The sequence below is a fragment of the Oncorhynchus kisutch genome, linkage group LG18 (assembly GCF_002021735.2).
Source record: "Oncorhynchus kisutch isolate 150728-3 linkage group LG18, Okis_V2, whole genome shotgun sequence".
NCBI lineage: Eukaryota > Metazoa > Chordata > Actinopteri > Salmoniformes > Salmonidae > Oncorhynchus > Oncorhynchus kisutch.
In genome coordinates this window covers 67142824-67287002 of record NC_034191.2, presented here as the reverse complement: position 1 = coordinate 67287002, position 144179 = coordinate 67142824, and the positions used below count along the sequence as shown (strand labels likewise).

Sequence of the window (144179 nt, the reverse complement as noted above, 5' to 3'; positions counted from 1 at the left end):
TACAGCAGCCTCAACAGCACTCTGTAGAGTAGCATCATGGTGTAGCCAGACGACAACTATCTCCCGTCCTCCTCTGGCTACATTGACTTCAATACAAAACCTAGGAGGGTCATGGTTCTCAACCCCTTCCATAGACTTACACAGTAATTATGACAACATTCCAAAGGGAAGTCCTCCAAATGATCAGAGCTCTTGCAGCATGAACTGACATGGTGTCCACCAAATCAAAGGATCAGAGAATAAATCTTGAGCTGAAGGCTCAAACACCCTGCTAAAACAGAGGGATGATATGTTAGCTGGCTGGCTATAACTATCCAACACAACACTGGAACTCTTCCAAGTCAAGGTTAGCTTTTGGTTTGACTAATTTATTGCTACTGGGGCCCGCCAGTGTAAGTGCTAAACTGCTTACTGACTGTACACTGTAACTTTACTGCATGATTGTAGCAGGTTTACTAACACGTTAGTTCTATTAGCTATGTTGTTATTGATGTTATTTTAGCTTATATGGTGACAACAATGTAGGCTCTGTGTAGTGGTTATGACATGGTTTGGCTTGAAATGTTCTTTCAGCTGGTCACATACAGCTGATGTGTTGTGTATTGAAGTCCACAAGCAAAGGGAAAAGGTGAGAGGAAGAAAGCGCATTGATGCGAGAAGCAATACAACGTGGCTGCTATGAAAGTGAACTGTGTTTATGCGTGATCAGGGGTGTATTCTTTCCGACGATTCTGTTGAAAAACATTTCTTGAACGGAAGCAAACAAAAGGGAACAGGGTTAAACATACCTGAACTTGTCCAATAGAAACTATTGTAACTGTTGGCACTAATGATTACACCCCAGGAAAGAGTGTGCAGGGTGGAATTGAATGTGTCACTGTATGTCACCTCAAATCTTTCTCTCAACCTGTGTGCACCTATGTTGTAAACTTTCATTCATAGGCTAGGTTGTAGGAACCTCATGATGGGTGCTGGGAAAATTTGAGTATCATGTAGTAGCCAAAACCTATCCCTGTTACACTGAACTGGGTGAATGGAATAAGAATGACAGTGATCCTATATACTGTAATAAAAATAAGGCCATGCTCATGAAAACAAAATGTATCGTCCTCCCTCATCTTAAACGGCACCAACCACCACTGCTACTTCAATACCCTATTCAAAAGCACTTAAATCTTTTGTCTTGCTCATTCACACTCTGAATGACACGGCTCAATTGTCCCAAGGCTTAAAAATCCTTCTTTAACCTGTGTCCTCCCCTTCATCTACACTGATTAACGTGGATTTAACAAGTGATATCACTAAGGGATCATAGCTTTCACCTGGATTCTACCTGGTCAGTCTATGTCATAGAAAGAGCAGGTGTTCTTCATGTTTTGTATAGTCAGGGTATGTGTTGTGTGTGTGTGTGTGTGTGCGTGTGTGTGTGCGTGCGTGTGTGTGTGTGTGCGTGCGCGTGTGTGTGTGCGTGTGTGCAGCTAACAGTACTTAGCCAGCCACAGGCAGAAAGCACAGGTAGTTATGTAATAAATACAGGTCAATATCATGTAGTCCAGTTGGGCAACAGCTGGTATCAATCACAGGCTAATGGGGGTTTCCCCTTGTAAGTCCAGAGGGGTGTTGTGAGTGTTTGGAACTGTGTGCTAGATGTACAGTAAACTGTACAGGATTAAACCCTTAAGAAGCGTGTAAGGGTTTGTGCATGGGGAGCAGAGGAGGGAGGCCTCAGAGTAGTGCCAGAATACATATGCCTCCTCCTCCTCCCGTTTTTTAGTCTGTCCCTCCCACCTCTCTCCCTTCCACCTCTCTCCCTTCCACCTCTCTTCCTACCACCTCTCTCCCTTCCACCTCTGTCCCTCCCACCTCTCTCCCTCCCACCTCTCTCCCTTCCACCTCTCTCCCATCCACCTCTGTCCCTCCCACCTCTCTCCCTTCCATCTCTCTTCCTACCACCTCTGTCCCTCCCACCTCTCTCCCTTCCATCTCTCTTCCTACCAACTCTCTCCCTTCCACCTCTGTCCCTCCCACCTCTCTCCCTTCCATCTCTTCCTACCACCTCTCTCCCATCCACCTCTGTCCTTCCCACCTCTCTCCCTTCCACCTCTGTCCCTCCCACCTCTCTCCCTTCCATCTCTCTTCCTACCACCTCTGTCCCTCCCACCTCTCTCCCTTCCATCTCTCTTCCTACCACCTCTCTCCCATCCACCTCTGTCCTTCCCACCTCTCTCCCTTCCATCTCTCTCCCTTCCACCTCTGTCCCTCCCACCTCTCTCCCTTCCATCTCTCTTCCTACCACCTCTGTCCCTCCCACCTCTCTCCCTTCCACCTGTCTTCCTACCAACTCTCTCCCTTCCACCTCTGTCCCTCCCACCTCTCTCCCTCCTGTCTCTCTTCCTACCACCTCTCTCCCATCCACCTCTCTCCCTTCCACCTCTCTTCCTACCACCTCTCTTCCTACCACCTCTGTCCCTTCTTCCTCTCTTCCTACCACCTCTCTCCCTTCCACCTCTCTCCCTTCCATCCCTCTTCCTATCACCTCTCTCCCTTCCACCTCTCTTCCTACCACCTCTCTCCCTTCCATCTCTCTTCCTACCTCTCTTCCTACCACCTCTCCCTCCCACCTCTCTTCCTACCAGCTCTCTACCTTCCACCTCTCTCCCTTCCAACTCTCTTCCTACCATCTCTCTCCCTTCCACCTCTCTCCCTTCCAACTCTCTTCCTACCATCTCTCTCCCTTCCACCTCTGTCCCTTCTACCTCTCTTGCTCCTTTCCACTCTACTCAGTGAGGCCTGACTATCCCATCTCTCACCATCCTCTTTTCCTCCTCCTCATATTCTTTATCTATTCCCTTATTCCATTACCCAGGCAGGGCTAGTTTTTCTCCCATCTCATCCTCTCATCACTCTCGCCTATACAGTCAGGCAGGGCTACATGTTCTCCCTTTGTCTCTCTCTCTCTCTCCCTCTCTCTGTCTCTCTTTCCTATAAATAGCAGGCTTGATGCCTCCCCAACAGAGAGAAACAGACAGGTCAAGGAGGTCTTCTTTAGAGAGAGAGAGAGAGAGAGAGAAATAGAAAGAGAGAGAGGATAGATAGAGAGAGAGGATAGAGCACTGAGACAGGGGGATGAGCAGCCATGAGAGTGTTGTTTACTTGGACGACTAGCCCTGTCCCCTGTAAGAGATACACACACCCACACACCCAAACACACACACACTAGATCAAAACAATTATGACATGTCATCATTTAAGGATCAATGCTGTTCTTTCATTATGTGTTCTGAAAGCCATTTATTATTCAGTGGCTTCAAATAGATCCTGAACAGAAAGATGTGATAACGTCCTTTCTAAAGCACATAAACAGTTTCTGGTGTTATACGGTTTTTTGATACTATGTTCAGATGAAAGTCAGCCTCCTTAAATTCAAATATTGTACATTTACACATGGCAAGATAAATGTGGTCCTATATCATTATACATGTATGTGTCATCCATTAGAAGATAGGAAAGAACACCTTTATTTTTACGAAATAGACTTTAAGTTAGGAATCACATTTTTATTAAATGAATTAAGTATAAATATCACACCAGCGCAATCTATAGTTTGAGGACAATCTATACAGCAATAAATAGAATAGAAAGAATAGAGCAGACTGATTGGAATAGATGTTTTATTTATCCATTATTCAACAGAAACATGTCGTTTTGCTGATACTGTACCCATATCCCAACCCCCAGATACACCATTTACACACTATAGGTAGGCAGTAAAACAGGGTCAGCTGCAAAACAGATGCTCGACAATGACTATAATGTAATGTATAATCTTCTTACAAGACATATATAAAGTCATGTATAATCTTCTTACAAGACACACAAGGCCCTCCCCAGCCATGGCTTTGCCATCCTTTCACAGTGTCCTTGATAGACTATCAGAGATGCTTCTGTTTCACTCTAGCCCGGACTCAATCAATAACACACACTTCAGACGTTCCATAGGAAATGACTAGACAGCAGAGGAAGTCTGCTGGATGATGTATCACACGTGCGCGCACACACACACACACGCACACACACACACACACACGCACACACACACACGCACACAGACACACAAACGCACACACACACACACACAAGTGCACAAACACACACACACACAAGTGCACAAACACACACACACACACACACACACTTGTTTCTAGGGATTTGACCCTCATCAACAATAGCCAGGATTATCCAGTGTCATTAATGGAGAGATACACTGAGTCTAGGAAAAGCAGTGATGAAGACAGGGACAAAGAGAAGAGGGGAGAAGGGAGAGGAAGAGGAAGAGAGATTGCAGTGTTTGAAGGAAAGTAAGAAATGTATACAGTTATGTGTGAGATAAGTGAAAGGAAGAGAGAGTGAGGGTCAGAAAGAGGTAAGAGAGAGCGAGACAAACAGAGTGATATAGACACAGAGAGGAGTGAGAGAGAGGTGAGAGGAGAGAGAGGTGAGATAGAGCAAGAGAAAGGAAGAGAGAGAGGGTCAGAAAGAGGTAAGAGAGAGCGAGACAAACAGAGTGATATAGACACAGAGAGGAGTGAGAGAGAGGTGAGAGGAAGAGAGAGTGAGGGTCAGAAAGAGGTAAGAGAGAGCGAGACAAAGAGAGTGATATAGACACAGAGAGGAGTGAGAGAGAGGTGAGAGGAGAGAGAGGTGAGATAGAGCAAGAGAAAGGGAGAGAAAGAGGTGTGTGTGTTTTAGAGAGAGAGAGAGGGAGGGATGGACGGTAAGAGAAAGAGAGAGAGCGAGAACAAGAGAGAGAGAGAGGTGAAAAGAGGAGGCAGTCACTCTTGTCTGAGTGATGATGTACCTCTGCAGGACCTTGAGCAAGGGTTAATGGACTATATCTGTTATTAACACACACACACACCAAGCCGCCAGTCCTACTGGAAAAAACAACATTGTAAAGGCCACAGTGCTTCCACTTAGACAAATGTTTTAACTCCCTGCCTTTGCATTCAATTTGTTTCTTAAGCCGCTTGAATACCTTATTTCCCCATTTACAGGGCTAGATGGAGTGAATTAATGTCCCCACACCTTCCCCTGACTACAGCCGCCCTTTATCTTCACCCATAGGGGAAAACAGAGGCAGAGGAAATACACGACTATAGAGAGATGGTAGTTTGTAAAAAGCTAATGGTCTGTGTGTGTGTGAGTGTGTGTGTGTTTTATGTCTGTGTGTGCCTGTGTGTGTTTGTGTCGTGGGGGTGGGGTGGGGTGGGGTGGGGTGTATGTGTGTCCTAAAGTACTCTGTTGCTGCTAACATCTGCCACACCAAATGGAATAGAAGGAAAGTGAGTGCCCGGGTTGCTTTGTGTCTCTTGTGACTATTGGCAGGCCAGCACAAACACACAGAGCTAAAAGGGTTCCCGTCAGAATGTAGGCTACACTCTGATGGCAGGTCAACTGCACTACTTGCTAAAGATTAAATAGTGACAAGACAGAATGGGGGAGGACACAACTGAACATCAAGTACTCCTACAATTTGTTTACTTTTTTATTTTTATTTATTCTTTTTTGTGTGAGGAAATGTAATGTAATAGTTGAATATAATGGCGGTGCTGGAATAACAAGCTAGAATAACAACATTGATGATTTGAAATAATAGTGAATGATAGAATGCCAGTGGTCACTGCTCTCTCTTGGACTGTCATTCTACAAGCTATCAAACCTCATCCCATTCTCCCTCATGACCAACGCTCTCTCCATTCTACAAGCTATCAAACCTCATCCCATTCTCCCTCATGACCAACGCTCTCTCCATTCTTCAAGCTATCAAACCTCATCCCATTCTCCCTCATGACCAACGCTCTCTCCATTCTACAAGCTATCAAACCTCATCCCATTCTCCCTCATGACCAACGCTCTCTTCATTCTACAAGCTATCAAACCTCATCCCATTTTTCCTCATGACCAACGCTCTCTCCATTCTACAAGCTATCAAACCTCATCCCATTCTTCCTCATGACCAACGCTCTCTCCATTCTACAAGCTATCAAACCTCATCCCATTTTTCCTCATGACCAACGCTCTCTCCATTCTACAAGCTATCAAACCTCATCCCATTCTTCCTCATGACCAACGCTCTCTCCATTCTACAAGCTATCAAACCTCATCCCATTCTTCCTCATGACAAACGCTCTCTTCATTCCTCCATCCTTTGTTCATCCCTCTTGAACCGTTTCCAATCGAGGTCGATGTGTTCTGACTTGTGCTAATAAGAACACATTCCACTAGAATAACTTTAGATTCTGCTCTCTCTACGTCTCCCTCTATCCATCTCTCTCCGTCTCTCTCGCTCGCTCTCTCTCTCACACACACACACACGCATACGGACACCCACACACACACACATACACACACACACACACACACACACACACACACACACACACACACACACACACACACACACACCCACACACACACACACACACACACACACACCCATGGTAGTCGTGGTAGTTGGACATTGTTAAAGGAATTATCCTGCATGGGTTGTCACTGTGCATTGACACAACCAGGAATTTGTTTCCTTGGTAAAGCATAAAATCATCTTGGTATTCATGTCCCTATATGAAAAACTGAATGGAATAAACATATTCCACTACCCTTGGAAGGAAATTGTATCTCTACTAAAGAGGTGTTTTATAGAAAAACAACATGTTTCAACATTATGTTCAGATTCAGATACAGTTCTATATTCTAGTCATGTGTTACACCAAGGAGAGGGAGAGGGGAAGAGTTGTATGGAAAAGCCCCAGAGTCTGGCTGGTCTGTGGGCTGTGGGGCTGTGGATCAGATCCATCCTTTACTGTTCCTACACCTGATCCCTGGAGAGAGACACACCGTTTCTCCCTAGAGAGAATCCTGGTAGAAGAGAGTTTTTAGTAATCAGGTAGCGAGAGGGGAAAAGGTGGAGGGGAAAAGGGGTGTAGCGGAGGAGAGACAAAATGAGGCAGAGCGAAAGAGAAGAACTGAAGAATGGAGAGAGATAGAGCATGGGAGATGGGGATGGAGAGAGATAGAGCGTGGGAGATAGGGATGGAGAGAGATAGAGAGAAGAGGAAGGGTGGATCAGTGGGGGAAGAGATATAGAGAAAAAGAAAAATAGTGGAGGAGAGGGGAAGAGAAAGGGAGAGGTGTAGAAAGAGATATGGAAAGAGACAGTAGAAGGAAGAAACAAAGAAAGGTAGAGAAAAAGAAGAATGGACAGGGTAATCTCCAGAGGGAGAAGAGAAGAGAAGAGAAGAGAAGAGAAGAGAAGAGAAGAGAAGAGAAGAGAAGAGAAGAGAAGAGAAGAGAAGAGAAGAGAAGAGAAGAGAAGAGAAGAGAAGAGAAGAGAAGAGAAGAGAAGAGAAGAGAGAGAAGAGAAGAGAAGAGAAGAGAAGAGAAGAGAAGAGAAGAGAAGAGAAGAGAAGAGAAGAGAAGAGAAGAGAAGAGAAGAGAAGAGAAGAGAAGAGAAGAGAAGAGAAGAGAAGAGAAGAGAAGAGAAGAGAAGAGAAGAGAAGAGAAGAGAAGAGAAGAGAAGAGAAGAGAAGAGAAGAGAAGAGAAGAGAAGAGAAGAGAAGAGAAGAGAAGAGAAGAGAAGAGAAGAGAAGAGAAGAGAAGAGAAGAGAAGAGAAGAGAAGAGAAGAGAAGAGAAGAGAAGAGAAGAGAAGAGAAGAGAAGAGAAGAGAAGAGAAGAGAAGAGAAGAGAAGAGAAGAGAAGAGAAGAGAAGAGAAGAGAAGAGAAGAGAAGAGAAGAGAAGAGAAGAGAAGAGAAGAGAAGAGAAGAGAAGAGAAGAGAAGAGAAGAGAAGAGAAGAGAAGAGAAGAGAAGAGAGAAATGGCAGTGCAATTAACAGCTAACAGTCTGGTTTCCCTCTCCTTACTCAACTGTCACTGAGCATGATTAATCTACAGACCACACACACACACACACTCACACTCACTCACACACTCACTCACACACATAGCTTCATGGATGCAGTTAAAATGAGATGTTGTAAATAAGACTGAGGAGGATAATACATACTGTAACAGTGCGCTGGACCAACATTAATAGTTCATATTGTTATAGTAGAGATCAGATTTGATGTTATCTGATCTAGGGCACATCTTTGATTTATACCAGGGGTGTCAATCCTCCTAGGTGTGCTGGTGTCCTGAGGATCATGTAGATTCAGGTATGTAAGAGCAGGGTTGGAACACAACCAAGCAGGCGCACTACAGTTCATGTATAGCCTACACTGAATCCAAATATAATCATCATCTTTATTGTGAATTATTTATTTGCCATAGATATTCATTGCCGAGAAAATAATAATAATAATAACTGACCACCTACCAAATGACACATTAACTCTAAACACGCTACAGACAGGTCTCCAAAATAATCTAGGCGATCTGCAATGGTAACCCCATAGCCTTAGCTAGATACACGTTGACAAGCTCTCAAAAAAAATGTAAGTGGCAACCAATCAAAGCATGAAGTTCCACCACCACCAGTATGTTTTCCTCATATAGCCTACCTTTTCCTCTCCGCACCGGCTAGGCGAGCATCCCTTCATGTATAACTGACCCTAGACAACAACACCAGCCCGGTTCTAATAGCGTAAGACCATTTAGCTTTGGGGGAATAAGAGGGAAATGGTCTGGAGCGTCGAAGCTGCACCATCACATACATTCACACACGAAACACTAATGACTAAATACAATCAGTTGACACCATCTACAAAAATACATGTTCATAACGGCATCAAACCGTATCCATTCCGTGCATCAGCGTGCAGATCGGTTCTCATGCCCTCCCTTCCATCATCCCCTGCCCCAGGATGCACCCGAGAGCCACCACCACCACTAAACGGAAAATGACGAAGAAACAAACCGGTAACTTACGTGCGAAAGGGAGAGCTCCGTGCAGGCTGCGGAAACTGTTAAAAATCCACAGCATTGACGTTAACGTGAATGTTGAGACCAGCCCAGGACGGTGCATCTTCGCGTTGATAAAATGCCGAGGGAGAAAACAGGATAAATGAAAGTGGCGGAGAAATATATCCTTTTAGCACGAGACAATGCCTCCCTGCCGCTCGAGAGCTACAGACTGGCGAGGAGAAGACTCCGCGCGCGCGAATCTCTCTTTTCTACCACTTGTTCTCTCTCTCTCTCTCTCTCTTTCTCTCTCTCTCGTTCTCTCTCTCTCTCTCTCCCTCAATCTTATTGCCTACCAACCAACAGTAGCTATCCTATCTCATCAAGAGAGCGGTGCTCGCGATCCCCAACTTTAACGACGTCACAACCAATAACTACATTAGAGGATAGATAGAGACTGTTAATAATTGTTACAATATCAAGCCATTTTTCAGGTAGGCAGCACTCAATGCACTGTCGACTAGTAAGACTGAAAGCTATTTGCTGATGGCTTCATGAAAGAAGCTTCGTTTCGCTCGGAAGTCCAGTGCTGATTGGTGCTGAAGTTGCTCGCTCTCTCGCTCTGTCCCTCTCTCTGCTTCCCACTTTCCGGTGGCAGTTGGTATGTTCCTCGCGACGTTCCCGCTGGAATCCTCTTGGGACACCATGCATTTGTAACCCGCTCTCATATTTAGAAAAGATTGCCAGACCTGTTGATTTTTATACATTTAGGATTATTTGAGTATAGATCTACTGTGTTTTCCAGTGATATTCAGTGAAACGACACCTAATTACAATAACAATTATACACGTTATAGATAGCATATGGGCTATATAGGCCTAGTCTACACATTTAAAAGGGATTGATTCAGGGATTGACTCAGGTGATTCAGTCATGATTCAGGTATTACATTCACTTTAAGTGTTAAATTAACAGTCATTGGTGTAAAAGAACCACGGTGTTGGTGTTAATAACTAGTGTCACCCCAAAACCACACCCATCAATATTACATTTCCCAGTATGCTCTGTTTTTGGAATTGTTTGTTTCAATATCTAGGTTTTTACATGCACATTGATTGAGTAATTCATATTATGCTACTCATATATACAGTGCCTTGCGAAAGTATTCGGCCCCCTTGCACTTTGCGACCTTTAGCCACATTTCAGGCTTCAAACATAAATATATAAAACTGTATTTTTTTGTGAAGAATCAACACCAAGTGGGACACAATCATGAAGTGGAACGACATTTATTGGATATTTCAAACTTTTTTAACAAATCAAAAACTGAAAAATTGGGCGTGCAAAATTATTCAGCCCCTTTACTTTCAGTGCAGCAAACTCTCTCCAGAAGTTCAGTGAGGATCTCTGAATGATCCAATGTTGACCTAAATGACTAATGATGATAAATACAATCCACCTGTGTGTAATCAAGTCTCCGTATAAATGCACCTGCACTGTGATAGTCTCGGAGGTCCGTTAAAAGCGCAGAGAGCATCATGAAGAACAAGGAACACACCAGGCACGTCCGAGATACTGTTGTGAAGAAGTTTAAAGCCGGATTTGGATACAAAAAGATTTCCCAAGGAGCACTGTGCAAGCGATAATATTGAAATGGAAGGAGTATCAGACCACTGCAAATCTACCAAGACCTGGCCGTCCCTCTAAACTTTCAGCTCATACAAGGAGAAGACTGATCAGAGATGCAGCCAAGAGGCCCATGATCACTCTGGATGAACTGCAGAGATCTACAGCTGAGGTGGGAGACTCTGTCCATAGGACAACAATCAGTCGTATATTGCACAAATCTGGCCTTTATGGAAGAGTGGCAAGAAGAAAGCCATTTCTTAAAGATATCCATAAAAAGTGTTGTTTAATGTTTGCCACAAGCCACCTGGGAGACACACCAAACATGTGGAAGAAGGTGCTCTGGTCAGATGAAACCAAAATTGAACTTTTTGGCAACAATGCAAAACGTTATGTTTGGCGTAAAAGCAACACAGCTCATCACCCTGAACACACCATCCCCACTGTCAAACATGGTGGTGGCAGCATCATGGTTTGGGCCTGCTTTTCTTCAGCAGGGACAGGGAAGATGGTTAAAATTGATGGGAAGATGGATGGAGCCAAATACAGGACCATTCTGGAAGAAAACCTGATGGAGTCTGCAAAAGACCTGAGACTGGGACGGAGATTTGTCTTCCAACAAGACAATGATCCAAAACATAAAGCAAAATCTACAATGGAATGGTTCAAAAATAAACATATCCAGGTGTTAGAATGGCCAAGTCAAAGTCCAGACCTGAATCCAATCGCGAATCTGTGGAAAGAACTGAAAACTGCTGTTCACAAATGCTCTCCATCCAACCTCACTGAGCTCGAGCTGTTTTGCAAGGAGGAATGGGAAAAAATGTCAGTCTCTCGATGTGCAAAACTGATAGAGACATACCCCAAGCGACTTACAGCTGTAATCGCAGCAAAAGGTGGCGCTACAAAGTATTAACTTAAGGGGGCTGAAAAATTTTGCATGCCCAATTTTTCAGTTTTTGATTTGTTAAAAAAGTTTGAAATATCCAATAAATGTCGTTCCACTTCATGATTGTGTCCCACTTGTTGTTGATTCTTCACAAAAAAATACAGTTTTATATCTTTATGTTTGAAGCCTGAAATGTGGCAAAAGGTCGCAAAGTTCAAGGGGCCGAATACTTTCGCAAGGCACTGTAAATAACATACATTTAACAAGATAACAATCTGTTACTTGGATTTTTGCACTCACTATTAAAATAGTTATTCCAGTTTAAAAGGTTATATAAGATGTATACAACTGTAAAAAGGGTAAGTAGTCTCATAGCGTAGTCTTCCCAAGCTAGCAGTCATTCTGGATGCAGGTTGTGGGTGAATAGTCATTCTAAATGTTGGATATCCCCACTCTGCTGAATTCCAATAGAAATTCCAATAGAAATTACACATCACTTTGCAAGCCAGCATAATGTGATTTACAGGCCTGATGTGACCTGTAAACAAACTATGAGTTTCAGGCGACTGTAAAACTATGCCTGCCAAATAAGGCCTTCTGAAATACTTGCTGTATTGTGTTAAGGATTTACATTTTAATTATAACATATTTAATTTCGATTTCACTTGGTGAAGGCCACAGGACTGAAAATAGTTTAAAGAAACAACCATGTCTCTTGTCACTAACAAATACACATGTACAGTCATGGGTGGTAACTCTACAATTCAATCAAAAGGCAAGGCATGATATAACATATGCAAATAAAGCTATAGACGAAGCAGTGTGTTAATATAACCCTGAAAAGTGTGGACCTGATTTAACACTGGAGAATATGCTGTATAGTCAACAAGAGTGACTATAAAGCTGTGCTTTACTTTTCCTACTAGCACTGACTTTGCTGATAGCTTCTTTATTGAGGAAAAATATACTGACTACGACTGTTATATGTGGGGGTCTCTCCTAGCTATCTTAAGATGAATACGCTAAGTCGCTCTGGATAAGAATTTCTGCTAAATGAGTCAAATGTGAAGTGTGAAAATGTAAATTAGTTTCATGATATGATCTTGTAGACCTATATTTGATAGATACTGAAGTATACTAAACTCAGAAGCCTATCAACTAAAATGACTGTAAATTAGTTTTTTCAAAGTTGCCGAAATGCCAAGTATGTCCACTTATATCAGTGCATTCGTAACCACCTAACCATTACAAAACTTATGTTAGAGCAAATAAGCTTCACGCAGCAAATTAGCAATTACATTTTTTGTTGACCAAATTCAACTCTCTCGTTGACATCCTTACAAAACTCCTCACTTCGTGGTCTTATTTTTGTGGGCAGATTTTGTGCGGAGGAGACGCTTCACCGTTTCCTCTCTGACAACACATAAGAATGCCAAAATGGCTCCTACACTAGACTATATTTTCAGCATTTCGCTCCTAAATGAAATTCTGCAGAATTGACTTATGTTAATTAGTGACCTTCAGTGTCAATCGCTCTGTGGATTATTAGCATATTCTCAAAATAGCACTGGAAGTACTGAAGATTATAAACATCTACACTGTCTTGTGCACTAAGCTTTCCATATGTCTGCTTGTATTATGTCACACTTTACACCATTATTATAATAATACCGTATGTAGTCTAAAGTATGACCAAATACAAGAAGACATATACATTTCAGTAGGCTAATGTTAGAATATTACTAATATTAGTAGTAATATTATAAAATGATTATTATAATATGTATTATTATATTATATAGCCTAGCTTCTATCAGAATAGATCATTGTATGTTATAGTATCTGAATATACGGTTAGCCTACATGTTATATTGTCAGAATGTACTGTGTACTGTACTTGTGTACAGTATGTTGAATGACTGAAATATGCAAAAAGAAAAGAGGCATGAGCACACACCTGTGGAGGAAAACATTTTGGAGTATACAAGTATACCAGTGTCCTGGGGTTCAAATAGGTGTTAACTCCAATATACTCCCATTTGTTTTTGTAAGCATACTACTGTTGTAGATCAGTGTGTTGTGAAAAGCCAGAGCAAGGCTTGAACCAGTGACCTTGTAATTACAGGGTAAGCACATTATCTCCTGTGCCATAAATGCACAGACTACTATGTCTGGGATTCTTGAATGTCAGGACAATCCTAGTACGACAGAGAACATTTATTTTTATAGTAGAGCTACAGATATATTTTTTATTATTTGAACTTAAAAAAAAAATACATTTAGTGGTATTTTTCTAAATATTTTCAATATTACTAATTTCCATGTCAGGAAATTCCCTTCTCCAGAGCAAAGGATCACATTTTCAAAAAACTGTCAAGAATAATCAATAACTGATAAAGGATCTCATGTAGTTTCTTCCTATAGCCCTCTCTGACTAATATTTCTCTCATAACTGTGATTCCTGAAAAAAATCAGAAATGAATCAGAAATGAGCATCTGTACCATGACAACTCCTTCTTCATCTCCTGATTACATGTAGTGCAATGAGACAACACATGGTCCTGAAAGTCGTCTACTTTTGAAATCACCATGGTCACAACCATAACCTGTCAACTCCATCTCCCTTATAGATTAAGATAGAATATGAGTTTTGGTTCAAATATGTTCATTTAAATAGGTTTTATAGTCATAAAGCAACTGAGGAAAAACACGATGACTACTAAGTGTAGCACTTCAACAATGAAGAAAAAAATGCAATTTGTCAACTCCGTAAAACAGAAACTCCATCAGATGTTCGACAGTCACCACCGTCAGAGTGCTGAAAGGTCTAATAAAAGGGTTATGTTTTATTGGGGATTTTCAAATTAAGAATTTTTCACATTTTACAAATGTTTTTATTGAACTTTTGTTTTTAGAGACAAAACTGTCTTTTGAGTATTTGTTGTCAACTCCATCAGAGGCTTGTCAACTCCGTCACGGATGGCTAACCCCTCTAAGATACATTTTCTTGTCAATATTTGGAATACATTTTAAATCACTGTTCTGCAAAATATGCTTAAATTATTGAAGTACATTACACGGCCAAAAGTATGTGGACACCTGCTCATCGAACATCTAATTTCAAAATCATGAACATTAATATGGAGTCGGTCCCCCCTTTGCTGCTGTAACAGCCTCCACTCTTCTGGGAAGGCTTTCCAATAGATGTTGGAACATTGCTGTGGGGACTTGCTTCCATTCAGCCACGAGAGCATTAGTAAGATCGGGCACTGATGTTGGACGATTAGACCTGGCTCGCAGTCGGCGTTCCAATTCATCCCAAATGTGTTCGATGGGGTTGAGGTCAGGGCTCTGTGCAAGCCAGTTACGTTCTTCCCAACGATCTCGTCAAAACATTTCTGTATGGAAATTGCTTTGTGCACGGGGCCATTGTCATGCTGAAATAGGAAAGGGCCTTCCCCCAAGCTGTTGCCACAAAGTTGGAAGCACAGAATCATCTACAATGTCATTGTATGCTGTAGCGCTAAGATTTTCCTTCAATGGAACTAAGGGGCCTAGCTCGAACCATGAAAAACAGCCCCAGACCATTATTCCTCCTCCACCAAACTTTTCAGTTGGCACTATACATTCGGGCAGTTAGCGTTCTCCTGGCATCTGCCAAACCCAGATTCGTCCGTTGGACTGTAGGATGGTGAAGCATGATTCATCACTCCAGAGAACACATTTCTACTGCTCCAGAGTCCAATGGCTGTGAGTTTAACACCTCTCCAGCCGATGCTTGGCAATGCGCATTGTGGTCTTAGGCTCGCGTGCTGCTATGAGGCCATGGAAACCCATTTCATGAAGCTCCCGACAAACAGTTCTTGTGCTGAAGTTGCTTCCAGAGGCAGTTTGAAACTCGGTAATGAGTGTTGCATCCGAGGACAGATTATTTTTATGCGCTACGTGCTTTAGCTCTCGCCGGTCCCGTTCTGTGAGCTTGTGTGGCCTATCACTTTGCGGCTGAGCTGTTGTTGCTCCTACATTTCCACTTCACAATTAAACGCAAAACACAATTATTTTCCATCAATATTGCCCCTGTCTGTCGGTGTGGTGCGTGCGTTTGTCTAACACTGTGTGTAGCCAGTTGTGATAACCATCTTGTGGCTGGGTTGAAATAAATACTTTCCCCAAAGCCTTATCAATTAAATGGTAACTGCAAAATAGGCTTACCTAACAGAAGTATATCATGACTAAGTATATTATTTGTATCTATTATTTGTTATTTGCAATCTTTGCCATGAAATGAGCAGCAGCAGTACCAAACCATCTGCTATACCGTCACATTAGATGACACTTTCATTACTAGCTAGATGCACAATTTAAGGGCCAGATATGCAATTAAAGGGGCATTACACCCAAAAAAAATCAAAATTAGTTTGTTTTCTTCCAGACTTTTTCTCAATTAAAAAACAATTCTGATCTGATTTACGCATTGACATGGACACAGAACATTCAAGTTTGTTGTTTCTGTATGAACACTTGTAATTCTAAAACCATTGACATTTTCAGAGTGGTGCAGCGGTCTAAGGCACTGCAACTCAGTGCAAGAGGTGTCACTACATTCCTTGGTTCAAATCCAGGCTGTGTCACATCCGGCTGTGATTTAGAGTCCCATAGGGCGGCGCACAATTGGCCTACCGTTGTCCAAGGTAGGCCGTCATTGTAAATAAGAATTTGATTTTAAATGACTTGCCTAGTTAAATAAAGCTTAAAATAAAAATTGAGAACGTAATTTGGGAAAATAAAGATTTTATTACCATTTTTTATTAACCCTTATTTTACCAGGTATATTGACAGAAAACTTTTATAGTGCAACTCAATATTAGGAAGGTGTTCTTAATGTTTTGTACACTCAGTGCTATAAAACAAAACAAAAATAAGTTTGGAGATGTTTATTACGTATTTGAATCATCTGATGTTAGAATGAAATAATCCAGGCCTTTAAACACTCCTCGGACAATACATGTAGATGTAAAAAGCCTTTTATGTTGTCTGACGGAGTTGACATAAATCCACTTTATTGCATTTTATGAAGATTCATTTTTTAAAAGTTGTTCATTTACATAGACCAAAGTATCAGCTATCACACTATCTAAATATATACAGTGGCAAGAAAAGTATGTCAACCTTTGGATTTCCTGAATTACCTGGATTTCTGCATACATTTGATCTTCATCTAAATCACAACAATAGACAAACACAGTGTACAGAAACTAATAACACAAACATTATTGTATTTTTCTTGAATACATAATTTAAACATTCACAGTGTAGGTTGGAAAAAGTATGTGAACTCCTAGGCTAATGACTTCTCCAAAAGCTATGAGATTAAGAAGAATCCTAGAGTGTCAGCTAAAGACTTCCAGAAACCTCTGGAACATGCTAACATCTCTGCCGAGTCTACGATACGTAAAACACTAAACAAGAATGGCGTTCATGGGAGGACACCAAGGAAGTAGCCACTGCTGCTGCACCTCTGAAGTTCACAAAAGAGCACCTGGATGTTCCACAGCGCTACTGCGTTACTACGCTACTGTGGACAGATGAAATTAAAGTTGAGTTGTTTGGAAGGAACACACAACACTATGTGGGAGAAAAAAAGGCACAGCACACCAACATCAAAACCTCAGCCCAACTGTAAAGCATAGTGGAGGAGGCATCATGGTTTGCGGCTGCTTTGCTGTCTCAGGGCCTGGACAGCTTGCTATTATCGACGGGAAAATTAATTCCCAAGTAATTTTGCAGGAGAATGTTAGGCTATCTGTCTGTCAATTGAAGCTCAACAGAAGCTGGGTGACACAACAGGACAACGACCCAAAACACAGAAGAAAATCAACAACAGAATGGTTTCAACAGAAGAAAATACGCCTTCTGGAGTGGCCCAGTCAAAGTCCTGACCTCAACCCGATTGAGATGCTGTGGCATGACCTCGAGAGAGGTTCAAACCAGACATCCCAAGAATATTGCTGAACTGAAACAGTTTTGTAAAGAGGAATGGTCCAAAATGCCTCCTGACCATTGTGCAGGTATGATCTGTAACTACAGAAAACGTTTGGCTGAGGTTATTGCTGCCAAAGGAGGGTCAACCAGTTATTAAATCCAAGGGTTCACATACTTTTCCACCCGGCACTGAAAACTTTTACACAGTGTGTTCAATAAAGACATGAAAACGTATAATTGTTTGTGTGTTATTAGTTTAGGCAGACTGTGTTTGTCTATTGTGACCTAGATGAAGATCTGAAGATCAGATCAAATTGTATGACCAATTTATGCAGAAATCCAGGTGATTCCAAAGGGTTCACACACTTTTTCTTGCCACTGTATTTCAAATGTAGTTAATATAATGAAAAGATTATAGATTGTCCCATCGTTCAAACATCTCTGAGGAAGATGATGCAGTGCTCTGTCATACAGAGATGCTACGTCTACTTTGGTTGCCACTTAGCATTGGCCCATTTCACCCATTAACTGTCATGTTGCTATCTTCAGGTTTCTGCACCCAACATTCTGCTAATAGGCTATTCATTCCATGACAATACCTACTTCTGGATGATGTAGCGTTTCTGTATTCTTGTAGTTCCAAGCCTCCAGCCAGCCAATGACGTTAACATCTATTCAGTATTCAGGATAAAAGATCCAATATTGCCATGGCCTCGCACTCATATGTTCATTCACTCCCCAAATTAACTAGAGATCCAATATAGCACCTTCATAATGTTCTCCCGTATCTGATCTCAAGCTCTTTTCAACCCCAATAACATGACACAGAGGAGAATTCAAAGGTCTGTCATATCAATGCAGGTGAAAGCTACTGTACATACCCTAAGAAGAGAGAGAGTAAGAAACAGAGAGGGGGGGAGAAACCATCACTTTAGAGCAGCGGTCTCCAACCTTTTCTAGCATCAGAGCTACTTTTTTTTTTAAAGTAATATGTTGCGAGTTGCTCATTTTTTTCTAGCTTTCAAATGATAGAATAACTATCTTTGAAGTAATGACTCGGGACGTCGGTTGTAAGATGAACACTTATTTGTAGTAATAATACTTCTGTTACATTTTACCACTTAGAATTCTACAAAACAAAATGAAGTTGCTAGCAAAAGCCAGAATAATCACTTGTCACTTGTACCTAACTGCCGCGCTCTCGTTTTTCTTACTTCCTGTTTCAAGGCATTCAGGTACTTGTACATTATTGTACATATGTAAAAAACTGTAAAAGAAACATCTTTAGATACAGCTCAATTAATTAACTGTAAACATTCACTCTCTAACCCATTAAAGTTACAACACAAGAAGGCACATTCTTCTCTTCTTCTCTCCCTTACAACTCTTCCGTAGGTCCTTAGTGTACAAGAGAAAGTAGTGCACTATCTTTTCTGTCAATACACCTGGTAAAATAATGGTTCATTAACAACTCTAAGGGGGGGGGCATAAAATCGGAGATTTTTTCCCGAAGTCTGTTTGATATTTTACCAAATTATCTTCTCAGTTGACTTTTCCTGGTTTTAGATGACTTTTGTATTTTTTTATGTCTGGAAGAAAACTATCACGTTTATATATTTTTGTGTAATTCCCCTTTAATTGAGCATCCGGCCCTTTAATTGCACATCTAGCTAGTGAGGAATGTGCCATCTAATGTGCTGGTCTATTGATGGTTCTGTACTGCTGCTGCTCATTTCATGGTAGAGTTTGCAAATAACATATAACATACAAATTATATACTTCCTCATGATATACTTCTACTAGGTAAGCCTACTCTGCAGTGAACATTTAATTGGGAAAGTTTTGGGGAAGGTATTTCTGTCAACCCATAAGTTATCACATCAACTGGCTACACAACTGGATTGATAGACAAACACTCGCACCACACAGACAGACAGACGGGCAATATTGCTGGAAATGAATAGTCAGATATTGTGTTTGGCACCAGGGGTGTGATAATGTCAACATTGCGTTGATTAGATTATAGTTGACAGCTCGCCGTGTCAGATACTTGTGAGATTTGTTTATGACAGTTTGTGGTGTAACGTAAAAATTGCATGTACTTTCAGAACTGTTTGGCGAGCTGCTCGTAGGTGGACTGCGAGCTAATGGTAGCCCATGATCAACCTGTTGGAGTCCTCTGCTTTAGAGTGAAAGAAAAAGACAAAAAGAGAAAGGAAATTGCTGACCTCATTGATTTACTGTTAGCAAACAGGAAAAACAATTTCCCTTTCCAATAACCTAGGGTCATACAAGTTTCATTTTCTCAAAAAAGAGAGAGAGGGAGATAAAGTAAGTGCTCTCACATAAGCAGCTTTATTGTAATGAATAATGTCAGGGAGTAATTGGCTTCTGAAACGTTTCATGAGCTCAATTAGCTAAATGAGTCTAAAGGATGGAGAGAGAAGGGGAAAGAGAGAAGGAGAGGCAGAAGTAGGGACACAGAGAGAACATATAGAAAAAAAACAGAAGAAAGAATCCTGATGACCCGATACCCTCTCTCTCCTTCCCCCATGATTGGTTGGGCAAGGATTCTGATTATCTACTTCCTTTGTCCTCATTGGCCCTCAGATCTTTAAGAGCTTAGGATAGGTGGAAGAGAGGAACATTGGGGGCATTAACCACAGAACTGTTCACATCAGAAAGTTTAGTTCATTATAGCATTACAGAATGGTGCTGTCCTCACACAGGTCAGAGAAGGAAGACACTGATGGTGGTATTTTGTATTTGTATTTATTATGGATCCTCATTAGCTGCTGCCAAAGCAGCAGCTACTCTTCCTGGGGTCCAGCAAAATGAAGGCAGTTCACACCCTTTTAAAACATTACAATACATTCACAGATTTCACAACACACTGTGTGCCCTCAGGCCCCTACTCCACCACTACCACATATCTACAGTACTAAATCCATGTGTATGTATAGTGTGTATGTTATAGTGTGTGTGTGTGTGTGTGTCTGTGCCAATGTTTGTGTTGCTTCACAGTCCCTGCTGTTCCATAAGGTGTTTTTTAAATCTAATTTTACTGCCTGTGTCAGTTACTCTATGTGGAATAGAGTTCCATGTAGTCATGGCTCTATGTAGTACTGTGTTCCTCCCATAGTCTGTTATGGACTTGGTGACTGTAAGGAGTGACCTCTTGTGGCATGTCTGTTGGGGTATGCATGGGTGTCCGAGCTGTGTGCCAGTAGTTTAGACCGACAGCTCGGTGCATTCAACATGTCAATACCTCTCATAAATAAAATTAGTGATGAAGTCAATCTCTCCTCCACTTTCAGTCAGGAGAGATTGACATGCATATTATTAATATTAGCTCTCTGTGTACATCCAAGGGTCAGCTGTGCTGCCCTTTTCGGAGCCAATTGCAATTTTCCTAAGTCCTTTTTTTGTGGCACCTGACCACACGACTGAACAGTAGTCAAGGTGCGACAAAACTAGGGCCTGTAGGACCTGCCTTGTTGATGTGTTGTTAAGAAGACAGAGCATCGCTTTATTATAGACAGACTTCTTCCCATCTTAGCTACTACTGCATCAATATGTTTTGACCATGACAGTTTACATTCTGGTGTTACTCCAAGCAGTTTAGTCATCTCAATTTCCACATTATTTATTACAAGATTTAGTTGAGGTTTAGGTTTTACTGAGTGTTTTGTTCCAAATACAATGCTTTAAGATTTAACAATATTCCTTGCCACCCACTCTGAAACTAACTGCAGGTCTTTGTTGAGTGTTGCAGTCATTTCAGTCACTGTAGCAGCTGACGTGTATAGTGGTGAAGTTATTATTATTATTATTATTATCTCAGAGCTCATAACCTGAGGGGAGATGGCCTGAGGGGAGATGCAGTTAGTTTCAGAGTGGCCCGAGAGCCCGTGGCCTGAAGGGAGATGCATATAGACCACATCCCCCTCATCCAGATTTAATGTCAAAGTATTAGATATGTACTCATTATACCCATCATCCTGGTCATTATTATACATCAGTCTCTTGTCATTGTGGTAAAGGTAAACACCAAAGGTGTGTAAACTGCGCTCCTCAAAGGCAGTGCATCTGATGTAGTAGACTTCTCTCACTGGTGCTGTGAAGATGCCTGCATCAGAGGAGAAGCAGGGAGTGATCATCACTGTCCATCTCTCATAGACACTGCTAGTAATACTGAACTGTAGCTGGATCCAGTGTGTGTTCAACTCACATTTTATTTGTCACATGGGCTGAATACAACAGGTGTAGACTTTACTACAAAATGCCCCAAGACAATTCGAAATGGCAACAGACAAACAGAAAACACAGGTATAAATACACAGGGGATAATGGGGCAGATGGCCGACACATGGAGGGGGGTGGAGACAAGCACAAAGACAGGTGAAACAGATCAGGGTGTGAAAGTCAGTGTCGAGGCACAGATCGGGGGAAGGGTATCAAAAAATGTCTGCAGCATTGAAGGTCCCCAAGAACATGCCTCCATCCATCATTAAATGGAAGAAGTTTGGAACCATCAAGACTCTTCCTAGAGCTGGCGGCCCGGCAATCGGGGGGGGGGGGGGGGGGGCTTAGTCAGGGAGGTGACCAACAACCCGATACTCTCACAAGCTGTCACTCTGGCCTCCCTGGCTGAAACAACATGAAGAGAAGCATTAATAAATAAAAAACACAATGAAAACCAAACATCAATTCAACTTTTTTTATAAACAGGAATTCAATTTGAGTTAATCAAAAATGTTGATTAGACCATTAAGTAACAATTAGATTGAATGATCAGTGTTCATTTCCTCTCTCTTCATCTCCTCCAACTCCGTCTCACTGGAACTCAATCTGCCCTCCAAGACTGCAGTTAGTGAAAAACATTAGTTAACCAATGTAATGCAGTTGGTCTGGTGAGCCATGCTCCTGTGATGAGTAACCTTGACTGAGAACTAAAGACTTGCATTATCTCCCTAACCTAAGCGTCTTTTAGGACATACAACCAAGGTTCAAACCCACTCTGTCACACTCACATACACTAAAATTATGCAATGGATTATAGTGAATCTCTTCTTTTCCTTACCTGCTTTCCCACTCTCGCTGGCTGTCACTCTGGCCTCCGGGGTTAACATCACTTGCAACCAAACACAGTTCCCTCAACAGTCAGTTCTAAAGGAACAATCAGTCCAATTATGATCAAGTAATAAACATAAAAAAAGAAATGGAATTTCAACTGTAATTTATTCTTACACAATGATTATGTGTGATGTGCCTTTATAATATTACCTGCATTCTCTGTCTTCAGCTCCTCCAACTCCTCACTGGCTGTCACTCTGACCCCCATGGCTGACAGTTCAGCTGCTTGTCCTAGAATTATGGGAAATATTTTCTCCAAAATCTGTAGATATTTTACTGTACTGACTTCACAATGAACCAAACAAATGTTAATGTTTCTACATAATGAGGCATTACCTGCATTGTCTTTCTCCAGCTCCTCCACCTTGTTCTTCTGGAGCTGCTGTTGAGTAGTGGTGATGCTCAGCTCCTATCTAAGAGCCGTCACCTCCTTTTTCTGCTCCTCCACCTCCTTCTCACTGGCTGTCACGCTGGCCCCCATAGCTGACAGTTCAGTTGTTGATCCGCCAATGAACTGACCTCATTAATCCCAATGCTTCTAATAAATCCTGCTACAACCTCTGACGAGCCATCAAACAGGCAAAGTGCCAATACAGGACCAAAGTTGAATCCTACAATGCTTGCTCTGATGCTTGACAGATGTGGCAGGACTTGCAAACTATCATGGATTACAAAGAGAAACCCATCTGAGAGCTGCCCAGCGATGCGAGCGTACCAGACGAGCTAAATGCTTTCTATGCTTGCTTTGAGGCAATCAACACTGAACCATGCATGAGAGCAACAGCTGTTCCGGATGAATGTGTCATCTCGCTCTCCATATGTGCCAGACGGAATACAGGGCCAGATGGAATACCAGGATGCATACTCAGAGCATGTGACAAACAGCTATGAAGTGTCTTTTTTGTTGTTGAATTTTACCCCTTTTTCTCCCCAATTTCGTGGTATCCAATTGTTTAGTAGCTACTATCTTGTCTCATCGCTACAACTCCCGTACGGGCTCGGGAGAGACGAAGGTTGAAAGTCATGCGTCCTCCGATACACAACCCAACCAAGCCGCACCCGGAAGCCAGCCGCACCAATGTGTCAGAGGAAACACCGTGCACCTGGCAACCTTGGTTAGCGCGCACTGCACCCGGCACGCCACAGGAGTTGCTGGTGCGCAATGAGACAAGGATTTTCCTACCGGCCAAATCCTCCCTAACCCGGACAACACTAGGCCAATTGTGCGTCGCCCCACGGACCTCCCGGTCGCGGCCGGTTATGACAGAGCCTGGGCGCGTACCCAGAGTCTCTGGTGGCACAGCTGGCGCTGCAGTACAGCGCCCTTAACCACTGCGCCACCCGGGAGGTTAGTCTTTAATGTGTCACTTTAATTTGTAAAGTGACTACGCATAGATAATAAACAGCGAGTAACAGCAGTGTAAATAGTCCAGGTGGCTATTTGATTAATTGTTCAGCAGTCTTATGGCTTGGGGGTAGAAGCTGTTAAGGAGCCTTTTGGTCCGAGACTTGACGCTGCGGCACCGCCTGCCATGCGGTAGCAGAGAGAACAGTCTAGGACTTGGGTGACTGGAGTCTTTAACAATTTTTTGGGCCTTCCTCTGACACCGCCTAGTATATAGGTCCTGGATGTCAGGAAGCTTGGCCCCAGTGATAAACTGGGCTGTACCCAGTACCCTCTGTAGTGCCTTACGGTCAGATGCGGAGCTGTTGCCATACCAGGTGGTGATGCAATCTGTCAGGATGTTCTCGATTGTGCAGCTGTAGAACTTTTTGAGGATCTGGGGACCAATACCAAATCTTTTCAGTCTCCTGAGGGGGAAAAGGTGTTGTCGTGCCCTCTTCACGACTGTCTTGGTGTATTTGGACCATGATAGTTTGTTGGTGATGTAGACACCAAGGAACTTGAAACTTTTGACCTGCTCCACTTCAGCCTCTTTGACCCTTCTTTTCCTGTAGTCCATGATCAGCTCCTTTGTCTCACTCACATTGAGGGAGAGGTTGTTGTCCTGGCACCACACTGCCAGGTCTCTGACCTCCTCCCTATAGTCTCATCATTGCCGGTGATCAGGCCTGCTTGGCCACGCAGTCGTGGGTGAACAGGGAGTACAGGAGGAGACTAACCACGCACCTCTGAGGGGCCCCAGTGTTGAGTATCAGCGTAGCAGACGCGTTGGTGCCTACCGTTACCACCTGGGGGCGGCCCGTCAGGAAGTCAGAAGAGGACACAACAAAGCCTCTTCCCCCTCAGGAGGCTGAAAAGATTTGTTATGGGCTCTCAGATCCTCAAAAAGTTCTACAGCTGCATCATTGAGAGGATCTTGACTGGCTGCATCACCGCTTGGTAGGACAACTACAAGACACTCGACCGCAATGTGTTACAGAGGGTGATGAGTATGGCCCATTACATCACCGGGCCAAGCTCCCTGCCTTCCAGGACCTCAATATCAGACTGTGTCAGAAGAAGGCCTAAAACATTGTCATTGACTCCAGACACCCATTTACTCCAGACACCCAAGCCATAGACTTTTCTCCCTGCTACCGCATGGCAAGCGGTACTAGTGCACCAAGTCTGGAACCAACAGGACCCAGAACAACTTCTACCCCCGAGCCATAAGACTGCTAAATAGCTAACCAAATAGCTACCCAGACTACCTGCATTGATCCTTTTTGCACTAACTCTTTTGCAATGACTATATGCACACACACTGGACTCTACCCACACACTCCCACATACTTACAATGACACCCCAACACACACACACACACACACACACACACACACACACACACACACACACACACACACACACACACACACACACACACACACACACACACACACACACACACACACTACATACTCCCACACACTTTCACACTCACAACATACGCTGCTGGTACTGTCTATTATCTATCCTGTTTCCTAGTCACTTTACCCCTACCTACAGTATATGTATATATATATATACCATATGTATATGTATACAGCCATGTTGTTTTTCATCGTTAGTGTTACTCTATATACACTGTGTTAATTCCTTCTGTCACTATTTACATTTTTTATCTTATTGTTTTAATCTTATCTTTAACTTACATTGTTAAAAAGGACCTGTGTAAGTAATGCCACGTTTAGATGGTACGAGGTAGACGGTAGACCAGATGTCATTCTTTTCAATAAGAGCACAACAGTAAATGCTGTCGCATTCTGTTCCTCCAGCCAAAGTTTAAATAGTTGCTCATCTACCGGGTCCCCACTGTCCTTCAGTTTTATCTCCATCTTCATTCTAAGACTCAATTATGGACACTCTTACTGACAGTTTTATCTCCATCTCTTCATTCTAAGACTCAATTATGGACACTCTTACTGACAGTTTGATCTCCATCTCTTCATTCTAAGACTCAATTATGGACACTCTTACTGACAGTTTGATCTCCATCTCTTCATTCTAAGACTCAATTATGGACACTCTTACTGACAGTTGTGGCTGCTTGGCGTGATGTTTTGTTGTCTCTACCTTCTTGCCTTTGGGGTGTTGTCTGTGCCCAGTAATGTTTGTACCATGTTTTGTGCTGCTGCCATGTTGTTGTCTTGTGTTGATGCCATGTTGTTGTCATGTGTTGATGCCATGCTATGTTGTTGTCTTAGGTATCTTTTTATGTAGTGTTGTGGTGTCTCTCTTGTCGTGATGTGTGCTTTGTCCTATATTTTTTTTTAAATTCCATCCCCTGTCCCCGCAGGAGGCCTTTTGCCTTTTGGTAGGTCATCATTGTAAATAAGAATTTGTTCTTAACTGACTTGCCTAGTTAAATAAAGGTTCAATAAAATAAATTCAGCCTGGCTTCAATGTTCTTCAGCAGTCTTGGACAGTCAGCTCCGCTCTCTGTTTCACCACCATGTCTTTCAGCTCCTTCAGCCGTCTCTGTAGCTTCAGTCTTTTGGCTCTCGATATGAACCACTTCCACCCTGATCTCTCCCTTCACTGTGACCTTGTTGAGTGATGCCATTATCTCTGACCCCTCCACTCTCTCTCTGAGCCCATGCTCCAGACAGACAGACCAGCAACACCAGCAGAGCTACAGCACCACTTATTCTGAAATAAAACCCCTTCGGAAATTATGTAGCCTATGAATCTCAGTCCCCTTCTTTCTTTAAATACACTCACAACATAGTGAGCCAATGAACTAGAATTTAGCAAATGTTTCTGAAGCACACTTTAAAACTGAAGCCAAGTATTCGGATAAAGGGAGAAACTGGGTGAAGTGACCACATAGCAGGTCATTTAAATATGTTGTAAAAAGGCCTTTGGAGAGGGTGTATTTTTATATTCGGAAGCTTTTATCGGTAAACTGGTCACCAAAAAAAACTTGTATCACTTAATCAATGTTCGTAATCGCCAACATGTTGAGTTGTGTGGGGTGTCATATGTTGTAAGGGTTGTATCTCTGTGGCGTTAACACGGTGACAGTGGGAAAGTTTGTGTCAGAAAGTCATGTGCTGCAATGGCTTAGGATGATAGGTAACATGACTGAGTCATCGTTTTAGGTCTGCCTCTGTCGCATATGCCTCCACTCCTCCCTTCTCCCCCTATCTTCCTCATCTCTCCCCTCCATACTCCTCCTTTCCTTTCTCTTCCATAATCTTCCCCTGTTCTCCTCTCTCTTTCCTCCATCCCCTGTTCTCTCCCTCCCACTTGATCTCCTCTTTTCTTTCTCCTTCCTTCCTTCCTTCCTTCCTTCCTTCCTTCCTTCCTTCCTTCCTTCCTTCCTTCCTTCCTTCCTTCCTTCCTTCCTTCCTTCCTTCCTTCCTTCCTTCCTTCCTTCCTTCCTTCCTTCCTTCCTTCCTTCCTTCCTTCCTTCCTTCCTTCCTTCCTTCGCTCCTTCCTTCCTTCCTTCCTCTCTTTCCCTCTCCCCTCTCTCGCACATCGACATTAACCTAATTATCTAGTGGCTGTTAGTTTACAGTAGGAAAAGAAGAGAAACCATTTCCAATTACCTCTAGGGTCATACAAGTTTCATTTTTCCAGGAAAGAGAGAGAGAGAGCTACGGTATGGTCTCAAATAAGCAGCTTTCTTTTAGTAATGTCAGGGAGTAATTGGTTTCTGAAACGTTTCATGAGCTCAATTAGCTAAACAAGTATAAAGGATAGAGAGAGAAGGGGAAAGAGAGAAGGAGAGGCAGAAGTAGGGACATAGAGAGAGCAAGCAAGAGATAGAGAGAGAGGGAGAGAAACAGATAGAGAGAGAAGGGGAAAGGAGAGAAGGAGAGGCAGAAGTAGGGACATAGAGAGAGCAAGCGAGAGATAGAGAGAGAGGGAGAGAAAGAAAAAGACAAAGAGAAGAGGTCAAATTTGAGAAAAACGTCAAGGATCCTGATAAAGCAATAATCCCCTTTCTCCCTCACCCATGATTGGTTGACAAGGATTCAGATTCGGTAACTCTCTCCCCTTCCTCTGCCCTCATTGACCATCAGATCTCTAAGAGCATTGGATAGGTGGAAGCTGTATACTATAGCTCCAACTTTATCAGGATAAAGCAATAACAATTGTTATCACTTCAAGTTGCTGATACTAAAATATCAATGATACAAGAGAGGGTTATCTGGCTTTCGTAATGCTTATTTATTGGTTAGAGAGGAATATTGGGGGCATTAACCACAGAACTGTTCACATCTGTAAACAGGATTAATTACAGCATGGTGCTGCCTTCACATAGGGCAGAGAAGAAAGCCACTGAATGTGGTGAAGTTTATTATTATTATTATCCCAGAGTCCACGGCCTGCAGAGAGACGCATTTAGACCACATCTCCCTCATCCAGCTCTAGAGACAAAGCATTAGATATGTACTTATAATACTGATCATTGGTGTCATTATTAAACATCCGTCTCTTGTCATTGTGGTAAAGGCGAACAGCCATGGCTTTCCCAGTGCGGTTTTCAAAGGCGGTGAACCTGAAGTAATAGACTCCTCTCACTGGTGCTGTGATGATATCGGTATCAGAGGAGAAGCAGGGAGTGATCATCACTGTCCATCTCTCAGACACCGTTAGTAATACTGGACTGTAGCCTGATTCAGTGTGTGTTGGATTAGTGTGGTCAGTACTTGTAGTTGTGTTGTAGGCCCTGCCAGTGTTGGTGAAGACTTTACTGTAGATCAGTGTGGTGTCAGTATTGAAGGGTCCTACCCCTCCTGAACGAGTCAAAGCAGCAGAGAGGCCACTTTTGATCTGTCTGAACACATTATTAAAATGCATCTTCATGGCCTTCAGACCCAGGTTTGATCCCAGGCTGTGTCACAACTGGCTGTGACCAGGAGTCCCATAGGGCAGTGCACAATTGGCCCAGCGTCGTCCGGGTTTGGCTTTGGAGGGCGGGCTTTACTTGGCTCATTGAGCTCTAGCGACTCCTTGTGGTGGGCTAGTAGCCTGCAGGCTGACTTCGGTCATCAGTTGAACTGATTTTTCTGGTGCAGCTGGCTTCCAGGTTAAGTGGGCGGGCATCCCCGTTGGGGAGTTGCAGTGATGAGACTAGATCACAATTGGATATCACGGAATTGGGGAGGAAAAGGGGGATTTAAAAACAAAGGCATCTTCATACTGAGAAGAACAATTTATATTTTTTGTCAACGACTAAATTATAATTACCTTACAATCAATGTAATGAGTTTTTAATGGCGTTCTGATTTACCTGCATTCTCTGCAAGCACATGTGCATATCAAAAACACTGCTGGAACGCCAATTAAGGTGTTTACTAATAATAAGAATGAATGCTCAGGAAAGGAGAGACAGAAAAGGTTGTCATTTTCAAATAAAATGGAATTCAATATAAGATGATGTTGATTAGATGATGTTGATTAGGCTTATCAAGTCACAATTAACTTTACTCATCTGTTTTACCTGCATTCTCTCTCTTCAGCTGCTCCACCTCCCTCTCTCTGGTATGCAGTTTGGCCTCCAAAGCTGGATTTAGAAAGAAACATTTGTGCAGTTTTACTTAGTTAACCTATGTAATGTAAGTGGTTAGGTGAACCACGCTCATGTGACGAGTAACTGTCACATCTACTCCCTCTTCCCCCCCTCCGGAGTTCGACATCGGCAGTATGCTAACATAGGTCCTGGAATCCATCATTTCACACAACTGGCTCCAATCATTACGCACACCTGCACTTCATCATGAGGCACTCCTGGACTCCATTACCTCGCTTATATCCTCCACTATATCTGGAACTCCCTTAGGTTTTTCCCCAGTCATTATTGTTTATGTGTAGACGCCACTGCTATGTTGTCTCGGTCTGTGTTTGTTGTTTTATTAAACGTACCACCTGCTTCTTGACTCTCAGTGTCTTTGTTACAGAATACTGATTCAAACAATGGAAGCAGCAGGAAAACAGTATCTCCCAGACAGTCGATGAGCAGGGATACCTTCTTTGTCAAGACCACGACCAGCTGGCACAACTGGGGACTGCTATGGAAAAGGTTCTTCGCAGTGTGCAACGTCTCGAATATACCCAGGAGGCGTTGCCGTCAACTAGCGGAGGATACTCTACAACCAGTCGACCCAGCAAGCCAGCACAACAGCCCAGTCTGCAACTCGCTCAGGTCAGCAATGCCCGTTTTTCCCTCCCGGATAAATATGACGGCACCCCATCTAAATGCCGGGGCTTCCTACTTCAGTGCTCCCTCTACTTTGCCACCAGATGGGAGCCCCCACCACCAGGAGGTCCAAGGTTGCCACGGTTATTTCTCTAATGACTGGGCGGGTGTTGGAATGGGCCACAGCCGTCTGGGAGAGAGGAGAGGAGATGAGAGGAGGAGCTAGATTCATATGCGGGGGTTCATGGCTCTGATTAAATGTATCTTCGATAATCCCTCGGAGGGCAGGGAGGAGGGGGGTGGTGGTGAGCACCTACTCCAATTACGGCAGGGGGCCAGATGGCACCATCCAGTGGATGGAATTAGCCGGTGCTTCGTACGGGATTCAGAAGAGGTCTGCGCGAGGAGGTCCAGACGGAACTGGCCTGTTGAGACGACAACCTCTACATGGACACACTCATTGCGATGGCCGTCTATCTGTATAATCTACTTCGCGAGCATCAGTACTCTCATCGCCTCACTCCCTCCCTCAGGGAACACTCTGGTTCAGAGCCTGAACCCACTGAGGTAGGGGTCACACGCCTCCCTGCAGCAGAGCGATGCAGACGGAGACATCTGGGGCTCTGTCTTTATTGTGGTCAAGGAAGGCACCAGCTCCAGCAGTATCCTGTACTTCCCAACCTGGGATCCATCATAGCAGTCTGGGACGTAGATGTGGACATCCGTCAGGCTCTGGAGAGGGAGCCCACACCCACTAACTGTCCTCCTGAGCGCATCTATGTTCCCACAGGGATAAGGGATTGGCTGCTGACCTGGGCACACACAGCTGTCATTGCTGGTCATCCAGGTATTTCTCGCACTACCAAATCCATCTCTGAAAAGTACTGGTGGCCAACCTTGGTGCAGGATGTCACTCGCTACGTCGTTGTTACTGATCTCCCCTCTTCTGACGGTTTCGCCACCATTTTGGTGGTTGTGGATATATTTTCCAAATACTGTCATTTTTTCCCTCTCTGGTGTCCCAACTGCTCTCCAGGTTGCTGAGGCACTATTCCAGCAGGTCTTCCGGCATTATTCCCTTCCGGAGGATATTGTCTCTGACCGTGGCCCCCAATTCACATCATGGGTATGGAGAAGCTCGGGGTCACGGTCAACCTCACTTCCGGGTATCGGCCTCAGTTCTCCAGGCAGGTGGAAAGGATGAACCTGGAGCTGGGGAGGTTCCTGAGGAGTTACTGTCAGGACCGGCAGGTAGAGTGGGCCCGATTCCTTCCATGGGCCGAATACGCCAAGAATTCGCTACGTCACTCCTCCACTGTGCTGATTCCCTTCCAGTGTTCTGGGTTTTCAGCCGGCCATGGCTCCATGGACCCCAGTCCAGACCGAAGCTCCTGCAGTTGATCAGTTCAGGCGTGCAGAGGTATGGAGCGACATTCACGTGAGACTCCAGTGTGCTGTCCACCGTCAGAAGGAGCAGGCAGCCCGCCACCGCAGTGCGACCCCCGTTTTCCATCCTGGAGATCATGTCTGGCTCTCTGCCAGGAACCTCCCACTCCGCCTGCCCTGTAAGAAGCTGAGCCCCTGGTTTGTGGGGCCGCTAAAGGTTCTCTGGAGGATCAACGAGGTGATGTATAGATTACAGCTTCCCAGTGACTACCGTATCTCACATTTTCATGTCTCCCTTCTCAGGCCGGTGGTTCCTGGTCCCCTAGCTGATGCTGTCCCCACAACACCCCTCCGCCCCCCCCCCGGGACATCGAGGGGTTCCGGCCTATGCCGTCAGATCCCTACTGGACTCCTGACGTCGTGGGGGTCGGCTCCAGTACTTGGTGGACTGGGAGGGGCATGGCCCAGAGGAGCGGTGTTGGTTTCTGGTGGAGGACATTCTGGATCCCAACAACATCCGTGATTTCCACCTTTGCTGCCCGGACCGGCCCACTCCTCGTCCTTGGGGCCGTCCCTCTGGTTTGTGTCGTCCTGCCATAGGAGCCGCGTGTCGGGGGGTACTGTCACGTCTACTCCCGTTCGTCCACCCCGGCGTTCGACATCGCCGGTATACTAACCACCAGTCCTGGCATCCATCATTTCGCGTACGTGCACTTCATGAGGCACACCTCAACTCCATTACCTCCCTTAGATTCTTTCCCCAGTCAGTATTATTCCTGTGTTCATGTGTAGATACCACTGCTATGTCTTGTTCCATGTTTTACTGCTTCTCGACTCTCAGCGTCTTTGTTACAGTAACCTTGACTGTCACAAGCTAATGGCATATCTGACTGACGGTCTTGCAGCATGCAGAAAATGCCAGTTCAAACCCAGTCACTCACCCACTTATACAACAGATGGCACTGTCTTGTTTTTCTTATGTGGTCTCAATCTCACTGGCTGTCATTCTGGTATCCAGGAATAACACCACACGAAAGGAAAATCAGTTAACTAAACAGTCACTTCTGAATGAACAACCAGTTCAATGATCACGAATTGCTACAAAATTGTAACTTTAATTTATTCTTACACATTGGTCATGTGTGATGTGGATTCAAATCACCTGCATTCTCTTTCTGCAGATCCTCCACCTTGTTCTCTCTGGCCGTCACTCTGGCCTTCATGGCTGACAGTTCCACTGCTTGTCCTGGAATTATGGGAACACTATTTAATTCTCAAACTGATCTTTTACTGAATTATCCTCAAAGAATGACCAAATGATCTTCCATATCCATGCATAGTGGTCGCTTACCTGAGTTCTGTTTCTCCAGTTCCCCCACCTTGTTCATTTGGCGCTGCAGTTCAGTCAGTGACAGTCAGCTCTACTATGCTCCACCACCATGTCTCATCTCCTTCAGCTCAGTCCAGATGTCAGGGGTGGTGGTAGTCTGGCCAGCCATCTGTTTGTGGGTCGTCTCTGTAGCTTCAGTCCCTTGGCTCTCAATCTGAACCTCTCTCTCCTTGCTCTCTCCCCCTTCACTGTGACCCTGTTGAGTGATGTAATTCTCTGACACCTCCACTCTCTCCCTGAGCCCATGCTCCAGACAGACAGAAGAGCAGCACCAGCAGAGCAACAGCACCACTTATTCTGAAATAAAACCTCTTCAGAAAGGATGTGGCCTGTGAATCTCAGTCCCCTTTCTTTATATACAGTCACAACATAGTGAGCCAATGAATGAGAATTGAACGTGTTTCTTACATAAGCTTTAAAACTCAAGCCAAGTATTCTGACCTCATAGAAGGTACTTTGAATCAGATGTTATAAAAAGACCTTTGGAGTGGTGTATTTTGATATTCCTATGCTTAACAGTAAACTGGTCAATCTTATGCTTTGTTGGTAAACTGATCAATAAACTCTCCTCTTCCACCTACATTTCACTTCTCTCCCTCCTGCTCTATCTCCTCCTTTCTCCCTCACTCTCTCCCCAACAAGCTGTCAGTCTCACTGCAGAATTAGACGTTCATCCACGTTTTCCAAACGTCACATTTTCAAAGTGTTTTTGTTGCTCATGCTGCTCTGTATCGTTCCATTTCTCCAAATGTCAAAATTTGATGTTAAGGGTTAAGTTTAGGCACTAATTCCCTAACGTTTATTGATTCACTGGTGTGTCAATCTCAGTTAAAAAACAAAGAATCCCCATAACAATCTGTCAGTTTAAGCTAGAGACATGTTTTTTTTGTCCATTGGATGCGTCTCAATCCACCACATCAACCAGTGTCGCACTTCCGTATCTGTGGTGAAAGGTGGCAGAGCTACAGCGCTGTTTGTCAGATCATGAGACATAATGAAAATTGGTCTTCTCGCAAAAACGTCTGTAGGGTCCAAACTGTTTGACCTACAAACTTTTATTATGACCACTTTCAGTTTCAGAGGACCTGTCTGAAGTCGATGTGCCACATCTGTTTGTAGCGTCCGAACCGTTTGGGCTACAAACTAATGTGACCCCACTGTGGAAAGGGGAGAATCCCACAAACAGTGTGGTGTACTCCACTACAAGTGTCACGGGACTTGTCTAAAGGTAACTGGTACCGTTTGTTTTATGAATGGAACTATGAAGGTGAAAGGGGATTAATGAAAAGGGATTAAATACAGTGCCTTAAGAAAGTATTCATACCCTTTAAGTTATTCCACATTTAGTTGTGTTCCAGCCGGAATTCAAAATGGGTTAAATAGATTTGTTTTCTTACCCAGCTACACACAATACACCATAATGACAAAGTGGAAACATGTTTTTAGAAATTTTTGCAAATTAATTGAAAATGAAATACAGAAATATCTAATTTACATAAGTATTCACACCCCTGTGTCAACACTTTGTAGAAGCACCTTAGGGTAAGCGATTACAGCTGTGAGTCATTCTAGGTACTTCTCTAAGAGCATAGCTTTCCTCACCTGGATTGTGTAACATTTGCACGTTATTATTTTCCAAATTCTTCAAACTCTGTAAAATTGTTTGTTGATCATTACCAGACAATCATTTTCAGGTCTTGCCATTGATTTTCAAGTAGATTTAAATCAAAACTGTAACTCGAACATTCACTGTCTTAATGGTAAGCTACTCCTGTGTAGATTTGTTTTATGTTTTAGGTTATTATCCTGCTGAAAGGTGAATTAATCTCCAAGTGTCTGGTGGAAAGCAGTCTGAACAAGGTTTTCCTTCTAAGATTTTGCCTGTGCTTAGCTCCATTCCATTAATTTTGTATCCTGAAAAACTACCCATTACTTAACAATTACAATCATACCCATAACATGATGCAGCCACAACTATGCTTGAAAATATGGAGAGTGGTACTCAGTAATGTGTTGTACTGGATTTGCCCCAAACATAACACTTTGTATTCAGGACAAAAAGTGAATTTATTTTCCACATTGTTTTGCTGTATTACTTTAGTGCATTGTTGCAAACAGGGTACATGTTTTGGAAGAAATGTATTCTGTACAGGCTTCATTTTCTTCACTCTGTCAATTAGGTTAATATTGTGGAGTAACTGCAATGTTGTTGATCCATCCTCAGGTTTCTCCTTTCACAGCCGTTCAACTTTGTAAATGTTTTAAAGTCACCATTGGCCTCTGTTTTCTTCCTCCCCGGCAACTGAGTTAGGGAGGACGCCTGTATCTTTGTAGTGACTGGGTGTATTTATACACCATCCAAAGTGTAATTAAGAACTTCACCATGCTCAAGGGATATTCAATGTCCATTTCTTTTTATACCCATCTACCAATAGGTGCCCTTCTTTGTGAGGCACGGAAAAACATCCCTGGCCTTTGTGGTTTAATCTGTGTTTGAAATTCATTGCTGGACTGAGGGACCTTCCAGATAATTGTATGTGTGGGGTACAGAGATGAGGTAGAATACTTATTGATTCAAGACATTTCAGCTTTTCCTTTGTCATTCGTTTGTAAAAATGTCTAAAAACATTAGACATTGTGTGTAGGCCAGTGACAAAGAAATCTAAGTTTGATCCATTTTAAATTCAGGCTGTAACACAACAAATGTAGAAAGTCAAGGGGTGTGAATACCTTCTGAAGGCACTGTAATGAATGAATGAAATTCATTACATTTTATTTTTGTGTCTAATCTCCAGTTGGCAACCCATCACGTATTGGATTAATTGACACATAAACAAACATTACAATAATTCAATGTGATAATTCAGCGATAATTCTTCTTTTGGTGTTCTCTGCAGTGCGCATCGCATACAGAGTGAAACAAATTAAAGATAAAATCAATACGTAATAGTAAATAAGGTTATCCAAACAATAATTATGTCCCTAGAGCAGTAATAAATATATTGTACATTCATACATATACATATACATATACATACATACATACATACATACATACATACATACATACATACATACATACATACATACATACATACATACTGTACATACATACATACATACATACATACATACATACATACATACATACATACATACATACATACATACATACATACATACATACATACTGTACATACATACATACATACATACATACATACATACATACATACATACATACATACATACATACATACATACATACATACATAACATATACAGATAAATAAATAAAATGAAACAGAAGGCAATTGAACCCAGTCTGACACAAACAGACGATTCATGTGGGAGACAATTTCAGTTTCTCCTCATCGCTCAGCCACATAATGCCAGGGTATATCTGGTGTGCTTTCTGGAATAAGATCAAGAGTATATCGTGGTAGAAAGGGCAATAGAGAATAACATGAGTTTCATTCTCTATTTCTTCAAGGTCACAGTAGTTACATCGTCTTTCCTCTTCCAATTCACCACAATACCTGTTTCAATATGCAGACACAATATCCCTGATCTTACCTGTTTCAATATGCAGACACAATATCCCTGATCGTACCTGTTTCAATACGCAGAGACAAATCCCTGATCTTACCTGTTTCAATATGCAGACACAATATCCCTGATCTTACCTGTTTCAATATGCAGATACAATATCCCTGATCGTACCTGTTTCAATATGCAGAGACAAATCCCTGATCTTACCTGTTTCAATATGCAGACACAATATCCCTGATCGTACCGGTTTCAATACGCAGAGACAAATCCCTGATCTTACCTGTTTCAATACGCAGACACAATATCCCTGATCTTACCTGTTTCAATACGCAGACACAATATCCCTGATCGTACCTGTTTCAATACGCAGACACAATATCCCTGATTGTACCTGTTTCAGTACGCAGACACAATATACCTGATCGTACCTGTTTCAATATGCAGACACAATATCCCTGATCTTACCTGTTTCAATACGCCGACACAATATCCCTGATCGTACCTGTTTCAATACGCAGACACAATATCCCTGACCGTACCTGTTTCAATGCGCAGACACAATATCCCTGATCGTACCTGTTTCAATACGCAGACACAATATCCCTGATTGTACCTGTTTCAGTACGCAGACACAATATACCTGATCGTACCTGTTTCAATATGCAGACACAATATCCCTGATCTTACCTGTTTCAATACGCAGACACAATATACCTGATCTTACCTGTTTCAATACGCAGAGACAAATCCCTGATCTTACCTGTTTCAATACGCAGACACAATATCCCCGACTGTACCTGTTTCAATGCGCAGACACAATATCCCTGATCTTACCTGTTTCAATACGCAGCCACAATATCCCTGATCTTACCTGTTTCAATACACAGACACAATATCCCTGATCGTACCTGTTTCAATACACAGACACAATATCCCTGATCTTACCTGTTTCAATACGCAGAGGCAATATTCCTGATCTTACCAGTTTTAATATGCAGAGGCAATATCCTTGATCTTACCTGTTTCAATACGCAGAGGCAATATCCCTAATCTTACCTGTTTCAATATGCAGAGACAATATCCCTGATCTGTTTTTAGTGTAACAGTAACGTTAAAGGTCTACCATGCTATGCCATTATATTCAGTTATGTTATGTAAAATACTAATCATTATGTGATCTTGCATGACACTGATTCAGCTTCAGAAATGATTTCCCAGAAAAGATTTTTACCAGCTTTGTGTATTTGCAAATTGAATAAAAGTGAGGGGGTGCCGCTCCCGCTCACACCGGCAGCATTACATCCCTGCTCAGCTGTCTTCCTAAGCCCCTGATCCCCCCCCACCATTAAAACCACCAGACTCAAATGAGAAAACCTGCTTCAGGAAACTACATCATTCCCAGCTAGCACATTTGCTTCCTTGAAAGTTCTGGGAACGTATGTTTTTTGTTCCCCATTGGTTCTGGGAACATAGCCATAAGTTTCTTGTAGAACTGCACGTTATTTAAACTTTCTGAGACCGGAAGTGGACATTTAGCCTGTTCTTGGAATGTACATTTTTAGGTTGCCGGAAGGTTCTGAGAACGGAAACCATAGGTTATTGGAAGGTAATTAAATAACATTCTGAGAACACGTTTCAATAAGTCTTTTAATAACACTGCCAGCTTAGGTTAAATCAGGGTTTCCTTGGGACCCCAAGGGGATCACGTTTTTGGTTTTTGCCCTAGCACCACACAGCTGTTTCAAATAATCAACTAATCATCTAGTTTTGATAATTTTAATCAGCTGTGTGGTGTAAGGGCAAAAATGTGCACCCCTTAGAACTACGATTGGGAAATGCTGGGTACACTGTTTTGGAATCCAAGCACATATAGAAATGAATTTGCTTAGGCATTAATCATTCAAACCCATTCATTTTTTCATTGTGGCGTGGCATCAGTGAGATTTGAATCTACGATCTTTTGTTCCCTATCTATGTAATTAGTCCAATTGGCCACGGACGGAGCTATTGTTCAATGTTTTTTTTATTCATACAAAGCTGTTCATTTTTGTCTATTCAAACAGACCCCATTTAAAAGGAAACAAGCACTAATTAAGATCATGTGTGGCCAATTAGGCCAACACACCTGAACACACTTAACAAGATAGAGGATAGAGAGAGTTTTGTTGATGCCGAGAATGGAATGTATATATTTTAAAAAACATTCTTAGAATGTTTGCTAAAGTTTTCTTGTGGTTTTTATAGACAATTTTCTTAACGTTCTCGGAACAATTTGACATTAAATAAAACCATGAGGAAACCTGTAGGAAATGTTATGCTGAAGTACTGAAATTCCCTCAGAAGAACGTTGTTTCTTAATGTTCTCTGAACTATTTGAGAACATTCCCAATGTCAAACCGGTTGGAGAACGTTCCTAGAATATTGCCAAAATTGAAATGAAATGTAACCATGTTTGAACTTTTAGGAAACGTTCTATTAAAGTAATGAAATACAAAGAAAATTCCATTTTTTGTCGATTTCCTTAAATGTGCTGAGAATGTTCCAAAGCCAACTATCCTGCACCATTCCCAGAAAGATGTGGGAAGGTTGTATGCAAAATAACCATAGGAAAATCACACTCTCACCTAGCTCAATGGAACATATGATTCTAAGAATGTTATGCTCTTGCCACGACTCCCAACGAAGGTGGCTCCCCTGCCTGTTCGGACCGCGCTCGGCGGTCGTCGTCGCCGGTCTACTAGCCGCCACCGATCCCTTTTTCCTTTTCTGTTCGTTTGGTCTTATTAGTTGCACATGTTCCTTTTTGTGTTTCTTGATTTTTGTCTATTTAAGCCTGTTAGGCCCGCCTAGGTTTGTGCGGAATTTCTATGCTGTTAGTTTGTGGATGACAGTTTTGGGTCCTGTGTATGGGTCGGTCAGTTGATGTGCCTTGTGTTTTTGGCGTGACCGTTTTTTCCGGTAATATAAAAAAAATGCTCTCTGCGTCTGACTCCAAACCCACTGTTCTTGAAGAACTCTGACAGCTCTAGCTGGGAGAGAAAGAGAGCCCCCCCACCCCACAACCCTGCACACCAATGTATACAAGCAAAACTCCACAACGTCCACAAACACACAGCATGCACTCTCTCGCTTTTCCTCTTCTCCTACTTCTCCCTGCCATCTTGTTCCATTATAAGGCATCTTTACACCCAGGCTGGTATTAGTGTTATGTTAGTGGTGAGTGGGTGGGATTGGCTCCTATATAAAACCTGATTATAGTGATTAGGAAGGATATTTTGTGGTGCAGTTTAGCAACTGATTTGAGATGCCTGGTCAGTAAGTATATGGAATCAGAGGGAGCTGAAAGTAATTTACATATGCCCGCTGCTCTGTTGTATGATAATACTGATTTATTTCATTTGTACAGCACACTTTTTATTTTTAAATCATCATCGCTAGGTGCTTAACGGCAATCATAAAACAGATTCTCTCTCTCCATCTCTCTCTCTCTCTCTCTCGATCTCACTCTCTCTCTGTCTCTCTATCTCTCTCTATCTCTCGCTCTCTCTCTGTCTCTCTCTACCTTTTTTATTATTTATTTTTTTTGACCTTTATTTAACCAGGCAAGTCAGTTAAGAACACATTCTTATTTTCAATGACTGCCTGGGAACAGTGGGTTAACTGCCTGTTCAGGGGCAGAACGACAGATTTGTACCTTGTCAGCTCGGGGGATTGAACTCGCAACCTTCCGGTTACTAGTCCGACGCTCTAACCACTAGGCTACGCTGCCGCCCCCTACCTATTGGCATGCACATTCTTAGTCTCTAACTTTCTTTATTCCTCTCTTTCTCTTGTCTCCAAGAATATTGCCGTTCAAATTCTTAAGCGCTGGATCCACCCAGAGGGGGAAATACAAGCGTTTATATTTAATCTCGTCTCCTCTCTTCCTGTGTGTGTGTGTGTGTGTGTGTGTGTGTGTGTGTGTGTGTGTGTGTGTGTGTGTGTGTGTGTGTGTGTGTGTGTGTGTGTGTGTGTGTGTGTGTGTGTGTGTGTGTGTGTGTGTGTGTATATATATGCACGTGTATGTGTGTTTGTTTATTTGTATGTGTGTGTGTATGCGTGTGTCAGATGAGGTAAATAAGAGCAGGCATCCCCATCCATCGCTGTCTCCATCGATCTCTAGAGATGACAGGCAAAGTGCTGACACCACCTTATTTACTCACACACACACACACACACACACACACACACACGCACGAGCGCACGCTGACACCAACTTATTCTAGAATTGAATTTAATAAATCATAAATTTCTGGTTTAATGTAAGAGGCAAATCATGGGCAAATAACTCTCGTGTTTCTGTCTCCCTCTTGTTTCTCTGTCTCTCCTGTTTCTCTCTCTCTCCCTCCTGTTTCTCTCTCTCTGATTAGTTCATGGGCTCCATATATTTATACCCCTGATTCACAGTATATTTTGAATTCACCCCCTGTATTGTCTGTCATGTTGCAGGATACCCTTCAGATGAAGGTTTCTACTTTTGGAGGATTAAACCCCCATCGGACAGACAGCTGGTGTACTGTGAGTGTGTGTGTGTTGGTTTTGGGGGGCATGGATTATGATTCACTGTTGCTGTGTGTGGCTCCTAAGACTCCAACACAATCTATATATATATATATATTTTGAATTTTACCCCTTTTTCTCCCCAATTTCGTGGTATCTAATTGTTTTAGTAGCTACTATCTTGTCTCATCGCTACAACTCCTGTACGGGCTCGGGAGAGACGAAGGTTGAAAGTCATGCGTCCTCCGATACACAACCCAACCAAGCCGCACTGCTTTTTAACACAGCGCCATCCAACCCGAAAGCCAGCCGCACCAATGTGTCGGAGGAAACACTGTGCACCTGGCAACCTTGGTTAGCGCGCACTGCGCCCGGCCCTTCACAGGAGTCGCTGGTGCTCGATGAGACAAGGATTTCCCTACTGGCCAAACCCGGACGACGCTATGCCAATTGTGCGTCGCCCCACGGACCTCCCGGTCGAGGGCCGGTTACGACAGAGCCTAGGCGCGAACCCAGAGTCTCTGGTGGCACAGCTGGCGCTGCAGTACAGCACCCTTAACCCCTGCGCCACCCGGGAGGCCCGACTCCAACACAATCATTAAGTTGGCCGATGGCACGACGGTAATAGGCCTGATTGCCTCCTATAGGGAGGAGACCTGGCAGTGTGGTGCAAGGACAACAACCTCACCCTCAACGTCAGCAAGACAAAGGAGCTGATCGTGAACTACAGGAAACGGAGGGCAGAGCACGCCCCCATTCACATCGACGGGACTGTATTGGAGCGGGTCGAGAGCATCAAGTTCCTCGGTGTCCACATCACTAAGGATCTACCATGATCCACGCACACCAATACATTTGTGAAGACAAAGTCTCTTCCTGTTTCTCTCTCTCCCTCCTGTTTCTCTCTCTCCCTCCTGTTTCTCTCTCTCACTTTCCTCCCTCTTGTTTCTCTGTCTCTCCCTCCTGTTTCTCTCTCTCTCCCTCCTGTTTCTCTCTCTCTCCCTCCTGTTTCTCTCTCTCACTTTCCTCCCTCCTGTTTCTCTCTCTCACTTTCCTCCCTCTTGTTTCTCTGTCTCTCCCTCCTGTTTCTCTCTCTCGCTCCCTCCTGTTTCTCTCTCTCTCCCTCCTGTTTCTCTCTCTCACTTTCCTCCCTCCTGTTTCTCTCTCTCACTTTCCTCCCTCCTGTTTCTCTCTCTCACTTTCCTCCCTCCTGTTTCTCTCTCTCACTTTCCTCCCTCTTGTTTCTCTGTCTCTCCTGTTTCTCTCTCTCCCTCCTGTTTCTCTCTCTCACTTTCCTCCCTCCTGTTTCTCTCTCTCACTTTCCTCCCTCTTGTTTCTCTGTCTCTCCCTCCTGTTTCTCTCTCTCTCCCTCCTGTTTCTCTCTCTCTCCCTCCTGTTTCTCTCTCTCACTTTCCTCCCTCCTGTTTCTCTCTCTCACTTTCCTCCCTCTTGTTTCTCTGTCTCTCCCTCCTGTTTCTCTCTCTCTCCCTCCTGTTTCTCTCTCTCTCCCTCCTGTTTCTCTCTCTCACTTTCCTCCCTCCTGTTTCTCTCTCTCACTTTCCTCCCTCCTGTTTCTCTCTCTCACTTTCCTCCCTCTTGTTTCTCTGTCTCTCCTGTTTCTCTCTCTCCCTCCTGTTTCTCTCTGCCTCCTGTTTATTTCTCCCACCTGTTTCTCTCTCCCTCCTGTTTCTCTCTGCCTCCTGTTAATTTCTCCTACCTGTCTCTCTCCCTCCTGTTAATTTCTCCTACCTGTCTCTCTCCCTCCTGTTAATTTCTCCTACCTGTCTCTAGTCTGTCTGCTTCCTCTTTCTATTTCACACCCTTCTCTCTCTCTGCCTGTTTTCTCTTCCTCTCTCTGTCTTTCACTACTCTTTCTCTCTCTCTCTCTATCTCTCTCTCTTAATTATCCCTGGCGAAGATGCATCCAGCTGTATAAGGTATATAGTATAAGGTATGTATGATATAATATACTGTATAAATACATACAGATAATTTTAGCATACTTTATACCACAGAGTATTCAAATTAACCTTCACATTCAAATCAGTTCCCTGATGATGGAAAGGTAAAAATGAAAAATACAAGCATTTGTTGAATATTCAAACTGATCTTTGTTTCCCTGTAGCCTATAACCTTGCTTTCTTTTATGTGTGCATTTCATTAGATTCCTGTACAGCCATTAATGCTAGAGTGTGTGCATGGGAAATAAAACATGTTTTTTATGGGAGGACATCTTTCACGCACGCACACACACACACACATCACACACACACACAGAGCCACTAGGAGTTCCTATAAGCACCCTAGTGTGTGTGGTCATCTCGCACCATGAGGAGGAGATCTGTCATCTTAGACCAACAGTATTTTTCTCTCCCTCTGAGCACAACATTGTGCCTCAGCCTGACTTTGTTTATAATTTGTTAAGTGAAATGTTGGGGTTGGGACAGGTGAAGTTGGAAAGACATTCATCTCTACCTTGCCTCCCTTCTCTCCTGTGTAACTAGCCAGAGGGGATGTGTGTGGTATGGTGTGTGTGTGTGTGTGTGTGTGTGTGTGTGTGTGTGTGTGTGTGTGTGTGTGTGTGTGTGTGTGTGTGTGTGTGTGTGTGTGTGTGTGTGTGTGTGTGTGTGTGTGTGTGCGCGTGCGTGCGTGCGTGTGCCAGCCCTAGCCAGAGCAGACGTTTCAAGCAGGGTGACAGATTGGCTAGACGATTGCTTTTAACAAGCCAGAAAGAAAGTAGGGCAAAAATACTAATGTCTTTCCCCATAGGCTACTATCCTACTCTTTATACACACTCTCTGTCCAGACAACTGGATAGAATGTGCGTGTGAGTGTGTGTGTGCGTGTGTGTGTGTGTGTGTGTGTGTGTGTGTGTGTGTGTGTGTGTGTGTGTGTGTGTGTGTGTGTGTGTGTGTGTGTGTGTGTGTGTGTGTGTGTGTGTGTGTGTGTGTATGTGTGTGCGTGCGTGCGTGTGTGTGTGTGTGCGTGCGTGTTGGTGTGTGTGTATAAATGCCATTCAATGTATTTTTGCATTCCTGCATGTGGGGGCAGGGGTTGTATTTGTATGCACTTGAAAATGACTGGAGGTGTTGGTAGACTGATTAGTTCATGGGCTCCATATATTTATACCCCTGATTCACAGTATATTTTGAATTCACCCCCTGTATTGTCTGTCATGTTGCAGGATACCCTTCAGATGAAGGTTTCTACTTTTGGAGGATTAAACCCCCATCGGACAGACAGCTGGTGTACTGTGAGTGTGTGTGTGTTGGTTTTGGGGGGCATGGATTATGATTCACTGTTGCTGTGTGTGGCTCCTAAGACTCCAACACAATCTATATATATATATATATTTTGAATTTTACCCCTTTTTCTCCCCAATTTCGTGGTATCTAATTGTTTTAGTAGCTACTATCTTGTCTCATCGCTACAACTCCTGTACGGGCTCGGGAGAGACGAAGGTTGAAAGTCATGCGTCCTCCGATACACAACCCAACCAAGCCGCACTGCTTTTTAACACAGCGCCATCCAACCCGAAAGCCAGCCGCACCAATGTGTCGGAGGAAACACTGTGCACCTGGCAACCTTGGTTAGCGCGCACTGCGCCCGGCCCTTCACAGGAGTCGCTGGTGCTCGATGAGACAAGGATTTCCCTACCGGCCAAACCCGGACGACGCTATGCCAATTGTGCATCGCCCCACGGACCTCCCGGTCGAGGGCCGGTTACGACAGAGCCTAGGCGCGAACCCAGAGTCTCTGGTGGCACAGCTGGCGCTGCAGTACAGCACCCTTAACCCCTGCGCCACCCGGGAGGCCCGACTCCAACACAATCATTAAGTTGGCCGATGGCACGACGGTAATAGGCCTGATTGCCTCCTATAGGGAGGAGACCTGGCAGTGTGGTGCAAGGACAACAACCTCACCCTCAACGTCAGCAAGACAAAGGAGCTGATCGTGAACTACAGGAAACGGAGGGCAGAGCACGCCCCCATTCACATCGACGGGACTGTATTGGAGCGGGTCGAGAGCATCAAGTTCCTCGGTGTCCACATCACTAAGGATCTACCATGATCCACGCACACCAATACATTTGTGAAGACAAAGTCTCTTCCCTTTCAGGAGCCCGACTGGCATGGATCCTCAGATCTTCAAAAAGTTGAGAGCATATTGACAGACTGCATGACTGCTTGGCATCCGACCGCAAGGAGCTACAGAGGGTAGTGCGTACGGCCCAGTACATGACTGGGGACGAGCTCCCTGCCATCCAGGACCTCTATACCAGGCGGTGTCAGAGGAAGGCCCTAAAAATGGTCAAACTCTCCAGCCACCCAAATCATATACTGTTCTCTCTGCTACTGCATGGCAAGCGGTCCCAACGCACCAAGTCTGGAAGCAACAGGACTTTGAACATCTTCTACCCCGAAGCCATAAGACTGGTAAATATTTAGTTAAATATTTAACCAAATAGCCAACCGGATTATCTGCATTGACCCGTTTTGCAGTAACTTTTTTGACTCATCACATACGCTGCTGCTACTATTTATTAACTGTCACTTTCTTTCTAGCTATAGAGTGCATTTGGAAAGTATTCAGACCCCTTGACTTTTCCCCCATTTTTTAAACGTTTCTACCTTATTCTAAAATTGATTAAATTGTTTTTTTTCTTCATCAATCTACACCACAATACCCGTTTATGACAAAGCAAAAACATTTTTAAAAAAAATCTTTGCGAAATAAATACTGAAATATCACATTTACATGATTATTCAGACCCTTTACTCGGTACTTTGTTGAAGCACCTTTGGCGGCGATTACAACCTTGAGTCTTCGAGTCTTCTTGGGTATGATGCTACAAGCATGACTCACCTGTATTTGGGGAGTTTCTCCAAATCTTCTCTGCAGATCCTCTCAAGCTCTGTCAGGTTGAATGGGGGGCATCGCTGCACAGCTATTTTCTGGTCTCTCCAGAGATGTTTGATCGGGTTCAAGTCTGGGCTCTGGCTGGGCCACTCAAGGGCATTCAAAGACTTGTCCCGAAGCCACTCCTGCATTGTCATGGCTGTGCGCTTAGGGTTGTTGTCCTGTTGGAAGGTGAACCTACGCCTCAGTCTGAGGTCCTGAGTGCTCTGGAGCAGGTTTTCATCAAGGATCTCTCTGTACTTTGCCTCGTTCATCTTTACCTCGATCCTGACTAGTCTCTCAGTCCCTGCCACTGAAAACATCCCCACAGCATGATGCTGCCACCACCATGCTTCACCATAGGGATGGTGCCAGGTTTCCTCCAGACGTGATGCTTGGCATTCAGGCCAAAGAGTTCAATCTTGGTTTCATCAGACCAGACAATCTTGTTTCTCATGGTCTGAGAGTTCTTTAGGTCCCTTTTGGCAAACTCCAAGCAGGCTGTCATGTGCCTTTTACTGAGGAGTGGCTTCCGTCTGGCTACTCTACCATAAAGGCCTGATTGATAGAGTGCTGCAGAGAGGGTTGTCCTTCTGGAAGGTATTCCCATCTCCACAGAGGAACTCTAGGGCTCTGTCAGAGTGACCATCGGGTTCTTGGTCACCTCCCTGACCAAGACCCTTTCACCCCCGATTACTTAGTTTGACCAAGAGGCCAGCTCTAGGAAAAGTCTTAGTGGTTCCAAACTTCTTCCAATTAAGCCACTGTGTTGTTGGAGCCTTCAATGCTGCAGAATATTTTTGGTACCCTTCCCCAGTTCTGTGCCTCTACACAATCATGTCTCGAAGTTCTACGGACAATTCCTTTGACCTCATGGTTTGGTTTTTGCTCTGACATGCACTGTCAACTGTGGGACCTTATCTAGACAGGTGTGTGCCTTTCCAAATCATGTCCAATCAATTGAATTTACCACAGGTGGACTCCAACAATGTCTCAAGGATGATCAATGGAAACAGGATGCACCTGAGCTCAATTTCGAATCTCATAGCAAAGGGTCTGAATACTTATGTAAAAAAGGTATTTTCTGTTTTCACTTTGTCATTATGGGGTATTGTGTGTAGATTGATGAGGACATTTTTTTATTGAATCACTTTTAGAACAAGGCTGTAACGTAACAAAATGTGTAAAACGTCAAGGGGTCTGAATACTTTCTGAATTCACTGTATGTACATACCTTAATTACCTCGTACTCCCCTGCACAGCAACTCTGTACTGACACCCCGGCTATGTAGCCAAGTTATCATTACTTGCTGTGTATTTATTATTACATGTTTTATTTTTCTACTGTTTGTCCATTTTATTTTTCTCTACATTGTTGGGAAGGGCCCGTAAGTAAGTATTTTATTGTTAGTGAACACCTGTTGTTTACGAAATATGTTACAATTCAAATTTGATTGAGACACAGATCTAGGATTCATTCTCAGTACTGGATAGATGGACCTATAACCTAAAAGTCATACCCGGCATATTGTTATTATATTTTATGTTGGTTCACCGATAGATGGCGCCATCACAGAGTCTATGGACCTTTTCCACCAGAGCAGGATATCTTGCTGTCAGATCCGGAGCTGTTGTTGACTGCACACAAATCTGACCAGGAACTCTTGCCGTTAGTTACTTTACTCAGTGAGTATGAATTTACACCTAAATACGACATACATAATTGTTCTACCAAAGTCACATAGCTAGATGTGTTGCGAGTAAATCGTGATTGTAATGTGTTTGTGTATCTAAGCATGTGAGAGCAAACTCGGCATCTCTGTCCTTGCCGACTCCCGGTTTACCGAGGTAAAATGAGTTAATATTGAATATTCGTTTTTTTATTCACAATCGGGAAGATGGACAAATTTATTTTTATTTTTGGGGTCTTTCAATCTTCAATAGCTCTTACACAAAGCGTGCCATGACTATGAAAATGATCCTGTATATTCTGAATCAGGGAGGATAGAGAAAAATCAAAACAGTTTGTACTTGTTTTTTTGTTGTTGTGTTTGTTGATTATTTTACTCCCTACAGCATTTCTTCTGTATAATGGGAACCTGTTGACACCATCTGTCTTTAACCATGTCACATGTAAACCTCACAATATATTGACCGTTGTCATAGTATCTGCCTCTCTGTCACTTTCAGTTAACCTCAAATAATCCTTCAGAACTATTCCCACCACTCTTCATATTGCTGAGATGGAACTAACTGGTATGAAGCTGCCAATGGCTAACTGATCAAAAGTTCAGGTTGCAGAGTAGAGATTAAATTATTTTGCAACGCTCAGATAAGCAATCAGTGTTGGGGTCAGAGGTTGTTAGAATGTTGGGAAACCTGTTCCGTTAACTTATTCCTTCTAGAGTCTGCCTCTTGGCTTGGCAGGTATGGTATGTTGTTGACATGTAATTGGGATGAATTGCCTTAATAGTGAGAGTTTATGATAATGGTTTGTTACTTGTTTTCAAACTGTTGGGTTTCAGATACTTTAGGCCATCGTCAATTATTTTGAAGGTTTGATGAACTTTGAAGAAAGAAAGAAAAAAGGAAGAAAGAATAGTATGGAGTGACTGTGTGTGTTTCTCTGTTCCAGTTGAGTACTTCTGCAGAAGAGACGGAACATCTGGATGATCATGGATGAATTCACTCCTTTAGACTGTCTGCTGCCTACAGGTACTGTATTCCCTCTCTCTCTCTGACAGACACACTTAAAAAATATATATATATATATTTCACCTTTATTTAACCAGGTAGGCTAGTTGAGAAGAAGTTCTCATTTACAACTGCGACCTGGCCAAGATAAAGCAAAGAAGTTTGTCACATATAGCAACACAGAGTTACACATGGAATAAACAAACATACCGTCAATAATACAGTAGAAAATAAGTATATATGCAGTGTGTGCAAAGGAGGTCAAATAAGGGAGGTAAGGCAATAAATAGGCCACAGCGGTGAGTTAATTACAATATAGCAATTAAACACTGGAGTGATAGATGTGCAGTAGATGAATGTGCAAGTAGAGATATTGGGGTGCAAAGGAGCAAGATAAATAAATAACAATATGGGGATGAGATAGTTGGATGGGCTATTTACAGATGGGCTATGTACAGGTGCAATGATCTGTGAGCTGCTCTGACAGCTGGTGCTTGAAGTTAGTGAGGGAGATATGAGTCTCCAGCTTCAGTGATTTTTGCAGTTCGTTCCAGTCATTGGCAGCAGACAACTGGAAGGAAAAGCAGCCAAAGGAGGAATTGGCTTTGGGGATGACCAGTAAAATATACCTTCTGGAGCGCGTTGGTGCTCCTATGGTGACCATTGAACTGAGATACGGCGGGGCTTTACCTAGCAAAGACCTGGAACCAGTGGGTTTGGCAATGAGTATGAAGCGATGAGCCAGCCAATGAGAGCATACAGGTCGCAGTGGTGGGTAGTATTTGGGGCTTTGGTGACAAAACAGATGGCACTGTGATAGACTGCATCCAATTTGTTGAGTAGAGTGTTGGAGGCTATTTTGTAAATGACATCGCCGAAGTTGAGGATCGGTAGAATGGTCAGTTTTACGAGGGTATGTTTGGCAGCATGAGTGAAGCATGCTTTGTTTGCGAAATAAGAAGCCGATTCGAGATTTAATTTTAGATTGGAGATGCTTAATGTGGGTCTGTAAGGAGAGTTTACAGTTTAACCAGACACCTAGGTATTTGTAGCTGTCCACATATTCTAAGTCAGAACCATTCAGAGTAGAGGTCGGAATTGCCGATTAATTAGGGCGCCGATTTGCCGATTTTTTAAAATTATTATTATTTTAAAAAAATATATTTTTTTACACCTTTATTTAATCTTTATTTATCTCGGCAATTCAGTTAAGAACACATTCTTATTTTCAATGACGGCCTAGGAACAGTAGGTTAACTGCCTTGTTCAGGGGCAGAACGTCAGATTTTCACCTTGTCAGCTCGGGGGACCCAATCTTGCAACCTTAACTAGTCCAACGCAATAACGACCTGCCTCTCTCTCTTTGCACTCGACAAGGAGTTACGCGAATGCAGTAAACCGATGTAAGTTGCTAGCTAGCATTAAACTTATCTTATAAAAAACAATCAATCATAATCACTAGTTAACTACACATGGTTGATGATATTACTAGATATTATCTAGCGTGTCCTGTGTTGCATATAATCTGACTGAGCATACAAGTATCTGACTGAGCGGTGGAAGGCAGAAGCAGGCGCGTAAACATGAATTAAAACAGCACTTTCGTGCGTTTTGCCAGCAGCTCTTCGTTGTGCATCAAGCATTGTGCTGTTTATGACTTCAAGCCTATCAACTCCCGAGATGAGGCTCATTTAACCGAAGTGAAATGGCTAGCTAGTTAGCGCGTGCTAATTGTCGTTGTGTTGCTGGTGCGAGCACAGGGAGGAGCGAGGAGAGGGACGGAAGCTATACTGTTACACTGGCAATACTAAAGTGCCTATAAGAACATCCAATAGTCAAAGGTTAATGAAATACAAATGGTATAGAGGGAAATAGTCCTATAATTCCTATAATAACTACAACCTAAAACTTCTTACCTGTGGATATTGAAGACACATGTTAAAAGGAACCACCAGCTTTCATATGTTCTCATGTTCTGAGCAAGGAACTTAAACGTTAGCTTTCTTACATGGCACATATTTTACATGGAACATATTGCACTTTTACTTTCTTCTCCAACACTTTGTTTTTGCATTATTTAAACCAAATTGAACATGTTTCATTATTTACTTATTATTTACAAACTGTTTTGAGGCTAAATTGATTTTATTGATGTATTATATTAAGTTAAAATAAGTGTTCATTCAGTATTGTTGTAATTTTCATTATTATTACAAATAAATAAATAAAAATTGTCCGATTAATTGGTATTGGCTTTTATGGTCCTCCAATAATCGGTATTGGCGTTGAAAAATCATAATCGGTCGACCTCTAATCCAGAGTAGTGATGCTGGATGGGTGGGCAGGTGCAGGCAGCGATCGGTTGAAGCATGCATTTAAGAGCAGGAGAGTTGTATGGCATTGAAGCTCGTCCAAAGAAGACCTTAGAATGGCAGGGTAGGATAGATATAGGTCTGTAGCAGTTTGGGTCTAGAGTGTCTCCCCCTTTGAAGAGGGGGATGACCGCGGCAACTTCCCAATCTTTGGGGATCTCAGTTAATACGAAAGAGAGGTTGAACAGGCTAGTAATAGGGGTTGCAACCATCTCGGCAAATAATTTTAGAATGAGAGGGTCCAGATTTGTAGCCGTAGAAAAATGCTATCGGTGGTGACAGTGTTTATCGGTGGTGACAGTGTTTCCTAGCCTCAGTTCAGTGGGCAGCTGGGAGGAGGTGCTCTTATTCTCCATGGACTTTACAGTGTCCCAGAACTTTTTTGAATTTGTGCTACAGGATGCACATTTCTGTTTTGAAAAGCTAGCCTTAGCTTTCCTAACTGATTGTGTATATTGGTTCCTAACTTCCCTGAAAAGTTGCATATCACGGGGGCTATTTGATGCTAATGCAGAACGCCACAGGATGTTTTTGTGCTGGTCAAGGACAGTCAGGTCTGGAGTGAACACAGGCACATACAGGAGTTTTTCACTGCATAATGCAGCCATTCAGTTTTTCCTCTTTGTTGTGGGCTATGTTGGGCATCATGCATTGAAGTAGCCTATCTAAACAATTCAGTGATTTGACCTGCACATATATTGTAGTAGATAACATAGAAAACTAACTCCTAAGACAATTCAGTGATTTGCCTTGCAAATATATTGTAGTAGATAACATAGAAAACTAACTCCTAAGACAATTCAGTGATTTGCCCTGCAAATATATTGTAGTAGATAACATAGAAAACTAACTCCTAAGACAATTCAGTGATTTGACCTGCAGATATATTGTAGTAGATAACATAGAAATGTAACTCCTAAGACAATTCAGTGATTTGCCCTGCAAATATATTGTAGTAGATAACATAGAAAACGAACTCCTAAGACAATTCAGTGATTTGACCTGCAGATATATTGTAGTAGATAACATAGAAATCTAACTCCTAAGACAATTCAGTGATTTTGACCTGCAGATATATTGTAGTAGATAACATAGAAATCTAACTCCTAAGACAATTCAGTGATTTGACCTGCAGATATATTGTAGTAGATAACATAGAAATCTAACTCCTAAGACAATTCAGTGATTTGACCTGCAGATATATTGTAGTAGATAACATAGAAATCTAACTCCTAAGACAATTCAGTGATTTGCCCTGCAAATATATTGTAGTAGATAACATAGAAATCTAACTCCTAAGACAATTCAGTGATTTGACCTGCAGATATATTGTAGTAGATAACATAGAAATCTAACTCCTAAGACAATTCAGTGATTTGCCCTGCAAATATATTGTAGTAGATAACATAGAAAACGAACTCCTAAGACAATTCAGTGATTTGACCTGCAGATATATTGTAGTAGATAACATAGAAATCTAACTCCTAAGACAATTCAGTGATTTTGACCTGCAGATATATTGTAGTAGATAACATAGAAATCTAACTCCTAAGACAATTCAGTGATTTGACCTGCAGATATATTGTAGTAGATAACATAGAAATCTAACTCCTAAGACAATTCAGTGATTTGACCTGCAGATATATTGTAGTAGATAACATAGAAATCTAACTCCTAAGACAATTCAGTGATTTGCCCTGCAAATATATTGTAGTAGATAACATAGAAAACGAACTCCTAAGACAATTCAGTGATTTGACCTGCAGATATATTGTAGTAGATAACATAGAAATCTAACTCCTAAGACAATTCAGTGATTTGACCTGCAGATATATTGTAGTAGATAACATAGAAATCTAACTCCTAAGACAATTCAGTGATTTGACCTGCATATATATTGTAGTAGATAACATAGAAATCTAACTCCTAAGACAATTCAGTGATTTGACCTGCAGATATATTGTAGTAGATAACATAGAAATCTAACTCCTAAGACAATTCAGTGATTTGCCCTGCAAATATATTGTAGTAGATAACATAGAAAACGAACTCCTAAGACAATTCAGTGATTTGACCTGCAGATATATTGTAGTAGATAACATAGAAGTCGAACTCCTAAGACAATTCACGGTAGCCAAAGTATTTTCCTATCACAGTAAGTGGGACTGAGTGTCTGAGTTGTTTAAACACCTCCAGCCCCTAGAGTTTTCCTGGGCTTGACTATTTTTACAGAGAGCAGAGCTCAAGGCAAAACAAGAGACACACATCTATTAACATGGTCTGGAATAACTCTGACATGGTCCTGCACTTAACAGAGGGCTAAAATATCGCTGCTTTGTTCCCCCTGTAGTTTACACACATTCTATCCTTCCTTATCCCACTCTCTTGTTGGTTTTGAAATTCAGAATAGGGAGGAAAAGAGGGGCGATGAATTCATGAGACACTCCTAAATCACTGTTATCTACTGTTAATATACTGCCTAGAAGTGTGTGCGCGTGTGTGTGTTTGGGTTCGCGTGTGTGTGTTTGCGTTCATGTGTGTGTGTTTGCGTTCGCGTGTGTGTGTTTGGGTTCACGTGCGCTCTCTGTGCAAGTGAGTGCAGGCAAATTTGTTCTGAAACAGGCTTTTCATTCTGCTATATGGCTCTATATCGGTGATGTTCAATTGCAGAAAGGACCATATCTGATTATTATTTTTATTGAAGATATAATACCATATTCCAGACATCTGAGTGTGTTGGACATGTTGTTTGTGCTTGTAGAGAACTCACAGGTTTTGTATTATCTCTTCTCCCCTCTCTCTTTCTTGATCTCCCCCTCACCATTTCTCCATTCCACTCATGAGTCAGACTCTTCTGACATGAGACTAGCTTAGTCCTGAGTGATTCATCAAAATGCTGGTTATTTTTAGTTTTTTAAACATCTAATTCACCTATGTAGGTTCAATTATTTGAATTCCATTTAGTTTTAGTTTTTGTTCTTCTGTGAACTCAATGTGCACATTGCAGTTTCTCCAGAGATAAATCAGATCCAGACTGAACTTTGCGATATAGTACGGAGTTGTAGTTTCCAACTGGCCAATATTCTACCATAATCCATTGCTCATCTACTTGTCCAGTCTGTGCTTCTCTTACGCCTGCTACAGAAGAGGAAAGACTGCATGATGGTGAGGCGATATAGAGAGAACAGCTGTTGCTTTGCAAGTTATCTAAGTGACTCATAGTTGTTATTCAGCAGTCATAAAAATGCCGTATTTATTTTGAAGAACAACAAAACAGTGATTTTTTTCAGACGGCATAGGCAGCAGCTCTATAGACATGAGGACTTGGAATGAAATAAGTCATCAAATAAAACTAATGTAAAATACACAACTGAAATATTTTATTAAAGTCAAATAATGTTAATAAATAGTTAATAATTGATAAGCAGTAATGGGCAGTCACTACCATCATGAGACTTATTAATTAAAAATAATTGAAATCAATTAAAATTGTCATTATTTTGTAATAATCTAACCGAATCAGACCTAAAAAAACACTAATCGCTCAGCACTAGACTAGCGCTACATATTTATTACACGTAGGTATTCCATGAGGTGTATTAGGATCGTATTATGAGTCCAGCATGCTAATTTATTAGGAGAATGTTCCATTGTATTTTAATGAACACAAATTCCCTTAGCACAGTCATTTGGGTTATATGATAATGTGTAAGTGACAGACGGCTATCTGCAATAAGACACTAAATGAGAGTTGATGAAAACAGCTTGGCTCTCTTGCTGTCAACAGATCCTCATTAAGAGGAGACATCAAAGTATATAGACTGTCAGACTGGATTGACAGATAACTGACAGAGAGAGAGAGAGAGAGGGATTTCTTCAACCATAGTAGCTGACTATTGTTGTACCAGTGCCCATTTAAGAGTCCTTGAAATAACTATTCCGACTTTTTCAAAGTGTTTTTAAAAAATATATAAAAACACAGAACATAACGTACGACTGAAAAACAGAAAACAACAGTCCGCAGTACCAAAACTTGAACGGTCATTGAAAAAATCCTCTCAACAGAAAGTACAAGTTTCCTTTGATAAAATGACGGTAGTCCTTGAAATGACATTAATCAAGAGATGATAGTGTAATAAAAAACAAGGTATTTAAAAGCCTGTCACCAATAGACACCAATACATTATCTCCCAAAACAGTCTTTCATGGGCCACTCCCCATTTGTAAAGCTGGCACCCAGTTGGTTGACTAGGCATATACACACATACACTACATGACCAAAAGTATGTGGACGGCTGCTTGTTGAACATCTTCCTTACAAAATCATGGGCGTTAATATGGAGTCGGTCCCCCCTTTGCTGCTATAACAACCTCCATTCTTCTGGGAAGGCTTTCCACTAGATGTATGAACATTGCTGCGGGACTTGCTTCCATTCAGCCTAAAGAGCATTAGTGAGGTTGGGCACTGATGTTGGGGGATCAGGCCTGGCTTGCAGTGGGCGTTCCATTTCATCACAAATGTGTTCGATGGGGTTGAGGTCAGGGCTTGTGCAGACCAGTCAAGTTCTTCCACACCTATCGCGACAAACTATTTCGGTATGGACCTCGCTTTGTGCACAGGGGCATTGTCGTGCTGAAATAGGAAAGGACCTTCTCCAAACTGTTGCCACAAAGTTGGAAGCACATAATCATCTAGAATGTCATTGTATGCTGTAACGTTAAGATTTCCCTTCACTGGAACTAAGAGGTCAAGCCCGAGCCATGAAAAACAGCCCCAGACCATTATTCCTCCTCCACCAAACATTACAGTTGGCACTATGCATTAGGGCAGGTACTGTTCTCCTGGCATCCGCCAAACACAGATTCGTCCATCTGCCAGATGGTGAAGCGTGATTCATCACTCCAGAAACGCGTTTCCACTGCTCCAGAGTCCAATGCCGGCGAGCTTTACACCACTCTAGTTGACGCTTGCCATTGCACATGGTGATCTTAGGCTTGTGTGCAGCTGCTCTGCCATGGAAACACATTTCATGAATCTCCTGAAATTTGACAAACTGACTTGTTGGGAAGGTGGCATCCTATGCCAGACCCACGTTGAAAGCCACTGAGCTCTTCAGTAAGCCATTGTACTGCCAATATTTGTCTATGGAGATTGCATGGCTATGTACTCGATTTTATACACCTGTCAGCATTGGGTGTGGCTGAAATAGCCGAATCCACTAATTTGAAGGTGTGTCCACGTACTTTTGTATATGTAGTGTATAAATACAAAGTTGTATCTTCACCTTTCGCCAGGCTTTGTATCTGATCTCCTCACCACCGAGAATGTTAAAATCTCTAACTGCCTTCTATGAAAACGGACAAAGCATCATTAGTATAGTAACAGATTTGTTATAACATATCAGCACAAAAGATTGATGAGTTAGTAGTAATACAAATGATGTTATGATGAATATGGAGTTGTTTTAAAGGTATTACAAATGTTCAATATACAGATAGCTCATTTCTTCTGGCCAGACTTGTTCCCAGTGCAACAAGTAGTCTTGTTGCCAGAGCAGACGACACTGGTGGTCTTGTTGCCTTGGCAGTAGTCACCGATCTTCTTGTTGCCAGGGCCATAGACACGGGTCTTCTTGTTGACAGGGCAGACGTCACCGGTGGTCTTGTTGCCTTGTGTTGCCAGGGCAGTAGACACTGTTCTTCTTGTTGCCAGGGCAGTAGACACTGGTCTTCTTGTTGCCAGGGCAGTAGTCACTGGTCTTCTTGTTTCCAGGGCAGTAGTCACAGGAGGTCTTGTTGCCTGGGCAGTAGTCACCGGTCTTCTTGTTGCCACGGCAGTAGTCACAGGAGGTCTTGATGCCTGGGCAGTAGTCACCGGTCTTCTTGTTGCCAGGGCAGACGTCACCGGTGGTCTTGTTGCCTTGTGTTGCCAGGGCAGTAGACACTGGTCTTCTTGTTGCCAGGGCAGTAGACACTGGTCTTCTTGTTGCCAGGGCAGTAGTCACAGGAGGTCTTGTTGCCTGGGCAGTAGTCAACGGTCTTCTTGTTACCAGGGCAGTAGTCACTGGTGGTCTTGTTGCCAGGGCAGTAGTCACTGGTCTTCTTGTTGCCAAGGCAGTAGTCACAGGAGGTCTTGTTGCCTGGGCAGTAGTCAACGGTCTTCTTGTTGCCTGGGCAGTAGTCAACGGTCTTCTTGTTACCAGGGCAGTAGTCACGGGAGGTCTTGTTGCCAGGGCAGTAGTCACTGGTCTTCTTGTTGCCACGGCAGTAGTCACAGGAGGTCTTGTTGCCTAGGCAGTAATCACCGGTCTTCCTGTTGCCAGGGCAGTAGTCACAGTAGGTGTTATTGCCAGGGCAGCGGACACCGATGCAGTGGCTGTAGTGTTCTGTTTTAGAAGTCTGCTTCCATTGGAAATGTGAAAGCTGCAGACAGGAATGGACACATTACCAATGAGGGTCAATAATAAATTGCTCTGGATAAGAGTGTCTGCTAAATGACTCAAATGTAATGTAAGAGTAACAGTGATGGGCACTGATCAATCTATCGATATTGGTTGCATATTTTTTACTCTATCGATAAATATCGTGGTTAAACAAAAAAATACTACAACTGTATGAATGTTCATTTCCACAGCTCTGTCCAGACAACCGTTTGTGGATTGGCAGGGCTCTACGCTGACCTTTTCTTACAACGAGCATGTGTGCGTGGCGCTTATGTTGAAAAATGTAGGTGCATACAAAGAAATTTAGGAGCACAACGAAAAGATATTTGAGATTATACATTTTTTTAGGTAATAAATGTTCTTAATTTTTCGAGGCGCACTGGTGCTCCTAAATTAAAATTCCAAGTCGCAAAATATATAATATGTACTGTATACTGAAAAAATATATAATATGTACTGTATACTGAAAAAATATATAAACGTAACATGTAACAATTTCAAAGGTTTTGCTGAGTTACAGTTCGTATAAGGAAATCTATGGATTTCACATGACTGGGCAGGGGCGCAGCCATGGGTGGGCCTGGGAGCGCATAGGATAACTAGGCCGACCGACCCGCTGGGGAGCCAGGCCCAGCCAATCAGAATGATTGGACTTTATTACAGACAGAAATACTCCTCAGTACTTATGGAACATTTCTGGGATCTTTTATTTCAGCTCATGAAACATTGGACCAACACTTTACATGTTGTGTTTATATTTTTGTTCAGTGTATATGCAAGTCAAATGCTTGCACTGTAAAATGCTGAATTGGCCATTTGGCCAGGTGTGAATTTTCTGAGGGCTTAATCCTACCCACTCAATATGAATTCAATGGACGCCCAGACAAATGGGTGAAATGTTTGCTTTTCTTTTCACTGGCATGCCTCTGTCCAGACAACTGTTTGCAGATGGGTTATAATGCCAGGTGTGAATGTTCGAGGTGTAGGACCTACCCAAAAAGTGTGAATTCAATGGGAAATCCATGGCCCATAATTTTTCAAATGTAAGAACAAATAGTTTGTGTTTTTAACTAATAAAAACATCACCATGTTAGGATTGTGTATTGGAGGCGAAGTCAGGTGCAGGATAGCAGAGTGTAGTGAACAGGTGCACTTTTTATTCCGGTCAAAATGGCAGCACAAAGTAACATAAAATGTGCCCAAAACACGGAACATAGACAAAAAGTAATGCGCGTAACAATATCCACAATATCAAAATACACGTAACACTGAACAATCCTACACAAAGACATGGGGAACAGAGGAATAAATCCATATGAATTGATTGGGGAATGAAAACCAGGTGTGCAGGGAACAAGACAAAACAAATGGATACACGAAAAGTTGTAGCAGTAGTTTTTATTAGTTGTATTAGTAGTTTTATTAGTTGTATTAGTAGTTTTTATTAGTTGTAGCAGTAGTTTTTATTAGTTGTATTAGTAGTTTTATTAGTTGTATTAGTAGTTTTTATTAGTTGTAGCAGTAGTTTTTATTAGTTGTAGCAGTAGTTTTTATTAGTTGTAGCAGTAGTTTTTATTAGTTGTATTAGTAGGTGTAGCAGTAGTTTTTATTAGTTGTAGCAGTAGTTTTTATTAGTTGTATTAGTAGGTGTAGCAGTCATTTTTATTTGTTGTATTAGTAGTTTTTATTAGTTGTAGTTGTAGCTGTAGTTTTTATTAGTTGTATTAGTAGGTGTAGCAGTAGTTTTTATTAGTTGTAGTTGTAGCAGTAGTTTCTATTAGTTGTAGGTGTAGCAGTCATTTGTATTCGTTGTATTAGTAGTTTTTATTTGTTGTAGCTGTAGTTTTTATTAGTTGTATTAGTAGTTTTTATTAGTTTTATTAGTAATTTGTATTAGTTATAGCAGTAGTTTTTATTAGTTGTATCTGTAGCAGGAGTTTTTATTAGTTGTATTGGTAGGTGTAGCAATAGTTTCTATTAGTTGTAGGCCTATTCGTAGTTGTACAACAACTTTTCTATGTTGTTTATGTACATTTTTATTATTATTTAATTGTTATTATTATTAGACAGTAGTTGCCATATTCTTCTTCTTACTAAGTATTGTGTTGTTTTTTAAATGTTTTTTTGGACACTTGAAAACGAGATGGTGCATCTCGAGATGTCATCCTGCAAAATGTCTAATAAATAAAATAACCTTTTAAAGTAGGCCGAGTTGAGTGCCTGCCTTTGAGAGGGTTTTGTGTATTTACACAATAGCATGCCTGCTAGCATATTGACTATTGACGACAAGTGCACTAGTAAGTAGCCAAATAATAATGTTCAATCAAGAGAGCAGCATTCTTTACCCAAGAAAGTTCACTTGTCTTCACAATTCTCATGCTGAAAGCTGTTCTGAGAACTCCAAAAATGAACTCCCCTTCAGTAATCGTTTGGTATTTGTTTTCTTGGCAGTCAGACTCCTGCTCAACCTGACCCATCTAGTACCCAGCCTCTTACTTCTTGATCTAAGTCAGTGTGGGCTCTGGGTCCCCCTGGTTCTGTCCTACAGTGGGGGCTCCACGGCTGCTGGTGTTGGTGTTGTGGCTCAGGGGAAACCTCCAGCCTGCTGCTTGCAGTCCAACTCAGGAGGGAAGGAGAAAGAGTTACACGTATAACTAACTAGTTAGGCAGTAGATACTTTGGGCCAGTTTCCTTGACCCACATAAAGCCTAGCTAGCCAAGCTAGCTAACTAGCGAAGTTACAGTCCTACTGACTGACACAATTCCAATGAAGATTCTCCATTGAACAAACTTTTTAATCCAGTGGAAACAAACCTAGTGTACAATGCATTCGGAAAGTATTCAGACCCCTTAACTTTTTCACATTTTTATGTTACAGCCTTATTCTAAAATTGATAAAATATTTTTTTCCCCTCATCAATCTACACACAATACCCCATAATGACAAAGCAAAAATTGAAATATCACATTTACATAAGTATTCAGACCCTTTACTCAGTACTTTGTTGAAGCGATTACAGCCTCGAGTATTCTTGGGTATGACGCTACAAGCTTGGCACATCTGTATTTGGGGAGTTTCTCCCATTTTTCTCTGCAGATCCTCTCAAGCTCTGTCAGGTTGGATGGGGAGCGTCGCTGCACAGCTATTTTCAGGTCTCTCCAGAGATGTAATTTTTTTTTTATTCACCTTTATTTAACCAGGTAGGCTAGTTGAGAAGAAGTTCTCATTTACAACTGCGACCTGGCCAAGATAAAGCAAAGCAGTTCGACACATACAACAACAGAGTTACACAACATACAACAACACAGAGTTACACATGGAATAAACAAACATACAGTCAATAATACAGTAGAAAAAAAGTCAATATACACTGTGTGCAAATGAGGTAAGATAAGGGAGGTAAGTCAATAAATAGGCCATGGTGGCAAATTAATTACAGTAGTTGCAATTAAACCCTGGAATGGTAGATGTGCAGAAGATGAATGTGCAAGTAGAGATACTGGGGTGCAAAGGTGTAAGATAAATAAATAAATACAGTATGGGGATGAGGTAGTTGGATGGGCTATTTACAGATGGGCTATGTACAGGTGCAGTGATCTGTGAGCTGCTCTGACAGCTGGTGCTTAAAGCTAGTGTGGGAGATATGTGTCTCCAGCTTCAGTGATTTTTGCAGTTCGTTCCAGTCATTGGCAGCAGACAACTGGAATGAAAAGCGGCCAAAGGAGGAATTGGCTTTACATCGCCCTTAACCACTGCGCCACCCAGGAGACCGGGGGTTCAGATTGTGTAGCTCTTTCAGAACATCAGCTATCTGGATTTGGGTGAAGGAGAAATTGGGGAGGCTTGGGAGAGTTGCTGTGGGGGGTGCAGGGCTGTTGGCCGGGGTAGGGGTAGCCAGGTGGAAAGCATGGCCAGCCTTAGGAAATGCTTATTGAAATTCCTAATTACCGTGGATTTATCGGTGGTGACAGTGTTTCCTAACCTTAGTGCAGTGGGCAGCTGGGAGGAGGTGCTCTTATTCTCCATGGACTTTACAGTGTCCAATAACTTTTTTGAGTTTGTGCTACATGATGCAAATTTCTGCTTGATAAAGTTATCCTTAGTTTTCCTAACTGCCTGTGTATATTGGTTCCTATCTTCCCTGAAAAGTTGCATATCACGTGGGCTATTCGATGCTTATGCAGAACGCCACAGGATGTTTTTGTGCTGCTCAAGGGCAGTCAGGTCTGGAGAGAACCAAGGGCTGTATCTGTTCCTGGTTCTAATTTTTTGAACGGGGCATGCTTATTTAAGGCAGTAACCAGGCAACCTCTACTGACGGGATCCTTCCAGGATACCCGGGCCAGGCCGATTAGAAAGGCATGCTCGCTGAAGTGTATTCGGGGGCGTTTGACAGTGATGAGGGGTGGTCGTTTGACTGCAGACCCATTACGGATGCAGGCAATGAGGTTGAGATCTTTGTTGAAAACAGCAGAGGTGTATTTGGAGGGAGAGTTGGTTAGGGTGATATCTATGAGGGTGCCTGTGTTTACTGCTTTGGGGTTGTACCTGGTAGGTTCATTGATAATTTGTGTGAGATTGAGGGCATCAAGCTTAGATTGTAGGATGGCCGGGGTGTTAAGCACGTCCCAGTTTAGGTCACCTAGCAGCACAAGCTCTGAAGATATATGGGGGTCAATCAGTTCACATATGGTGTCCGGAGCACAGCTGGGTTGCAAGCGGCAACGGTGAGAGACTTGTTTCTGCAAAGGTGGATTTTTAAAAGTAGAAGCTTGAATCGTTTGGGTACAGACCTGGATAGTAAGACAACTCTGCAGGCTATCTCTGCAGCAGATTGCAACACCGCTGCCCCCTTTGGCAGTTCTATCTTGTCAGAAAATGTTATAGTTATGGATGGAAATTTCAGGGGTTTTGGTGGTCTTCCTAAGCCAGGATTCAGACACGGCTAGGACATCCGGGTTGGCAGAGTGTGCTAAAGCAGTGATTTAAACTAATTTAGGGAGGAGGCTTCTAATGTTAACATGCATGAAACTAAGGCTTTTACGGTTACAGAAGTCAACAAATGAGAGCACCTGGGGAATTGGAGTGGAGCTAGGCACTGCAGGGCCTGGATCAACTTCTACATCACCAGAGGAGGAGTAGGATAAGGGTACGGCTAAAGGCTATAAGAACTGGTCGTCTAGTACGTCCGGAGCAGAGAGTAAAAGGAGCAGGTTTCTGGGCGCGATAGAATAGATTCAAGGCATAATGTACAGACAAAGGTATGGTAGGATGTGAATACAGTGGAGGTAAACCTATGCATTGAGTGATGATGAGAGAGATATTGTCTCTAGAAACATCATTTAAACCAGGTGATGTCATCGCATGTGTGAGAGGTGGAACTAAAGGGTTGGATAAGGTATATTGAGCAGGGCTAGAGACTACAGTGAAATAAGACAAGGATCACTAACCAGAACAGCAATGGACAAGGCATATTGACATTAAGGAGAGGCGTGCGTAGCCGAGTGATCATAAGGGTCCAGTGAGTAGTGAGGCTGGTTGGAGACAAGACGATTCAGACAGCTAGCGGGCCAGGGATAGCAAGCTAGCAGATGGGCCTCAGAGGGACGTCGTGACGGAGGAAGTCTGTTTATAGCCTCCTCGTGCGTTTACGTCGGTAGACAATTCGTGATGGATTAGTAGGGTTCCGTTTGGTAAAGGGGACCAGTCCAATTGGCAAAAATAGGTATAGTGGCCCAAGAAATTGGCCTAATGGACCTATTCAGCTAACAGCCGATATGCTCTAGACAGCTAGCGGGCCGCGGCTAGCAGATGGGCATTCATGGGACGTCGTGACGGAGGAAGTCTGTTTATAGCCTCCTCGTGCAGAGCCTCCTTGTGCATTTACGTCGGTAGACCTTTATTGATGGATTAGTAGGGTTCCTTGTGGTAAAGGGGACCAGTCCAATTCGCAAAAATAGGTATAGTGGCCCAAGAAATTGTCCGATGGATCTATTCAGCTAACAGCCGGTATGCTCTAGACAGCTTGCGGATAGAAGGCAGATGGGCATTCAGGGGACGCCGCAACGGAGGGGCCAGTTGAATAACCCCATCGGGCAGATTACGTCGGTAGTCCAGTCGTGAAGGGCCGGTGGGTCACCGGCAGTAAAATGTGTCCAGGCCAATTGGCAAAATAGGTATTGTAGCTGTTGTTCGATCGGGTTCAAGTCCGGGCTCTGGCTGGGCCACTCAAGGACATTCAGAGACTTGTCCCAAAGCCACTCCTGCGTTGTCTTGGCTGTGTGCTTAGGGTCGCCCAAACTCCCCGGCTGGAGAGTTTGTGTGATGAAAGTTGGACAGAGGATTTCGAAATCTCTGTGCAAGAAACACTTTGAATGAACTTCAAAAAATTATGTTAGGCTATTTTCTGGCAATTGTGCCGTTATTATGTGCCAGATGTTTATAAATGGCCTTGCGAGATTGACTTGTTATTTCAATAGGCGTAGGCTACTGACTAAAATCTGGGTTTAGAATTGCAATTTAACTTTGCCATGGTTTGCTGAGCTAGATGCAGGTAGCTTATAGCCACTGATAGCCCAACATCGAATTTCAAGGAAAAGTCCACAATGAACTGACATTAAGTGTTGCGATAGAGCTGTGACCATGATCACAATGGATAACTTTCCATTTAATTAACTAAACAGGGCCATTAATAATTTCATAATAACAACAACAACAAGCAGCGTTATAGGCTGTCTATTAAATCAGTTTGCCAGCTCCAGGTAGGCTACAGTGATATCGTCATTTCAACATATTTATTGTATCAAATGGTAGATTACAGTAGCCTACAATGGCATAGAAATGAATAGCCAACAGATGAAAATGTACCCTATCATTCTCCACATTTAATGTATTTTTAAGTGTGGTCTTTGTGGACTCATCTAAAGAGCTGTAGTGCGCCTAAAGTTGTTTTCCAATGCTTTGTCGCTGTCATATCAGTTCTAGCGCGTTGATGTTTCATGGAAAAACCAACAACTGGTAAAAAAAGTTGACACGACGTGCGTGCTGCTCTGTTTCCGTAGCTGTGTTCGAATACTCATAACCGCACTAACCATACTATTTGTGACACAAATTGTTAATGAGTAGTATGCTTATTGGTCATAGTATGGATATAGTTATTCTTTTTTCTTTAACTAGGCAAGTCAGTTAAAGAACAAATTCTTATTTGTTATCAAAACAAGGACAAAACTCAAACGAGATGGCACAAGCCAAACCGAGTTGGGGGACAGCATAGCACCCAGATGGAGAGGCTAGCTGCTCCAAGCTATTGATTAGCAGCGGGTATACTTCTGCGATTATACACTACATAGAGCTCTTACCAAGCGAATCCTCTTCTTCTTTAAGTTTCTATTGGCGGATTGCAACCAACTGACGGGTGCATACACACCTACTATACTAGAGTGCAAGGCCAGTCACGACCTATTTATAACGGGGGTTCCCAAATGTTTTCACTAGGATTCCCCCTTGAAGCATTGGGGAACATCCCACACACCCCTGCGCGCGCACACGCTACATCTATTTCTATGAGCACAAGCACTGTTCATGACACAAATTGTTCACACCCCTCTTGTTGGTGGAGAGAATTTAGCAGGTTTAAAGCTTATTTTCTGCAATTCTACACATTTTGTCATGGGATGCAGAGAACATTTTACAGGTTTAAAGCAAATGTTCTTGTAATTCTGTACATTTTTTCATGTCTAATGTGTATTTATGTGATATTTGAGTGACAAAAAAATTACAACAATATCTATTGGCTAAAAAACCTAAATAAAAAACTTTAACTGGCGCGCGCCAGTTTGGGAACCACTGATCTATACCACTAAAATAAAATAATTTCCTACAAACCTCACTACTCCCATCATGCCCACCCAAAATACCAACCACTCCCCATTCCAGTGCAACCTCTGACCCTGTCAAACAACCTCTCCTTTTGTTCAACCGTTTCCTCTGTCATACAGCCATTACTCATTCCAGTACCATGTTTCCCTATCAATTTCAAAGAGGAATTCAATCCCATATGCCCTAATCTCATCCTAGATAACATAACTTCCTCCCTTTTGCTCCCATTATATGACACTATCCTGCGTACAGATTTCCTTGTAAGAAGATCCTCTCTGGAATGAGCCGAGAAAAGGAAGAGGTGGACTTCTTATTCTGTGTTTTTTATGTGGCAATTGGCAACCAACTTTAAGGTACTGCCACTAACTGGACTGGACTGGAGTGTGGACCAGAGACAGTGAAAGTCTAAATCCTACCCAATATTATCGTTTCCCTAAGGAAACGAAGTACATAATAAAATACTACATCCCTTGAAGATTTCCCCAGCAGTTCACTTAATCCTTGCTCTTTTTATTTTCATTTTCATTTAACTAGGCAAGTCAGTTAAGAACAAATTCTTATTTTCAATGACGGCCTAGGAACAGTGGGTTAACTGCCTGTTCAGGGGCAGAACGACAGATTTGTACCTTGTCAGCTCGGGGGTTTGAACTTGCAACCTTCCGGTTACTAGTCCAACGCTCTAACCACTAGTCTACCCTGCCTCCCCATTACTATTCCAATCTAATAACAATCTCTCCCTTTCCCTCCCATATTTCTGGCACTGAAATAGAGCGTGTTCCACTGTCTCCATCTCCTCCTGACAATGATCACACCTCAGTCGGATGTTTCCCCACCACTTTCAATGTACTATTTAGCCTTGTATGTCCCAGTCTCAGCCTTGTGATTACACTTTCCTCCCTTCTCTATCGGCCCAAGGACCTCCCTGCACCCACCTTTTCCTAGATCTTATACAGGTGTCTTTCATTTCCCTCCCTTATCCACAAATCTTGCCATTTGTTTTTAACCCCTGTTTTTATTAACCCCCTGGCTTCTACTTCACTGATTAACAGTTCTATCTCAACATTAAGATGTTTTAGAGCCTGCTTGGCGATAACATCGACCTCCTCATTCCCCTCTACTTCCACATGAGCTGTTACCAAGAGGAACATCACAAATACCCACATCTTTTTCACCCTATACAAGCACTGCAAAACCACACACAATACATCCTTTCTGATCTGAGACACAAATTAATTTAAGCTCATCAGTGCTGCACAGGAGTCAGAGCACATGACTACCCTGTTTGGCCTCACTTCCTCCACCAACTCCGCAGCCAATAGTTTGGCCAATAACTCCTTTGTGTAAAAAGATCAATTATCCGTTGCTCTTTTTATCACTTCCACCTTAAACTCAGGAACATTAAAGCTGCACCTGTCCTCCCTGGTTTAGGGTCCTTACATCCATCTGTGAATATATTCAAGAAAGCATAGTATTGTGTTTTTAAATGTTCACATACAAGTGAATCTACTCCTGAACAGCTTCTTCCTTAGCTTATGTAAATAAGGTATTTCTGTTTTTTTATTTTTAATACATTTGCAAACATTTCTAAATACCGGTTTTCACTTTGTCATTATGGGGTATTGTGTGTAGATTGTTGAGGATTTTTATTTATTTAATCAATTTTAGAATAAGACTGTAACGTAACAAAATGTGGAAAAGGTCAAGGGGTCTGAATACTTTCCAAGGGTGCTATATATAGCATTTTCAACGCCATTCTATCTGCCCCTCACTTCATTCCTGACAAGCAATGCATCATATTCAATATTTTCTTTCCTTTGACAACTACTCTGACACTAATATGGTCCGCCCATGTCATTCGAGTGTCAAACCAGACACCCAGGAACCTAAACACCTTCCTCTCCAGATTCCTTCCATACAGCTTCAAGTAAATTTCCTCCCCAACCTTCCTTCTAGAAAAAAACAGTGTGTTTTTTCAATTGAGATCTTGAATCCCCCCCACCTGAGGGACCCCCGCTCAACTTCACTAATCGCTTCATGAACTCTTCTGGCTGTATGGATAATATTTCTCCCTCTCTTCCACAGTGCCCCATCATCTGCAAATAATGACATCCCAATATCAGATCTCAACTGGGAGAATACATTGTCAGTGATAATGAAGAATAACAAAGGACCAATGACACTTCCCTGGGGGGTACCATTATCTACCTCATAGCTTTCTGACATAAAGCTTTCTACCCTCACTTGTAATGATCGCCCAAAAATGTAATCCTTTATCCAGTTATAATCCCTTCCTCCAACCCCCATGATATTCAGCTTGATAAGTAGGCCTGCCTTCCACATCATATCATAGGCCATCTCTACATTGAAGAAGACAGCTACCATCACCTCCTTATTTAGCTGTCCTAATGATCCTCCTTACTACTGCTTGTGCTTGTTTATTCTGAATCAGGTGCTGGTAATTATGGGACCTTTTCATCATTCTGAAAGCCCTGTTCCTACACTTCACTGCTTCTCTACATTCTTTAGTCCGCTACGGACCCGAACCCGGGTCTGTAGTAATGCCTCTAACACTGCGAATCAGTGCCTCATACCGCTGCGCTACTCGGGAGGCCCTCGAATGTAGGCATTTTTGTAGAGAATGCTAGTTAACTAGCTACCGGTGGTTCATATTAGTTATATAACCATGCACATCGTAGTCAAAATTTCGCACTATTGGCACCTGCTGGAGTGCAGTGCAACGGAGTCTACTGCATATTGTGATACTTCTTGATGTACTGTGAGTCATTATGGAAGGAGAAGGGCAAAGGGGATACCTAGTCAGTTGCATAACTGATTTGCATTCAACCGAAATGAGCTGTCTGATGCAAGCATTTGATATCTCTAAAACATTTAAATGATTGAATTCTCTTGTTGTAAAATGGAGCCCAAAAGGCAAATAGTAGACTATCATCCCACACCCAACTGTAGGTAATGTTCAAACTCATTTCTGTTTAATCTCCGAACCAAAGCGTGATTCCTGTCTGGCTCATCCTCATTGTGGTTAAAACTATTAAAACAACAAGAACACTGAGTGTTAAAGTAGAATCTGATTTCTCTCAGAGCTGTTGTGGAAGGAAGAGCAGTTTATGGCCTTACAGCACCTCTCTGAAGTAGACCTGCATTTCTGGTTCAGAATAGATCTGGTATTGTGTAACAAATGCAAGTAATTATCTCCCTGCCTCCCTACAGGCACACAGAAAATATGTCTGATCATTCTCAACCAGCCTTTGGAAAAAGACAGTCTTCACACACTCTGGAGTAAAGGTATTCATCTTGTAGCTTTTATATTCATTAGTGTTGGGCACCAACATTGATCATTCATATGATACCAATAATATTGTCTTTTCTTTCCTCTTAGCTTAATAAAGCATACATGACCGTTGCACAAAACTCTTTCTCAGACCTTGGTGCAGGCTATCAAGTCAGCATACTTAATTGCCCTGCTGATGGCCCATCAGAGGTGGATGATTTGAGATTGGTTGGCTTCCAGAATATTCACACCTGGCCGTTTGGCCAATTAGCAGTTGTCTGAACTCAGCAGAGCTGTGGGGGTGAATACTGAAGTGAACATTTTACACCGTTTTTATTGGTATCTTGATCTTTCTTGGTATCTTTCCATATCAGTGCTCATCTCTACTAATAATCAAATTCTAAAATGTATCCTTCAGTGTAAAGTTAAGACAGCATTGTTAGGTCTGTACTGATATGGCTGTCTCACACCTTTTTGTTGGGGGTATGTTTTGAATCTGTGCTTGAGAGTGGGAAAGTTCCTATAGAGAAGGGCGCTACATTCCTTATCACGGTGTGTTTGCCAGTACAACACTCTTGTGACACACGTGTGTGTTTAAAACAGAATCTCTCTCTCTGCTGAATGCATTGGTTATTTTAAACAAGGTGCTTAGAGAATGCTTCTATTGCTCCTATGCAGTCTTTCCCCATGACACAAAAACAGACTCCTTAATAAAGCCACAGGTTCAATTTGAATAGCATTAATAAATTGTGAAATTTGCAAACGGAATGCTTCTAATTCCCCAAAATACGAATAACATTAAAAGTTGGATCTGGGTACCGCATATTTTGTTTTTGGGTCAAAATAGAAAGGAGTTTTTTTTATTACTATTGTTACACATGCATTATGTTTGGGAGCAATAGGAAATAAAAGCAAAAAGTTGTTTGCACACAAAACAGACATATACATCTTAGCAAGATTCGTCCACCTCTTTCAGCTAAGCAAGGTCTCTCTCTCTCTCTGTAGCTCTCCTGCGGGCGTGTGCAGATGGTGCGGCCAACCACCTGTATGACATCACCGCTGGACAACAAGACAGGTACAAGTAGCCACTCTGTGTGTTTGAATATTTCTCTCCTTCCTAAAGGACAGATACATTAACTCTGGGGTTCTCAAACGTTTTGGGTCTGGGCACCCCTTTTGTGATAGCAAATTCATCAGGGACCCCATCATAGTCAGAACACAAGAGAATGCCAAGAGTGTGCAAACCTGTCATCAAGGCAAAGGGTGGCTATTTTGAAGAATCTCAAATATAAAATACAACACTTTTTTTGGTTAATACATGATTTAATATGTGTTATTTCATAGTTTTAATGTCTTCACTATTATTCTACAATGTAGAAAATAGTAAAAATAAAGAAAAACCCTGGAATGAGTAGGTGTCCAAACTTTTGACTGGTACTGTATATATATATTTTTTATATACACAACATGACCAAAAGTATGTGGACACCTGCTCGTCGAACATCTCCTTCCAAATCATTGGCATTAATATGGAGTTGGTCGTCCCTTTGCTGCTATAACAGCCTCCACTCTTCTGGGAAGGCTTTCCACTTGTTGTTGGAACATTGCTCCAGGGACTCGCTTCTATTCAGCCACGAGCATTAGTGAGGTTGGGCACTGATGTTGGCCGATTAGGTCTTGCTCACAGTCTGCATTCCAATTCATCCCAAAGGTGTTCGATGAGGTTGAGGTCAGGGCTCTGTGCAGGCCAGTCAAGTGGACCTAGCTTTGTGCACAGGGGCATTGTCATGCTGAAACAGGAAAGGTCATTCCCAAAACTGTTGCCACGAAGTGGGAAGCACAGAATCGTCTAGAATGTCATTGTATACTGTAGGTTAAGATTTCCCAGCCCCAGACCATTATTCGTCCTCCACCAAATTTTACAGTGGCACTATACATTGGGGCAGCTAGCCCTCTCCTGGAATCTGCCAAACCCAGATTTGTCTGTCGGACTTCCAGATGGTGAAGCGTGATTCATCATGCCAGAGAACACGTATTCTCTGCTCCAGAGTCCAATGGCGGCGAGCTATACACCACTCCAGCCGCACTTGGCTGCTCGGCCATGGAAACCCATTTCATGAAGCTCCCGATTAACAATTATTGTGCTGACGTTGCTTCCAGAGGCAGTTTGGAACTCAGTAGAGAGTGTTGCAACCGAAGACAGACAATTTTTACACGCTACTCACTTCAGCACTTGGAGGTCCTGTTCTGTGAGCTTTTGTGGCTTTCCACTTTGCGGCTGAGCCGTTGTTGCTCCTAGACGTTTCTACTTCACAATAACATCACTTATAGTTGACCGGGGCAGCTCTAGCACGGCAGAAATTTGACGAACTGACTTGTTGGAAAGGTAGCAGCTATGGAGATTGCATGGCTCTGTGCTCGATTTTATACACCTGTCAGCAACGGGTGTGGCTGAAATAGCCAAAACCACACATTTGCAGGGTTGTCCACCTACTTTTCTGTATATATATATACGGACCCCCATATTTCCCAAACTGACACTTTCCAAAATCCTCTTCTCTCTTTATTTTTCTTGTTCTCTCATCTAGTTTTCTTCCAGACTACATCAGTGGGGACTTTGATTCTATTACTGCAGAGGTCAAAGCTTTCTACACAGAGAAGGTGACACACACACACACACACACACACACACACACACACACACACACACAGTGTGTGATTGTGTTCAGAGCCCAGGGTACATAAGTGTTTACTGTTTGAAATGGAGATGACACCCTGAGTGTTTGAGAGACGTGGAGTAGGCACCCAGCCATGATGACTCAGCCATGATGAGTCATGTAAATAGCAGCGTTCTCTGTCATCTAGGAGAATGAGGCCAGTTTAACACTGATCACCCATTATTCACTGTATGCATTATATTATGGTAGTGATATTAGAGGTACATCGCTCTGGTTCTTTACACCCACAGTACTCTGCTCCTTCTAATCAGAGACTGACTTGAACAACTGGCCAATCACTATGTAGAGAAAAGAAAACCAATAAAAAACACATGACCTTCCAGTATCTACCTGGATTATGTTATGGTAATGTTAGACATAATAGGGTTGGATTTATTCTAATATTACGCAGAGTATCACAAGCTATGGTAATGTTAGACATAATAGGGTTGGATTTATTCTAATATTACGCAGAGTATCACAAGCTATGGTAATGTTATAGAATAGGGTTGGATTTATTCAAATATTACTCAGATAATACCCCAGGAATACGCGCAATGCCGTCGGGGGTAAGCCAAATGAAAATGGGATTCATATTTTAAAAAATTAAACACATTTTCAAACAGTCCATTTATATTTTCCAACTGGGCTATACATTTGGGGGAGTTTTTTTCTCGCCTGAGTAGCCTCAGTTCATTAACCATCTAGGGTTCAGCGAAATAACAACACAATGTCAAATACAGTAGCCTAGTCAAATAATTAACATCCAATCACATTAACCGTTACTCTCTCGCAGGAATTCCACTAATGGTTGTCGTGGAATATCTAATCAAAAGGAAGAGAGAGTGCAGATTCTTTTAAACAACACTTTATCATAAGATTTGCAAAAATGGTGTATCAACCTCCCACTCAAAAGTGTATAGTTGAAAACTCAACGAACAGTGCCGGTTCCATGCTTTTATAGAGAAAATACATACAACCCCTTTCTGTATACGTGGCAGTCAGCAGATAGTGTGTAAAAGGTAAATCATTGTCTGTGTAAACTTAAGATAGCACAAGGTTGATAGCCCGAGGACTGAAACGTCTAACTGCATTCACAACAACAAACACTATATCATACTCCTTTCTGCAAGGTTCCATACATGTGACTTTCTGTAGATAGTAAACCCACAGGATTTTACATGCTGCGGTTGCACCCAAACGTCTCTTAGCTGTAAGCCCAGTCTTATGACTAGGTCACACCAATACAAGTTTGTATCAGGTTAGAAAAAACACTAGCATTTAACAAGAGGCTATTCTTTAAGCAGTAAAACACGGGATAGCATGACTAATTGTGTACTTTTCCATGACTTTTCCTCCCTTTTGAGACTAAGTCTCAGCCTAATAGAAAATGACCTACAAGCATTTCCATTAAACAAGCATTAACATGAGGGAAAATAAAATACTTTCTTACACTTAGTACATTACAATTGTAAATTACGTCTGTTGTCATTGAGTTTCAACACTTCATAGAGTGCAATTCATTCTCAGAAAGGGGAAAGAAACATGAATTCAAACATCAGTACATACTTTATCACCACACACAAGGCAATAGCTTCGTTGAGACTATCCATATTGCCACAGGGTCACCATGACGGTAGGCCGTTAACTCTACTTTGGGAGCACCATTTACAGAACCCCCGCCATGAGCATGACCTATGGACAAGCTGCACCCATAACACCAAATAATGACTGAACCCATCCAAACGAATTCCAATCACCACTGAGCTCTTTCAGATGTAGAAGCTTGCCAATACAGTAGGCAAGTTACCCTCACCCTAGGGTATGAATGTACAGCGATGGTCACCTATCATTTGGCACACTCTTATGCAAGCATTCTGTCTCCGTATGTACTTAGCCTCCGGCTACGAATACATTTTGCACAATTAATCATTCTATTTAACCTGTCTAGGACTAGCGGAATCCCTCGCCAACCCCTTGCCAACACCTAATGAAATTGCAGGGCGCTAAATACAAATCAACAGAAATCTCATAAATCAAATTTCTCAAACATACAAGTATTAGGCACCATTTTAAAGATAAACTTCTCGTTAATCCAGCCACAGTGTCTGATTTAAAAAATGCTTTACAGCGAAAGCTCCACAAATGATTGTTAGGTCACTACCAAGTCACAGAAAAACCCAGCCATTTTTTCCAGCCAAAGAGAGGAGTCACAAAAAGCACAAATAGAGAAAGTTAATCACTAACCTTTGATCTTCATCAGATGACACTCATAGGACTTCATGTTACACAATACATGTATGTTTTGTTCGATAAAGTGCATATTTATATCCAAAAATCTAATTTTACATTGGTGTGTTATGTTCAGTAGTTCAAAAACATGCTGTGATTTTGCAGAGAGCCACATCAATTCATAGAAATACTCATTATAAATGTTGATGAAAAATGAAAGTGTTATGCATGGAACTTTATATACCCTTCTCCTTAATGCAACCACTGTGTCAGATTTCAAAAAAACTTTACGGAAAAAGCATAATCTGAGTACGGCGCTCAGAGCCCAAACCAGCCAAAATAAATATCTGCCATGTTTCGCAGTCAACATTAGTCAGAAATAGCATTACAAATATTCACTTACCTTTGATGATCTTCATCAGAATGCACTCCCAGGAATCCCAGTCCCACAATAAATGTTTGATTTGTTCGATAAAGCTAATGATTTATGTCGAAATAGCTTCTTTTGTTGGGGCTTTTGGTAAACAAATCCAAACACGGGTTCAGGTTCAGTCGAACGTCGGAAGAAAAGTTAAAAAAGCTATTACAGGTCGTAGAAACTTGTCAAACTAAGTATAGAATCAATCTTTAGGATGTTTTTATCATAAATGTTCAATAATGTTCCAACCGGAGAATTCCATTGTCTGTAGAAAAGCAATGGAATGAGAACTACCTCTCATGTGAAATGCGCTTGACTGAGAACGAGGCTGCTGCCAGACCTCTGACTCAAACCCCTCTCATCCGGCCCCCCTTCACAGTAGAAGCCTGAAACAATGTTCTAAAGACGGTTGACATCTAGTGGAAGCCGTAGGAAGTGCAAAATGACCCATATCCCACTGTGTATTCGATAGTGGCTGAGTTCAAAAACTGCAAACCTCAGATTTCCCACTTCCTGTTTGGATTTTTTCTCAGGTTTTTGCCTGCCATTTGAGTTCTGTTATACTCACAGACATCATTCAAACAGTTTTAGAAACTTCGGAGTGTTTTCTATCCAATACTAATAATAATATGCATATATTAGCATCTGGGACTGAGTAGGAGGCAGTTTACTCTGGGCACGCTATTCATCCAAAAGTGAAAATGCTGCCCCCTATCCCAAAGAAGTTAGCCTCTATGGGATCGGTGTCCCCCCGCGGGACGATTGAGCTAATGTAGGCTAATGTGATTAGCATGAGGTTGTAAGTAACAAAAAAAAATCTCAGGACATAGACATATCTGATATGGGCAGAAAGCTTAAATTCTTGTTAATCTAACTGCACTGTCCAATTTACAGTAGCTATTACAGTGAAGAAATACCATGCGATTGTTTGATGAGTGCACAAGTATGAACTTGAAAATGTAATAATAATAAACCAATTAATAAACCAATTAGGCACATTTGAGCAGTCTTGATTTTTTAAATTTTATTACCGATATGCAATGGTTCATTGGATCAGTCTAAAACGTTGCACATACTGCCATCTAGTGGTAAAAATCTAAATTGCGCCTTGGCTGGAATAATACATTATGACCTTTCTCTTGCATTTCAAAGACGATGGTACAAAAAAAAAGGGTTTTCCTTTGTGTTATCTTTTACTAGATCTAATGTGTTCTATTATCCTACATTATTTTCACAGTTACACAAACTTCAAAGTGTTTCCTTTCAAATGGTATAAAAAATATGCATATCCTTGCTTCAGGTCCTGAGCTACAGGCAGTTAGATTTTTGTATGCCATTTTAGGAAAACCTTTGAAAAAAAAAGGGTCAGACCCTTAAGAGGTTTTAACATGTAATGCGCCAAATCCACAACATACATCAGCCAATTCCTAAGGGAAAAGATACATTTCGATGGGAGTTAAAATAGTTCACAATACTTGAGCCTCTTTCTGCCCACCACTTCAATTCAGTCAGTAACATGGACCCAATGCTATTGAAATGACCAGTAAATCCTGCAAATAACCCAATTATAATGGTTTGTTGTCTTAACATCTGGTGCATAATAATGACACAATTACCAGAAAATAACCTAAAGTTCATCCAAGTATTTCTTTAGCAGTCATAGAGTAGAATCGACATTCATTGATTTGGAAACAGATCTGGCAAGGTCAATAAAAGTAGATCATATTTTCCCTTGCGACATAATGAAATCATCAGTGGGGCAAAAAAGTATTTAGTCAGCCACCAATTGTGCAAGTTCTCCTACTTAAAAAGATGAGAGAGGCCTGTAATTTTCATCATAGGTACACTTCAACTATGACAGACAAAATGAGGGGAAAAAATCCAGAAAATCACATTGTAGGAAAATAAGTATTTGGTCACCTACAAACAAGCAAGATTTCTGGCTCTCACAGACCTGTAACTTCTTCTTTAAGAGGCTCCTCTGTCCTCCACTCGTTACCTGTATTAATGGCACCTCTTTGAACTTGTTATCAGTATAAAATACACCTGTCCACAACCTCAACCAGTCACACTCCACACTCCACTATGGCCAAGACCAAAGAGCTGTCAAAGGACACCAGAAACAAAATTGTAGACCTGCACCAGGCTGGGAAGACTGAATCTGCAATAGGTAAGCAGCTTGGTTTGAAGAAATCAACTGTGGGAGCAATTATTAGGAAATGGAAGACATACAAGACCACTGATAATCTCCCTCGATCTGGGGCTCCACACAAGATCTCACCCCGTGGAGTCAAAATGATCACAAGAACGGTGAGCAAAAATCACAGAACCACACAGGGGGACCTAGTGAATGACCCGCAGAGAGCTGGGACCAAAGTAACAAAGCCTACCATCAGTAACACACTATGCCGCCAGGGACTCAAATCCTGCAGTGCCAGACTTGTCCCCCTGCTTAAGCCAGGACATGTCCAGGCCTGTCTGAAGTTTGCTAGAGAGCATTTGGATGATCCAGAAGAAGATTGGGAGAATGTCATATCGTCAGATGAAACCAAAATATAACTTTTTGGTAAAAACTCAACTCATTGTGTTTGGAGGACAAAGAATCCTGAGTTGCATCCAAAGAACACCATACCTACTGTGAAGCATGGGGGTGGAAACATCATGCTTTGGGGCTGTTTTTCTGCAAAGGGACCAGGACGATTGATCCGTGTAAAGGAAAGAATGAATGGGGCCATGTATCGTGAGATTTTGAGTGAAAACCTCCTTCCATCAGCAAGGGCATTGAAGTTGAAACGTGGCTGGGTCTTTCAGCATGACAATGATCCCAAACACACCGCCTGGGCAATGAAGGAGTGGCTTCGTAAGAAGCATTTCAAGGTCCTGGAGTGGCCTAGCCAGTCTCCAGATCTCAACCCCATAGAAAATCTTTGGAGGGAGTTGAAAGTCCGTGTTTCCCAGCAACAGCCCCAAAACATCACTGCTCTAGAGGAGATCTGCATGGAGGAATGGGCCAAAATACCAGCAACAGTGTGTGAAAACCTTGTGAAGACTTACAGAAAACGTTTGACCTCTGTCATTGCCAACAAAGGTTATATAACAAAGTATTGAGATAAACTTTTGTTATTGACCAAATACTTATTTTCCACCATAATTTGCAAATAAATTAATAAAAAAATCCTACAATGTGATTTTCTGGATTTTTTCTCTCATTTTGTCTGTCATAGTTGAAGTGTACCTATGATGAAAATTACATGCCTCTCTCATCTTTTTAAGTGGGAGAACTTGCACAATTGGTGGCTGACTAAATATTTTGTTGCCCCACTGTAGATGAGCCATGGCCGTGCGGCATAGGCAAGATGCAGTAGATGGTATAGAATACAGGGTATACATATGAGATAAGTAATGTGGGATATGTAGACATTATTAAAGTGCCGTTATTTAAAGTGATACCTTTATTAAATCCATTTATTAAATTGGCAAGAGATTTGAGTCTGACTGTTGGCAGCAGCCACTCTATGTTAGTGATGACTGTTTAACAGTCTGATGGCCTTGATATGAAAGGTTTTCAGTCTCTCGGTCCCAGCTTTGATGCACCTGTACTGACCTCGCCTTCTGGATGATAGCAGTGTGAACAGGCAGTGGCTCGGGTGGTTGTTGTCCTTGATAATCTTTTTATCCTTCCTGTGACATCAGGTGCTGTAGGTGTCCTCGAGGGCAGGTAGCTTGCCCCCGGTGATGCGTTGTGCAGACCACACTACCCTTTGGAGATCCTTGCGGTTGTGGGCAGAGCAGTTGCCGTACCAGCCCGACAGGATGCTCTCGATTGTACATTTTGTAAAATGTACTCACATACCCGCCAGGTCGCAATTGTAAATGAGAACTTGTTCTCAACTTGCCTACCTGGTTAAATAAAGGTAAAATTAAATAAATAAATAAATACCCAAGCTGTGTTCAAATACCCATACTAATATACTATATACTACATGCTTAATGAGTATATACTATATACTATACTATTAGTTCATTTCAGTATACTGTAACCAAATGATAACCTTTTAGTTGAGCTTTGCATGTCTACCAGAAGTCAATGCTTTTGCTTTGCAGCCTCTTGCTAGCATAGCAAATTACTAGTTAGACATTTTACTACTTTGTGTTTTGGAAATTCTGTGTTTTGGAAATTCTGACTGTTTAGAGCACTGCCCTCTCTAATACAGTGCCCTACACTAATATTGGCATCCTTGGTAAATATGAGCAAAACGGGCTGTTAAAAAAATATAAATGTGCTGTTTATCCTCTTGGTCTTTCATTCAAAAATCAAACCTTTAATTGAATTGAATTTTTTTAATGTGAAATAAATATTTTTCTCACAATTATTGGCACCCCTAGAAATTATTTTGAGTAAAATCTAACTGCAGTATATTCCCATTCATATTTCTTTATGTTTTTAAGTTCACCTGAGTGATTAGGAACACTTAAGTGGTAAGCCATGACTTCCTGTTTCACTGGGGTATAAATATGAGGTGACACACAGGCCAAGTTCCCATAGTCATCCATCACTATGGGAAAGATCCGAGAATATAGTAATGATGTGTGACAAAAGGTTGTTTAGCTGCACAAATGAGGAAATGGCTATAAGAAAATAGCTCAAAGTTCCAAATGTCCACTATCAGGGCAATAATTAAGAAGTTTAAAGCAACTGGAGATGTTAACAATCGGCCTGGAAGAAGACTATTGACCCCATGCACAGTGAGGAGGATGGTTCGAGTGGCCAAAAAATCTCCAAGAATCACAGCTGGAGAATTGCAGACGTTAGTTGGGTCATGGGGTCAGAAAATCTCCAAAACTACGATCAGATGCCACCTACTTAACATAACCACTAGTTATTTGGGAGGGTTGCCATAAAAAAAACCTTTGCTGTCATCAACAACAAACTCAAGCGCCTACAGTTTGCCAAACTTTCAATGGGACAGGGTTCTATGGTCAGATGAGACCAAAATAGAGCTTTTTTGGAAACAAACACCAGAGGTGGGTTTGGCATAGACAGAAAGATATCCATGCAGAAAAGTACCTCATCCCCACTGTATTTGTATGCATGATGGATCTCCATTAGCTGCTGAAAAATTAAGCCAGTTTGTGAAGTATGGTGGTGGATCTTTGATGTTCTGGGGCTGTTTTTCTTCCAAATGCCCGGACAACTTGTTAGGATACATGGTATCATGGATTCCATCAAGTGCCAGCAGATATGAAATCAAAACCTGACTGCCTCTGCTAGGAAGCTTAAACTGGGCTGTGGTTGGATCTTCCAGCAAGACAATGATCCAAAGCACCACTCAAAATCTACACAAAAAATGGTTCACTGACCACAGAATCCAGGTTTTGCCATGGCCATTCCAGTCCCCTGACCTAAACCCCATAGAAAACCTGTGGGATGAGCTGAAGAGGAGAGTCCACAAGCATGGACCTCGGAATCTGAAGGATCTGGAGAGATTCTGTATGGAAGAATGGTCTCAGATCCCATTTTTTTCCACAGCTCATTTTGCTCATATTTACCACGGGTGCCATTATTAGTGGAGGGCACTGTATATGCCAATTTATATATATGTTTTTTCTAACCTGATACAAACTTGTATTGGTGTGACCTAGTCATAAGACTGGGCTTACAGCTAAGAGACGTTTGGGTGCAACCGCAGCATGTAAAATCCTGTGGGTTTACTATCTACAGAAAGTCACATGTATGGAACCTTGCAGAAAGGAGTATGATATAGTGTTTGTTGTTGTGAATGCAGTTAGACGGTACAGTCCTCGGGCTATCAAACTTGTGCTATCTTAAGTTTACACAGACAATGATTGACCTTTTACACACTATCTGCTGACTGCCACGTATACAGAAAGGGGTTGTATGTATTTTCTCTATAAAAGCATGGAACCGGCACTGTTCGTTGAGTTTTCAACTATACACTTTTGAGTGGGAGGTTGATTCTCAATTTTTACAAATCTTCTGATAAAGTGTTGTTTGAAAGAATCTGCAATCTCTCTTCCCTTTGATTAGATATTCCACGACAAATTGTTGACAGCGGTGGGATGCTAACTACACTTGCTGATTGTTCCCAGGGGATCGAGGTTAAATTGTGGCAGGGGCGCCGTTAGACGTGGCTCAGGGTACCACACACTCCAACTAAAACGGCAGAGAGGGACCCACCTCGGACCTGCCGGGAGTGTCAGTGAGTGGATGCGTCATTTTGGACAGATAAGATAAATGAAGGGTGAGACTGATTTTCTTAAAAACAACCTCCAATTGGGGAAAGTTTACTTTTAGAAAGTCCTGTTCTAGGATACCAGGATGAAAGCGATTCCAGAATAAGATCCTGAGGTACTATAGAGAAACCAGGACATTGTCCTGAAGTAATACCATGGGTTACAATCATAATGGGGCGGCAGTGGTTAGAGCATTGGGCCAGTAACCAAAAGATCGAATCCCCGAGCTGACAAGGTCATTCTGCCCCTGAACAAGGCAGTTAACCCACTGCTCCTAGGCCATCAATGTAAATAAGTTCTTAACTCACTTGCCTAGTTAAATAAAGGTTAAATATGCATGATGCATGAGCTATGTTAAGAGTTACCAGGACAGAGTCCTGATGAAAGTGTTCCAGGATAAAGTCCTGAAGAAATAAGAAAATATTCCTGCAGGTAAGGACAACAAATACGAAAAATATACAAAATAATTAAAATAGTCATTATTAATCAGTGTACTGGTAAAACAGTTGGTTATGATTGGGAAACCAGATATAAATTAAAACCCTACCCGGAAATGTGCATAGGAGGAACTACCATGTGGGTACAACATTTAAATTACATAGAGCAATTATAAAATATTTTGATGGAGAAGAAAAGACTCTTTTCAAATTATAAGAAAGGAAGACGTTCCTAACCAAATACGGTTTGTTTTGTGTGTCCGTTTTTGTTTCCTGAGTGTGTGTATTGATGAGAGATTTATATTATGGATGGATGATTGACCTTATCAGCCCGACTGGCTGCACAGTGTGATCGAATAAAGGAACACATCCTCCAGTAATAAAATTGGCAGAAGTTCCAGTATTGTTTCTAATACATGGTATCAAAACCGTTACCAATTAAAAGCCACAAATACCATAACTACACTCTGGGGAATTGGGTATCACTACCTTAGAAAATTGTTAAATTGGCATATACATAGGTCACACCAATACAAGTTTGTATCAGGTTAGAAAAAACACTAGCATTTAACAAGAGACTATTCTTTAAGCAGTAAAACAAGGAATAGCATGACTAATTGTGTAATTTTCCACAACAAGGTCCGTATGTAGCCAAAAGTAGGTGCTGCTCATGTTGGTATCTGTACTGATGATACATATACAAATACCATGACAGGGAGACATAGTGAAGTGGTAACGCGCGTGCAAGCAGTTGCTCCCGACACCACTTGTGTACACTGCAGCATTCACCGAGAGGCTCTTCCTGCCAAAGGAATCCCTGACAGCTTGAAAGCTTTTTTTGGACACTACAGTGAAAATGGTTAACTTTGTCAAAGCAAGGCCCCAGAACTCTCGTGTATTTTCTGCACTATGCAATGATATGGGCAGCGACCATGTAACACTTTTACAACATACAGAAGTGCGCTGGTTATCAAGGGGCAACGTATTTACACGTTTGTTTTATTGAGAGACGAGTTTAAAGTTTTCTTTATTGACCTTAATTTTCACTTGTCTGACCGCTTGCATGATGACAAGTTTCTCACACGACTGGCCTATCTGGGTGATACTTTTTCTCTCCTGAATGATCTGAATCTAGGATTACAGGGAATCTCCGCAACTATATTCATTGTGCAGGACAAAATTGAGGCTATGATTAAGAAGTTGGAGCTCTTCTCTGTCTGCATTAACAAGGACAACACACTGGTCTTTCCATCATTGTATGATTTTCTTGTGTGCAAATTAACTCAAGCTTACGGACAATGTCCAATGTGCTATAGTGATAAGTACCTGAGTGAGTTGGGTGTGCAATTACGCGGGTACTTTCCCAAAATGGATGACACAAACAACTGGATTCGTTATCACTTTCATGCACTGACTCCAGTCCACTTACCGATATCTGAACAAGAGATCCTCATCGAAATTGCATCAAGCGGTTCTCTGAAAATTGAATTTAATCAGAAGGCACTGCCAGATTTCTGGATTGGGCTGTGCTCAGAGTATCCTGAATTGGCAAATCGCGCTGTTAAGACACTGATGCCCTTTGCAAACACGTACCTATGTGAGACTGGATTCTCGGCCCTCACTAGCATGAACACTAAATGCACAGACTGTGTGTGGAAAAGGATTTAAGACTGAGACTCTGCAATACAACCTTGAAGAGTTATGTGCATCCTTTCAAGCATCCTTTCAAGTTTTTCACAATTTTCGATAAACAAATAAGGTTTTACATGTACGATGGTTAAATAAAGAGCAAAATGATTGATTATTATTATATTACTATTGGTGCCCTGGTCCTACAAGGGCTCTTTGTCACTTTCCACGAGCCGTGTTGTGACAAAAACTCAGTAATTATTTTGTTTAATAAATGTATCGTATTGTGTGTGTGTGTGTGTGTGTGTGTGTGTCAGGCTTACAATGATGACAAAAAACAACATTTGAGAGTGCGCTGACCCTGGTGCTAGAGGGGATACGCAGCTAGAGGTTGGATGTTTGAAGGGGTACAGAACTATAAACCTTTGGGAACCACTGTTATAGAGAATAGGGTTGGATTTATTCTAATATTACTAAGAAAGAATCACAAGCTGTGGTAATGTTAGAGAATAGGGTTGGATTTATTCTAATGTTACTCAGAGAATCTCAAGCTATGGTAATGTTAGAGAATAGGGTTAGATTTATTATAATGTTGGTCAGAGAATCACAAACCATGGTAATGTTATAGAGAATAGGGTTGGATTTATTATAATGTTGCTCAGAGAATCACAAACTATGGTAATGTTCGAGAGAATAGGGTTGGATTTATTATAATGTTGCTCAGAGAATCACAAACTATGGTAATGTTCGAGAGAATAGGGTTGGATTTATTATAATGTTGCTCAGAGAATCACAAACTATGGTAATGTTAGAGAGAATAGTGCAAGACATCTAGGGATTTTAAGGTGTTTCAGGAGATGTGCATAACTCTACATAAATGAAAGAGAGACAGAGGGGAAGGAGGGAGAGAGGGATAAAAGTATTCATCAGGGGATGGAGGAGGCATAAAACGGAGCGGGGCAGTGAAAGAGTGTGTGAGCTGACATGAATAGAACAAAGGCTGTGTGATTCCTGCTGCGAGCAGGAACTCACCTGGAACTAACTACCGTTTAGGGGCATTCACTGGAACGTTGTGTGTGGGGGTACGCTGAGTTTGAGAGAGCTCAGAGACTTATTTACAGAATAAAGAAGAGGGATTTCTGCTCTTTTTGTCTCTCTCTGTATCCGTCTGTCTCACCTCCCCCACCCCCTCCTCTCTCCCCCACACCCCTCCTCTCTCTCCCCCGCCCCCCTCCTCTCTCTCCCCCACTCCCCTCCTCTCTCTCCCCCACACCCCTCCTCTCTCTCCCCCACCCTCCTCCTTTCTCTCCCCCGCCCTCCTCCTTTCTCTCCCCTGCCCCCTCCTCTCTCCCCCCTCCCCCTCCTCTCTCTCCCCCCCTCCTCTCTCTCCCCCCCTCCCCCTCCTCTCTCTCCCCCCCTCCCCCTCCTCTCTCCCCCCCCCCCCCTCCTTTCTTCCCCCCGCCCCTCCTCTCTCCCCCCGCCCCCTCCTTTCTTCCCCCCGCCCCCTCCTCTCTCCCCCCGCCCTCCTCCTTTCTCTCCCCCGCCCCCTCCTCTCTCCCCCCCGCCCCCTCCTTTCTTCCCCCGCCCCCGCCCCCTCCTCTCTCTCTCCCTCGCCCCCCTCCTCTCTCCCCCACACCCTTCCTTTCTCTCCCCCATACCCCTCCTCTCTCTCTCCCGTACCCCTCCTCTCCCCCCCGCCCCCTCCTCTCTCTCCCTCTCCCCCCTCCAACTCTCCCCCGCCCTCCTCCTTTCTCTCTCTCCTCCACACCCCTCCTCTCTCTCCCTCGCCCTCCTCCTTTCTCTCCCCCGCCCCCCTCTCTCTCTCCCCTGCCCCCTCCTCTCTCTCTCCCTCTAGAAGTGTCGGTTGATAGAGACCGCTGATCAGGAGCTGACTGACTTCACTAAATGTCTGGCCATCATGGTGGAGGAGATCAAGAGACAACAGCTTCAGGTAATCGTCCTCTTCCTCCCCCTTTGTCCTTCCCCTCCATCCTCCCCCTCCGTTGTCCCCCTCTGTCTTCCCACTCTGTCTTCCCACTCTTCCTCTGCCTCTTGCTCACCTGTCAGAGAGGGTGTGTGTGTGTTTGTCTCTCAACTGTCAGAGAGGATGTGTGTTTATCTGGGTGTTATTCACCTTAAGACCCTCACTGCACACATGGACCCTTCATTCTTATTACACACACACACACACACACACCTGATTAACTGTCAGTCAGTGAACCAGTGTCCTCAAACAGTCTGTCTAGTTAATCAGTGAGACAGATTTAGACTGAGCTTTGTGCTAAAACAACCATTTGAACCTTCTGTTTGTTCTTTTGAGTAATGTCTAACCTCCGTATCCCTAAAGTATACACATAACCTGTTGCAGTGTTGAAAGTATGACTACAATGAAAAAGACAGACAGCGTACAGTCATGGCCAAAAGTTTTGAGAATGACACAAATTTTAATTTTCACAAAGTTTGCTGCTTCAGTGTCTTTAGATATTTTTGTCAGATGTTCCTATGGAATACTGAAGTAAAATTACAAGCATTTCATAAGTGTCAAAGGCTTTTATTGACAATTAAAGGGAAGTTAATGCAAAGAGTCCATTTTTGAAGTGTTGACCCTTCTTTTTTAAGACCTCTGCAATCCGCCCTGGCATGCTGTCCATTAACTTCTGGGCCGACACCTTGTTTGATGGCAGCCCATTCTTGCATAATCAATGCTTGGAGTTTGTCCGAATTTGTGGGTTTTTGTTTGTCCACCCTCCTCTTGAGGATTGACCACAAGTTCTCAATGGGATTAAGGTCTGCGGAGTTTCCTGGCCATGGACCCAAAATATCGATGTTTTGTTCCCCGAGCCACTTAGTTATCACTTTTGTCTTATGGCAAGGTGCTCCATCATGCTGGAAAAGGCATTGTTCATCACCAAACTGTTCCTGGATGGTTGGGAGAAGTTGTTCTCGGAGGATGTGTTGGTACCATTCTTTATTCATGGCTGTGTTCTTATGCAAAATTGTAAGTGAGCCCACTCCCTTGGCTGAGAAGCAACCCCACACATGAATGGTCTCATGATACTTTACCGTTGGCATGACACAGGACTGATGGTAGCGCTCACCTTGTCTTCTCCGGACAAGCTCTTTTCCGGAGGCCCCAAACAATCGGAAAGGGGATTCATCAGAGAAAATGACTTGAGAAAATGACTACCCCAGTCCTCAGCAGTCCGATCCCAGTACCTTTTGCAGAATATCAGTCTGTCCCTGATGTTTTTCCTGGAGAGAAGTGGCTTCTTTGCTGCCCTTCTTGACACCAGGCCATCCTCCAAAAGACTTCGCCTCACTATGCGTGCAGATGCACTCACACATGCCTGCTGAGAAAGCTCTGTACTGGTGGTGCCCCGATCCCGCAGCTGCATCAACTTTAGGGTAGCCTAGTGGTTAGAGCGTTGGACTAGTAACCGAAAGGTTTCCTAGTTCAAATCCCTGAACTGACAAGGTACAAATCTGTCGTTCTGCCCCTGAACAAGCAGTTAACCCACTGTTCCTAGGCCGTCATTGAAAATAAGAATTTGTTCTTAACTGCCTTGCCTAGTAAAATAAAGATAAAAAAATAAGCAGCCTTGTCCTCGTCAACACACACCTGTGTTAACAAGAGAATCACTGACATGATGTCAGCTGGTTCTTTTGTGGCAGGGCTGAAATGCAGTGGAAATGTTTTTGGGGGATTCAGTTCATTTGCATGGCAAAGAGGGACTTTGCAATTAATTGCAATTCATCTGATCACTCTTCATAACATTCTGGAGTATATGCAAATTGCCATCATACAAACTGAGGCAGATGACTTTGTGAAAATTAATATTTGTGTCATTCTCAAAACTTTTGGCCACGACTGTAGTGAGTAACTACGATGTACTGTAACAGTCCACGTCTGACGTGTTTCCAGGCAGATTTCTGGGAATGAGACTAATTGATGGATCTTCATTAGATTTATCTCCCTGACAGTTATCATCAAAATGATCACATTATTACATTTTCAAGGCTGGAATATCATCTATGTTTTCTTTACTTTCTTACACACACACACACACACACACACACACACACACACACACACACACACACACACACACACACACACACACACACACACCACACACCACACACCACACACCACACACCACACACCACACACACCTGAATCAACTGTCAGTCAGTGAACCAGTGTCCTCAAACAGTCTGTCTAGTGAATCAGTGAGACAGATTTAGACTGAGCTTTGTGCTAAAACAACCATTTGAACCTTCTGTTTGTTCTTTTGAGTAATGTCTAACCTCCGTATCCCTAAAGTATACACATAACCTGTTGCAGTGTTGAAAGTATGACTACAATGAAAAAGACAGACAGTGTAGTGAGTAACTACGATGTACTGTAACAGTCCACGTCTGACGTGTTTCCAGCCAGATTTCTGGGAATGAGACTAATTGATGGATCCTCATTAGATTTATCTCCCTGACAGTTATCATCAAAATTATCACATTATTACATTTTCAAGGCTGGAGTATAATCAGCAACAGAATGATTCTTTTGATTATGTTGTCTCTCAATAATAAGAGAACAGGCGCTGTCTGCAGATTTGTGGGGGCTGAAGTACAAAGTGCTGTGTAACGGTATTTCAGTAGCCTGGTCCCAGATCTGTACGTCAATAACAGGAGGTGGGTGACACCTTAATTGGTGAGGACAGGCTCATGGTAATGGGCTCATGGTTGGTGGAATGGTGTCACATGGTTTCTACGTGTTTGATGCCATTCTATTCACTCCGTTCCAGCCATTATTATAATCTGTCCTCCCCTCAGCAGCCTCCACTGACTTCAACCATGACAACAATTAGGGCCGGGACGATACCAGTATCGCAATACTCGTTAGTATCGTGGCAAGGATAAAAAACACTAATCGGATTTAACTTATGTAGGAAAACAGCACTAATGTTGGAAACAAACATCATTATGAGCTCAACCAAGGTCACATTTATTTATTTTCCACAACACACTATTTACATACAGCAGGTTATTAAATGACCAAAGAGTTTGGTATACTTATATTGTCACAGCCCTGATGACAATAATCAGATACTTGTACTGTTACAGCCCTGACGACAATAGTCATATACTTATATTGTCACAGTCTTGATGACAACAGTCATATACTTGTATTTTCACAGCCCTGACAACAATAGTCATAAACTTGTATTGTCATGGCCCTGACGACAACAGTCAGATGCTGGTATGGTCACGGCCCTGACGACAACAGTCAGATGCTGGTATGGTCACAGCCCTGACGACAACAGTCAGATGCTGGTATGGTCACGGCCCTGACGACAACAGTCAGATGCTGGTATGGTCACGGCCCTGACGACAACAGTCAGATGCTGGTATGGTCACAGCCCTGACGACAACAGTCAGATGCTGGTATGGTCACAGCCCTGACGACAACAGTCAGATGCTGGTATGGTCACAGCCCTGACGACAACAGTCAGATGCTGGTATGGTCACGGCCCTGACGACAACAGTCAGATGCTGGTATGGTCACGGCCCTGACGACAACAGTCAGATGCTGGTATGGTCACAGCCCTGACAACAATAGTCATATACTTGTATTGTCACGGCCCTGACGACAACAGTCAGATGCTGGTATGGTCACAGCCCTGACGACAACAGTATAGATGCTGGTATGGTCACAGCCCTGACGACAACAGTCAGATGCTGGTATGGTCACAGCCCTGACGACAACAGTCAGATGCTGGTATGGTCACAGCCCTGACGACAACAGTCAGATGCTGGTATGGTCACAGCCCTGACGACAACAGTCAGATGCTGGTATGGTCACAGCCCTGACGACAACAGTCAGATGCTGGTATGGTCACAGCCCTGACGACAACAGTCAGATGCTGGTATGGTCACGGCCCTGACGACAACAGTCAGATGCTGGTATGGTCACAGCCCTGACGACAACAGTCAGATGCTGGTATGGTCACAGCCCTGACGACAACAGTCAGATGCTGGTATGGTCACAGCCCTGACGACAACAGTCAGATGCTGGTATGGTCACAGCCCTGACAGTCAAAGGGGTTGGCTAAAGCACATACAGATCTGGGACCAGGCTTCTTAGGTAGTTACATAAGTTGTGTAATATAGGCTATTCCATTGGTTTGTCCTGTTTCCCTTTATGTTGTCTGTCTGTCCTGGCAGAAGTTGATTTATTTGTCTTGTTCTAGACTGTGGTTAAAGGTGCTGAAGTTGCAAAGTAAAGATTTAACATAATACTTTCTTTCTGTTTTATAATCTCTCTCTGTCTCCAAGGACCGTAGCTTGGCAACGCTTGTTTACAGAACGCTGTCATTCAGATGATAAGACAAATTATTTTCTAAAGCAGTTCGGTGTTTATTCATGCGTGGGTGTGTTTGTGTGTGCAGCCTAATAAGAGAAAGGGTTTTTCTAAAGCTGTCCTCTGTTGTGTGTATGTGGGTGTTTGACAGATGTGGATTTAACCTCAATAAGCACATTTCTAAATCAGTTTAGAAGATGTAAATTAAGACGATCACTGTCTCCAAGTCATTATCATATCTTAACTAGGGTCCAAGTGCCGTGGCGTGTCAGACAGTATGGAAGTGTTTGTGCTTATGCAGTGCTATACGGAGTGCAATTCCACCGAGAGCAAACGAACTAGTACACTACCTTTATTTCTTCAATGTAAAATGGTTGCACACCATGAATTCTCCAAACTCTCTGCGACATTGTGTCCTTAGAACACTCTTGGGGAGAGAGTGAAAGATATGGTGGGCGAGACACAGAGGGAGAGAGCTAAACTGAAGAGAGAGACTGGTAAAGTAGAGAGAGGAGGAGGAGGGAGTAAAGGAGAGCGGGGGTACAGGGGGAGAGATGGGTATGAGGTCAGAAGAAAAGACGGAAAGAGAGGGAGAGAGAGAGGTTTGGGTAAATTATAGTTATTACGATGGCTCTCCGGATGTTTCAAGTGCTGAAAAGAACTCAACCTTTCTGTCTAATAGGCTACATGTTTCTCCTTCCAGACATAAATAGCATACTCACAGTTTGTAATATGTTCCAAAGTTTTCTAAAGTGGTCTGAAGTTGTACCACCTGGTGGACCCATGATTGGGAGATTATGATAATTAATCCCCCCCACCCATCCTCCCCCCCACCCATCCTCCCCCAGGTGGATACTATAGTGACTCTGGGTGGTCTAGCAGGAAGATTTGACCAGACCATGGCTTCAGTAGAGACTTTGTACCACGCCCTCAATATGACAGAACTACCTCTGGTGGTTCTACAGGGATGCAGTCTGGCCTACCTGCTACGACCGGTAACTATACGCACGCACACACGTTTGTTTTCAGTGTTGGAAAAAGTACCCAATTGTCATACTTGAGGAAAAGTAAAGATACCTTAATAGAAAATGACTCAAGTAAAAGTGAAAGCCACCCAGTAAAATACTACTTGATTAAAGGTCTAAAAGTATTTGCTTTTAAATATACTTAAGTATCAAATGTAATTGTAATTGCAAGTATGAAAAGTATAAATCATTTCAAATTCCTTATATTAAGCAAACCAGTTGGCAAAATTGTATTTTTTATTTTATTTTATGGATAGCCAGGGGCACACTCCAACTCGCAGACACATTTTACAAACCATGCATGTGTATTTAGTGAGTACACCAGATCAGAGACAGTTTGAACAGGGATGTTCTCTTGATAAGTGCGTGAATTGGACCATTTTCCTGTCCTGCTAAGCATTCAAAATGTAGCAAGTACTTTTGGGTGTCAGGGAAAATGTATGGAGTAGAAAGTACATAATTTTCTAGTAAAGTTTCTAGTAGTAAAAATGATAAATAGTGAAGTAAAATACACATACCCCCAAAAAATGATTAAATAGTACTTTAAAGTATTTTTAATTAAGTACTTTACACCACTGTTTGTCTTACTATACTTGAGGACTTTTTGGGGACCAACAATTGATTCCCATCCAAAATCTTATTTTCCCTTACCCTCCTAATTCTAACCCCCCCCCCCCCCCCCCCCCCCAAGGGAAGGGACTACAAAGCACTTTAGTTACAAATGTTGGTATAAGGGTCCTTGACAAGGTTGTGTTGATCTTTGAATTTAACCATGTACATTCAGTCAGTTCATTACATCCGGACTGCAGTGACAAACCAGCTTGATTAAGTGTGTGTGTGTGTGTGTGTGTGCGCACGTCTGTCAGAGGAGATTAATTGGAGGTATGTACATATGAAGCAGCAAATGAGAACATGTATTTAATAATGACAAACGAGAGAGAGGGGGAGGAGGAGAGAAATATGGAGAGGGGGAGAGAGAGACAAGGGGAAGAGGAGAGAAGATGGAGAGGGGGAGAGAGAGGGGGAAGAGGAGAGAAATATGGAGAGGGGGAGAGAGAGGGGGAAGAGGAGAGAAATATGGAGAGGGGGAGAGAGAGAGACGAGGGGAAGAGGAGAGAAATATGGAGAGGGGGAGAGAGACAAGGGGAAGAGGAGAGAAGATGGAGAGGGGGAGAGAGAGACAAGGGGAAGAGGAGAGAAATATGGAGAGGGGGAGAGAGAAGGGGAAGAGGAGAGAAATATGGAGAGGGGGAGAGAGAGACAAGGGGAAGAGGAGAGAAATATGGAGAGGGAGAGAGAGACAAGGGGAAGAGGAGAGAAGATGGAGAGGGGGAGAGAGGGGGAAGAGGAGAGAAATATGGAGAGGGGGAGAGAGAGACAAGGGGAAGAGGAGAGAAGATGGAGAGGGGGAGAGAGAGACAAGGGGAAGAGGAGAGAAGATTGAGAGGGGGAGAGAGAGACAAGGGGAAGAGGAGAGAAGATTGAGAGGGGGAGAGAGAGACAAGGGGAAGAGGAGAGAAGATGGAGAGGGGGAGAGAGAGGGGGAAGAGGAGAGAAATATGGAGAGGGGGAGAGAGAGACAAGGGGAAGAGGAGAGAAATATGGAGAGGGGGAGAGAGAGACGAGGGGAAGAGGAGAGAAGATGGAGAGGGGGAGAGAGACAAGGGGAAGAGGAGAGAAGATGGAGAGGGGGAGAGAGAGACAAGGGGAAGAGGAGAGAAATATGGAGAGGGGGAGAGAGAGACAAGGGGAAGAGGAGAGAAGATTGAGAGGGGGAGAGAGAGACAAGGGGAAGAGGAGAGAAATATGGAGAGGGGGAGAGAGACAAGGGGAAGAGGAGAGAGATATGGAGAGGGGGAAGAGGAGAGATATGGAGAGGGGGAGAGAGAGGGGGAAGAGGAGAGATATGGAGAGGGGGATAGTGAGACAAGTGGAATGGGACAGAAAGATGGAGAGGGGGAGAGAGAGGGGGGGGGGGGGGGGGGAGAGTGAAAAAAGTGGGTATGTTTGTAGTATTGCTAGAGCAAAAGATGGAAATGACTGTGCTCAGCCGCACAGTAAACTCAATCATCTGAGAAGAGGGAGGGAGGGAGGGAATGGATTGATTTGGAGATGATGTAATTTTGGAAAAGCAAATTAGACACCCTCATAACAACAAACGATTTAGGGTAATAGGAGAGGGAGATGTGTGTGTATCTGCATGCGTGTGTGCGTGTGTGTTCTACAAATGAGATTGCAGGTATTTGGTTCGAAAATACTGTATATGCTTGTTTACAATGACCTTTTAGTAGGGCATGTCAGGAGCGGAGGTGATTTACATGATGGAGGATTGTACTGTGGTGAACTGCAGCTGCTGAAGGGATGAACATGGACAGATGCAGACAGATCCCGTAGACAGATGACTTTGACATTCTAAGTTTTATAGAACAATACAATGGAATGAAGAATACAGATACTCTAGAGATGTCCTTGAAAAAATAACTGCAACATTTCAAGGCACTTAATCCAAATTGAGTTTTGAAAACTCCAGCTCTCATAAAGGCTTTTCAATTAAATCCCATCATGAGATTTCTGGGCTCCCGAGTGAAGCACTGCATCTCAGTGCTAGAGGCGTCACTACAGACCCTGGTTCGATTCCAGGCTGTATCACAACCAGACGTGATTGGGAGTCCCATAGGGCGGTGAACAACTGGCCCAGCGTCGTCCGGGTTATGGTTTGGCCGGGTTAGGCCGTCATTGTAAATAAGAATTTGTTCTTGCTTATGTGCATTGCTGTGAGGCTACGGTCTCTCTCTCTCCACCTCTCTCTGTACGTTTTGTTGTCCCTCTCTGTAAAGTATGTGTAGGCTGAATCTCAGGTGGGAGAAAGTTGTATATCTCAGAGGCGTTCTATGATCACTGGTATTTATAAACCAAGCAACATAAAGCTACAGAGAAAGCTGCTTAGAACACACGCGTACACACACACCCTGAGGCCAGATTAGCACAACAGCAAGAGCTGGAGATTATTCTGTCTCTCAGAGTTTCCTTCCTTTAGGAGTTGAGAACATTCCATCTATCCCTATCTTTCTCCCTCTGGCTACTGTCTTTACACCGCCAAGGAGGAAACATATCCGCCATTTTAGCTGTCATCGTTTCAGACAGAGTTGTTCAGCTTCAAACTTTTCTCTTTGGGGTCCTTCTGCTAACTTTCCTTGAATGCACTGACTGTAACATCACATCCAAAATGATTGGCACCCCTGTTAAAGATGCAAAAAAGACAATATAAAATAAATCATATAAATACTGAGCTATATTGTATGCTCAAAACAATCTTTTGTTTAACAATTAATCTTTTTTTTTTTAAAGAAAGATACATGTCAAAATGATTGGCACCCCTGTTTTCAGTGCATTGTACCCCCTCCCCTTGTGAGCATAGCAGAACTTAGCCTTTTTCTGTCATTCTTTGTGGGGTTGAAGTACACATTGGGAGGTATCTTAGACCTTTCCTCCATACATAATCTTTACGGACCCTTGATATCCTTCGATCTGCTCTCATGCACTGCCTTCTTTAATTGAAACCACAGGTTTTCAATAGGGTACAAGTCCAGAGCCTGAGCCTAGCAAAATTTTGATTTTGGGTCAATTAACCATTTCTTTGTGGATTTTGATGTGCGCCTTGGGTTATTGTCTTGCTGAAAGAGCCACTTGAGGCCAAGTTTCAGCCTCCTGGCAGAGGCTACCAGGTTTTTGGTTAAAATGTCCTGATACTTGGTAGAGTTCATGATGCTGTTGATCTTAAGCAGGGGTCCCCATGACCAGTGGAAGCAAAACAGCTCCATTACATCAAAGATCCACCACCATATTTTACAGTAGGTATGAGGTTCTTTTCTGCATATGCATCCTTCTTTCGAGGCCAAACCAACAAGTTGTGTGCTTGGCCAAATAGCTCTATTTTCATGTCATCTGACCATAGCACCTGGTTCCAGTCCAAGTGCCAATGCTGTTTATCAAACTCCAGGCATTTACATTAGTCGTTTTCTCTCAATAAGGCTGTTTTATGGCAACACTTCCAAATAGCCTATTAGCATGGAGGTGGTGTCTAATTGTAGTTTCCAGTAATATATCCTCCCTTTGCAACTCTACGGATGACAAATGGATTTTACATGCGTGTTACCTCATTTTTATACCCCAGTGAAACAGGAAGCCATGAAAGGCCACCATACAGTTCTTTCAACTGAGATTCATTTTAATTCAGATTGCTGTTTGATTTTTATTTATAACAATCGTTAGATTGTGTTTTACTTGTTAAACAACATCTCTTTTTCTGAGCAATTGTATTAGTATAAAATAAGATAATTTCCCCATTTCTTTGAGCATACAGTATAGCTCAGTATTTGTTATTTATGGAGTATTTTTTGCTCATCTTTATCAAGGGAGCCAATCATATCAGATGTGACTAGGTGGGAATTGTCAGCGCTACGACAGTATTAGATCCAGAGTTATTCTGGAAGCTCATTCTGTGTGTGTGTGTGTATCTCACTCTCTGTGTGTGTTTGTATCTCACTCTCTGTGCGTGTGCGTGTGTGTGTGTGTGTGTTTGTATCTCACTATGTGTGTGTTTTAGGACATGAGACACAGGTTGGGAGTGAATACAGGACTGGAGGGGGAATGGTGCAGTCTAATACCTATAGGAGGACCATGCAAAACACACACCACTGGACTCAAATGGAACCTGGGTGAGCACACACACACACACACAGTGACACACACGAGCACTCATCTTCCCTACGCTTTGTTCACACAATCACACACAACCCCGTCTGTCCCACACACCCCGTCTGTCCCCTTGTGGTTTGTCCCAGTCCTAGGCCCAGTGGCCAGCTGTGTTCTTAATGAGTTGGCTCAGACCACTGCACCACCGGTACAGGGCGGGACCTCAACAATCTGTTGGTTGTATAACTCAGTGTCAAGGGGAATCCAGGCAGGAAGTGTGTGTGCGTGCGTGCATGCGCTTGTTGGTTGGTTGGCTGCTGGCCTGGGAATGTGTGTGTGTTACTTTCCCAGTCAACCTGTTACCTCGGCACCTGATTGATAATGCGGTGGGATTATGCGTGAGAGGCTCCTTCAGATTAACCAGTCATAATAAAATGCATAATTAATCACACACATAATTAAAAAGGAGGCAGTGGAATATTTCCCCGGGGATCAGATGGATGAAGGTAGAAAATAAGAAATACACACTTTTACAAAGTGGACCCTCAGCTTTTGTGTGCGTGCGTATGCAAATGTTCCATCTTTCCGTAGGTTGTTATGTGCAAGTACCTTGGTTATAGTGTTTAAAGGGGCAATCTGCAGTTTTTTTTTATTAATGAAATGAATCTTGAAGAATATCTCATAAATGCCTCATGACCTTAGTTCAACTGTCTTACCCCATCAGAACACAAAATATAAGCTTTTTTTACTCTACTGTTTGTAAACAAAGTAAATGTCAACAAACACTATATAGCCTCAAAACTTGGTTAAAAATATAATTTTGATATTCTTCTGGCCCCTATAGTTGGTTTGAGTTCATTTGAAGATCAATTTCATTTTTGCTGCTCACTAATATGTTTCTATATCCTGTAAAATAAGTCCTTATTAGTACTGCAAATGGTGAAAGTCACTGTAGAGCTGCAGATATTATCAAACTCCATCCTTCTTGCAGTCAATTTGTAGAAGCAATTTGCTGAAGCACCTGGATCTGTGTCAACTTCCCTCCCGTGCAGAGAAGTCTCGGAGTGAGCTGGGATGTCACAGAGGATGTCTTCACATTTCAGGTGTCTTCAGCGGAGAAACCATACACTAGACGTGGAGTCTTGTTGACGATCAACAGCTTGTTCGACCCACTTTGATTCCTCGCCCCAGTAAGCATTTGAGGAAGGTCTCTACTTAGAGAGCTCTCCATGGAGGATTGTGACTAGATGCCCCTCTCCCAGAAGTGAAGTTCAAGGAATGGAAGGTATGGAGAGACTCTTTGAAGGAGCTTGAACAGGTCAAGATCTCTCCCACATACAGATCAATCTCTCTCATACAAAAAAGAGATGTGCTTCTTCAATGATGCGTCCATAAACGCCATTGCGGCAGTAGCCTACCTGAAGACAACTGATGCCAGTGGGAATATGGATGTTGGCTTCATCTTTGGTAAAGGTAAGCTCGCTCCACGTTCTGAGATCCCCGTTCCAAGACTCAAGCTGTGCGTCGCTGTTCTAGCTGTGGAAATAGCAGAAGCAATCGGCGATGAGATTGACATCCAACTCGATGTTATCACATTCTACTCTGATAGTGGTCCTGGGTTACATACAAAACGACTCCAGGTCATTCTACGTGTATGTGAATAAGAGGGTGCAATGTATGAGGATATATATTTGCCCAGAGCAGTGAAAGCACGTCCCTACTGACCAGAACACTGCTGATCATGTCTCGAGATCAGTCCCAGCAAGCAGCCTGACTCATAGGACATTGTTGACAGCACCAGCTTTCTAGTTCAGGTCAGCAAAGCCAGAAATCTTTCAAGCACCTTTTGACTTGGTTGACCCCTGGATCTTACTACAAGATCCGCCCCCAAGTTGCTTGTCACGCCACCATTGTCTCAAGCAACAAGTTAGACTCCAAGGTCTTTGAGAGGTTTACAAGGCTTGCGCATGTGTTAGGAAGGCAGCAGCTGCAAAGGATGGCACATTTGCAACAAACCCTGCTCCACCGAAGATCTGGATCAACCCAAGACCATCCTAATCCGCAGTCTGCAACACAATGTCTTTCAAGAGGAATTGGAATGCATCAGTGAACGTAAAGCCATTCCTAAGCTGAGCCCACTCTTCAGTGTCCTTACATCAGCCTTTCTTAAAGTATGAGTCACGGATGGTGGGTCACGATGTGTCAGAGTAAATGTATAATTATTTCATTAATTACTGGAATGGATTTGGCCAAGTACATCTGTGCTCTCTGCTTAGCAACAGTCTCTGCTCGGTTTGGCAGCTGCGCGAGTATGAGAGGGAGATGCCCGTGTGCTTTGCGGTTTACCAGATCTTTTTTTGTGCCGTTTTCTTGAAGATCACTCTGCGATGCAGCGCTGCCGCTCAGCAGCAGATGATGTGCTGTCAGCCACTGACTCGTCATTCCCACTCGCCATCACTCACCGCTGTCATCAAATGGACTCATGCTAGCCACCACTTCGGACTCAGCTCAATTGTCATGAAATGCATATACAATGATGAGTTTCTCTCTCTTTCATACAAACTTATAACGAAGATCGCCCACAATGTGTTTTGTGCGGGGAAGTGCTTAGTAATGAGTCTCTCATAACGAACAAATTAATAAAAGGACACGCCCCGACCTAACATCCACAGCATGATGGTAAACCCAGGGAGTTCTTTCAGAACAGGACAGAATGCTTCAGGAAACGGTTCGACAGTGGAAAAGTAAGTCAACTAGCAAGTCTTTGTTGTCATTTTCTAACAAGGTGATGATAAGCAGAAATAAGGGAGTACTAACTAACTCTCATAGTAGTACAGTTGAAGTTGGAAGTTTACATACACTTAGGTTGGAGTCATTAAAACTTGTTTTTAAACCACTCCACAAATTCCTTGTTAACAAACTATAGTTTTGGCAAGTTGGTTAGGACATCTACTTTGTACATGACACAAGTCATTTTTCCAACAATTGTTTACAGACAAGATTATTTCACTTATAATTCACTGTACGACAAATCCAGTGGGTCAGAAGTTTACATACACTAAGTTGACTGTGCCTTTAAAAATCTTGGTAAATTCCAGAAAATGATGTCATGGCTTTACCAGCTTCTGATAGGCTAATTGACATCAGTTGAGTGAATTGGAGGTGTACCTGTGGATGTATTTCAAGGCCTACCTTCAAACTCAGTGCCTCTTTGCTTGCCATCATGGGAAAATCAAAAGAAATCACCCAAGACCTCAGAAAAAACATTGTAGACCTCCACAAGTCTGGTTAATCCCTGGGAGCAATTTACAAACGCCTGAAGGTACCACGTTCATTTGTACAAACAATAGTGTTCGAGCCGATTTGGACATATTTGTATAAAAGACTGAACATACCGAGCTCCGTGTACATTTGTGTAAATATATTAAATATTAATGTACATGATGAAATATTAGGTACGTACCTTTATGATGTATATTTACCTGATTGAGATATATTCATTTGTTGTTAGTGTAACTCAGTTTTGGCCCCCCCCCTCTTGCCCATTCATTGTATTGTGGTAAGTGTGTTAGGATAAAGGCAGGAAGTTGGGCCTTCGGGAAGGGAGTCCTTGCTAGACGTGGGTGCGGTATAGTTTTTTGACCATACAGACATACAAACAGGTCATATTATGTGTTTTCCATGTCAAGTAATCTATGCTTTAAGTTGATTGGATAATAATTTTTTTGTTAGATATAAGAAGAATAAACCTTTTTGTTGCACCATATCCCTGGATTTCATTGAATGTTTTGGCTGTTTGGAAACCTTGAGTGTGAACTGTATGCTTACCAAAACCCCGCTTCAGGCTAGGGCAGTGGCTAAGGTTAGAGGAAAGGAAGCCACTACAATCAAGTCAAAAAACTCCTGTACAGACAATAGTACGCAAGTATAAACACCATGGGACCATGCAGCCGTCATACTGCTCAGGAAGGAGACGCGTTCTGTCTCCTAGAGATGAACGTACTTTGGTGCGAAATGTGCAAATCAATCCCAGAACAACAGCAAAGGACCTTGTGAAGATGTTGGTAGAAACAGGTACAAAAGTATCTATATCCACAGTAAAACGAGTCCTAAATCAACATAATCTGAAAAGCCACTCAGCAAGGAAGAAGCCACTACTCCAAAAACACCATAACAAAGTTCAGACTACAGTTTGCAACTGCACAAGGGGACAAAGATCATACTTTTTGGAGTAATGTTCTCTGGTCTGATGAAACACAAATAGAACTGTTTGGCCATAATGACCATTGTTATGTTTGGAGGTAAAAGGGGGAGGCTTGCAAGCCGCAGAACACCATCCCAACAGTGAAGCACGGTGGTGGCAGCATCATGTTGTGGGGGTGCTTTGCTGCAGGAGGGACTGGTGCACTTCACAAAATAGATTGCATCATGAAGAACAACAATTATGTGGATATATTGAAGCAAAATCTCAAGTCAACAACATCAGTCAGGAAGTTAAAGCTTGGTCGCAAATGGGTCTTCCAAATGGACAATGACCCCAAGCATACTTCCAATGTTGTGGGAAAATGTCTTAAGGATAACAAAGTCGAGCTATTGGAGTGGCCATCACAAAGCCCTGACCTCAATCCGATAGAAAATGTGTGGGCAGAACTGAAAAACTGTGTGCGAGCAAGGAGGCCTACAAACCTGACTCAGTTACACCAGCACTGTCAGGAGGAATGGGCCAAAATTCACCCAACTTATTGTGGGATGCTTGTAGAAGGCTACCCAAAACTGTTGACCCAAGTTAAACAATTTAAAGGCAATGCTACCAAATACTAATTGAGTGTATGTAAACTTCTGACCCACTGGGAATGTGATGAAAGAAATAAAAGCTGAAATAAATCATTCTCTGTACTATTATTCTGACATTTCACATTCTTAAAATAAAGTCGTGATCCTAACTGACCTAAGAGAGGGAATTTTTTCTAGGATTAAATGTCAGGAATTGTGAAAAACTGAGTTATAATATATTTGGCTAAGGTGTATGTAAACTTCCGACTTCAACTGTAGATGTGAGTTTCTCTTTCAAACAATCCCCTGACCTTGTACACAGCTAATAGCTAACATTTGCCAAAGCCAGCTAGCTACTGATAGTGCGACCCTAGTAACAGTACAGGCGAAGATGAAAAATGATCAGGCCTACTAAAATTATTGTTGAAAATTAGTCTGGGTTGGAACTGTTGCTGTTAAAATACAATCATATTTTTTATTCTTAACTGGAATAAACTGATTGAAGCAAGATGCTTTTTGAGGCAAACACAGTTCTGGGTTGCTCATCTGCAGCAAGAAGCAGTCTCCTGCCTGACTGAGAAAGCAGTAGATGTTCTGGTCCAGTTTGGCACCAAATACCTATGCAAGTCAGGGTTCTCAACTCTGACATACTTGAAAAACAAGTACAGAAACAGTTTCAATGCTGAGCATGACCTCAGTGTTGCACTGTCAAAAACAGAGCCCAGAATAGATATGCTCTCATTAGGACTGTGTGTGTTCTGGTCTACATCTGTGTGATGTGATCAATCAGTTTATTCCAGTTCAGAATAAAACATATGTATTGTATTAACAGCAACAGTTTCAACCTAGACTTTTTTTCAACAATAATTTCTACAGTAAGATGTATAATTTTTCATCTGTACTGTTACTTAGGGTTGCACTATCAAAAAGCCTGTGTGTGTGTTCTGTTATTCATCTGTACTGTTACTTAGGGTTGCACTATCAAAAAGCCTGTGTGTGTGTTCTGTTATTCATCTGTGTGATGTGATCAATCCGTATATTCCAGTTCAGAATGAAAATGATTTATTGTATTTTAACAGCAACAGTTCCAACCTAGACAGATAAGAGTGTTTTTAATGGGGAGAATAAACATTAGATATTTATATGGATATTTAATTCCATTGTTCTTTGTTTTTGTCTATATTGCATTTGTTTTAGGCATAAGGGCAATGAAATGTACCGATATTTATGTATAGTTGCATATTTTCCTAAGCTTGGGTCCCAGGAAAACACAGAATTTCTCATTTGGGTCCCAGGCTGAAAAAGTTTAAGAACAACTGCCCTACATTGACGATTCAGGCCCACTGAGGATTGCAGGACGCCTGTCCCAAGCAAGTCTAGGTAAAGATTAAACCAAACCTCTTACTGACACCACCATGAGCAGGCCCATCGTCAAGGACACCACTTCACTGAGGGCGCTTTGAGAGCAGTTGGGTCTGTGGCCCAGAGGCCTGCAGAGAGTTGAAGATGGAGACCGTTTAGAGCGAGAAGAAGGTCCAACAGTACCAGAGTGACAAAGGGTGTACTTGGGTCTTCAATCCACCGCACGTGTCTCATATGGGAGGCAGCTGGGAGAGAATGATCGCCGTCCATGATGCTGAAGGTGGGTCCATCCAAGCTTACTTATGAAGTCCTGACTACATTCATGGCGGAAGTCTCAGCCATTGTGAGTGCTCGTCCATTAGTTCCTTGATGACAGCAAAACTGTTCTCCCAAAAGGTTGGTGCAGCGCCCCCCCCCCCCCCAAGGTGAATTCAATGAGAAAGATATCTTCAGCCGGTAGTGACGGTAAGTTCAAAGCCTTGCCAAAGAGTATCTTCCTTCCCTGCAAAACCAAAGGAAGTGGCAGAAAGAGCAGCCCAACCTTCAGGAGGGAGACATTGTGATGCTGGGAGACAGTCAAGTGAAAAGGAACGACTGGCCCATGGGCATCTTCGTGAAGACCTTTCCTGGCAGAGGTGGGAAATTAAGAAAGGTTGAAGTCAATACAGCAAGAGATGTGTCATGCGAGACTTTTCTGTATCCAGTTTCAGAGACTACTAGTGATGTTCTAGTGATGTTTTAGTGATGTTCTAGTGATGTTCTAGTGATGTTCTAGTGATGTACTAGTGATGTTCTAGTGATGTACTAGTGATAATGGTGGCATCCTTACAGATACTAGGTGGGGAGTGTTCTGGCCCCTGTAGTAGGTTTGAGTTCATTTTAAAGTCAATTAAATTTTTGTCCTCTGTATGGCACTGCTTACTGATAAGGCCTACGTTTCTATGTTCTGTCAAATAGGAATCCTTGTTAGCGTTGCAAATGGTGAAAGTCACTCTGTGGAGCTGCAGATATGATCAAACTCCATCCGTGCAGTCAATTTGAGAAGAACTATTCTGTATGGATGATCGTTTAAGTGATAGATTGAAGTATTTTCTTGATGGCTGCATGGTTGGAGATATCTGTTCTATTTAATTCATCTTGCCATGTTTGGGGAATTATTATTGCATAAGGCAGCATATTTTTGAGTTCATGATAATATAACATACGTAAAAAAAATTATTAAATTAAAAAATGTTATCTTTATTTAACTAGGCAAGTCAGTTGAGAACAAATTCTTATTTACAATGCCGGCCTACCAAAAGGCAAAAGGCCTCCTGCGGGGACGGGGACTGGGATTAAAAATATAGGACAACACACACATCATGACAAGAGAGACAACACAACACTACATAAAGAGAGACATAAGACAACAACATAGCATGGCAGCAACACATGAAAACACAGCATGGTAGCAACACAACATGACAACAACATGGCAGCAGCACAACATGGTAGAAACACAACATGGCAGCAGCACAACATGGTAGCAGCACAAACCATGGTACAGACATTATTGGGCACAGACAACAGCACAAAGGGCAAGAAGGTAGAGACAACAATACATGACGTGTTGTGCTGTTAGTGAGAATGAAGCTTTAATAATCAGCATCATCTTACTTCTGGTTGTTTTTCCTTCTTCTATGTCAGTTTTACTCCGTTTCTAATACTGTACCTACGAACTGGTGGTAATAAATCATTATGCAATACGATAGATCAACTCTATCCAGCAACTATCTGCTAAACTTAAGAAGGGGACTCTTGCAAGGGCAGAATAGATATTGTGAATGATTAGTCCTTGCATCCATAGCTTATGAAGTTGAGTGGTTCCATTTCTCCAACCTCATCCCTTGTAGAAGCATTGCTTTTTTCCCGAAACAAGGGGTGGTGGGAACACTTTGTTCTTGTTTCAACTGCTGATTGCTGCTTAGTTGACAGATAATTTTAAAGAGTGCGTGCTTGTGTGTGTGTGTTAGAAGTCCATATAAATGATTAGCCCTTTTTAAAGCGTGATTGGAATGAATAATATATGCTGTATTATAAAGAGAGACCTGTGCAGTTAGCGGCTGTCTGGCCTAAAGGGACTTAGTGTCAGGGCTTTGGCTTTGTTCGAAGTATGCACATTAAAGAGAAAAAGACAGAGAGAACCTGCACTACAGGGCATACAGATCTGTAGTGTGGCAACTGGTTCAACCCCTGTAGATCCATTTCAGAATTCAAAGTTGACAGTACAAGTTAGTTAATTGTAACCCCATTATCTCTGTGAAACCTACTTATTGGGCTTTATTTTGTGAAGCAGAGCCCTGAGGGTATATCAGGTTGTTTTAGTTGAGCATTCTGTTTGACAGGGGTTGCTGTTTTAATAATCATGTTGTTTGAGGGTGTTGACGGTGGAGTTTAAAAGTCGGGGCTTAGCGGAGGAAGAAGGTAGGAGAGTAGATAAATAAATCATCTGAGAAAATGTCAATCATCAACATCTCCGCTCTGCGTTTTGATCCACACACACACCCATACACACAACAAGTATTTCAGAAGTGGTTGATATACGTGAACACACCGGAGGAGGGAGGGGGAGAGAGGCAGTATTTTCCTTAGCAGTAAGTCTAGTTGTGGCCTTGAACTGACTGTAACATTGGCCTCAGTCCTTCGTCTTTAAAGCTCCTGCATTGTGTGTGCCAGGCGGTGACTGTGATTTAAATAAAGTTATGGGGGATTCAAACATGGCAAGATCCCCAAAATGGCAGCTGGGCAGACACTTAGTAAGAGTAGCCTCTGACCCCCATTAACTTTAATGGCTCTGTTGAGCAAAGCTACAACCTCTCTAAAAGATCACAAAGTTAATGGAGGGCAATGTAGGAGGCCCAATTGAAAAGCTGTGGCTTTATAGAGATGGAATGTACAGTTTAATTATGTACAGTAGCATAAGTGATGTGTGTCATCGACCATTTCAGTTTGTTTTCTAGTATTCACATTTCACACACGGTCTTCCTTGTGTTGTAATTAATGATGACATCACACGGTGGATCTCTCTTCTCCTCGGTTGTGGAAAGACAGGACCCGTAGAGAGAGAAAGTCGTGTGTGTGTGCTATGCTCAGTAAGACATCTGTAGGAACTATTGTAGGATGTGTTTGGAGGATTAATTAAATTTGTAATTGTTCTAACTGAAGTGTGTGGTTGGATGGGTAAGGTTTAATGCTTGTCGTCAGGAGAGTTGAGTCAGAAGGAGATTATTTTTTACAAAAACCAAAAGGATTACTTTTGCTCTTATATTTGCCCCTTTTTACTATGATGTAATCAGTGATGGAACTTTGGGCACTGGCTAGCTGGCCTAGTAGATCACATTTTCTACTAGCCCGGTCTGAAAAGTACTAGCCACAGAATTGCTTAATTTCTATCCCTGGTTGAAATTATGTAACTTTAGGTTACGCACCTACAAAAACCTAACTGTGTGTGTGTGAGAGAGAGGTGTAAGAGTAAGTAACATCAGACAATAGTAAGAATAAAACAGTATACATTTCCATACTGTCTAGACAGGAAGTGTCAGGACTGTTTAGAAAGGTGAAAATATGTCCTCATTCTAACTGCTAGAGTCAAGCCACCTCTCTATCTCTCCTCTGATCTCTCTTTTGCTTTCTCTGTTTGTCTCCTTGTACTTAGAGAAACCAATCTGTAATGATGCACTCTTTTTTTTTTTTTTTTTTTTACACACACACACACACACACACACACACACACACACACACACACACACACACACCTGAATCAACTGTCAGTCAGTGAGCCAGTGTCCTCAAACAGTCTGTCTAGTCAATCAGTGAGACAGATTTAGACTCTGAGCTTTGTGCTAAAACAACCATTTGAACCTTCTGTTTGTTCTTTTGAGTAATGTCTAACCTCCGTATCCCTAAAGTATACACATAACCTGTTGCAGTGTTGAAAGTATGACTACAATGAAAAAGACAGACAGTGTAGTGAGTAACTACGATGTACTGTAACAGTCCACGTCTGGTGTGTTTCCAGCCAGCCAGATTTCTGGGAATGAGACTAATTGATGGACCCTCATTAGATTTATCTCCCTGACAGTTATCATCAAAATGATCACATTATTACATTTTCAAGGCTGGAATATCATCTATGTTTTCTTTACTTTTTTGCTCACACTCACACACACACACAGGTGGATGAATACATATATTTCCGTTACCTATAGTATCCCTGTGAAACCTCCTGTACTAATGGCTGTCTGGGTTTGGGTTTATTCTCTGCAGGCAAAGAGAGAGGGAAGGAGAGGGAAAGGGAGTGAGCGAGCTAGAGAGAAAGATAGAATCGGTTTTCTCTTGGACGGATTCAGATGTTGCTGAGCTATCCGGCTCTCACCTTGGCAGTCTCTTTTCTTTTTCCCCTTCTTATTCCCACTTTCTCTCTCTCTCTCTCTCTCTCTTAAGTACCCTGTAAGTATTCTCCAGCCATGCTGTGGGAGGGAGGGAAACTGCCATAGTACAGTTTCATTTTTTCCTTTTAGATCTGAGTCATGCTGGGAGAGGAGGAAATGGACAAATACCTGATGTGAACCACACACATACACACAGGTTTAGGGGAAGGTTGGGGGGGTGTACAGCTACCTCAGCTGACCCTGTCAAGGTACAGCATTTGACCACACACACACACAGTTTCCATCCTCAATTACCCACACAAACAGACTATGGAGCCTGAGGATAGCTTCATTAGTAATCCTCTCCTCAGCCCTGATAACGATCGATGGCGGCCGGTGTTGCGCTGGGGACCGGAATGAGCGTCGCACCTCCACTGATAACAATAAAGCTGTTTGCTGGCTGTAATTGCATTTCCAGCACTGAGACCAGAGAGGGTGACCACTTTAAATACCCACATTTACACTACAAATTACTCTGGAGAGAGAGGTGGGAGGGTGGGGGATATGTGTGTGTGTGGGGGGTGATTCCAAATAGTCTCTAGGGGAAGGGTGTTTTCTTTCTCCTGTTAAAAATGTTATCAGGCGCGGAGCTGCAACTTAAACTAGATTCATTAGCCCTATCCTATCTGCCAGTAAATGATAGGGCTGACTATTAAATGTTTATGATGGATTGTGTGTGTGTGTGTGTGTGTCTCAAAAGTATGTGCATGTATGACAGTCTCCCCTCTTTCCACAGTGCAGCGCTTCCCCTAGTGGTTTAATTAACTACTACAGTGTCTTCAGCATTGGTTCAGCAGAGAACGGTTAGGCTATGGTATGCCTCTGCCTCAGTGTTCTCTATGGTCAATTACTTCCTTTCAGTACTGTTTTCAATCCCTATTCCTCTTATTGGTTGTCTAATATCATGGCAGTTCACAACACACTCACAGAGTGTGATATCATGGCTATTCACAACACACTCACCCAGTGTAATATCATGGCTGTTCACAACACACTCACACAGTGTAATATCATGGCTATTCACAACACACTCACACAGTGTAATATCATGGCTATTCACAACACACTCACACAGTGTAATATCATGGCTATTCACAACACACTCACCCAGTATAATATCATGGCTATTCACAACACACTCACACAGTGTAATATCATGGCTATTCACAACACACTCACAGAGTGTGATATCATGGCTATTCACAACACACTCACCCAGTGTAATATCATGGCTATTCACAACACACTCACACAGTGTAATATCATGGCTATTCACAACACACTCACACAGTGTAATATCATGGCTATTCACAACACACTCACCCAGTATAATATCATGGCTATTCACAACACACTCACCCAGTGTAATATCATGGCTATTCACAACACACTCACCCAGTGTAATATCATGGCTATTCACAACACACTCACACAGTGTAATATCATGGCTATTCACAACACACTCACCCAGTATAATATCATGGCTATTCACAACACACTCACACAGTGTAATATCATGGCTATTCACAACACACTCACACAGTATAATATCATGGCTATTCACAACACACTCACCCAGTGTAATATCATGGCTATTCACAACACACTCACCCAGTGTAATATCATGGCTATTCACAACACACTCACCCAGTGTAATATCATGGCTATTCACAACACACTCACACAGTGTAATATCATGGCTGTTCACAACACACTCACACAGTGTAATATCATGGCTATTCACAACACACTCACACAGTGTAATATCATGGCTGTTCACAACACACTCACACAGTGTAATATCATGGCTGTTCACAACACACTCACACAGTGTAATATCATGGCTGTTCACAACACACTCACACAGTGTAATATCATGGCTGTTCACAACACACTCACACAGTGTAATATCATGGCTATTCACAACACACTCACACAGTGTAATATCATGGCTGTTCACAACACACTCACACAGTGTAATATCATGGCTGTTCACAACACACTCACACAGTGTAATATCATGGCTGTTCACAACACACTCACACAGTGTAATATCATGGCTGTTCACAACACACTCACACAGTGTAATATCATGGCTATTCACAACACACTCACACAGTGTAATATCATGGCTATTCACAACACACTCACACAGTGTAATATCATGGCTGTTCACAACACACTCACACAGTGTAATATCATGGCTATTCACAACACACTCACACAGTGTAATATCATGGCTGTTCACAACACACTCACACAGTGTAATATCATGGCTGTTCACAACACACTCACACAGTGTAATATCATGGCTGTTCACAACACACTCACACAGTGTAATATCATGGCTATTCGCAACACACTCACACAGTGTAATATCATGGCTGTTCACAGGGCTTTGAAGTGTATTCATCCGCCTGTGGTCATTTGATTTGTTCTCTTTGCTGTGTTCTTTCTTCTCCTTCTGTTTGTTTAGTTCCATCCTGGAGACTATTTTTAATACACATTCAAAAACAAATGTATAATTCTACATATGTTTTGTTCTCCTGTCCCAATAGACGTTTGAAAAGCAAAGTAATTATGAGATGTGTTGAGTTGATGCAGTGGAATAGAATGCTGTTTGTCAGTAGAATGGGGTAATAGAATAACTTCATTGTTTCCAAGGGAACACCAGGTGTGTTGTTAGTTCATAAATCACAAAAGACAATGTAAACAAAGGCAAAACCAGACAGTCCATATGAGATAAACACACAGAGCAGAATTTTCTGTCCATTAAACCAATCAATGAATCACTAAAACGTTATTTATAACCCCTTTTTACATCAACCCTTGAGGTTGAGTCTGTATTAAATAGATCTGGCATGACAATAAGACTTCTGATGTTAGTCATCCTGCAATACCAGAGTTGGCCATAGGAGTTCAGTGTTGACCTGGATTCAAGGCTAACATCTTCAGTAACCTCCAAGACAAATATCATCCCCTTAGCTACAGTCCTCTCACTTTGTAATGAAAAGTCTCCACTTGTGTGTTGAAGCATGTTATTGTATTAATATTAATGGCACACATGAAAAGAGAACCTGAAAACCCTCAACTTATTGCAGCTCTTCGGTGTAAGTCTCTCCTGCCTGTCTGGACCAAAAGGTTGGCTTTGAGAGGATTTGTTGACCCACCAGTTCCCAGTTTCCTTATGCTCAGTGGTCAAGCATAATGCTAGTCCTTGTGTGAGCGCTCTCTCACCCGAGATGACCTTCCCATCACTGCTTCCCAGGTCCCAGCTTAGTGCTTACACAGAATAGTGGACTCTGACTGGACCCCCCTGGGGGTTACACAGAGAGGACAGTGTATTTGTAAATGGTGGTGTGGTTGGAATGAACTTGCATTACCCCACAAGTGTTTTTCACTCCACTGCTTGCTGAGTAGGTTCTGTAGGCTAAGGAGCATGTCTGACTGACTCTATGTGTTATAGAAAACCAGGTACTGCAGTTCGGGAAGCTGGTGAGCACATCCAACACCTACGAGCCTGTCGCCCAGGGAGACCAGAGGAAGCCTGTAACCGTGACAACGGACCAGCCACTGCTCTGGAGCATGGGCATCTGCAGGGACAGGAAATGACATCATCGACCAGGGTGCTCCACCTCCTTCCAGAATGAACAAATGGGTGTCATTTAAATAGGCTAATGGCTTCCTCTCCCCAACTGGAAATTCACGCTTCTGCCGAGTTGAAAAAGTGTAAAAATGCCTCTTTCCTTCCTTGGTGAAGGAATCTCTGTACGGTCACAAGAGGAAGCCACTTTAGATTTTAGATTCACCACTAGCCTAGAAAACTCTGTCCTGATTCCAAACTGGAGACTTGCTCCCTTCCCCTTGAAGACTAACCATTGCATATCTGAGGTGGGGGTCAAATCCATACTTCTCAAGGGTGGATTTTAGGGTGCAAGTCTACGGTTTGGAACTCAGCCCCAATGTGCCTTCACCGTTGTCGCTTAACAAACAGAGATTCACATTATATACAAGTCAACATAAGGCAAGCTGCATATTTCTTTGATTTATTAACACAGTCAAATAAAAACATTGCAAACAATGTTTTTTTTAAATGGCATCCCTTCACTATCCTCCCACCACCACTTTTCCACATTGCCCTGCTGCCAAAGGTCTCTGGTTATTGTAGTTCTGTAGCATCTCCAGAGGTTAAACCGCCCCTGAGAGAGATACGAGAACTCACAATAACACAGAGGCTAATTCAGTTTCTCCCCTTTACCCAATAGTATACAATCATCCACACCTCTTAACTGTAGTGGCAGAAATGCTGTATGCCTTATACTTTAAAATAGTGTGTTTCACACATTCCATCAAATCAAATAGAACTGTAAAACATAGTTTGATATTATCGCAGACCTACATGCATCTATGCACATATCTTGATAACAAATGAATCATATATCTTGTAGACAGGTAGCATTAGTGCACTTTAGAACACTGTAGTCAAATCACCCAAAACCTAACCTAACCTAAAAAGCCAAATGGACTGAACTTGAATTGTTTTCTACCAATAATGTGCACAATAGAGTACTGACTGACTACTGTCCAACTGACTCCTGGTGGGTGTGTCCTGCAGTGTCTTGTCCTATGTTGAAGGTGTGGTCCTACTTTCACAATGTTATTGTTGAAGATGTGGATGAGCTTGACAAAGAACCCAATGAAGCTCATGATGGCAAACCCAATCACTGTCGCCATGGCAATCTTCTGGAATTCTAGAACAGAGATCAAGAGAGATGGTACAATAATATTCTCTCGTCACAGAATCATGACATTTTACAGACCTACAATTCCAGAGAACTCCACAAGAACCTTCTTGATCGATGTGGTTCCAAATCAACATTTCTTTCTGAGAAAGATGGGACTTTTGTCAGCAAGGCAATGATGACTGTTTTACAGGAGTTTTATTGAATCTGTGTTGATGTTTTCAACGGTGGCCTGGTTTGGCAATCTTAATGTTTGCAACAAAAACAGGCTAGACAGTGGTAGAGGTGGCCAGCAAGGTCATCGGGGTGCAGCAGACACAGCTCTTAGAAACTTTTAGGAAGTAAGTGATGAGGAGAGCTAACAGTATCCTAGACTGTCCTAATCACCCGGGCATTGACGATTTTGAGCTCGTCCCTTCAGGTCATTGTTTTCAACTTCCCAAATTCAAGAGCAATAGATCCAAGAACTCATCCCACAGGCCATAAACTTTCTAAATCTACACATGAAAAGAAATAATGCATATTTATTGATGCACGTTTGCACAATGACTGCACCTTGTATTGATCGTACACTGTAACCAATCGCATGATGTATATCTGTTGTATGGTTGTCACTGTTTTTAAATGTTGTCTTTATTGTTGAACCCTGACTGCACAACACATTTCCCAATTGGGACAATAAAGACATTTGATTGTTTGATTGAAGGGGTTTAAAATATAAACATGGCTACTCCATTTACTTGATGTCATGCTAAAATAACTAGATTCCTTTGGATTATGATCTGTGGTTATGTTACAGCCAAATTCTACAGTGGATTAAATTACATAAAAAGTCCCCCAATCTACACACAATACCCCATAATTACAAAGCAAAACAGATTTTTTGAATGTTTGCAAATGTATTAAAAATTCAAAAACAGAAATACCATATTTACATCAGTATTCAGACCATTTGCTATGAGACTCAAAATTGAGCTCAGGTGCATTCTGTTTCCATTTATCATCCTTGAGATGTTTCTACAACTTGATTGGAGTCCACCTGTGGTAAATTCAGTTGATTTGACATGATTTGGAAAGGCATACACCTGTCTATATAAAAAGGTCCCACAGTTAACAGTGCATGTCAGAGCAAAAATCCCAAGCTATGAGGTCGAAGGAATTGTCCGTAGAGCTCCAAGACAGGATTTTGTAGAGGCACAGATCGGGGGAAGGGTACCAAAAAATGTCTGCAGCATTGAAGGTCCCCAAAAACACAGTGGCCTCCATCATTCTTAAATGGAAGAAGTTTGAAACCACCAAGACTCTTCCTAGAACTGGCAAACTGAGCAATCGGGGGAGAAGGGCATTGGCCAGGCAGGTGACCAAAAACCCAATGGTCACTCTGAAAAAGCTGCAGAGTTCCTCTGTGGAGATGGGAGAACCTTCCAGAAGGGACAATCATCTCTGCAGCATTCCACCAACCTGGCCTTTATGGTAGAGTGGCCAGACAGAAGTCACTCCTCAGTAAAAGGCACATGACAGCCCGCTTGGAGTTTGTCAAAAGGCACCTAAAGGACTCTGACCATGAGAAACCAGGTTCTCTGGTCAGATGAAACCAAGATTGAACTCTTTGGCCTGAATGCCAAGTGTCCCTACGGTGAAGCGTGGTGGTGGCAACATCATGCTGTCGGGATGTTTTTCAGGGACTGGGAGACTAGTCAGGATCGAGGGAAAGAAACGAAGCAAAGTATAGATCCTTGACGAAAACCTGCTTCAGAGCACTCAGACTGGGGCGAAGATTCACCTTCCAACAGGACAACAACCCTACACAGCTAAGACAATGCAGGAGTGGCTTTGGGGACAAGTCTCTGAATGTCCTCGAGTGACCCAGCTGGAACCTGGACTTGAACCCGATCGAACATCTCTGGAGAGACCAGAAAATAGCTGTGCAGCGACGCTCCCCATCCAACCTGACAGAGCTTAAGAGGATCTGCAGAGAATGGGAGGAACTCCCCAAACACAGGTGTGCCAAGCTCGTCGCATCATACCAAAGACAAGGCTGTAATTGTTGCCAAAGGTGCTTATACAAAGTACCAAGTAAAGGGTCTGAATACTTTGTTTTTTATTTTTAATACATTTGTAAAAATGTGTTTTTGCTTTGTCATTATGGGGTATTGTGTGTAGATTGTTGAGGGAGTAAAACTATTCTAAAATGGATTAAGTTGGTAAAGTAATACAATTTGGAAAAGGGGAAGGGGGTCTAAATACTTTTGGTTATGTAGCTGTGCATTTGGAAAGTATGTGGACACCTGCTCATCGAACATCTCATTCCAAAATCATGGGCATTAATATGGAGTTGGTCTCCCCTTTCTGCTATAACAGCCTCCAGTCTTTTGGGAAGGCTTTCCACTAGATGTTGGAACATTGCTGCGGGTTTAGCCACAAGGGCATTAGTGAGGTCGGGCCCTGATATAGGGCGATTAGGCCTGGCTTGCAGTCAGCGTTCCAATTCATCCCAAAGGTGTTCGATGGGGTTGAGATTGGGGCTCTGTGCAGGCCAGTCAAGGCCTTTCACAGCTATCTTGAGACACCATTTCTGTATGGACCTCGCTTTGTGCACAGGGTCATGGTGAAACAGGAAAGGGCCTTCCCCAAACTCTTGCCACGAAGTCGGAAGCACAAAATCATCTATAATGTCATTGTATGCTGTAGCATTAAGATTTCCCTTCATTGAAACAGGGGCCTACCCTAAACTATGAAAAACAGCCCCAGACCATTATTCCTCCTCCACCAAACCTTACAGTTGGCACTATGTATTTGGGCAGGTAGCATTCTCCAGGCATCTACCAAACCCAGATTAGTCTGTCAGACTGCCAGATGGTGAAGCGTGATTCATCACTACAGAGAATGCATTTCCACTGCTCCAGAGTCTAATGGCGGTGACTCTTTACACCACTCCAGCCGACTTGGCATTGCACATGGTGATCTTAGGCTTGTGTTCGGCTGCTCAGTCATGGAAGCTCATTTCATGAAGCTCCCGACAAACAGTTATTCTGTTGTTTCCAGAGGCAGTTTGGAACTCGGTAGTGAGTGTTGCAACCGAGGACAGACGATTTTTACTCACTTCAGCACTCGGTGGTCCTGTTCTGTGAGCTTGTGTGGTCTACCACTTCGCGGCTAAGCCATTGTTGCTCTTAGACCTTTCCACTTCACAATAACTGCACTTAGTTGACCGGGGCAGCTCTAGCAGGACAGAAATTTGACAAACTAACTTGTTGGAAAGGTGGCATCTTATGACGGTGCCAGGTTGAAAGTCACTGAACTCTTCAGTAAGGCCATTTTAGTGCCAATGTTTGTCTGTGGAGATTGCATGGCTGTGTGCTATATTTTATACACCTGTCAGCAACAGCTGTGGCTGAAATAGCCAAATCCACTCATTTGAAGGGGTGTCCAAATACTTGTGTGTATATATACACTAAACAAAAATATAAACGCAAGTGTTGATCCCATGTTACATGAGCTGAAATAAAAGATCCCAGAAATTGTCCATATGCACAAAAAGCTTATTTCTCTCACATTTTGTGAACACATTTGTTTACTTCCCTCTTAGTGAGAATTTATCCTTGGCCAAGATAATCCATCCACCTGACAGGTGTGGCATATCAATCAACAAGCTGATTAAACAGCTGCACCTTATGCTGGGGACAATTAAAGGCCCCTCTAAAATTTGCAGTTTTGTCACACAACAATGCCACAGATGTCTGAAGTTTTGAGGGAGATTTGCCAGGTAATTTATTGCTAATTTATCTACCATATGGCGCTGACTGCCAGAAGAGAATTTGGCAGTACGTCCAACCGGCCTTACAACGCAGACCACGTGGAACCACGGCAGCCAGGACCTCCACATCTGGCTTCTTCACCTGCGGGATTGTCTGAGACCAGCCAACCAGACAGCTGATGAAACGGTGGGTTTACACAAACTGTCAGAAAGCGTCTCAGGGAAGCTCATCTACGTGCACGTCGTCCTCACTAGGTTCTTGACCTGACTGCAGTTCGGCGCCGTAACTGACTTCAGTGGGAAAATGCTCACCTGCAATCGCTACTGGCATGCTGGAGAAGTGTGCTCTTCACTGTTGAATCCCGGTTTCAACTGTACTGGGCAGATGGCAGACAGCGTGTATGGTGTCGTGTTTGCTGATGTCAGCGTTGTGAACAGAGTGCCCCATGGTGGCGGTGGGGGTTGTGGTGTGGGCAGGCATAAGCTACTGACAACTAAACCATTTGCAATTTATTGATGGCTGAATTTATTGAATGCAGATAGATACTGTGATGAGATCCTGAGACCCATTGTTATGCCATTAATCTGCCGCCATCACCTACTGTTTCAGCATGATAATGCACGGCCCTATGTCGCAGGGATCTGTACACAATTCCTGGAAGCTGAATATGTCCCAGTTCTTCCATGGCCTGCATACTCACCAGACATGGATCGACATGTACGACAGCATGTTCCAGTTCCCACCAATATCCAGCAACTTCACACAGCCATTGAAGAGGAGTGTGGCAACATTCCACAGGCCACAATCAACAGCCTGATCAACTCTATGCGAAGGATATGTGTCATGTTGCATGAGACGAAATGGTGGTCTCATCAGATACTGAATGGTTTTCTGATACATGCCCTTACTTTTTTGGTTGGCTTCTCTGACCAACAGATGTCAGTGTATATAATGCTGAAACAATCCACCCTCAGAATTATTCAACATGTCAACCACATTGACAGAAACATCTGTTACCCCAATAAAAAAATTGCCGTATCCACAAAAACTTTCAACCTGGCATTTCTGCTTTCTGCAACCCAAGATGTTGACAACGTCATAGCTTTCATTGGTAAGATTCACTTTATTCACTATCAAAGTGTCCTTTGACAGCATATTGATGAGAGCAAGATTTCTGAACACACAAAGGAACAGCCATGGGAGCTCCATCAGTCCACACTGTAGTTCCACCAATCTGCCTTACAGCCTCTGCATATGATGCATTATGACTGATTCTACATCTCTGAGCCTCTCTCTCTGCAGCTAGAATCCACCAAATGCTGCACTATGTTCTCCCCCACAATTACACTAAACCTTCACATTGCTCCCAAATTCACCGTAATCATGTTCCCCTCTACACTTGGCACATCTTTTCTTTCCTTTACACTGAACAGCTACATGTCCCATCTTTGGCAATTTAAACACTGCAATTGGGATGGGCCAAATCCTCTGACATTGAAACTAAGGAATCAAATCTACTTTTCCAGGAGAAACCTACTCAAACCTCAACAGCACTGATAAGCTTTCACTTCTTTGACTCTTTCCTACTGATCAAACTTTTGGCCTCAATCACTCTGCCTCCCTTCACATTTGATTTACTATCATCTATGGACATAGATACTGTGACCCCTGTAATACTCCCCTCCATCTAGCATATGCCCCAGGGACATGGCTTTTAATCTTCTTCCCATTAAGTTTTTCCATTTGCAGAATCTTCCCTTGCTGTGCCTGGCTACCACAAAATATTGTGCTAGCTCGACTTCACCCATCTCTTTCTCTATGGCATTGGTTAACAACTTTCCACTCCAACACATTATTACTCTTGCTTCCTACTTTGGCCCTCTTAATGCTTTTTTACTAGACGCTCCACTGCTTTCAGTATCATGATCTCTACTTCCTATGTCTTTCAGTATCATGATCTCTACTTCCTATGTCTTTCAGTATCATGATCTCTACTTCCTATGTCTTATAGTATCATGATCTCTACTTCCTATGTCTTTCAGTATCATAATCTCTACTTCCTATGTCTTTCAGTATCATAATCTCTACTTCCTATGTCTTTCAGTATCATAATCTCTACTTCCTATGTCTTTCCACTACATTCCATTCAGATCCTTGACTCTCTTCCTCCCACTCCATATCATCAGAACTGTTACCCATATTATTTGCATTCCAGCTGTTGCTTCTCCAACCTTTTCTCCATTTCCTCCACTTTGTCCGCACTACTCGCTGACATTTCCAACCATCTGCCACACGATCCTGCTGGGAAGGTCCGTCTCCAGAATTCCAAGTCCCTTTGGCTAGCCAGCCGTTATCCGCTCTGCTGCCGTGTACTTCTCATCTATCCCAGCTCTACATGGGTCGGGAGAAATTCTTCGTCAAACATCAATAATACAGAAAGAATTTCCTCCTTCAGTCCATTCACAGTGTGATTTAAGTGGCGTAAATCAAATATTCCTGACATGTTCATTTTTAAACCATGAAGCCTCAATATCCACAGAGACACCTGATATGACACCTTTTATCGGTGCCCTATTCCGATAATCATAGCTTTCCACTTCATGCGTCAATGATTTGCACGGTGCTTTCACCTTTTGTTCTTTTGACACATGAAATCAACACTCCTGGTCACTCTGTCTGACTCCACTTCTCCCAAGGCTTCCTTCCATCTTTGTGATTGCAAACAGGTTTCCCCCAAAAACATCCTTGTTCATGAATCACACTCCAACAACAAATGAGGCGTTAATCACCCCCCTCATTTCTAATTGGCATATCACTCCTCACCTGATGGGTGGTGCGCATTGCGGCATAAAAATGGTCGCTGGGCATCACTCAGGTGGGTGGTGCACGTTGCGGCATAAAGATGGTCGCTGGGCATCACTCAGGTGGGTGGTGCACGTTGGAGGCGGGTGATGTGATTGTTTTTTTCCTCGTACTATGTGAAGTGCTTTGAGTGCCTCAGTTGGTTAAATAAATCTAATTCAATCTCATTTTCATACCGAGGCTTATCTTGATGAACAACTTTTGTCCTTTTAGCTCCATTCTTAGATGTTACAGTATTCCACTCATATCCTCTGTCTTCACTTGCGCCAACAGAATCAAACAGTGCTTCTGCCATTGCTCCCCCTTCTTCTTCCATGCCTCAGTTTTTGAAGCGCTGTGCCTTCTTTTTTTTCTGTAGATTATATATGGCGGTTATCAACCAACTTTAAGATGTTTTACCGCCACCAACTGAATTGGAGTGTGGACCAGAGAAAGAGAAGGTCTAAATCCTACCCTATATTCTCATCTCCCTAAGGAAACGAAATACATAATTAAATACTACATCCCCTGAAGTTTTCCCCAGCAGTTCACGTAACCTTGGATCTTCAACCCCTTTACTCCTTAAATCTAATAACAATCGCTCCGAGATGACTACTCTGTCTGGCCTCACCTCCTCCACCCACTCATCCAAGAGTATTTTTTGATTTAACCTTTATTTAACTAGGCAATATGGCCAACAACTCCTTTGTGTAAAAAGATAAATTAACCATTGCTCTTTTTATCACTTCCACCTTAAACTCAGGAACATTAAAGCTGCACCTGTCCTCCCTGGTTTAGGGTCCTTAGATCCATCTGTGCATTCAGAAAATGTTCAGACCCCTGGACCTTTTCCACATTTTGTTACATTAGACTTCTAAAATGTATTAAATTGTTTTTCCCTCAATCTACACACTATTACATAATGACAAACCAAAAACAGGTTTTTAGAAATGTTTGCAAGTTTATAAAACGTCTTTTTTTTTATTACATAAGTATTCAGACCCTTTACCTTTGGCAGCGATTACGGCCTCAAGTCTTCTTGGGTATGACGCTACAAGCTTGGCCACACCTGTATTTGGGGAGTTTCTCCCATTCATCTCTGCAGATACTCTTAAACTCTGTCAGGTTGGATGGGGAGCGTCTCTGCACAGCTACATATTTTCAGGTCTCTCCAGAGATGTTCAATCGGGTTCAGGTCTGGGCTCTAGCTGGGCCACTCAAGGACATTCAGAGACTTGTCCCGAAGCCACTCCTGCTTTGTCTTGTCTCTGCGCTTAGGGTTGTTGTCCTGTTGAAGGTGGTCTGTGGTCCTAAGTGCTCTGGAGCAGGTTTTCATCAAGGATCTCTCTCTGTACTTTCCTCCGTTCATCTTCCCCTCGATACTGACTGGTCTCCCATTCCCTGCCACTGAAAAACATTCCCACAGCATGATTCTGCCACCATCATGCTTCACCGTAGGGATGGTGGCAGGTTTCCTCCAGACATGACGCTTGGCATTCAGGCCAAAGAGTTCAATCTTGGTTTCATCAGAACAGAGAATCTTGTTTCTCATGTTCTGTGAGTCCTTTAGGTGCCTTTTGGCAAACTCCAAGCTGGCTGTCATGTGCCATTTACTGAGGAGTGGCTTCCTGGCGACACTATCATAAAGGCCTGATTGGTGGAGTGTTGCAGAGAAGGTTGTCCTTCTGGAAGGTTCTCCTATCTCCACCGAGGAGAAGCTCTGTCAGAGTGACCATCGGGTTCTTGGTCACCTCCATGACCAAGGCCCTTTTCCCCTGATTGCTCAGTTTGGATTAGTGGTCAGCTCTATGAAGAGTCTTGGAGGTTCCAAACTTCTTCCATTTAAGAATGATGGAGGTCACTGTGTTCTTGGGGACCTTCAGTGCTGCAGACATTTTTTAGTACCCTTCCCCAGATCTGTGTCTCGACACAATCCTGTCTAGGAGCTCGATGGACAATTCCTTTGACCTCATGGCTTGGTTTTTGCTCTGACATGCACTGACATGCACTGTCAACAGCGGGACATCAACTGATGTCCAATCAGTTGAATTTACCACAGGTGGACTCCAATCAAGTTGTAAAAACATCTCAAGAATACATTTGAGTCTCATAGCAAAGGGTCTAAATAAATATGTAAATGTAAATAAGGTATTTCAGTTTTTTTGTATTTTTATTGTGTGTCGAAGGGTTAAATATATTTTTTTCTTATAGATTTTAGAATAAGGTTGTAATGTAACAAAGTGGAAAAAGTCAAGTGGTCTGAATACTTTCCAAAAGGCACTGTATTCAAGAAAGCATAGTACTGTGTTTCTTAAATGTTCACTTACAACTAAATACACTCCTCAACAGTTCTTACCCTCTCAAGCAACTCTAGATATATCACTGGCTGAGGGAGCAACCAAGGTGGGATAGCAGGAAGAACCACAGAGTGGGTAAACTCCTTCACAAACAACCCCATCTCTCTCATTATGCCATTGCCTATCCACCCAAAGTTGTATTCAGATTTTGTTCATGTTTTCCGCAATCTAGGAGTAATTTGTAACCTTATGTCCTTGTAGATTGACCCAATATGTCATGTTTAGTTGTTGTATTCTTAACTTTACCGGCATCTCTCCCAACTCTTAGGGCTTGGGTCTGGATTACATCTAGTTATTTTTTTTTTAAATATGTCTGAGCTGCTGATCCATATGCTACTGTTGTGGAAATTATACACAGGGACACTAAGTCTATCTTAAATTAATCATTGTTTATTATCAGCGTGCTGGAGAGGTTCCAACCAACTCAATGCACCAAGTAGACATGTCAATCAGGATCTCTACCCGGGGCAGTCCTGTTAGTTCTCTTATATACAGACACGTTATATTTGCATGTTTTATCTTATACATCGTTCATCCTTAACGTTTGTTTCCTTCATGTGACCATGCAGGTGTGGGTCAAGCATGTGACAGACCAATAACTGACGAGGCTTCTTCTTTAAGCTGAGACCTAGAAACGGAGATTGAACGAATCCTCACTATCAGTCACTTGCATGAACACAGAAATTGTTTATTAGAAAAGCACATGACTAGAACACAGAAATTGGTTATTAAAATGGCATCAACATTTCCATCTCACTACCCTTCCCTAATCTAGTGATGACCTTAACAGCGCTATATATACTGTATATATAGAATGCCATTGAAAATGCTATATATATCTGCCCCACACTCCATTCCAGACAGAGAACTCATCACATTCAATATTTTCTTTCTTTTGACAACTACTCTGACACTAATATGGTCTGCCCGTCATTCGAGTGTCAAACCAGAACCCCAGGAACCAAACACTCCCTCCCTCCCTCTCCAGATTCCTTCCATACAGCTTCCCCCCCAACCTTTTTTCTAAAAACAAAATAGTCTGTTTTCTCAACTGAGAACTTGAAGCCCCACCTGAGGGACTCAAATTTACTGATCACTTCTTGAACTCTCCTGGTTGCATGGGGAAATTTTCTGTCTCTTTCACAGTGCCCTGTCATCCGCAAACAATGACCGCCCAATATCAGGTCTCACCTGGCAGAATATATCGTCAATCATAATGGAGAACAATAAAGGACTAATGACACTTCCCTGGGGGGTACCATTATCTACTTCATATCTTTCTGACATAGAGCTCCCCACCATCACTTGTAATGATTGCCCAAAAATAAAATCCTTTATCCAGTTAAAAGCCCTTCCTCCAACCCCCATGATATTCAGCTTGATAAGTAGGCCTGCCTTCCACATCATATCATAGGCCATCTCTACATTGAAGAAAACGGCTACCATCACCTCCTTATTTTCCTGTGCCTTCCGTATGACTGACTCAAGGCACAGTACAGGATTCATCGTTCCCCTGCCTTTCTTGAACCCAGTTTGAGCTGGTGACATTAGTCCTCTACTCTCCAGAAAGTAAGTCAGCCTTTCCGTTATCATCATTTCCATAAGGTTACATACATCAGATGTTAACGCTATCGGCCTATAGCATGAAGGGCTAGTAGGGTCTTTCCCAGGTTTCCATATCGGCATCACTACCTCCTGCTACCAACTTCCAGGCAGTTTCTCTTCCTCCCCCACCTTATTGTAAAGACCCAATACTTTCCCCATTGCAGTGTCACTGAGATGAGCCATCATGCTGTAACACATCTCATCCTTCCCAGGAGATATTGGCCCAGCGTCGTCCGGGTTTGGCCAGGGTAAGCCGTCATTGTAAATAAGAATTTGTTCTTAACTGACTTGCCTAGTTTAAAAATATGTTACCTCAACTTTATCTAATGCTCTCTTCATCTCAGCCAATGTAAAAGGGGCATTCAATGCATCCCCTACCATCTCTCTGATTCAGGACCCCTGGATGTTCTCTTCTGACACCCTAATGTCACATTATTTGAGCTGTGCACCTTCACAAATGCCTGGGCTAACATCTCTGCCTTCTCCATATCTCTCACAGTCATGCCACTTTTCAGCACAGGGCGATCCTATCTTGTCTGACCCCACTCATCCTCTTAATCATCCCCCATACATCTCCTACAGGAGTGGTCTGGTCTGTTTCTGTCTGTTTCCACAGAACAGTACCGGCTCTTAGCTGACCTAATGGTCCTTCTTACTACTTGTGCTTGTTTATACTGTATCAGGTGCTGGTAATTATGGGACCTTTTCACCGTTCTGAAAGCCCTGTTCCTACACTTCACTGGTTCTCTGCACTCTTCAGTCGACCATAGAACTGCATTATTCCTTATTTATTTTTGTATTTTTATTTCACCTTTATTTAACCAGGTAGGCTAGTTGAGAACAAGTTCTCATTTGCAACTGCAACCTGGCTAAGATAAAGCATAGCAGTGTGAACAGACAACAACACAGAGTTACACATGGAGTAAACAATAAATCAAATCAAATCAAATTTATTTATATAGCCCTTCGTACATCAGCTGATATCTCAAAGTGCTGTACAGAAACCCAGCCTAAAACCCCAAACAGCAAGCAATGCAGGTGTAGAAGCACGGAGCTCTGTTTGCATAAACAAGTCAATAACATAGTAGGAAAAAAATCTATATACATTGTGTGCAAAAGGCATGAGGAGGTAGGCAATAAATAGGCCATAGGAGTGAATAATTACAATTTAGCAGATTAACACGGGAATGATAAATGATCAGATGAACATGTGCAGGTAGAGATACTGGTGTGCAAAAGAGCAGAAAAGTAAATCAAATAAAAACAGTATGGGGATGAGGTAGGTAAATTGGGTGGGCTATATACCGATGGACTATGTACAGCTGCAGCGATCTGTTAGCTGCTCAGATAGCAGATGTTTAAAGTTGGTGAGGGAAATAAAAGTCTCCAACTTCAACGATTTTTGCAATTCGTTCCAGTCACAGCCAGCAGAGAACTGGAAGGAAAGGCGGCCAAATGAGGTTTTGGCTTTAGGGATGATCAGTGAGATACACCTGCTGGAGCACGTGCTACGGGTGGGTGTTGCCATTGTGACCAGTGAACTGAGATAAGGCGGAGCTTTACCTAGCATAGACTTGTAGATGACCTGGAGCCAGTGGGTCTGGCGACGAATATGTAGCGAGGACCAGCCGACTAGAGCATACAGGTCGCAGTGGTGGGTGGTATAAGGTGCTTTAGTAACAAAACGGATGGCACTGTGATAAACTGCATCCAGTTTGCTGAGTAGAGTATTGGAAGCTATTTTGTAGATGACATCGCCAAAGTCGAGGATCGGTAGGATAGTCAGTTTTACTAGGGTAAGTTTGGCGGCGTGAGTGAAGGAGGCTTTGTTGTGAAATAGAATGCCGACTCTAGATTTGATTTTGAATTGGAGATGTTTCATATGAGTCTGGAAGGAGAGTTTGCAGTCTAGTCAGACACCTAGGTACTTAAAGATGTCCACATATTCTAGGTCGGAACCATCCAGGGTGGTGATGCTAGTCGGGCGTGCGGGTGCAGGCAGCGAACGGTTGAAAAGCATGCATTTGGTAGAGCAGTTGGAGGCCACGGAAGGAGTGTTGTATGGCATTGAAGCTCGTTTGGAGGTTAGATAGCACAGTGGCCAAGGAAGGGTCAGAAGTATACAGAATGGTGTCGTCTGCATGGAGGGGGATCAGGGAATCAACAAGCAAGAGCAACATCATTGATATATACAGAGAAAAGAGTCGGCTCGAGAATTGAACCCTGTGGTACCCCCATAGAGACTGCCAGAGGACCGGACAACATGCCCTCCGATTTGACACACTGAACTCTGTTTGCAAAGTAGTTGGTGAACCAGGCAAGGCAGTTATTAGAAAAACCGAGGCTACTGAGTCTGCCGATAAGAATATGGTGATTGACAGAGTCGAAAGCCAGATCGATGAAGACGGCTGCACAGTACTGTCTTTTATCGATGGCGGTTATGATATCGTTTAGTACCTTGAGCGTGACTGAGGTGCACCCGTGACTGGCTCGGAAACCGGATTGCACAGCAGAGATGGTCAGTGATCTGTTTGTTGACTTGGCTTTCGAAGACCTTAGATAGGCAGGGCAGGATGGATATAGGTCTGTAACAGTTTGGGTCTAGGGTGTCTCCCCCTTTGAAGAGGGGGATAACCGCGGCAGCTTTCCAATCCTTGGGGATCTCAGATTAATTTTTAAAATTAGAAGTTCGAACTGTTTGGGCATAGACCTGGAAAGTATGACAGAACTTTGCAGGCTATCTCTGCAGTAGATTGCAAGTCCTCCCCCTTTGGCAGTTCTATCTTGACGGAAAATGTTTTAGTTGGGTATGGAAATCTCAGAATTTTTGGTGGCCTTCCTGAGCCAGGATTCAGACACGGCAAGGACATCAAGGTTGGCAGAGTGTGCTAAAGCAGTGAGTAAAACAAACTTAGGGAGGAGGCTTCTGATGTTGACATGCATGAATCCAAGGCTTTTTCGATCACAGAAGTCAACAAATGAGGGTGCCTGGGGACATGCAGGGCCTGGGCTTACCTCCACATCACCTGAGGAACAGAGGAGGAGTAGGATGAGGGTGCGGCTAAAGGCTATCAAAACTGGTCGCCTAGAGGAATAAAGGAATAAAAGGAGCAGATTTCTGGGCGTGGGAGAATATATTCAGGGAATAATGTGCAGACAGGGGTATGGTGGGGTGCGGGTACAGCGGAGGTAAGCCCAGGCCCTGGGTGATAAGAGAGGTTGTATCTCTGGACATGCTGGTTATAATGGGTGAGGTCACCGCATGTGTGGGAGGTGGGACAAAGGAGGTATGAGGAGTGGAACTAGGGGCTCCATTGTAAACTAAAACAATGATAACTAACCTGAACAACAGTATACAAGGCATATTGATATTTGAGAGAGACATACAGCAAGGCATAAAGTAATCACAGGTGTTGATTGGGAGAGCTAGCTAAAACAACAGGTGAGACAACAACAGCTAACACAACAACAGCAGGTCAAATGGCGATGACTAGGCTAGACTAGGGTCGGATTAACTACACACAGAGCCTGAGTTCGCGACTGGGGCCAACTGATAAAACATAAATAAGCAGAATGGTGTACCGTGATTAATGGACAGTCCAGCAGGCATCAGTTATGTAGCCAAGTGATCATAGTGTCCAGGGGGCAGCAGTAGATGGAACAGGGAAACCGCCACTACGCTAGCACGCGGGCGACACAGCATTTAAAGTTAGTAGCCCGGGGGTGGTAGGGGGGTCTGCTCAGACGGAGGCCGGTTGAAGGCACAGCGGATGGAGTATTCGTCGGCAGACAAGATGTGGTGGTGCGGCGTGGCGCCGTGTCGACAGAGAATCCAAGCCAGGTGGCGAAATAGGTATTGTAGAATTTTGTTTGCTAGCCGGGAGATGTGCCTGGCTTACGGCTAACTGGTGCTAGCTTCGTGACAGTGGCATTAGCCACTTTAGGCAATCGGTAGCAGCGGTGATCTGGTACAAAGGTCCAGAGTTTACTGCCAGGATCCGGTGGAGTATTGGGCTCTAGCCATGTATGAGTGGGGTTCGGGTGAACAGCTGAGTAGGCCGGGAGGTGGGCCTCAGGGATAGCTTCGGTACTGGATGCCACGGTGAGTGCAAGCTGTGAGCTAGTTAGCTGCAAGCTAGCTGTGAAGATTAGAAGTAGTGGCCCAGGGATTACGGCAGGAATCCGGCGTTGTTGTGGAGAGACAGTCTGATACTGGTAGATTGGCGAGTAATATCCAGGCTAAGAACCGGGCTGGTATCTGTGCAGAAGGTAAAAGCCGCTAGCAGTGGCTAACAATGACTAAATAGCTTGTAGCTAATTAGCTGGTTAGCTTCTGGGGGTTCTTGAATGTGTATTAAAAAAAAATAATAGCGATTCCGTATCACATTGGGTGAGGCAGGTTACCGGAAGGTATAATCGAATTAAAAATCGAAAAGAGATTGAGAATTATTTTTTGAAATATATACAAAAAATATGAAAAATACAAAAGTACACGAGAGGATGAACAAAACACGTCTTCACTGCTACGCCATCTTGGATTTTTTTTTTTGCGCCCTATACCAGGGTTCCCCAACTGGTGGCCCACGGGCTGAATTCGGCCTGCATTTGATTTTATTTGGCCCCCCACGTTTTCTAAGCAGAACAAAGTTGTTGGACATAACAGACTGTAAAAACATCAGCAATTCAGCTCCAATTGATTTTATTTGTGGAAATCTGTTCCAAAGTATTACGACGCAAATTAGCGAGAAATACTGTATGTGATCATATACAGATGTAAGCAAGGTTTGAAATTATTATACTTTCGTCAAATATATCTGTTTGTGCTTCTTGCGGTACATTTTTTGTCTATAAATTCATTTTAATTATGTTTCGGTCCCCTGACCATCCTCTCAAGAAAAAAAACGTCCCACGACTGAATCTAGTTGATGATCCCTGCCCTGTACCCATAGGAATCGTCTTCCTTGTTCCTTCTCCCCCTTGTACCCATACTGTAGGAATCACCTGCCTTGCAGCCCCTACTATTGCTCCTCTTACTCCATCACTCACTCTTTCTATATCTGAACTGAGATCAACCTGAGACAGCTCCTGTTCAGTCAACTCCTGAAACATACTCCGCTTTCCCAAACATCCATCTCTTCAACCCATCTCTCCACCCTCAATCCTACAGTACACATGATGGGATAGTGATCACTACCCTCTGTAGATTTCTACTAAACCTCCCAACTACATCTGCCTGCCATTCAACTTGAAATCAGAGTAAGATCCAGAGCAGATTCATTTCCAGTTACTGGGTCAATCCTGATTCCCCAGCCGTCATTAAGACTCACAAGCCCTTTCTCATCCAATATTTCCTCCAACACTTGTCCATTTACATCAGTCTGTAACCCTCCCCAGAGTGTACTATGAGCATTAAAATCCCCACACCACATTACCCATCTCCTATTTTGACCTTCTACACTCCCATCAACTCTAGTCTCTAACACAGGTCGTAAAAGTTCACTATTACCATATTTCCCCCTCCCAACCACACCTCTTCCACGACATGCTCCTGTTCAACTCCCTCTCCCACATTTCTATATGAGATCCACCACTTTTATAAAGGTAGCACCCCCTGCCACCCTACCTCTACGGACTGCAACAAAACCTTGTATTACAAAATCTAGAGTAGGTTTAACCCATGTGTCCTGGAGACAAATCACATCAGGTTTGGCTGGTAACTCCTTAAGAAACTTGTTGAACTCTTGCCCATTATCCATCAAACTTCTGGCATTCCATTGGAGGAATAACACCATTATGAAAATGAACCAATACATGATTCCTGGCTGGACTGATTCTCAATCGCCTGCTAGCTAACCAACAACTAACGATGTATTTGAGAGACAACAAGTGGTCAGTGTGCAAATGTATTTATGTTCAATAAACATTGGAGATGAAAAATTGCTTACATGTTGTCAACAATCTAAGCCAAACTCATCTGTTTTGCCCGATGGTTGCGCACGTGTCTTTTTTGTTGCTAAACAACCATCCCGTCTATTGAGCCTCACAGTATGAGTCATAATACCCATAAAACCTACGGTCAAACATGGAAATGTTTCCAAACGTTTTTTCCACTATTCATTTTATGCATTATAGATTTTAGAAACACTTCAAATAAAGGCTGTGTTTCATGTAGGCATGTTTCATCACCCTAATGGGCTGCTAATGTGGCTATCATACATAACTACAAATGCCTGTCTGAAGCTTCACATCACTACAGGGCCAAGATGATCTGGACGAGACTGCCGAAGCAAGGCAAACGTAAGAATATCTGGATTCATTATCTAATGTTAGCTAAATTCAGTAATTAATAAATTGCCTAAAGTTGTTTTAAATGGGCAATTCTGTGAACTGTCTTGGGCAAGTTTTAAATACAAATAGCTAGCTAGGTAGCACATGGTTAGCTAATTAGCAACTTTAGTACAAATAGAACAATGAGACATATTACACCAGATGTATAAATCTGAAGTGTCCGCTTGGTGTTTCCACTCGCTACCAAATATGGCAGGCAGTGGGAGAAGATGGAACGAGATGGATTTTAGCCGACATTCTGCACATTTTCTCATCAATAACACATTTGATCTCAATAGAGTTTTCTGTTCCCAAAACTAGAATATGTTTTGAACAAAGTGGACTAAGTTTTGTAGACTTCACCCTTTGCAAAAGGTTTTAAAAATCGAATTGTTTAGGAGTGCGAAGGCGAATTGAGTTGTTGCCACATCCACACTTCAGAGGAATGCGCTAATAGGACCTCACTAGTATGTGCTTGGTTCTGCCCACCTCCTTGCTTGTTCCTCCTGCTATGACTCATTTGTTCCCATTGGAAAGAACTGGCTGTGGTCTATCTTGGTTTAGTTGTAAAAAATATTTGACATTAGCCTCTCTAGATAGCAATATTAGCTGTATATTTGTCTAGTCATTTAAATGCATGAGAAGTTCATAAAAACATGTTTAGCTTTCTTTGGCCTTTCTTTGGCCTTTATAAACCAACTTGCTAGTTAACTAGCTAGCTCACGTATATGGTGGAACTAGGGCCAGGTGTTCTTGTACTGTTTTTGCAACCTTTTTCTCACCTGTGTAATTCTGTCATCCTGCTTGTTACGGGGTTCAGAGGGAAAGCAGTGGTAAATGTGTTGCTTACTGAATCTGTTTAAGTGTGTTTCTCATTCTGCTGGAGTTGACCTAGAATTTTATGTAAAACCTACCTTGTGCATCCGGTTTTTTAATTCGTATCTCCACCCACCAAAATCACAATATGCTGTTTTACATTATGTTATTTGTGCTGGTCTAATTCCTAAAATAGAAAAGCAGAAGAATCTGTGTGCTCTCAGATAGTAATGATAGTACATATGGTGCTCATCGATGGCCCAGGTTTGTGGCATTGATTAACAAGTTATCAAATCTGTCATTCTGCCCCTGAACAGGCAGTTAACCCACTGTTCCTAGGCCGTCATTGAAAATAAGAATTTGTTCTTAACTGACTTGCCTGGTTAAATAAAGGTAAAATAAAAATGTAATGTTTACTTAAATTCAGATGTTTTTTTATATAATATATATGCTATTTGGATTTCTTTAAAACAATTGTTTGAAGTGAGGGGTTTGACATGATTGTGACTAGGTTGACTAGGTTCATTCTTGCCAAATATGCTTATTCATTCATGATTATGGATACATTCTGCCATGTAAATTAAGCTGGCTTTGAATCTGCAACAAAACATGTCAACAAGTTGGTTCTGAATTGCTTTAATAAAGCAGTGCATTCTGACACCATGAATTGAAATTGATTTCACCTTGTTCATATAGTTGGCAGAAATGATAAGGGATTAAATAAAGACCTACACCGGCTGAAGGAGAAGACGATCAGCTAATATCATCTAGGAACACTATGGTTCAAAAGTTTGGGGTCACTTAGAAATGTCCTTGTTTTCCATGAAAACATATATGAAATGATTTGCAAAATGAATAGGAAATATGGCCAAGACGTTGGCAAGGTTATAAATAATTATTTAAAAAAAAATTGAAATAATAATTCTGTCCTTGCTTTCGTCAAAAAAATCCTCTATTTGCAGCAATTACAGCCTTGCAGACCTTTGGCATTCTAGTTGTCAATTTGTTGAGGTATTCTGAAGAGATTTCACCTCATGTTTGCTGAAGTACCTCCCACAAGTTGGATTGGCTTGATGGGCACTTCTACGGTCAAGCTGCTCCCACAACAGCTCAATAGGGTTGAGATCCGGTGACTGTGCTGGCCACTCCATCCATTATAGACAGAATACCAGCCGACTGCTTCTTTCCTAAATACTTATTGCATAGTTTGGAGCTGTGTTTTGGGTCATTGTCCTGTTGTAGGAGGAAATTGGCTCCATTTAAGAGCCGTCCACAGGGTATGGCATGGCGTTGCAAAATGGAGTGATAGCCTTCCTTCTTCAAGATCCTTTTACCCTGTACAAATCTTCCAATTTACCACCACCAAAGCCCCCTCAGACCACCACATTGCCTCCATCATGCTTGACAGATGGCGTCAAGCACTCCTATGGCATCTTTTAATTTATTTCTGCGTCTCACGAATGTTCTTCTTTGTGATCCAAACACCTCAAACTTAGATTCGTCTGTCCATGGCACTTTTTTTCCAATCTTCCTATGTCCCGTGTCTGTTCTTTTGCCCATCTTAATCTTTTATTTTTATTGGCCAGTCTGAGAGATGGCTTTTTCTTTGCAACTCTGCCTAGAAGGCCAGCATCCCTAAGTCGCTTCTTCACTGTTGACGTTGAGACTGGTGTTTTGTGGGTACTATTTAATGAAGCTGCCCATTGACTTGTGAGGCGTCTGTTTCTCAAACTAGACATCCTAATGTACTTGTCCTCTTGCTCAGTTGTGCACCGGGGCCTCCCACTCCTCTTCTATTTTGGTTAGAGCCAATATGCACTGTTCTGTGAATGGGAGTAGTACACAGCGTTGAACAAGATTCTCAGTTTCTTGGCAATATCTTGCATGGAATATCCTTCATTTCTCAGAACAAGAATAGACTGACGAGTTTCAGAAGAAAGTTCTTTGTTTCTGGCCATTTTGAGCCTGTAAATGAACCCACAAATGCTGATGCTCCAGATACTCAACTAGTCTAAAGAAGCCCAGTTTTATTGCTTCTTTAATCAGCACAACAGTTTTCAGCTGTGCTAACATAATTGCAAAAAGGTTTTCTAATGATCAATTAGCCTTTTAAAATGATACACTTGGATTATCTAACACAACGTGCCATTGGAACACAGGGGTGATGGTTGCTAATAATGGGCCTATATACTCCTATGTAGATATTCCATTCAAAATCAGCCATTTCCAGCTACAATAGTAATTTACAACATTAACCATGTCTACACAGTATTTCTGATCAATTGAATGTTATTTTAATGGACAAAAAATGTGCTTTTCTTTCAAAACAAGGACATTTCTAAGTGACCCCATCCTTTTGAACGGCAGTGTAGGTATATAGATTCTTTGCAAAAAAGAATTGCCTAGTATTCTTGGCATATTATAAATATCTGACTGCTACCAGGATAGTATTCTGTACAAGTCACAATACCAAACATAAATAAATAAAACATAAAACAAATATTAGTTAAATAAAATATGGAACAGTAAATTAAAATGTTCAATATATATTTTGTTTTGGATCAACGTAGCTAGCTAGATGACAGAACAGGTGTTAGCTAGAGATGACATGCAGGAGCTTGCACGGATTTGTAGTAGTCCCATGTACAGTTGAAGTCAGAAGTTTACATACACCTTAGCCAAATACATTTAAACTCAGTTTTTCACAATTCCTGACATTTAAAGGAAAAATTCACTGACTTAGGTCCAGTTAGGATCACCACAATATTTTAAGAATGTGAAATGTCAATAATAGTAGAGAGAATTATTTATTTCAGCTTTTATTTCTTTCATCACATTCCCAGTGGGTCAGAAGAGTACATAAACTCAATTAGTATTTGGTAGCATTGCCTTTAAATTGTTTAACACAAGCTTCCCACAATAGGTTGAGTGAATTTTTGCCTGTTCCTCCTGACAGAGCTGGTGTAACTGAGTCAGGTTTGTAGGCCTCCTTCGCACACACTTTTTCACTTCTGCCCACAGATTTTCTATAGGATTGAGGTCAGGGCGTTGTGATGGCCACTCCAATACCTTGACTTTGTTGTCCTTAAGGCATTTTGCCACAACTTTGGAAGTATGCTTGGGGTCATTGTCCATTTGGAAGACCCATTTACGACAAAGCTTTAACTTCCTGACTGATGTCTTGAGATGTTGCTTCAATATATCCATATAATTTTCGTTCTTCATGGATTCCATCTATTTAGTGAAGTGCACCAGTCCCTCCTGCAGCAAAGCACCCCCACAACATGCTGCTGCCACCCCCGTGCTTCACAGTTGGGGTGGTGTTCTTTGGCTTGCAAGCCTCCCCTTTTTTCCTCCAAACATAACGATAGTCATTATGGCCAAACAGTTCTATTTTTGTTTCATCAGACCAGAGGACATTTCTCCAAAAAGTACGATCTTTGTCCCCATGTGCAGTTGCAAACCGTGGTCTGGCTTCTTTATGGCGGTTTTGGAGCAGTGCCTTCTTCCTTTCTGAGCGGCCTTTCAGGTTATGTTGATATAGGACTAATTTTACTCAGTTGGTGGAGCATGGTGCTTGCAATGCCAGGGTTGTGGGTTTGATACCCATGGGGGACCAGTATGAAAAAGAAAGTATGAAAATGCATGCACTCACTACTGTGAGTCGCTCTGGATAACAGCGTCTCCTAAAATGTAAAAACGTAGTCTTACATGATGTCTATTTTGATGCTAATTAGCATTTTTGTCTGAGAGAAATTTACACGGTTATCAAACCGTCACCCCAGGATAAACCTACACCAAACACATCCCACATTTGAAGTGTTTCTAAAATCCACAATAGATCAAATGAATAGTGAAAAAACTAATGGAACCATTTGTGTTTGACCGTTAGGTGTTCTGGATATTATGATGCATACACTGTGGAGCTTAATAGACGACCACATCGAGAAGTCGGATTATCAGTTTTATGGATTATTTCTTATATTGTTAGCCCAGATAATCTTACGTGTTAGAGCAATGTCAATTTACCAACATTACGACCAGGAATATGACTTCCACAAAGCGGATCCTTTGCTCGGACCTCCACAATGGACATTGGATCTAATCCCAGAGGCTGAACAACGTTGTCATGGGAGAGTCGGCATGGGAGAGTCAGACGGAGCGGCCTCCTGGTCAGACTTAGATGGCGAGCACACAACCCACCGCTTCAGAGCATATTACTCGCCAATGTCCAGTCTCTAGACAACGAGGTGGACGAAATTAGGGCATGAGTTGCCTTCCAGAGAGACATCAGAGATTGTAACATTCTCTGTTTCACGGAAACATGTTTCACTTGGGATTGTTGTCAGAGTCGGAACAGCCACAGGGTTTCTTCATGCGTCAAGCCGACAGAAACAAACATCTCTCTGGTAAGAATAAGGGCTGGGTGTATGGCTCATGATTAATGACTCATGGTGTAATCATAACAACATACAGGCACTCAAGTCCTTTTGTTCACCTGACCTAGAATTCCTTACAATCAAATGCTGACCGCATTATCTCCCAAGAGAATTCTCTTCGATTATAGTCCCAGCCATGTATATCCCTCCAAGCAGATACCTTGACGGCCCTGAAAGAACAAAAGAGTCACTGGACTCTATGTAAACTGGAAATCATATATCCTGAGGCTGCATTTATTGTGGCTGGGGATTTTAACAAGGCTAATTTGAGAACAAGGCTACCTATATTCTACCAACACATTGATTGTAGTACCCGCTCGAGCAAAACACTGAACCACTGCTACTCTAACTTTCGCGATGCATACAAGGCCCTCCCCCGTCCCCCCTTCAGCAAATCTGACCATGACTTCATCTGGTTGCTCCCCTCCTATAGGCAGAAACTAAAACAGGAAGCACCCGTGCTTAGGTCTATCCAATGCTGGTCTGACCAATCGGATTCCACGCTTCGACTGATTCAATCACGTGGACTTGTAATGAACATGATGGGAGACAGAGAGCTGGTTTCAAGCGCAGCAGGTGTTAAGTATTAAAGGACCAGAGGACGAGGCAGGTAGCTGGGTCCAGGGCCAGGCAGAAGGTCATACACAGGGATCCCAAAAAGGCAACAGTAGAGGCAGGGAAAAGGCTAGTAACGTCATCTGGGAGATCAGGAAAGATGTTGACAACAGGAAATCCGAAAGGCTAAAGTACAAACAGGGAATAGGCAAAAGGCATTGTTAGTGAGGCAGGCAAAAACTGTCATAGACGGGAGGATTAAATTACAGGAAAAACAGAGCTCTGAATACAAGTGTGTCACAAAACAAACAATACCTCATAATGATGGGGTGTAAAGAACTGAACTAAATAGTGTGATAATGACATACAGGTGATCAGAATTCAGGTGATTGGGATCTGGAGAGTGAGCTGCGTTCAGGGGATCTACGTGTTTGAGAGTGTGAGTTGAAAGCAGACGTTACAGGCCTGGGATATATTCCGGGTTGCCTCAGACAATAACATTGACGTATACGCTGACTCGGTGAGTGAGTTTATTAGAAAGTGCATTGGAGATGTTGTACCCACTGTTAAACCTTCCCTAATCAGAAACCATGGATTGATGGCAGCATTCCCGCAAAACTGAAAGCGCGAACCACCGCTTTTAATCAGGGCAAGGAGACTGGAAACATGACCGAATACAAACAGTGTAGTTATTCCCTCCGCAAGACAATCAAACAAGCAAAGTGTCAGTATAGAGACAAAGTAGAGTCGCAATTCAACGACTCAGACACTAGACGTATGTGGCAGGGTCTGCAGACAATCACGGATTACAAAGGGAAAACCAGCCATGTCGCGGATACCGATATCTTGCTCCCAGACAAATGAAACAACTTCTTTGCGCGCTTTGAGCACAATACGGTGCCACCGACACAGCCTGCTACCAAAGACTGTGGGCTCTTCTTCTCGGTGGCCGAAGTGAATAAAACATTTAAACGTGTTCACCCTCGCAAGACTGCCGGCATCCCTAGCTGCGTCCTCAGAGCATGCACAGACCAGCTGGCTGGTGTGTTTACAGACATATTCAATCAATCCCTATCCCAGTCTGCTGTCCCCACATGCTTCAAGATGGCCACCATTGTTCCTGTTCCCAAGAAAGCTGAACTAAATTATTTTCGCCCCGTAGCACTCACTTCTGTCGTCATGAAGTGCTTTGAGAGACTAGTCAAGGGTCGTATCACCTCCACCTTACCTGATATCTTAGACTCACTCCAATTTTCTTACAGCCCCAATAGATCTACAGACAATGCAAACGCTATCACACTGCACAATGCCCTATCCCACATGGACAAGAGGAATACCTATGTAAGAATGCTGTTCATTGACTACAGCTCAGCATTCAACAACATAGTAACCTCAACTCATCATTAAGCTTGAGACCCTGGGTCTCGACCCCGCCCTGTGCAACTGGGTCCTGGACTTTCTGACGGGGCGCCCCGAGGTGATGAAGGTAGGAAACAACATCTCAAACCCTCTGATCCTCAACACTGGGGCCCCAAAAGGGTGCGTTCTCAGCCCTCTCCTGTACTCCCTGTTCACCCATAACTGCGTGGCCATGCACGCCTCCAACTCAATCATCAAGTTTGCAGATGACACTACAGTGGTAGGTTTGATTACCAACAACGACGAGACAGTCTACAGGTAGGAGGTGAGGGCCCTCAGAGTGTGGTGTCAGGAAAACAACCTCACTCAACGTCAACAAAACAAAGGAGATGACTTCAGGAAACAGCAGAGGGAGCACCCCCCTATCTATATCGACGGGACAGTATTGGAGAAGGTGGAAAGTTTTAAGTTCCTCGGCGTACACATCACTGACAAACTGAAATGGTCAACCCACACAGACAGCCTCGGGAGGCTGAAGAAATTGAGCTTGTCACCTAAAACCCTCACAAACTTTTACAGATGCACAATCGAGAGCATCCTGTCGGGCTGTATCACCGCCTGTTACGGCAACTGCACCGAACCTCAACCGCAAGGCTCTCCAGAGGGTAGTGCGGTCTGTACAACGCATCACCGAGGGCAAACTACCTACCCTCCAGGACACCTACAGTACCCGATGTCACAGGAATGCCAAAAAGATAATCAAGGACAACAACTACCTGAGCTACTGCCTGTTCACCCCGCTATCATCATGCTATTATGCGTGTGTACATGCGTGTGTGTGAGAGAGTAAAAACTTTCTAAGTGACAGAAGGTAAAGTCAGTTGTTTTGAACTAATACATAAAAGGCTGCAATCATCAATTCATCAGTCATCTGTGACAGTGAGTGCTCCTTTGCCTGTCATATAATTGTTAAATAGTTGTATTAAAGACTCCATCAGATTTCATGGCATCATGTATTTGACTTTCTACCTTGACATCAGACAACATAGACTACATTATTTGTGAGAACGTGCCGTTTGAGAATGAGAGATGCAGTAGCTCTGCTGGTGTTGCTGTTCTGTCTGTCTGGGGCATTGCCTCAGGGAGAGAGTGGAGGGGTCAGATCTGAGCTGAAAGAGCTGAGAGACACGGTGGTGGAACAGAGTGTCACTAAGCCTGAACTGCAACAATGGTGCAAGATTAATGAACTGAAGAAAGAGAATAAAGGTAATGTAATTATTATGGGTGACTTTGTTACCCAGAAATGATTTGATTTGAAAAGTGCTATCTAGAACCAAATGGGGTTCTTTGGCTATCCTCATAGGATAACCCTTCGAAGAACCCCTTTTGGTTCCAGGTAGGACCCTTTTGGGTTCCATGTAGAACCAAAGAGAGAGCGAGAGTTCGGTGCAACTATGTAAACAATGTTGGTGTAGTGTCGGTGTCTGTGTCTAATGGAGTGGTTCCAGAGCTGATGGATGTGAATCAGATCTACATGACTCCCCCCTCAGAGCAGGAACTCTCTGATAATACTGATAATACACTTCACATCTTCAGTGGCTTCATGCTCTTTTAAGATTACATACCGTAATGTTCTGATTAACACTTTCTGGTGTACACAGTTCTAGGGTTAACCCCCCCCCCCCTCCCACACACACACACACACACAAATGTTCCTATCTGATCAATAAATAAGCATTATAAAAGCCAGACAGATTTATTTTGTGTCATTGATCTTTTGCCATGAGTAACGATAACGTTATGAACTACAACCCCTCAGAACAAGTCATAATGATTACTACACCTTCTACGAGCGTATACATTTTTTACCACATCCTTCAGTTATTAGGATGTTAGTCGATTTGTTACACTTTTTACACCCACATGAGGGGAACTATACATCATATTTGGTGCGTTAGGCCTAGATTCAGTCAGATAAAGCATTAACCGGTGAAAGCCGACACCTCCAGCTCTGATGTTTTGGTGCTGTCAGATCAAATCTGTGAGCAGCTGCTTCATTGTCACGAAGCAACATCGTTCCACTCTCGTTAGAAGTTAAGAATGAGAAAATGTATGTTATATGGAAATAATGACGTTCAAATTGATAATCCTTAAACAAAATAATTAGGATTTCTATCAGCCTAATCAAGATGTAGATTACATCTCACATTCTAGTGTTCAAACCTTTTGATAAACAAGGCTGCATGGGATTTTAAATGCGACTCTATACAGCCAAAGACAATGTCCCCTTTAGGTACAATTCTAAGAGCCACTTCAAATACAAAAATAATACACTTTTTATTTGTCACATGCGCAGAATACAACATGTAAACTCTGAAATGCTTACTTACGAGCCCTTTCCAACAATGCAAAGTTAAAAAGTAAGAAATTGAAATTTAAAGTAGTAACACGATAAATAACAATAACGGGGCTTTATACAAGGACTACCAGTACCGAGTCAATGTGCAGGGGTACGAGGTAGTTGACAGCTCTATGTGGCTGTTGGCTATAGCGGATCTGCTTTCAATAGAACCCTTAAACTAACTTCATTGTTAAGAGTGTAAGCCGTTCGCTATTTGGTCAAATATTGAATTTGGCCTTACTACTATAGTCCGTAGAAACACATTGAATTTGGCCTTACTACTATAGTCCGTAGAAACACATTGAATTTGGCCTTACTACTATAGTCCGTAGAAACACATTGGATTTGGCCTTACTACTATAGTCCGTAGAAACACATTGAATTTGGCCTTACTACTATAGTCCGTAGAAACACATTGAATTTGGCCTTACTACTATAGTCCGTAGAAACACATTGAATTTGGCCTTACTACTATAGTCCGTAGAAACACATTGAATTTGGCCTTACTACTATAGTCCGTAGAAACACATTGAATTTGGCCTTACTACTATAGTCCGTAGAAACACATTGAATTTGGCCTTACTACTATAGTCCGTAGAAACACATTGAATTTGGCCTTACTACTATAGTCCGTAGAAACACATTGAATTTGGCCTTACTACTATAGTGCGTAGAAACACATTGAATTTGGCCTTACTACTATAGTCCGTAGAAACACATTGAATTTGGCCTTACTACTATAGTCCGTAGAAACACATTGAATAACACGTTCCTGAATGGCAAAAACAAATCATAAGGAATAAAGTGTTGAAGTGTCTGTCCTATATCTGGAAGGCATAAGAAAGTGACCAATATCCTCTTCAGAATACATAACAAGCTCTTAGTTTCTAGAACTGGAAGACCATTGTGTCTGTTAAAACGGCCAGCTTCAGTCATCTGATTCTAGCCATCCCTTCTGGTTAGTTCTAGTTGGGCAGCTTAGTCTCCCATTCAGAAAACACACACTTTTGTTAGTGTCTTATTGATCAAGGTCACGCCAAATACTTATCACCACATCTCATTCTGCCTTGATTCCCGAGACTTCTGTTTCAGTTAGCCTATGACACCAGCACGCTGTGTGGTCAGAAACGTGCTTTCCCCATCCTGATGACCACTTCCACAGTTTGCCTTCCTGCTGGAGTTTTCCCTCCTGTGGACCGAATCCCTGTATGTCTGATGTTTAATTGTGCTTGCATCTAAACGTAAGTGCCAAGCGATCTGTGTCATTATGTGGAGCTGTTAAGTCTATTGCCATGTGACTAGGCCTTATGCCTGCTGTAGTGTATAGCCCTTGCTCTTGTGCCAGTTTATACAGCCTTGTCATTCATATAATAGCAATACTATAGCCTAAGTTTTCTTTCTCCTCTTTCCTTTCAGATCCACATAGTTAATGTCAGTTCTCACTGGACATGATTCTCACTTATCTGAACCATGAGAAGTCAGATGTGTGCAAATGTGGACATCAGCCTCATCCTTGTTCTGACCGTACATTCTGCAGTGGTTGCTACCAGCCTTAAGCAAATACTTAAGTGTTCTTATTATATTCATGGTCCTTCGATTCTCTACAACCCTTCCTCTATTTTTCAGTGTCTATTGGAGGTCAAAAATGCTTTTGAGTCGATTGAATTCAAATGTATAATGCAATGTCATGACGGTCCCCCTGTCAGACAGACAGGCAGACAGAAAGGAAGGAAGACAGACAGGCAGACAGAAAGGAAGGAGGACAGACAGGCAGACAGAAAGGAAGGAAGACAGACAGACAGAAAGGAAGGAAGACAGGCAGACAGAGAGACAGACAGACAGACAGACAGACAGACAGACAGACAGACAGACAGACAGACAGACAGACAGACAGACAGACAGAAAGGAAGGAAGGAAGACAGGCAGACAGACAGGCAGACAGGCAGGCAGACAGACAGGCAGACACACAGACAGACAGACAGAAAGAAAGAAAGAAAGGAAGGAAGACAGACAGACAGACAGACAGACAGACAGACAGACAGACAGACAGACAGACAGAGACATGCAGGCAGGCAGGCAGACACACAGACAGGCAGACAGAAAGGAAGGAAGACAGACAGACAGACAGAAAGGAAGGAAGACAGACAGACAGAAAGGAAGGAAGACAGACAGGCAGACAGAAAGGAAGACAGACAGACAGAGAGACAGACAGACAGACAGACAGACAGACAGACAGACAGACAGACAGACAGACAGACAGACAGACAGACAGACAGACAGACAGACAGACAGACAGACAGACAGACAGACAGACAGACAGACAGACAGACAGACAGACAGACAGACAGACAGACAGACAGACAGACAGACAGACAGACAGACAGACAGACAGGCAGGCAGGCAGGCAGAAAGGAAGGAAGGAAGGAAGGAAGACAGACAGACAGACAGACAGGCAGACAGACAGGAAGGAAGACAGACAGGCAGACAGAAAGGAAGGAAGACAGACAGGCAGACAGAAAGGAAGGAAGGAGGACAGACAGGCAGACAGAAAGGAAGGAAGGAGGACAGACAGGCAGACAGAAAGGAAGGAAGACAGACAGACAGAAAGGAAGGAAGACAGGCAGACAGACAGACAGACAGACAGACAGACAGACAGACAGAAAGGAAGGAAGGAAGACAGACAGACAGGCAGACAGAAAGGAAGGAAGGAAGACAGGCAGACAGACAGGCAGACAGGCAGGCAGACAGACAGACAGACAGGCAGACACACAGACAGACAGACAGACAGACAGAAAGAAAGAAAGAAAGGAAGGAAGACAGACAGACAGACAGACAGACAGGCATGCAGGCAGGCAGACACACAGACAGGCAGACAGAAAGGAAGGAAGACCGACAGACAGAAAGGAAGGAAGACAGACAGGCAGACAGAAAGGAAGACAGACAGACAGAGAGACAGACAGACAGACAGACAGACAGACAGACAGACAGACAGACAGAAAGGAAGGAAGGAAGACAGACAGACAGACAGACAGACAGACAGACAGACAGACAGACAGACAGACAGACAGACAGACAGACAGACAGACAGACAGACAGACAGACAGACAGACAGACAGACAGACAGACAGACAGACAGACAGACAGACAGACAGACAGACAGACAGACAGACAGACAGACCAGACAGACAGACAGACAGACAGACAGACAGACAGACAGACAGACAGACAGACAGACAGGCAGACAGGCAGACAGACAGACAGACAGACAGACAGACAGACAGACAGACAGACAGACAGACAGACAGACAGACAGACAGACAGACAGACAGACAGACAGGAAGGAAGGAAGACAGACAGGCAGGCTGGCAGGCAGGCAGACACAGGCAGGCAGGCAGGCAAGCAGTTAGGCAGGCAGGCAGGCAGGCAAGCAGTTAGACAGACAGACAGGCAGGCAAGCAGACACAGACAGACAGGCAGGCAGGCAAGCAGTTAGACAGACAGGCAGACACAGGCAGGCAGGCAGGCAAGCAGTTAGACAGAGACAGAGGTCAAAAATGCTTTTGGGTTGATTGACTTCAAACTTAATATCACTGTACGGCCTCCTGGGGACACTATTTAACGATGCCCTGAGTTTCAAGTCTTTATGTTAAGAATGGACCGTTCTAAAGAGGATGGAAGACAGTTGCCACAGAAAGCTGAGCCTCAGCACAGGGCATCCCTATAAGTTCACAATTCGTTGTGTACATGGTTATGTGAGGGCTGTAGGTCATGCTTTTCTATGGAAGAAAACCCTAACTCTAGCTTAATGTCCACATCCCAGCCTAACCCTAAACCCAGCTTCTACCCTAACTTAATGTCCACATCCCAGCCTAACCCTAAACCCAGCTTCTACCCTAACTTAATGTCCACATCCCAGCCTAACCCTAAACCCAGCTTCTACCCTAACTTAATATCCACATCTCAGCCTAACCCTACACCCAGCTTCTACCCTAACTTAATGTCCACATCCCAGCCTAACCCTAAACCCAGCTTCTACCCTAACTTAATGTCCACATCCCAGCCTAACCCTAAACCCAGCTTCTACCCTAACTTAATGTCCACATCCCAGCCTAACCCTAAACCCAGCTTCTACCCTAACTTAATATCCACATCTCAGCCTAACCCTACACCCAGCTTCTACCCTAACTTCTACTCTAACTTAATGTCCACATCCCAGCCTAACCCTAAACCCAGCTTCTACCCTAACTTAATGTCCACATCCCAGCCTAACCCTAAACCCAACTTCTACCCTAACTTAATGTCCACATCCCAGCCTAACCCTAAACCCAGCTTCTACCCTAACTTAATGTCCACATCCCAGCCTAACCCTAAACCCAGCTTCTACCCTAACTTAATGTCCACATCCCAGCCTAACCCTAAACCCAGCTTCTATCCTAACTCTAGCTTGATGTCCACATCCCAGCCTAACCCTAAACCCAGCTTCTACCCTAACCCTAACTTCATGTCCACATCCCAGTCTAACCCGAAACCCAGCTTCTACCCTAACCCTCGCTACATCTCCACATCTTGGCTCAATCCTAACCCTAGCCCTAGCCATAAACCTAACCCTAACTTCATGTCCACATCCCAGCCTAACCCTAAACCCAGCTTCTACCCTAACCCTCGCTACATCTCCACATCTTGGCTCAATCCTAACCCTAGCCATAACCCTAACCCTAACTTCATGTCCACATCCAAGCCTAACCCTAAACCCAGCTTCTACCCTAACCCTCGCTACATCTCCACATCTTGGCTCAATCCTAGCCCTAGCCCTAGCCATAACCCTAACCCTAACTTCATGTCCACATCCCAGCCTAACCCTAAACCCAGCTTCTACCCTAACCCTCGCTACATCTCCACATCTTGGCTCAATCCTAACCCTAGCCATAACCCTAACCCTAACTTCATGTCCACATCCCAGCCTAACCCTAAACCCAGCTTCTACCCTAACCCTCGCTACATCTCCACATCTTGGCTCAATCCTAGCCCTAGCCCTAGCCCTAGCCATAACCCTAACCCTAACTTCATGTCCACATCCCAGCCTAACCCTAAACCCAGCTTCTACCCTAACCCTCGTTACATCTCCACATCTTGTCTCAATCCTAACCCTAGCCCTAGCCATAACCCTAATACTAACTTCATGTCCACATCCCAGCCTAACCCTAAACCCAGCTTCTACCCTAACCCTCACTACATTTCCACATCTTGGCTCAATCCTAGCCCTAACCCTAGCCCTAATCCTAACCCTAGCCCTAACCTTAACCTTAACCCTAACCCTAACCCTAACCCTAGCCCTAACCCTAACCCTAACTTCATGTCCACATCCCAGCCTAACCCTAAACCCAGCTTCTACCCTAACCCTCGCTACATCTCCACATCTTGGCTCAATCCTAGCCATAACCCTAGCCCTAACCCTAGCCCTAGCCCTAACCCTAACCCTAGCCCTAGCCCTAACTTCATTTCCACATCCCTTTCTGCCTGTCTGTCTTTCACCAATTTACCCATTGCAGTTCTATCATCAGCTTTTTTGCCTTGAATGGGGTATATTGATTTATGTGCCAATACCCTTGAGGCGTATCTACGCATCAATATCCTGTCTGTGTAGGTGGGAAAATGGAGAGAGAGGTGGAGATGGGAGAGAAAGGAGGGAGATAATGAATTAGAGGGAGGGGGAAAGAAGGAGGGAGGGAGAGGTGAGAAGAAGAGAGAAAGGGAGGGAGAGAGAGTGTCATGTCTGTGATGTCATTCTCTATGCGTCCATATTGTGATGTTAGTCTTCCCCCATTCAATGCAATGTATTCACTTAGGTATCAACCCTGTGACATTCATTTTTTCCCATTGACTGCAATATATTGACATAAGATTCAGTTGCTTATCTTTTCACATTGACTGCAATGTATTGACAAACGTCAACCCTGTGACAGTCATCTTTTCCCATTGAACCCAATGTAATGAGATAAATGTCAACCCTGTGCCAGTCATCTTTTCCCATTGAACCCAATGTAATGAGATAAATGTCAACCCTGTGACACTTATCTTTTCCCATTGAACCCAATGTAATGAGATAAATGTCAACCCTGTGACACTTATCTTTTCCCATTGAACCCAATGTAATGAGATACATGTCAACCCTGTGACACTTATCTTTTCCCATTGAACCCAATGTAATGAGATACATGTCAACCCTGTGACACTTATCTTTTCCCATTGAACCCAATGTAATGAGATAAATGTCAACCCTGTGACACTTATCTTTTCCCATTGAACCCAATGTAATGAGATAAATGTCAACCTGTGACACTTATCTTTTCCCATTGAACCCAATGTAATGAGATAAATGTCAACCCTGTGACAGTCATCATTTCCTATTGACTAATGTATTATTATTACTTTTATTATAATTTTCCTACCCCTACCACCCCTCCCATAATTGGAGTAAACTAATGGACAACAACAGTTAGGCTTCTACTTCCAGCTTATATATACTATATACATTTTACGGACACAATGTATTTTACAATAGTTATCTCTTGTTTGTTTTTATCCCTACCATCAACCCCTCCCATCTATCTCTGAAGTTCTATTTGCCATATATTATTAACTGTGCTGTTTCATAAAGGTTATGAACCTACATACATGTTACAGATACAGTATATTTTACATGAGTTATCTTGCTGTTTTTCGTCCCACCCTTCAGCTCCACTAAACCCCTCCCATCTAACACCATCCATGTTTTATTTCTATTTGCCATATATTATTAACTGTGCTGTGATGTTACACAAAAGTTCTGAACTTTTTATTCTCCTAGTTTCTACAGATTGCCAATTAAAGATAAACAGTTTTGCTAAAAGCATTATTATATTATTGATCGATTGACTATGACTTTTCAAATCACCCAGCAGAGCTGCAGAGCTGCAGAGCTGCAGAGCTGGGTTTGCAGAGCTGGGTGCAGAGCTGCAGAGCTGGGTATGCAGAGCTGGGTTTGCAGAGCTGGGTTTGCAGAGCTGGGTTTGCAGAGCTGGGTTTGCAGAGCTGGGTTTGCAGAGCTGGGTGCAGAGCTGCAGAGTTGGGTATGCAGAGCTGGGTGCAGAGCTGCAGAGTTGGGTATGCAGAGTTAGCTCCAGGTAAATGTTGCAATTCTTCAGCCTTTCCTGAACCTGCGACCAAAAACAAGCTATATATATGGACAGTAACAAAACAAATGATCTTGTGATTATGTCTCTTCACAGCAAAATCTGCAGCAATGTGATTGTTGGGCAATGTATCTACATAAACATCAACCCAGGACACTGAGATAAACGTCAACCCTGTGACATTCATCTTTTCCTATTGACTGGAATGTATTGAGATAAACGTCAACCCTGTGACACTCTTCTTTTCCTATTGACTGGAATGTACTGAGATAAACGTCAACACGGTGACACTCTTCTTTTCCCATTGATTACTATGTACTGAGATAAACATCAACCCTGTGACACTCTTCTTTCCCTATTGACTGGAATGTATTGAGATAAACGTCAACCCTGTGACATTCATCTTTTCCTATTGACTGGAATGTATTGAGATAAACATCAACCCTGTGACATTCATCTTTTCCTATTGACTGGAATGTACTGAGATAAACGTCAACACGGTGACACTCTTCTTTTCCCATTGATTACTATGTACTGAGATAAACATCAACCCTGTGACACTCTTCTTTCCCTATTGACTGGAATGTACTGAGATAAACATCAACACGGTGACGCTCATCTTTTCCCATTGATTACTATGTACTGAGATAAACATCAACCCTGTGACATTCATATTTTCCTATTGATTACTAAACTCTCTAAACTCTTCTTTCCCTATTGACTGGAATGTACTGAGATAAACATCAACCCTGTGACATTCATCTTTTCCTATTGATTACTAAACTCTCTAAACTCTTCTTTCCCTATTGACTGGAATGTACTGAGATAAACATCAACCCTGTGACATTCATCTTTTCCTATTGATTA

General features: G+C 42.7%; 2 protein-coding genes across 8 annotated transcripts in view; one reads left to right on the top strand and one right to left on the bottom strand.

Moving 5' to 3' along the window:
* Positions 1-9514, bottom strand: part of LOC109909926 (contactin-associated protein-like 2) — a 286511-nt gene extending 276997 nt beyond the window's left edge. Inside the window, exon 1 of the mRNA XM_031795298.1 lies at positions 8928-9514. Coding sequence (XP_031651158.1) covers positions 8928-9024 — 97 coding nt within the window. The 5' untranslated portion in view covers positions 9025-9514. The remainder of the gene's footprint in view (positions 1-8927) is intronic.
* Positions 9515-47480: 37966 nt separating this feature from the next.
* Positions 47481-110387, top strand: tpk1 (thiamin pyrophosphokinase 1). 7 transcript variants are annotated; one of them, XM_031796546.1, is made up of 10 exons: positions 47539-47579; positions 47689-47741; positions 48529-48608; positions 68510-68584; positions 69576-69645; positions 71159-71231; positions 84114-84209; positions 89465-89611; positions 94248-94359; positions 108407-110387. In XM_031796546.1, exons 3-10 carry the CDS (start codon positions 48563-48565, stop codon positions 108550-108552), a joined length of 765 nt encoding a protein of 254 aa, XP_031652406.1. In that variant the 5' UTR covers positions 47539-47579; positions 47689-47741; positions 48529-48562; the 3' UTR covers positions 108553-110387. The 7 variants fall into 7 exon arrangements, with proteins under 7 accessions (XP_031652403.1, XP_031652407.1, XP_031652409.1 ...); XM_031796543.1 differs by lacking the exon at positions 47689-47741 and having other exon boundaries at positions 47481-47579; XM_031796550.1 differs by lacking the exon at positions 94248-94359 and having other exon boundaries at positions 47532-47579.
* Positions 110388-144179: the final 33792 nt, after the last annotated feature.

Excerpts from the sequence above, each read along its gene's own strand:
- tpk1 (XM_031796543.1), top strand. The coding sequence starts at position 48,563 with ATGATCATGGATGAATTCACTCCTTTAGACTGTCTGCTGCCTACAG. Across the intron at positions 48,609-68,509 it reads AGACTGTCTGCTGCCTACAG|GCACACAGAAAATATGTCTG; the intron begins GTACTGTATTCC and ends GCCTCCCTACAG. Across the intron at positions 68,585-69,575 it reads TCACACACTCTGGAGTAAAG|CTCTCCTGCGGGCGTGTGCA; the intron begins GTATTCATCTTG and ends CTCTCTCTGTAG.